The 144,179-nt window shown below is 39.8% G+C and overlaps 2 protein-coding genes across 6 annotated transcripts; one reads left to right on the top strand and one right to left on the bottom strand.

Annotated features, from left to right (window-relative positions):
- Positions 1-4,854: 4,854 nt before the first annotated feature.
- On the bottom strand, positions 4,855-55,411 carry ALDH1A2 (aldehyde dehydrogenase 1 family member A2). Its single transcript, XM_054273072.1, has 13 exons — positions 55,023-55,411; positions 32,205-32,309; positions 31,828-31,968; positions 30,039-30,168; positions 24,957-25,018; positions 22,125-22,253; positions 21,881-21,994; positions 12,864-12,966; positions 10,191-10,375; positions 9,295-9,459; positions 8,707-8,864; positions 7,855-7,929; positions 4,855-5,266 (listed from the first exon to the last, which is right to left on the bottom strand). The coding sequence occupies exons 1-13, from the start codon at positions 55,137-55,139 to the stop codon at positions 5,194-5,196; spliced, it is 1,557 nt and encodes a 518-aa protein (XP_054129047.1). The 5' UTR covers positions 55,140-55,411; the 3' UTR covers positions 4,855-5,193.
- Positions 55,412-65,066: 9,655 nt separating this feature from the next.
- AQP9 (aquaporin 9) lies at positions 65,067-91,251 on the top strand. Of its 5 annotated transcripts, XM_054273074.1 has the most exons (8): positions 65,067-65,136; positions 65,760-65,839; positions 66,428-66,556; positions 77,290-77,416; positions 80,914-81,051; positions 83,148-83,266; positions 84,867-85,084; positions 89,015-91,251. In XM_054273074.1, exons 3-8 carry the CDS (start codon positions 66,455-66,457, stop codon positions 89,175-89,177), a joined length of 867 nt encoding a protein of 288 aa, XP_054129049.1. In that variant the 5' UTR covers positions 65,067-65,136; positions 65,760-65,839; positions 66,428-66,454; the 3' UTR covers positions 89,178-91,251. The 5 variants fall into 5 exon arrangements, with proteins under 5 accessions (XP_054129049.1, XP_054129051.1, XP_054129050.1 ...); XM_054273076.1 differs by lacking the exon at positions 65,760-65,839 and having other exon boundaries at positions 65,090-65,136; XM_054273075.1 differs by lacking the exons at positions 65,067-65,136; positions 65,760-65,839 and adding an exon at positions 65,913-65,996.
- The last annotated feature ends 52,928 nt before the right edge of the window (positions 91,252-144,179 follow it).

Genomic DNA, 144,179 nt, shown 5'->3' on the forward strand with positions numbered 1-144,179 from the left:
CAGCCTCCTTGGCAACCTCTGCAGCTGGAGCTTTTCTTACAGTCTGTTGCTGTGGTGGTTGCACAATCCAGGTTTATGTAGTGTGTCTCATCAAGAGACTCCAGGCAGTTAAAAACACCTTGAAAGTATCCTGGAATTGCAGGATTTGATGTTATATACTAGGATTAAATGACGGTACAAGGCATGGTTACATTGGGGAACATACCAGTAATGTAGACTCAGTTGATCCTTAAGGCAGATTGTCCCAGCCTTCCTGGATATTGGCAACTTCACGGTATTACAGATAATGGCAAAGGCCCTCCATAATGTGTTTATAAATTTCACATGAAATCAGGTGAAAAAAGTGTTCCCTGGAGTGCTTCCTGGCACTGCAGGCACAGCCAGAAATACATGTACTATGCACAGTACAAGCCAGACTCTGCTATTTGATGAAACTCATCCTAATAACCCATGAAAAGTAACAGTGCAAATGCTCACCATAAAGAAGCAGTGGATTCTAGATGTGGTATCTCTTCAGTGCTGGCTTGAGTGGATTTAAATGTATGATATCAGAAAAAAATAGTTGTGGTCTTTATGTGATGTAGCTGAGGTCTGGAATACCTGTGCTAGTGGGATGAGGCTGGCTTTTAGTGAGGGTTCAGGATGTAAACTCAGCTGGCAGAACTGATCAGAACCAACCATTCTTAGGAACCAGGGGCATGCAGATGTTCTTTTCCTCCCTCTCTAACAGTAAGCTGAGGTACTTAGATAGGGACTTAGATAGGGTGACTTAGCCCAGTTGTACCAAGAGGCAAATCAGCCTTGTGCCTCCCCTCACTGTGTTGGGGCAGATTCCCAGTCCTGTGTGTATGTGCAGCCTAAGGCATAGATAACCAGGCACTTGGTGCTGAGCACTACCCAGTGCAGCAGCTGTGGCTACACAGAAAAATTAACCTGCTCTGCAGCACTGAAATGCCTGAACTTGTGCTGCAGCCGGCTGTAATAATCTGTTACTTGTGTTAACCTTGAATTCCAGCATGTCAGTTCTGGTCCTTGGAGAAAAATGAGGGAAGTGCTTATTGAAACCAGCATCCCAGCACTCCACACTGTGCTGGGTGGAAGAGGGAAGTGGGACCCCAAGCCTCAAGAGCCTTAGTAGTAGCATATTCTAGCCACACTTAAGTCATGTGAGATTATACCACTATTCTCACTTTAGACTGGTCTATCCTTATACATGGCCCAACTTCATGCTTAAGCCCTGTGGTTCCTTCAGGAGTTTCTGAGCTTTCTGGCTGAGCCACACGCATTTCCCTGATACCTGTGCACTGTCAGTGGACACAGAAGATACAGTGAAGATACAGAAAGAATTATAGACTGTGTGTTTAATGAGGACAAGGGAGGAAGATGGGTTTTATGCAGCTGTAGTCTAATGTGCTGAGAGAAATCCGTTTGAATGGGTTGGGAATGCTGATGGCATCTAATAGCCACAAAGGCTTTTCCTGCTTCCTGATAGATATAGCACTGTGAATATCAGTCATTGTGGTATGAAGTTGTTAGGAGAAAAATAACTTCCTGTGTTGATGGACTTAGCATGCAGTAAATGGAGACGTATGGATGCAAATGTAAGGTGGTAAATGTAGCTCTCCAGAGCTCTACATGTAACCATGCAGACTCATAAGTAAAAAGTACAGTGCATTGCTTGACTTCCTCTCTAGCTCAGCTGGTGCCCTGGATTCAGTGTTATTATGGTTCTTTTTTTCCAGGACAGAACTGAGAAATAACAGGGTGCTGTGACACACAGTGCCACTGCATATGCAAGGCAAGATTTTTCATCCTGGCCTCTGTGGGGAGAAAGAGCAAGAGCATTCTCTGTAGTAGGGCACAAATAAATCTGTGAATGCTATCCAAGTAGTATCAGTATCCACTGCTTTGTCTGAAGGCCACAGAACTGAAACTTTTTGCCTTTCTTCACATCCTTTTCTAGAAGAAATGCACAATTAGTTCCAAACTCTCCCTTTACTATGCTTGTACACTTATACTGATACATTCACTTTCACTGGCTGGAACTTTGCTCATTTCACTAGAAGATACTCCTTGTTTTCAGTGAGTTCCAGAACAACCTTCCTTTGTTTTGCTTTCAGAAAAGGTCTCTATTGCTTGTGCCTGTGTGACTGCTTGGAGTGCTGAGACAGGTGGCAAGTGGGTTGGAGAGATGGGAGTATGCAAAGTGCTAATTGTCCTCCCAAAGTCCCACAACAGAGTTGTCCATGCCACTTGTTAAATAGAAATGATACTCTGCTTAATGTATACCTGATATTCCAGACTTTCAGGAACAGTGATCCCTCCTATTATTGGGTTTTATTCTCTTTTATCCCATCTATTCTAGTCAAGTTACTTCATTGTGATTGCCTCTCCAGTGTTGATTAAACCAATGGTATTACTCTGTGACACCAAGGTGTGACCATTGCTTGCCATACAATGAAGTAGCTTGGCAGTATTAACTGAGTAGTTACTTTACCTAAATAGGCACCATTTCTAAAAGGACTGCAGTTCCTGGCAATGAAAGTAACCTGGAATAAAGGGATTGCTTGAAGGAGAGCTGTGTAGTACCTGGCTATGTGAATTCAGTCTGTCCTTGTCCCATTTTAGCATTTTGAAATTAAAGTTAATTAGACTATCTCTCCATAAAAGCTCTGAGTGATAATTTAATCATCTCTGTGAAACATCTACTAGAGAAAGAAAAGGCATCATGATTTTTTTAAAACATTATCCAAAAATCAAGCTGGGATGCAGCAGTTTGCAAGGATGCCCCACTGCTTTTGATGACTTCAGACCTGCCCCAATAGCTAAACTTTATGACCATAAGGGTGAGGATGAACTTTGACTATGACCTAGATCTGCAATTCACAAGTGTTTTCATACAGCTGCAATAATATTCCAGAAAATGTAATTGGCCTTTTACTTCATTCACTTTTGCAAATGAAAATAAAGCTACTGTGAGAGCAGATCTTTTGCTAAGAAAATATTTTTTTAATATTTTTATAGCTCTGTCAACAATAAAGGAGTCTCACAGTCTAAAGTCTTTCTCTAAACCTTTTTAATGGAAAAAACTTCATAGAAAATATCCTTTTACTTTTTTAATAACATATAACTATATACATGATTAAAAACTGTAACAAAAAGCTGCAGGGACTGGAAAAATGTTTTGTTGGATCCATGCAGATGGTACATCTAAAAAAGGATTTCACAAATCCATGTACATCAAATGGAGCTGCAGTGACAGGGTTGAAAAAAATGGCAACTCTATATTATTTACCTGAATGTATTGGGAATAAAGCACAGACATACAAAATACATGAAAAGAATACAAAAGAGTACATGGTGTAAATGCTGTAAGCACAGGAAGTTTCTTTTTTAAGCAAATAGGAGAAAAGAAGTAAAATCTCCTCTTTCACATTTTATATTGCAGTTTAAAAGATAACTAATCTCTTGCTTGCTGTATTTTGTTTTTCTTCACTCTGACATACACTACAGTAGAAGTATATGGCATTTGAATTTAACAACTCAGGAATACTTTGATTGATCTCCATGTCTGTGAATGTACTATCAGTTCTCAATAACAACATGTAGACATATTGCTTAAAAACACATACACAGTTTGACATGAGTTACAAAATACTGAGGGCCACCACACTACAAAGTGCTGGAGACTCTTGTCCTGACCCAGCAGTATGTTGAAGGACACATACAACTGCAAATCTAAGAGGGATTCCTCAGAGACTAAAGGAAGTTAAGAACATGCATAAGTTAGTTTCTGATCAGGGCTGGAGTTTGAACAGTTCATAGCATAGGAAAACTTACACCTGAGGCTGTAATTCTGTCCTTACACCTCAGATCATGTAGCTACACTGTGTGGATTATGTACTTCTAAAATAGATTTTCTTAATTCCAAGTTAAAACATAAATGAAATATCTTTAAAAGAATCTGGGGAATTGATGAGCTCTGCAGCTGAGAAAAAACAGAGATAGTTTAGTTTGTCAGTGATAGATTTGAAGAGATTCTGTGGACAGCAGGTAATAATGTGACAGGCTGTAAATACCTCAATTCTGAAAGAATTATTTGTTTATATTTTTGTCCTGGATCCAAAAAACCCAAATAATTGAAAGCTCAGTACCAGCCCGTAACATCACCTGAGGTGCACAAGCATGGTGAGGATGGCAAGACATTTAGTAAAAGCTGTAACAAGTATTTAATGATTCCCAGTGTAATCACAGGCAGTTTAATAGCAGACAAATAAATGGAGCCTGTGAGTGCATATATTTGTTTAAAAAAGAAAAAAGGTGAAAGCAACAGCACTAACAACAACAACAACAACAAAACTAGACAAGCAGTGAAACTAAAATATCCTGTGAAGCCTTGGAATCTGTTCCTGTTCTCGTTAACACCCACTCACCCTGTCTGGCCTTGCTCTTTTGGCAGGCAGGTAAATCCCTTCAAGTTCCTGTAAGTGAAGGAGGACTTTTTGCTTATAGCAAGACATAAAGTAATTACGAAAATAAGCTTTGAAATCCAAATTGCTGTGAGCCATGAAAGCCAAATCTCACTGATAAGTTTTTGGCTTTCATTGGCCATGCAGCAGATTGATTCCCTCCCCACTCTGACCTCTTTCTGTGGGCGTGCTAATTGGAAAGTTGCCACTACACCAGGTTTGAGGCCATTACCATTCAGAGTCTTTTATTTTTTAAGAACATCAATGACACTTGTTTGTATTGTTCATTGCTAGTGTTCTGGGTAAAATCTGCGTTGTAGAGCCCTGATTGAAACTACAATGTCAGTACAAGGCAGGTCTGTTTGAGAAGGCAACCTGAAAGCAGTAAGACTTATTTTGTTTATTTAAGGAAGAGATAAATGTGTGTGTGCATGCATTTGCATTTAACAGTTTTGTAGCTGGAACCATTACTAAATGATGCTCAGTAGCAATTTTATCTCATTAAGATCTGTTTTATAAAGATGTAATGATTCTCAGGAGAATTTTATGAAAACATGCAAAGTTGGTTTGCATTACGTACTCAGTTATGTGCCCAGTATATATGTTCCAACTTAATTCCTTAAATATATATTGTGTAACACTTTTATTCCTGAGTGCTGGTCTCCATAAGGAATAGAGAAGGTGGCATCATGTGCTCTTCTGCACAACACGGTCCTCTGTAGTTTTAGGAGTTCTTCTGAGGGATCTTTATTGTCACAGTTTTAACTTCAGAATATTCTCTCAATCCACATTCGCCCCTGAAGAAGAAATTGCAGCATCAGTTTATACCGGGTATTGTTTAGCAAGAAAAAAAATCTGTGATGAATTCTAAGGCAAATATTTATCAAAAGTCGAAAAGCTACACTTGCTGAATAGGAAGATGGGTTATGCCAGACATTCAGAGCACAAGAGTCAGTGTGTGCTCAGTTAAAGGGCTCGATTGTCCCCACAGCCCAATACAGGCAGCAAAGCCATCCTGTTCCATGGCCCCTCTGGGCCTGCTGGGGTTGCACTTTGGGGGCAGAGTGAGAGCAAAGGTTGGGTCTGTGAAGAGGAAGGAACCCATGGGTCAAATCTGCACGGTGCTGTCCCTTCATTGTGTAGGTGTGAGGGGGGGAACAAAATGCTTTTTAAGAAGAAATATTACGTATTCTCTTTCCTCCCTCAGTCCAGGAGAAAAAAAGATAAGAGATTTACAACTCCAAGCTGTTCTGCTTGCACTTGTTTTTCAGAATGCAGGTGTGCAGTGCTATGTCTCAGAGCTATCCATACAATAACAATTCCTGTGACATTAATGGAGAGTTCTGAAGTAGAATGGCACTTCCTTCCCTTGAAGACATTTGGACAGAGGCCAGAATTTTGGGGATAAATATAAAATAATATAATATGTGATATAAAATGGCCACATGTGGCTATCTGGGGTGAACCACCCAATTTTTAGTTACAGGATTTAAATTTTACGTCTCCCAGGTAAGAAGCTTTAAAGAAACATGAATGAAAAAAACCCCAAACCCCATGTCTTCTGGACCTCTTCAAGGACACAAGAATATTTTAAGTAGTCTTAATGCAACCAGAAATCACCTGTATTGTGTCCTCCAGGATACAGACACCCTGCTACCTTTTTTAGGAATGTAAAATGAGCATAACAGTTCCCAACTTTGTGTTGATTTTTTGCCCATGTGTGATGATAACCTGTGAATTTAAATGCAGGACCAGAACAAGTCCCAGATAATGCAGTGCTGGCACAGGCAGCACAGTGGCCCAGTTATGATCTGCCTGTAACATGGTGTCACCTTAGCAATGACACACTTATGTATAGACACTTTTTTCTGTAATTGCCCAACTGAACATTATTTATGCTGTAAAATGTATGCCTTAAAAACAAGAATGTAGGAAACTAGCATTTTAATAAAAAGTATGCAGGTATTAATGCAGGGTGGAGGAGGTGAATTAGAAGGTGATATCTGATCAAAGAGGTTCTGAAAGGAGTGGAATAATTACTCATAGGTAGGTTTTCAGGCATCTTTGCAAGATGGAGATTATTGCCATTCCAAACATTTATTGTTTATGATGAATACTTTCAAGGCTGTAGTGGGAATCAAGTGTGCAATTACCACAGATGTTTCCATGAGAGTTGGGGTGCTGCCTGGTTTTCCCCTTTTTCAAGAGCTCTGCAACACTGATATGTGAATATTTTGCTTGCAGTTGAACCTCCCTGGAGTCAGTGGGGTCACCCCTGGGTGTCAGGTTACTCATGTGCTCCATCAAGCTTAGTAGTTTTAGAATATTTTCACAATGATAAGAGTTAGATGACCTGACATATTTATGCCAGTGTGAGATCACCTCATAACTCATGAATGTGAATAGCATGAATGTGTTATTCAAAGTACTCCCTAACCAGGGAAAATACTTCAGACTTCATAAAGCTTATTTTATAGATCAAGTTGTATACTTCAACATACTTAAAGTTTTAAAGAGTTTGACCTTACTTTAGTTTTACTGCTGAGTTTGCCATTAGCCATAAGCTATTTTGAAAACTTAGGTGAGACATATCTGGTACACATACCTCCTGCACAGAAATTAATTGAATCCCTGGTATGTAACCAATCTGGGGCTGATGCAATTGCTAAACTTCCTTGTGATTGTAATGAGAATGAGAAACTGGGTAAGACTTTAAATTAGGTACATGGGACAATATTTGAGTGTGGAGCTCCATTTCAAAATATTTGGCACTTAGTGCTAAATGGAATGACAGAAAGCTTTATAATGGCAAGTGGATTTTTTCAAAGAGGTGTAAACACATTTGTTTCCTTCTCTTTGCCTGATTGAATTGTTTAAAAATCTGCAAGCTGATAGCTTTTTTATAAAATTCAAATGCACCTGTATTAATAAATGTAGTGAAAACTGAAGAAAGAAAAGACTACCAAGAGAGGCACAATACATGTCAAAACAACTCTGAAGAAAGTACACCAAACCAGTCAACAAGCACTCAGCAGCAGCAGAGTCTTTCTGAACAGTGATGCTTAATATGGCTAAAAAAACCTTCCAGAAAACACAGGTTACAAGTTCAGAAAAATACTCAGAAATTTTCAGTTTCTTTAGGATAAGAAGAGAATTCCAATAAATTAGTTTGCAATGTTGATAAAAAAAAAACCTTAAAAAGGTGGTCTTAGAATGCTAATCAATTGCATTTAGAACCAGTAATGATGATTAAAGGTCACCTTATATTATGCCCTGATTCTCAGAGTGGAATATTACTGGATCTTAATTTGCATGGAAGCATTCACTAATGTTTATTAAGTTGTAGAGTTGGAAACAATTTAGAATACAGCAGTGGAATACTTACATCTCTCTCCCATTGCCAGACATTTTGAATCCTCCAAAAGGACTTTGGGCATTTAAGGCATTGTAGCAATTTATCCTGTAACAGGAAGAGGCATTAAGTCCAGCTGCACTGCCAGAAAGACCTTTGGGTAACTCAGAGAGAGGCTGAAACTTGTGGAGCTCAGGACACTCTATACCTCTTAGTAATAACAACCTTGTTTCGTGTTGAAAAGAAATGAGGGATTTATGCTACAAAAACAACAATCTGCTTCTCACTCCTAAGGAGAATTGGATTTGACCTGTGAAGGCAGGAGGAGAGCACCATACCCTTGGACACATCTTCAGTAATGAACTGTTAATCTGCTGCCAAACCTCAGTGCCAGTTTATAACAAAGAGCTGTTAGATTTGAGTTTGCTCTTTTTCTCCCTAATTTCTTGCAGATCTTTACTCAGATTTGACATATTAAATTGCAAGCTACTAAACTCTAGAGTTGGCATCCCCATTCCTAAAGATCAGAGAGGAGGTGTCCCCTCAGCTCCTTAATGTTGTAGAAAGCACAATCCTCTGTGCCTTAGTAAGCCCTGCCAGGTGTCCTGTGCTCCCCAGGTTCAGGGGATGGTTTACCCTGCTTGTTCTCAGCAAGGCTGCTCAGCAGTGGCTGCCCTGCTCGGGGAAGCAAGGTGCCCTCCAGCTCCAGCAGCATTCCCCAGCACTGAGCAGTCACAGAACCCCCACTGCTGGCCATGGCTTGGCCAGAGATCCACCCTAGGATGGGCTGCAGGAATATTCCTAACAAAGGGTGCAAAACTGAAGTGAAATGATGATAGTGAGTCAAACTCTTGTATCTTCAAGAGTGGGATAACTTCTGCTTACCAGACTGTCCCAGCCTGCATTGCTGAAGAGACTGTCAGGGCCTTGTTTATGTCATTTGTAAAGACAGCAGCTACCAGCCCAAAATCAGAATTGTTGGCTCTCTCTATAACTTCATCCATGGTTTTAAATCTCAGTATTTCTTGAACAGGCCCAAAAATCTGCAACAAAGAGTAATAATTAATAAACTACCCCCCTCAGAGACGTTTTATTCTTATTTTGTTCTGCTTTCTTAATTATCTTCTCTCTCCTTTTGTACTCTTTAAAATTTCCCACAGCAAAATTCAGTGATAAATAGTGATAATATGTGTCTGTAAAACTGCATGAATTTTCCAAAGCAGGTGCCTCAGGGGAACTTGTCCATTCTACCCATATCTCCTCTTTGATATGTGAGACCTTACAGTCAGTGACAAAAATGGAGCTTCCTTACCCAGTTGATGTCACTTGCTGTGTGCATAAGGAGTTCTGAAAAGATTTATTTTTTTTAATATGGTCATAATTTTCTGAAGGTTTTGTCTTAGGAATTAAACAAAAGGGAAAAAAGTAATATTTAGGACATTTTAAAAAGATCTTGCCCACACATGTGAATACCTCCTCCTTGGCAATCCGCATGTCATCTGTTACATTGGAAAACACTGTAGGTTCAATGAAGAATCCCTTTCTTCCCAGCCCCTTTCCCCCACATTCAAGTTTTGCTCCTTCAGTGATGCCACTTTGAATCAGTTCCAAGATCTTGTTGTATTGTTTTTTATCAATCTGAAAGAGAAAAAAAGCTGTTTGATGTGCAGATCATGTACTTGACAACCAAGTCCAAATAGGTGTTTTTAGACGAGTCATGTTCCAGTGAATCTGTTCCTGCTTCCATTCACTGCTCTTTGAACTGCAGATGCCAAAGATCTGCAAGCAGGTGCTGACTGTGACCTCAGACTTCTGAAGATGTGTCACGTGGTGTTTGTGGCTTAACCCACGCTCTTGCTAAACAATCTAGTTTACAAGCATGAAATAAAGCAGATCATTAGGTTTTGCCCCAGGTTAACTTCCTGAAAATTTTATAAGCCCAGCTGATTATCAGTGGCAGTAAGATTTTCTAAAGACTTATTTCTGATTATGCCCATCTTCTGCTTAGAATTTCTGGATATCCAAGCACCATTACTGTTGTAGATAGTTCTTGACAGTTAAGTGGTCACAGAGACTTTTAAGAGCTTCTCACAGTTTACAGCTGTATTTTGGGGGCTGAAGATCCAGATCTTGCTCTTAAAACTGGAAGGCAAACATTGATATTTAAACTGAGATTTTTTTTATTTAACAAGAAACACCTCAGAGCTGCACAGCTTATTTACTCCTTTAGAATTTTAATCTTGAAAGCATGTATTGTATCAGCTACCCTGGACTTTGAGTGAGTGTTCACTGACTGAGCTCTGCCTTAGTGGAGTTTTAATGCTTCCAGGCACCTCCTGGGCTGTGGAGCCAATGCCCTAATCCTTTACCTGTGGACCTTGTTCTGTAGTTGGGTCAAAAGGACTCCCCACAACTCTCCTCTTTGCACGTTCTACACTTCTTCTGACAAACTCTTCATAGATTGATTCTTCCACATAAATCCGTGAGCCTGCAGTGCAGCATTGACCTTGATTGAAGAAGACTCCTTGGTGAGCTTGTTCCACAGCATAGTCCACTGAAAAACAAGACAGCACATGTTGCACTGGAACACTGGGCAAATCTGCCTTTGCACCAGTGCTGTGTGTGTTACACAGTGCTACATTCCCAAAACTTCACTAGGAGCATTTATTTGGTTAAATAAAACTAAATCAAGATATCCAGTAGTTGTGTCAGGTCAGAAATGAGGATGATTCCCACTGGAAATGCTAAGACAGGGCCTTAGCAGTCAGTAGGAGTAAGGTATGCAAGAACAACTACACCAATGTCTTATATCCAGCAACATATCATTTACCAAGTAAAACACTTAAGGGAACCTCAGAAGCAGGATGTGCCCCACATAAATACATCTCACTGGGTCACTATATGAGAAGAAAATTTGTCTGTGATCCCAGGTTGGCAATGGGTTATTAATACTTCATGGGGGAGAGTTACAGCAAAACAAAACAAATACATGGGTAAATTTGACTTTGATAATGGCAAGACCTGTCCTTCCCAAAAAGCCAGATTCTTCTTCTGCAACGTAGAAATTTCCTTTTGGCCCATGCAGATGACTGGGTAAGGCCTTAAAATTATAGGTCTGTTAAAGAACAATCAACCCTTGATTTCTACTCTAACTTCCTTGGAGGTACAACTGACACATTCTGTCCAAACAGGAGAGAGGATCTGGTCTTATTTAGACATTAAAGGCCACATTCTTATTTTGGGTGTAATAACTGACTAGACAAGAATAATGAATTAATCCCTAAGCAGTGATGCCCCACAGCACTGTATTATCTCTGTTACCAGTTGAAGCACTGTGGAACATTGCTTAAAGTATAATCTTTTATGGACTAAACCAAGCAACAGTGCTTTAGTTTCAGCACATTCTAGACAACTCTGTCTAACAGAAATGTCTTTTTATGTCCTCAGTGTGGTCTTAAGAAAAATTAAATGGGGTGTTCCTTGGACCACATTTAAATTTTCCCCGGTAGCTCCATGGAGATTGAAAGCACCAGTGGATAGCTGTGATTAACTAATATTTCTTCTCTATTGTTAACAGTTTTTCACCATGAGGGGCTCTAACCATTCTTCTCTGTTTTTTTGGTGCTCTAAACCTTTAACACCTTTATCATGCTTTCTGCTAACTTTTGGCACACAGTGTTCCTCAAGCAGAACAAACAACTCCTTTGGAATGGTGAGCCAGTTGCTGTTTTTAAATAATCAGAGCTTTGAAGTTTAAATGTTAGGCCAAGTCCTGGAGGTTGTAATTGTGGGAAGACCAGAGAGCAGTTGTCCTTCCCCCATGGAAGGTCATAACACAGACCTGCCCCTGGCACTCCACTGAAAATGTTCAGGTGTTCAAGTGTGAGTTAGCAGGTGAGGGATGTTTGAGGTGTGGTGATGTCTGGTGGGAGGAGGAGATGAGTAACTGGGGTAGAAGGCTGGAATACCTGTGTCTGGCTCCAGCTGACAAGAGCTTTTTTAGCATACTAGGATGACTGGCTGAAATTTTAATCCTTGACTTGGCAAAGCATTTCTTTGTAGAAAAGCTGATGGAAGTTGTCAAGCTTTCCCTAGTTCTTCAGATATTGATATGTTTTGAAAATGGATACAGAATTGTAACCATCTCTTGTAATTGCTGCTATTCAAAATCATTCTTCACTATTCACTTCCCCCGTTTAAATGAGATGACCAAATCCTTATGTGTCTATTTACTGGGGTTGCAAAGTTCTCAGAAAGGGCATTGAGTACAGTGTGCCTGCAGCCAGCCTGAAACCAGAGCTCAGAGCAAGGTGTGAACCATCTCATTCATCTTAAGGGGTGTTAACTTCAAAACATCCTGCTGACAATTTAGATATCAACATTGTAACTATTTCATTGCTGATCATTTAAGCAGAAACTTCCAGTTTGTGTTTATATCCTAAGCTAAACAGCTGTCCTGTGCCTTCTCAGGTGCCAGAAATCTCAGCTGCACATCATCAGACATCTGCCAAAATTTTCAGCTCCCTGCAGACAGTGGCAGTGAGGATATTTCAATACACAATTCTTTAGTACTAAAAATTTTAAAAATGGAATAATCTCCCTTTACACCTACTTAACAAAGGAACACTGCACTGACTAGATTAACAAGTCAAGTGTACATAAAAATTGTCCTTTTTATAATTACTTTGAACCAAAAAAATCACAGAATTTCCACATTTAAAGCACTAAATCACCTTGCTGCAGAGCATAAGATGGCAAATGTGTGTGGGACTAACTGTGAAAAACACCATGTCTATATGCTTGGTTATAACTCTTTTTCTGCTCTCTTGTTGACTATGAGAATCTGTGGGTCCAAAAGTTGTATTTTATAAAAGATAGCACATCTTAGATTGCTTTTGTAAGATTGAAAGGTGCCATTAGATACAGCTGTACTGCTTCACTTCACTTTATATGAAAGATGTGCCCTAAAAATAGTTCTTGAATAAAGGAAAAAGACGTCATGCAAACATGTTTTTAGCAAAAATATGGAAGTGCTGACTTACAATCAGCATCTGCAAAAATAATGTTTGGGCTTTTCCCACCCAGCTCCAGTGTAACTCTCTTCAAATTACTCCTTCCAGCTGCTTCTTGGATCAGCTTCCCAACCTGAAAGGAAATGGAGACACATTTTACAGGGAATGTAGTCATACAGTTCATTTTAACAGCCAGGGTTGGCTATCAGTAGAGCAGAGCTTTAAATAATCCAGCAGGTTCTTCGTTCCAAACATATTCTCATCAGTAGTGGACAGCTTTCCTTTTTTCCTTTTTTTTTCCTAGAAATTGAGAGGGGATGAGGCACAGCACTAAGTTTGTGTACCATTCACCCCTATGCAGCTATGCTAAAATGGCTTGGGGCTTTCTTTGAGGGCATTTTAGGAGGGCTGAATTAGAAATTTGAAATGGATGTGACTACAATTACTTCCACCCAAACCACTGACATGCTCACAAGGCTTAATACATCAAATTCTGATGAAATCATCTTCCTCCTTGCAGGATTAACAGCACAGAGCAGAATACCAATTAGGCAAGAAAGTTACAAAAGCACCATCCCAGACCTGACCCACAGCTGCACCACGGATATTCCTAATATGGGTTGAGAAGGTCAAAATCACCTCCAAAATGTCTTTGTAGATTGTGGGGTCAGCTGGAGCAGCCACAAATTGCAGATCTCACCAATGAACATGAGCATAGATTAAATGGAGTAGCAATCTGACAGCTATGCTTCCATATCAGTACAGTTGGAGGGGTAGCTGTGCTCCCTGGAAATTCTCCTCTCCCTGGATCAACAAATCCAAACTAGATCAGCTTTCGTATGGCTGTAGTGTAACTGTGACCACTTTGCAGCTAAGGAAGAAATCACAGTTAGATTTAGGCTCCTACATGGTAAAAATAGGACTAAAAATGCCTATTGAATATTGAGGAGCCTAAGAACCTTGGTAAGTGCTTTATTTTAACTGGGACATGTTTTCATGTCACACAGAAAGGCAGAGGTGAAGTGAGATGGGAGTGAGTCCAGAGCTGGGCTTTTTTCTCCGTGGAGTACTCTGGTCTCTCTGTTTTCTATTTCTAAGGTTATGTGAGTGAGATTCCTGCAGCAAGGGGTTAATGGATGAGGAGCTGAACCTCTTAGAGAATTGAAGGCAGTCTGCTAGAGAAAGTTATGTCAGCACTGGAGTAATCAGAAAGCAAATGAAACAGAAACCAGGGCCCCCAAAGAAAAAAAAAAAAAAAACAAAGGAAAAACTTCACAGGATAATGAAGGAATTGTGAACCACTTCATGTACCTTTGTGATTAACTGTTTATCTGGTGATACCACAGTTGAGTGTGACTGAGGTTTTTTCTTTTTTAAAAAAAAGAAAATGCTTTTTTTCTTTACTCCTGTATTGATGGAATGGAGTGTTGACATTATCATGAAATTCCTTGCATATCCCCTTAATTGGAGCTGATTTTATTGCTATGTTTGACTGACAGCCAGAAGTGAACCTGAAAAAAAAGGATCCTTTTTGCCTTCCACCCCCACCACATACATGGAGCACATCATCTGGAAATTCCAGCCTCTCAAACTGTACTGAAAATGTACCCTGGAAACCAGAGTTCTGTGTTTATAGCCCGTGCCAGCCAATGCCTTTCACACCCTCACTGCCTTGAACCTCCCTCTCTCACAGAACAACAGCCAGGTATTTCCCAAAAATTCACAAAGAGCAGGACAGACCAAGAAAGCCAGAGCAATGTGTCCAGCCCTCATCTCCCTGCTTTCTGTTCTACTCTAATGTCAAAATGCTTTTGTACATGTAAAGACTTTGAAAGGATTCCATGCTAACAAGCAATTGACAATTATGCAGGTCCAAGCATAGTATATGGTAAATATTCAAGTCCAAAGGGCTTTGAGACAGTGATGTTAATTTGGAAAAGTGTTGTCTGAGGTATTTTTAATACCGGGAAGTTGTCAAGATTCCCAGTAAAAACTTAATAGAAGGCTTCACTGTGTCTTTCCTGTTAGGGATCAGTGTAGACATCAGGATGGTGGGGCTCATGCTGCTCAGCATTTTTGTTCACTGTGCTCCCGTTGTGCCCTGTGCACTCACAAGTTGAGAAAAGTCTCAGGGCAGGCACCAGCACCGTGGTTATTTAGTGACAAAGGCGGCCCTTTGTGAGTGGCCCTCTCTTTATGGAGGAAGACAGCATGAAAGGGATAAGCGATAGTGTTGCAATCTGCTGCCTTTCAGGACAGCTTCCCGCGGCGTCTCAGCTCCATCCCTCAGCTCCCCATAGGCAGCACAGCCCGGAGAGGGAAGGCTGGGAGAGAGGACTCCCCCACAGATAATGGAGCTGTGTGATTATTCAGCAGGAATGTTGGCAGAGAAAGCCCTGACTCCCCAACCTTGTTTTGAATAGGCTTCAAGATTGATATCAGGAGTATCCCCGGATAGCTTGTGAAGTACCAGAACCTTGTAAGCTGCATGGAGGGTGAGGCAGATGTAATTTGGTCCATCTCAAAGAAAACAATTTGTTATGCAGACCAAAAAAACAAAGATTAAAAAAGTAGTTTGAGACACTCCTGTGCAACAAAGCTATTTGAATGATAGTCCTGGAAGGGTCTGTTTCTGCGCTGTCAATGGTGTGACACTGAGCAGTGAGAATGTATGATGATCTAAAACATTTTATTGTTGTTTATTTATGCCTTCTCTACATGGAAGTTTAATGTCTCTTTCAAGAGGAGGCTTAAGCAGTTGCATTTTAAATACTTTGTCCAGAAATTTAAAAATGTTTGTTGCCTTTCATGTTCTCCTAATTTTCTGTTTTCAGACAGAAATCTGTACTTCTAAAGGGTACAGGTGGGTTTGCCTGTTACTGTTAGAGCATTCCAAGTCTCATGAGTCAAAAGCAAACCTCCAAGGTTTGTGGTACTGCCTCTTCAGCTCTGTCATTCAGAATGTCTGGGTTCTCCTTTGCTCTGAACCTTCCTTTTCTTACAGATAAACAGTAGATCATCAGGGAACACCTGAATATAGGGGAGCTGCAGCCTAGCTGAACAGCAGGTCATTTTCCTGACACTGCCACAGACAGACAGTGAAGGGAAGAACTGCACAGGGAGATGTATGGATTAAAATACTCCATGAACCGTGCAAAATATGGCAGAGGAGATATACGTCATCAGTTAGGCATTTTAAATAATATACTCCATACCTTTCTTGGGACTTTGAGAGAATATCTGTAGGACAGTAAATGGTTTAAGTTACAAGAGATTAATTAAGTTTTGTGGAGATGATGTGGCCAGACAGAAATTTTCAATGTTTTCTGGAAGTACAGTTTTCTCTCTCCAGCTATTGAGACACTGGATGTCATTGTTTTGGCAAAACCCTCAAACCCATGCTGCTGCTCACTCAGTTTGTCTTATTTTTTATGAATTCCAGATTATATTCAAATCTTTCTGACAAGCATTTTAGAGCCTCCTGGCATGTTCAGGGTGTGTCTCCTGCAGTGACAAGTGAATTTGGAATACTGGCACAGAGAAGAGCAGCTTTATTTGACTGTACAATGCCCTGTGTGAGGAGCAGCCCTGAAAAGAGCATACTGAATAGTGCAGCACAAGTGAAAAGGCAATCCTGAACACAATTCCTGGAGAGAATCCTAAGCTATGAATGGCTGACTTGTTCCGTCGGTTAAATCCTGGCCCCTTGGAAGTCTGTGGCAAAACTCCTGCTAATGTTGATAGGACTGATACACCATCCTATTTGTACTGGATTTAAGAAGGTGATTCCTTTTGATATGCATCTTTTGTAGGCACAGAGGCACAACAGTTGCCCAGGAACAGCTTCCTAAATGCTACCAAAAACACAAAGGAAGGAGAAGGGAAACAACTTCTCCTCATTCAGGAGGTACAAGCTGTCCAAGATAGGATCCAAAAGATTCTGCAGGAGCAGGAATGAATGCTAATGCAGCCTCCCTAAATCCTTACACAGGGTATGTGTGTAGCACCATAAGCTCACAAACTTCTCAGAACAGGTTAGATCACCTTTAGTATTCTTATTGCTGAAGTAGAAAATGCCACGTTGCAATTCTTCGTGAAGCCTAAAAGCAACAAGAGATTGTGTGATCCAGAAGAGCTCACACAACCCACTGCCTGTGCAGTAGGAAGACAGAATGTCTACATCATGCATTGGGACATTCATCTCACTTTGGAAATGAAAGGAGAATCCTGCTGAGCAAATTAGAATCAGTGGTAATACAGCTGTTAGCTACAAACATTTGTTTGGCATGAATCAATCTCAACTCTCCCGTAGTTCGCTTTGATGGTCTCTCTAGTATCTTGTTGACTAATGATGAGATCATGGTTTGTTAATCTAAGTGCATAAAGAAAACATTCTGCCAAGCAAAATGCAGACTCTTTTGCTGGGGTTTATTGCAGTTGTTTATAGACCTTTTGTTTACACAGGCATCCAAACCAATTTGTTGGATATTTATTTGGGTTACTCTGCAGAGCTGCCTGAACACAGACCTGAATCCTATCTTAAATCTGTCTGCATTTTAATGGGTCGTAGTTTGAACAAAGTGGAAACCAGCCACTTAGGATACATTTCTTGTTGGCCAGAACTTCAAATGTTTCCTGTGCTATCTATAATTCTCATCTTGAGAGCATTTAACAACTGGAGGGAGTTGTAAGCCAGTCTGATTTGGAGGTTACACATTTGGTTTTAAACAGAAGTTATTAGAACTCATTAAACTTTTGCAACAATCAAAATACAATTTTTATCCCAGGCAGGGCTTTAAATCTGCATTCTAAAATATTTATAACTTCTTACTCTCCAAAATAATCTCTAACTTTAAACCCAGGACATACTGCCCTCAACTATTCCCTGTGTACCAGGAAGTTCAGGGTACACCATCCCCACACCAGTTCCAGTTCAGGTGGAGTACACAGGGAGCAACTTGGGCAGACAGCTCTCAGCAGGAAAATGGCTGTATTTGCAAAGCCTTAACTGAGCTCACAGATTTGAATGGAAATAAAGGCAAATTAAGAGTAAACCAGCTTCTGATGGCTGCTTTGCTCTGATATTTGAAGGCCTTTCACCTTTTTTGCACAGCAAAAGTTCTTTCAGAGAATAAGAAAGTAATATGAAGATACTATTTGCATTTCTGGTATTTGTAAAAATTGTTCCCTTATCAGCATTTGTCTTGGAAATACATAAAACCCACTGTTATTTTACAGGGCAAGAGACTTGCAGAACATCTGTACATCTGAGCACTGCAGCCTAAGAGCAGACACATGGGAATGGCAGACATCCTGAGCTTGGACCTGTTCTGAAACTCAGAAATTGCTAGTTCTAATTAAATCGTTGCTAATATGTTTTTTAAAGGAATTCAGAGAAGAATATGTGGAACAGTGAAGCTGAGGCAGAGAGGGGCAGTGCAAAAGGAAAAGGCATGTACAGTAAACAACAGGGATAGGGGGACACAGCTGAGCTTTACCTCTCCCATGCTCCCAGTGAGTGGGAGCTCCACCCTGCAGCTCAGGACCAGAAGGAGCAAGGAGAAATTCAGTAAGATGTAATGAGATATGTACATTGATTATGAACTTTCAAGGAAAGGTAGGAGCAATTGTTAACATGGTCATATTGGCTGGAAGAAAGTTTGGTTATGGCAGTTTAAATTTCATCTGCTTGTGGAAGATGAGGAAAAAATGTGTCAGTGAAGCCTCAGAGGAGATTGCTGTAATTAAGGAGGATCATGGATTAGCCCTGGTTGACTAAAACCAACACAGTAAAAATAAACATGTTGGTTAAAATGCCTGTACCAAACAGGCTGCTGAAGAGTGAACTGAAGCAAGCAGAGAAGCCAAGAAAGATCCTGGAACCTAAGGAGCCACAGTATTTTAAGGTGGACTTTCATACTCAGTATGATTTTATTTCTTTCAGTGTGACAGTTGTCAGAGTGAAATCCATAGCCTGCCAGGTGTTTGCAGAACCCTTCCCCTTCCAAGTGAGCTGTGGAGGGAAGAGCTTTGGGGGCCGTGTACTAGGGGATTGGGAGAGGAAGATGATCCATGGGAGAGTGTTTCATAAGAAGCAGATAGGCTGAGAGATGAAAGAGCTGGCAGGCTGTTCTTTTAATGTGTGCAAGCTAACCATAGAAGGAGGGCAGCAGGAAAGATGGAGAGAAGTGAAATCAAACAGCAATGGCACCAGAGAAAAAGAGCTCTTTATGCTTTTTCATGCATTATTTTGTGGGGGGGTGGGGTGGGGCAGGAGGTGGAGCAAATAGCAGTATTTAAAAAAAATTCAGAGAATCTGAGAATCTAAAACCCAGAGAAGAGAGTGCACTCTGGATAGCTCTAAACTAGAAACCAGAAGCAGAAGTTGAAATCTATTTCTGTGTTGTCATTGCATGGGCACAGGATTGAGGAGTGTTCAAGAGGTACTGGACTAATGCACAGGTGGCAAGGCCATTGGCACATGGAATCCAAGTGTCCCCATGCACCCCTGGGCTCTGGGGGTGTGTAAGTCATGGACTGTCAGAAGCTGTGAGGCTGCAGCAGGGAAAGGATCACTCTACACATGGATCACTCTCTTCTGTGAGCAGCTGGTACAGCTCCTGGTGCAAGATAAGGTGTGAGGCTGGAGGGCTCTGTGCTGTGCCTGTGTCAGGCTTTATTGAGGGAAGGTTCTGAACTTGGCCTTTTGGCTTGCATTTCTATGGATTGGATTCTCCAAATATTGGAACATATTAGCATTCTTTTTTTTTTTTTCTGTAGGAGGAGCAGCCTGTTTTCTGGCTTTCAAGAAAACTGTAGAAAAAAGATAATAGCCCATTTTTGTGATTTTTACAGGCAAATGGAGAGTTTTCATTAGCTATATGTATACTTCAAAGGTAAAGAACTTACATAAAAAAACCTCATAGTGAAAACTAGAGAAAAAACTGTGCTTCAGAATCTCAATTTGATGATCTTGGTGTTTGTACTGATAGGTTTTATCATTAACTTGCCCATCATGAACTGCCTTAACAAGCACATGGATGGAATGGAGGAATGGAGTTAATACCTGGTGTTTATACACCTAATGGCTATTGGAAATCCCCATCACTGGAGTGTGCAGTTGACATGCTTCAGACAAGTACCAGAGAGACAAAATATTTCCATTATTATTTCACTAGAAATTGAAATCTGCTTTGGGGGAGTCAGAGACTCTAGTCCGGCTCATATCAGAATGTGGTGTTTAAAATGTTACAATGTTGACTTGCTGTTACAAAAATTCAGTGTTACAGGAAATCAGAAACAATATGGAATAGTTTACACTAACTCTGCATTAAAACGATCCATCTGTTCTTGCTTTAGGTTCTTAGAGAATTGCTTTTTCATCTCTGTAATGCTTTTCACTTCCTATTAGTAAGGCTTTTAAAGGTAGGCACTGAGTTAGTATAAAACCCACAGCTTTTGAGTTTAAACGCCTATTAAAACTAAAGCTGTCTGGAACTACAATAAAATTTATTTTGGCTACAAAAGACAACTTTGAAACCTAACCCATCTGTATTTTTCCTCTTCCAAACAGTGCAACATCCTGTATAATAGAATATTTATCTTAAACAGAGACCACATATCTTTATAAAAACAATTGTTTCAACTTAATTTATGGGGGGTAATCAGCTCATATTGAAATTTTCAGTATTCCAGGATGCTAATCTTAATTGGATACAGAAGATGTAATGACTAGAGTAAATCCATAGAATAATCTGAAATCTGATGTAGCCATTGACTTAGAATGTAACCTGTGTATATTAGAATCTGAAGTTGTCATTAAAAAACCATGTGCAGGCATACAGTAATTGCAAAACACCTGTGTGTGCAAATTAGGACTGCAGCTACATTTTACTGGTAATTTAGGTTTGTGTGTGACTTGCAAACTCAATTACTGAATAATTCAACCAGAATAATTTATTTGAAATAATTGAGCTGATCTCTGCAATCCTTGGGCCCACCAGGGAGATACCCACACATACCTGGCAGGGCTGCATGGTCAGTGAATTTATTGACACAAATCAAAAAGCAAATTGCCTCACTGTGGAGAGCAGGATCCCTGGGATGCACAAAGCCTTCCACTGCCACGAGTGGGAGTCAAACATATCAAAGGGAGACTGGATCCCTGGGGTTTAGCTCCCTCCATACAATAGTTTGTCAGATTCTGAATTGAAAAGGGCTGGGTTTAGCACTCTCTAAATATAACCAGCCCTGAAACTCCCACAGAGATTCCTTTCTGTCTGCCTTCAGACGGTGAGATAAGGCCCCTTCTCCTGTGACTTCAGTCTGGAGTACCTCTGTCATCCCCACCCCAACCCTGATAACAGCCAGCTTGGCACATATTTGAGAGCAAGATGTGATGAGAGTTTTGGGGGTTAGTCTTGCTGAAGATTGCAGCCTTCATCTTCAGAGTGAGCCTCCTCTCTAACATCTGCAGCATAGACTCCTAGCAAGGCATTTTGGCATCCAGGAGACAACTGTCTCCCTTCATCCTCTGGCCAGCTTCTTTCCATCATTTTGGGAACTGAAGCCTTGGACAATCTCCTTTTCTCCCTGCATTCCTTCCTTTTTAGGCCTCCTCCTCATCCTCAATATACTTGTATGCACCATCAAAATTGAAGTATATTTGCACAATTTGCTCCCTTCCTCTCCCTTTCCCCCGAGTACAGCAGGATACACAAATTATGGATGTTAAAGCAGCACTTCTGTGTGCTGTGATATGCACGGGATGTTCTGCCTACTTGCATGTGATTCACATCCTCCTAAGCCCACAGGAAATCCCAGCAATATTTTTCCAGGCATATCTCCTGTGCTGAGGTGCTGAGCACAGCAGGGGCTGGGGGAAAGGAGCTGCTTGTGCTTGGGAAGTCCTGTGGTACATAAGTTTAGCTGGGAAGCACAGACCACTGTTATTTAGATGTAGCTTTTTTACCCAGTGACAGTGAGAAATGCAGCACAAGGACTGAAGTATTTATTCATGTTTTACAGTAATGTGTGAATCCTCTTACCTCAGTGGATCCAGTGAAAGCAATTTTATCAATGCCAACATGAGAGGCTATGGCTGCACCAACAATTGGACCAAATCCTGGCAAAATATTGACAACTCCTGGTGGAAAGCCAGCCTGTCAAAATAGGAATGAATGAAGGTAAGCATGACTTAGGAGAGCTGTTAGAGCGTGTTAAAGCAGGGGTGTGCTGGTGGTTCCCTCCCCACCAGGACAGACAGACATCACTCCCCTCAATTGTTCTTACCTCCTTGATGAGGGCACCCATATAGAGAGCACTGAGGGGTGTTTGTTCTGCTGGTTTAATAACTACTGTATTGCCACAGCACAGAGCTGGAGCAATCTTCCATGCAAACATCAGCAGGGGGAAGTTCCACTGTAGGAAAAAAAAAGTTGATAGATGGAAAAATATCGCTGTGGTGTTTTGTTTTCAAGATGTCAAGCTGATACCTCACTTATTTCTCAGGCTGATCCTCAACATAAATCTTTCCCAGCACAAAGCAAGGATTTTTTTAAATAAGTGCCATTAAGAAAGCAACAACAGTGACTTCTTAGTTCTTTCTCTCCTGTTCAAAGAAATACAACCCCCACCTGCAATCTCCATAAAAAATTCTGTTATCTGTTAATTTTTTAAGTCACAACTTTGAATTTAATTTACTGTTTTGCTATTGGCATTTTTAATTCCCCCATGAAAACAGGTCTTGCTTCTGATACATTTGGAAAGAACTGTTCATGTTTAAGCAGTTTTGGATGTAAATTTCATATCCCATCTTAAGATATAAAATTTATACTCAAAATTATATAATCCTTAATTGATGGAATTACAATAAAAAGTCCATAAATTTCAATGTTCAATCAAAGCATTTAATTTTCCTGAAGACTTTTTACTGAGAAATCTATATGGAAGACATTAAAGGGACAGTAAAAAACAAGTTGAGAAATGCTTTGCTGCTATAAAATTTTGTATTGTCATTCATTACAACTTCATTGAGCTGCAGCAGATGATGTAGTGGATTATATTAGTTCAATGCACAAACATGTCTTGGGTAAAGATAAAAGTAATAAGCCTTTTGCACCAAGGCCTGATCCAAGCAGGTTAAGTGGATAGTCCTGCTGATTTTAGTGAAAATGTCAGAGTAATAAAATAACTGTGTTTTCACAATCACTCTTACAAATGCACACAACAGTCTCTGTTAGAAGGAGAATAGCAAATATCAGTCTCAGAGTCAGCCACTGGCCAGAACGTGTTGCTGCCTGATGCATATCAGCTGCCACTCTCAGACATCTCTCTAGCCCCTGGCTAGCTTGAAAAAATACACAACTGTCTTTCCTTCACAGAACACCCAATTTTTTACTCCCTCTGTTGTTTATAAACTCCGGAGACAAAGTGATGTTTTAATTCCATCTCCAGTACATAAACCTGGGAGGGGAGCTGTCGGGCCAGCAGTGTGCTAACAGCCTGCACTTCTAATGGCATTGCAAGGAGAGCTCACAGCAGTTTTATAGGGCACTATATAGCCCTGTTTATGCTACAGCACTGCCAAAGAGCACGTTTTGATGGAAGCTGGGATGTGAAAGAGGATGAGGAGTTCAGTGTCAGACTTGCTGTTTAATTTTATTTTTGAATAATGTATTTGCTCAGGCAGTGGCCAAGCACATGCAGCAGCCTGGGCTGTCCTCTGGGACTGGTAGCATGGAGGAAATACAGAACAGATCAGCAGTGATGTTAGAATGGATGGATATGACAGCCATCTTCAGGCTTTGGAGAACAAAACTGAGGGAAGAACAAACATGTATGGTAGATGGCTGGGTACCCTGAACAAAGGTTTACACATCTAAACTAAATTGGTCCTGCTTTTGGCATGATCCTCAGCCTGTGGCCAGGTTTCTTCAGCAGATCTGTCAGTTAAGCTCAGTGAAACAAGCATAAGAGATGTCCAGCAATGCTGGGTTCATGTTGGGGCTGTCATTTAGTAAATGCTCGTCCATGTGCCTGGCAGAGGAACAGGGATGGAGCTGTGGAATCTTTCATTCATAAGGACCAAGTAGGGAGAGTGTGTAGGTGTTTGCAGGACAGCTGTAGCCACAGACTCTGAGTCATTGCACGTTTCTCTGGGCTTCTGCTGAGTGCCAAACACAAAAGCCACCCCTTAACAAAGACATGAAATAGCAACAAATATAAATAGGGGAAAAGGGCTTTACATTGTTAAAGTAATCTTTTCTGGCTGCTCCTCTTATAATGGAATTGCTCCGTGTTTCTGTTTAGTGGCTTGGTGGTAATGTGAACAAAATAAAAAATCAACATCAACAAAAAAATTCAGAGAATGGCCTGATTAGTCCCTCAGTGTTTTGTCAAGCAAAAAAGCTTCCACACAATATTTTAATAGCTGTATGTGAGCCTCCCATTGAAATTTCTGCCAAAGCTGGTTAACTGGCTCTTCTGAAAAAGTTACCCTCTCAGTGCAATTCCCATGCAGTGTTCAGCGAGATTTTATTATGAGGGTGTCTGCTGGGGTGTAGGGGGAGTATTGGATTTGATGAAATGATGTGTTTCTCTCTCCCAACAAATAAAACAAACATTTCATGTCTTCTGTTAGCCACACAATGTTAATTGTAATGATATGTCTCCTGGAGTTTCCTTTTCTCCTCCAGCCTTGTAAAAGAAATAGCAGGAAAGAATGGAATTAAAATACATCACATTCTCCCAGGAACTGAGGAGCCTGTTAAATCACAGTAAAAACTAAATAAATAAAGAGACTACCACAGCAAAGCATCAATTTTCCATAAGTTGTGTGAACATCCATAACCACTGACAGCATATTAACACTGTGTTTTGCTTTGCTTGTTTTAATCATGTGAATTCTATGACTTGAGAACTTAACTCCTAATAACAGAGCCTAAACCCTATTAGCATGTTCAAATAAGCATTTGCAGGGAGGCTGTTGAAGATATGTCAACAATATGAGCTCAGCTTTTTTCGTAATGGAAAACACACATAGCTGAAGCCCATGTTTTATGTGTCTTTAAAGAGAGCTGGTTCAAATGAAAATAAATAGAAAGCACTAGTAGAGATACTCACAGGGATGATCTGTCCACACACTCCGATGGGTTCATGTCTTGTAAATGTAAAATAATCTCCATCTGAAACAGATGAGCATGCTTACTCTCAAGTGCAGTTTGACTTGGCAGAACAAAAAAAAAATTAAAATAGAGGGAGGGAAAAAACTCTAAGCATCAGCCTTTGATGGCAGTAAAAGAAATAAAGAAGTCATGGAAGTGTTTTTTTGTGAGCCAGCATGGGAAACCTAGGTTCAGGAGCAACCTAATTATTCTTTCTGCAGAACAAAGGAATCAGGCTTCCCATCAGAAAGTAACCTGCTTTGTTCCTTGGCAGAGAGCTGTACTGCACATAAAATTGCAGTAGCATGGAAGCACTTACGGCCTCAGCTGATTTAAGGGTGAGAGAAGTGAAGAGTCACAAAGGCAATTTCCTGAAAGGCATGAGTGGAACAGAGCAATCTAAAGGTGTATCTGCAGCCCAAGTGTGGAGTAAGTCAGTAACATTCAGCTGACTCATCTGCCATTGAGGACACAAGCAGTATGAAGTGATGGAATAATGTACCACAATCTCTAGATGTGCAATGAAGAGGGAAAGTTTGCGACTTGTGTCACTGAGCATCATGTACTTCCTGTGGTCTGGGAGCACATGCTGAGGTTACACATGCAGGTTTCTTCCCAGTTAACAAAGTAAGAGCCAGAAAGGGACCTGCTGTTAGTTAAAGGATCAGTTAAGGTACTGTCTAAGCAGTAGCTGTGTTAGTGTGCTCAGCCTGCATCTGTGCAAAGTAGATTTACTGCAGCTCTACCTCAATGGAGTCTCATAGCTGTATAAACTAGCCCAGACTCAAACTATCTCTGAATTTAGGTCAGATGTTTTTCAGGGAGGCTACAGCTGAGGGAAAGGCTGTGCTAAAGGCATGAGCTGAATGTGCCCCTTGGCCTGTAGTGCTTGGTCATCTAGAAAAATGCAAATTCCTTAACTTGGGAAAATAATTTCAGTTAAGTATGTGAGAATGATGAGGTTACCTAGGCTTAATGGCAGGAGATGATTTACCAGGATAAGAAAAGGTTAGACAGCGGAAAGGAGTAAGAGGAGGAGGAGGAGAGATTACAGGGCTTTTGCTCCCATTGTTCTGTCTGACACAGGGTATGTGCTCTCCCTCCCAGTCTGGGCTGGGAAGTGGCTGCCCCAGCCTCTCCCCCGTTCAGAGCTGCAGCCACCCTTGTGCAATATTGACTTCACAATGGACAGTGTGTTTTGGGAACCTGCTGCAATATCCTCTAAGATATATCTGGTAACAAAAAACAGGTTAATCCTTAAAGTTTCTTGGGTTTAAGGAAAGACTTCAACTTGAATTTGATTAGAAATAACTTATTGTCAGGTCTGCTTATTTCTATCCATCTACTTTACAGGATTTGCTCAGCAGAAACCTGAGCTAGAGTAGCTAATATGTCAGCTGGGGGCCAGATACAGAATAATTATGAGAAAGGTAACAATAGTCTGCAACCAAGACAGAGAACAGAGAAAATAAAGGAGGGAGGGAAAGAGAAAAGAGATTCAGGGAAAGGCAGAAGAAAATAGTTTATCAGTTAGCTTGTGCTGCATTGACAAAACATCATTGTAACATTCTGATCTCCAGATGTTTGACAGCTCCCAAGTGGAGATGAGAATATTTGTGTCACAGACTAAGACCATCAGTTTGGTTTTCCAGGTCATCTTTCACAGATGCTAGCAGTGGTTTACAGACCATAGGAAGATTCATCAGATCCAACAGAAGCAAAGTAGAAGTCAAAATACAGAGAAGTACATACAAGCAAAACTGTCTAAGTGCTCAAGAGAACACAGAGGAGTCAGCTAAAAATACCAGCTTGTACTCGGTAGTACTGTGAGAGGTGGGTTCTCAGCCAGAAGGATGGTGGCAACATAACAGTAACACAGTTACATTAGCACTGTCTGACTTTAGATTGTCACTGCATAATCACTGCCACATGTCTGCGTGCTTCATCACACAGAGTTATAGATAACCTGAGCCTCTTGCCAAGGCAGACAAATGGTGGTTAATTCTGCCCAGCGTGGGCAGAACGTTCCTTCCGCAGAGCGGTGCCTCCCATGCAGAGCTGCTCTCCCTGCTGTCTCCCACTAGACTCTAGACAGCTGCCCTTTTTGACACCTACTTCCAAAGTTCATCATCCACAGATTTTCTGTCAAGATGGCATTTTTGAGGTTGCTTTCTAACAATATCTTTGGGAACATATGTGACTTGAAGTTATTCAGAAGCCTTGGACGTCTCTGGACAGGCCAAAGGTGGATCTTAGAGCCACCCTGTCCACAATGTAGAACAAGCTGTTATCATAACAAAATAGCTCAAGAATTCAATGAGCTTAATTCCATTATTCTGAACAGTGAGCATCGAAAGGTCCCTTGTGCTTAGAAATTATACAGGAGACTTTTTAAATGTTTGAGACTTTTACGTTGTGCTAATGACCCTTGTTCTAAGATACTGTGGTTGATGGTTGTTTCTCTTTTCCTTTACTAGCTGGCTGCCAGAAGAACATTGCCTGAAAGGGACCTGACACTGATCCCACATCCAATCTAAAATTTTGTGTTAAAAGGGTATTTTTAATATATGCAGCTGAAGTAAACTGACATTCTTCAGTCCTCACTGATATTAATAGAGCAAGATCAATTTGCAGCTGCTTAGCACCTGGCCCAATGACTTTCATTTTTTAATCAGAAAGCAAGTCTCATTTATCCAGGGATCTCACTTTGGGACAGCAATATCTTCCACAGATGTGTTTGCTTAGATTTCCATCAGGAGTCTCCAGCACAGATATTTTATTTGCATAACAACTATAATACAGTCCCATGCCTCATATAGCAGGACACAGCAAACAAGTGGGTGAGGAGAGCTGAACTGGTTCTTTAAACTATATCATAGCATATATTGCTTTAAAGATATATTTCTGCTTGCATTCAGTTTGTTAGTTTAACAGTTTCTGGTCTAGCCTCATTCTGTTTTAATTTAAATCATCAAGGCTTTACGCTTGGGAGCAAGCAAAGGGCAGTCTGAAGGTTTTGCAGCTCTGGGGCCAAAAGGAATGTGACTGTAAAACACACTTCTTCTTCTACTTGTCTATCAATTGCCTATTTTTATTTTAAAGGAAAAGAAAACTTCAACAAAAACAGCAACAACAAAAGATCGGGAGGTTTCAGATTTATTAGCACACTGAATAGAAAGACAAGATTTAATAGTGGGGTTTTTTTTGTTTTGCTTATCTTTGGTGAGCTGATGGTAAATGAACGTAAAGAGCACTGCTGTTTAACAGTGGCTTTGCCCTAAAACAGCTTCATGAGAATGACAAATTTATGGTACAAAAGCAGAGGAATAAAGAGATGTGTTAAAGGAAGAATAATTGATCCCCTGAAAATCTGTGAGTGGACTTACGATTCTACACTTCTGAAAACTGTGTTAGCACAAAGTTTGCACTGAGAAAAGCATGCTGAAAATGTGCCTTCCTTTCACCCAGCATAGTCCACCTTACTGAAAAGAAATCAGGTTTTATCCTATAAGGTACTTGAAACCAAGAATAAGCAGAGAATATTTATTCTCCTTAATCTGGCAGTGCCTTTTGGTGGCTGACCTAATTTCTGTGTACCTGTGGGGCTAAAGAGTGAGAAGGAGGCATTCACTGACCAGGGAGAAAGAGATTAGGGAACAGGAAATTTGCTGAATACATGAATTTATGGTGTGGTCTGCACTTTTGTATGATTAAATGTGAAGTGCAAGCAGCAAAACTGGGATTTACGAATCTCAGCGTAAATAACTGTGGAAAACTTTGACTCCTTGCAGGAATGTCTACACCTGAAATATTATTATTGTCATTTCTTTGGTGAAAATAGGATAGTGAAGATAAACACCAATCAGTGCATGCTGCAATTTCAATAAGATGAAAAATGAAGATGAATAAAACTGCAAGAAGAGTTACATGATGTTTCCCTCCTGAAAAATTTGGAGGCATATTTTCAATTTATCTATTTGCCTCACTTGGGTAGTTTGGGGCTTTGCTAGAGAGAGGTGAGTGAGTGCATTGCAGATGCTGTCCCACAGTGGAACACCAGGGAAATAGCTGGGCAACAGCAATGGGCATGTAGCCCTGAGTGTGGCCTGCTGGGTAAAGTGGAATAAACATGCAAGTGCAATGAACATGTGCACCATGAATCCACATAACGAATGTTCGTTTTCTTTAATGTTTTTCCAGAGATTTTCTTTATGCAGGTGAAAGATGAGTACATTTATCTTAATGACTGCACCTACATAAAATAATTTCTCCTATTTTGCCGTGTTGTGTAATTATAGGAGTTGGTACATCTAGTCCAGACTGCAAATGGATTTGTTTGCATCAAACAATGCAGCCTGTATTTGTTCAACAGCTGGGAGGGAAGGGGAGGAGGAAGAAACTTCTTAAAGAAAAATAATGGTAAGGATTTTTTTGCATCTCTTTAGCAAAAAAATAACATAATAATTATCTAGCATGCATTAAAGTTTATCTCATATATACAATATAAAACTCATCCCATTGAACAATTTGAAAAAGCATCTATAACAAAATATATCTCATATGTATGTAGTTCTCTGTAGTAACCTTAAGAACACTCTCAAAGTATAAGTTAACTTAGATCCAGTGTTAGTCCGAGGTAAAATTATTTGCATCAGCTGTAAGAAGTCATATACAAACAAGATCTATACTATAACGATACTGTTTCTTAAACAGGCACCCAACACTATTTTCATGAGTTCCAAGGTATTTTTCAGGCTTATACCTCATCCATTTTAATATGTGTATCAATAGCTAAAGGTAGTTATTGAGCTTCTCCTTCTCAGGTGGATGCATGCAAAAGAAACCAAGCCCTCCTCACATGTGGGTGTGGGGCAGACCAAGAGCAGGGCACCCAGTCCTGCCCTTGCTGACTTTCCAACATCTGCTTCAGCAACTCACTGCACACTGTAGGAGCAACCCAGGCTCCTCCTCTGCCTTCCACAAAGCTTTAGTCTGGCCATGAGAAGGTTTAGGTGCATAGTTGTGCTTTAATTCCCCTTACCTACAGGAATGGTCATTCCATGGATTTTGTCTGCCCAACCAGCATAATACCTCAGGGTTTTTATGACTCCCTGGAGATCTACATAGAAAGCTTGCAAAAATGGTTTGCCACTGTTCAGTGATTCCATAGTCTGCAGAACAAGAAAAAGTTAAGAGATGTAAGTATTATAACATTTTTGGACTATTGTACCTAAGTATTCACCATCTTAACAGCTCTTGAACCATGACAAAGATTTTAATGAAGACAAATCAGTTGCACCTTGGTGTAATTTGAACCCAGAAGGTTCAGAACAATTATCTGATCCCCTTTGCTACTTTTCACAAATGTGAACAAAAAGTATTTTCCTTGAAAAACCCAAACTGGTTTCTTCTGGAGTATTCTGGAATGGCTATGATTTTAGGAACATTTGTGTATGTTTATGTGTGTTTGTCTGTCCGTCTGTCTTGTGGATTTATGTGTATATCCACATGCATGTACATGTGCCTTTGTGTACTTTGAACCTAATAGCCACTGTGTTTGGTCCAGATCTATAAATGCTGAATTGCTTTAATCAGGAGCCAAGATAAAAATGCCTGTCAAACTGGGTTCTGTTATGTTAATGATAACAGCTGAGAAGGGGCTCCTTGTAGCCCTGTATTAATGATCTGAATCCATAAAGAGAAGAATGGACACATCCCTCTTTATATAATTGATGTGAATATAAAAATTTCTCTATATGGTTGCCAAGACTCCTGCTGAGGTCTGAGATATCTATACTGTACAGCCAGTTTATTTATTGCCATCAAATAAACAAACTTTCCTCTAGGGAAGCTCATAAATTAACAAGCTATCTTTATTTTTTTAGTTAATATTCCTATTTTTAAAAGTATCTTATAAGCTATCCTCTTAGGGGTGCCTAAGATCATTTAGAAAAAAAAATCCAATAAAATATCCTAAGATGTTGAGTAGCTTAACTAATTCTCAATAGCTGTCCAATAGAAATCATTAAGAACGGGCAAAGGACGCCCCTGTGTAACACACCAACCATCAAATGAGTTTCTATAGAGAAGAATGGAGGCCTAATTCTGCACTGACTTATATCCCCAAGAGCAATTAATGGCACTGCCTGCAGTGCAGCTCAGTAAAGAACTTGGCTCCAGAAATAAAAATTAAATGACAGGCAGAGTAAACTTGATTTGCTGTGCACTTCCTTCTCCCCACGGCGATTTTACAGTATGTGCCGGCGGTAAGATGATTTAAGTGTTGACAAAGCTGGAATTAAGATGTTCACGGGCTTAGTTCAAAGCACTTGACATGCGGAAAACAACATTAACAATGGCACCGTTGCGATGGCTTCATCCCAGAGAGGAACAGAGCTGCACTTGGAACTCGTGTCGCCAGCCCAGTGTCCCTGAGCACCTCACTTGTGTCCCTGAGCACCCCACTTGTGTCCCTGAGCACCCCACTTGTGTCCCTCAGCACTTCACTTGTCCTTCCCTTCCTGCCTGCACAGGTCCCCAGCCTGCCATCTCTTATTCTAGAAGAGTTACAGGCGTGCCTGGCGGGCACACACGTGTGCACACCCCTGCTGTTGTGGGATATCCAATTTAAAGCTGATCTGAGCCCACTGGGAGCCTCTTGTTGGCCTTTATGGGTTTTGCACCATGCTGTAAGTGGACAGAGCCATTTCAGCCAGGAAGCTGCATGTGGTTTTCACATACAATTCATATCAACCCATTCATGAATGAATTGGCTCTCAGAACATAGAACTGACAACTGATTTGACTTCTGATTTTTATGTTTCACTTACAGCAAGAATTGCCCTGTCCCTTTCCACCAAGTCTGCTAACTTATCCAAAAGATGGCCTCTTTCTGAGGCATCCATTCTCCTCCAAACAGAACCCAGGGAAAAAGCCAGCCGAGCTGCCCTCACTGCCTTGTCTGTATCAACCTGGGAAGAAGGAAGAAGAAAATTGAAGACACAAGGTAAATAACACAAGCAGACTTATTGGATTTGCTGTTATACAACCTTAGTCACATGTGATGGGTTTTGGAACTATGATTTATAAAAGAACTGTCCAACAGTGCTATTCTGGACTGGTTGCTTTGATCTATTTATATGTTTGTATTATCTGTTATGCATTTAATTTATACATTAAACATATAGCCATTCGTGGGATACATTACCTTGTCAGCCTCCTGAATGTCACAGATTTGTTCTCCTGTTGCTGGATTATATACTGGGAATATTCTTCCACTTTCAGAATTCTGCCACTCATTATTGATGAAAATCTAGAAAAGGAAGAAAAGTCATCAGGTCTCTTGCATGAACGAACAGTAACATATATAACAACAAACTCATGAGAAAAACTGCAGATTCTAATACAAAAGAACTGAAACTTATTTTTGTGTGAAAATTACAGTTTTCAAGAGTTCAGGCTGAGGTCAGCCCCTGATGCTTTTCTGTATTCTACAGCAGTGTCATTATAGAAGCAACATCAAAGTCTAAACATTGGTTGATGTTCAAATTTGGTTCAAAAACTGTAACAAATAAACTAAAAAAAGAAATAGCTGTACCAGAGAAAAAGCCTTGAAACTGCTGGAGACAAGACAAGGATTTGGAGTAATCACTCAGTTCAGTAAGTAAACATTTAGTCACTGATACATCCCAGTCAAGACTGAATAATCTCAAACATCACAGTTCTTCAATACACAGTCAGTTAATTATGGCTACAGTGACGCTTGCAGCACAAAACTAACTTGCTTATCTGCTAGGAACAATGGAAATTGTTACATTCTCTCAGTGTTGATATTTTAATTGTCAGGGGCAAAACAAATTTAAATGGTAATGGTGCTGACAACAGCTGTCTTGAGAAAGGTAATGACAAATGAGTTTATTTAAAGTAGAATTTTACTGGTAGCTGCATATATGTCCATTATTTTCTGATGAATGACTTTTAAGAACAGGATGCAATTATTTATTAGCAAGTATTAAAGAAGTCAATACATGAAACTGAGTGAAAAGTTTTCCAGGTATTCAGACTCCTTCTGTCTTTTAAATCTTTCTAAGAATGAAAGTGTTCAAAAAATCAGGCATGATTTGGATTCCTTAGAGTCCAGATATCAATGTATTTTTAGTGGATTCCATGAAACACAACTTGAATGTGTAAGTTGGTGTCCTGGCCTCATTGAAATACACAGGAATTTTTCCCCTGACTCCACTGAAAGCAGGAGTTCACATGTAGAGAGATGGAATGTTCACCACCTGGCTTGTTGGTTTGTTTTTTTTTTTTGCATACAGGGCTGTGTTTATAAAGACAGGGACCTTTGAAAGCTTGAGGAGTTCCAATCAGAGATACACAGGTGAGAGAAACTGGCCCATCTCTGTACACATGAAGGCAAAACCACATCTGTAGAGTTTTCAGTTACTAGACATGAGCTTGCTCAAACCTACTGTCCAAGGCAAAGGGAAGTGCTGTAGCTGTGTCCTCTCAGCAGGGCCTGTTAGCTCAGGCCGGGTGCCACAGTAGCTGCAGTGTCACAGCTCCTGCTCCAGAGCTCACTGTGGCCATGTGGGGGCCATGTGCCTGCCTGGAAAAGACCCTGCCAACAGAACTGTACACAAGAACCAGCAATTCCATGTGCTTTTGCTATTATGGATGCATTTCTGTTGTGCTTCCTCATCTTCCCAACACCTCAAACTTCAACCTCTTTGCTGTGTGCCCCTCCATCCATTCCAGAGTCTGTCCCTTCTTTACTCCTCCTTGCTCCTTCTGTTTAGGTTTTCAAAGTTGCTGAACTCAGGGCCTACCACACCACTGCCATTGCTTTCCTTGCACGCCCTCTTTATCCTGAACCTGTTTGTGTCCTTGGACTGTGAGTGTCCCAGACTGTGCTGGTGTCTCCCTGCTCAGGGATGACACTGTTCAGCAAACCCAAGTACTGGTCCCCGTTAGGACATTCTGGAGCTAACCCAAATGAGATACAGAAAGAATCACCAGTATGATCTCTAGTGACCAATGCCATAAGCTGAAACTCTCTGGTGTATCATTGTCACTTTTAGACCTTAAGTGAAGCAAAGAAACCCTGAGATCTGTGACCTGTGTAGAGAAGGAATTTACTTTGTGCTTTCCACTGAGTTTTCTCAGAGTTAACTCTGCACCCAGTGAGTGTGTCAGGGGGTGCTGAGGAGGGAGGGGAAGGGAGAAAACTTCCAGCTTCAGGAGCAGATGGCCAGAGAAGATGTAAGCATGTTTGTTTAAGGTGACAGGATGTACATAAACACATGGGCTTCTTGTGTGAGCTGCACTGAAAGAATAAAGCAGCTTGGTTGAGTACAAGAACCTGAGAAATCGTAGCAGCCACAATTCAGTAAATTTCCCTTGGAGCAGTGGTCTGTTCTTTTTTAAATGGATTAAAAAAATTTAACTCCATTCTGCTGGGATTAACACCTATCATCAGGTTTGCTAGTACACAGGACATATATTTGTTCTTGAAATACATTTCACCGTAAGAATGAGAAATAGTGCCGTGGAATTACAAAAGAGTGCTGCAATTCAAGCTGACTGGAAGGAAAAGCTGTATGATTTTACTGAATGCTCCATTTATCCCACTGACTTAGAAAAAGAACAGTAATAGTAAATATTTCAGATAGGACATGGGAAGGATCTATTTGGCATAAAGTTAGAGCTGAAAGCAAGAGAAATTGCTACTGTTAATGGTTAATGTTAGTTTCTTCCTGTTCCACTTTCTATAAACAAGGTATTGCCTATACAAGCTCATTACTGTAAACTGAGCACATTTAAATTGGCAGTAAAATCAGAGTATTTACTCTAGTGCACAAATAAAGTACCTAGTCCCATGTTTTGGAACAGTTTCAAGTCTTGAAATCCAGCAGCTGGCGGCTTTACAAGCAAAGCCTTACACTTAAATAATTCACTTTTGAAAGTTTTAGGTGTTCTGTGTCAGGTAGTACCATTCAGCAGATATTCCTACCACCGAGACGCAGATTCTTTTGCAATAAATTTGCATTCACAGGGGCTTTTATAACTCTTCCAGCACTACTGACTCCAATGGCTGTTGATTAAATGTATATATCCTGTACATTTAATCTGACTTTCATTATGGCCACTTCGTAAAAATGCCATGAAATGGAGAAGCGATGACACATTGCAAGAAAAAGGAATCCCTGCAAAGCCTCAAATTGGGTTTTTTTCTCCCTTATTTATAGTGATCATGCTAAAGGCTAACTCTAAATCAGGGGGAATATTTGACAGCAAATGTTCCTATCTATGGATTATATATAACCCATCCTAAACACCAGATAAAAAAGGGGTAACCTTAGAAAAAGAAGGGCTTGCTTCCATGTAAATCATGCTACAAATTGGACAACACCCAGTGAGTTCATTGTTCAACCTCAATTGTGAAGGCTATTCACATTTACTATTCCCCTGGAATCAATGTTAATTAAGGCTGACTGGGGCTATAAATCAGCCTTTGGTTTTTACAACTTAATTCAGCATTAAGCATATATATGTAAATAAAAGGTAACTGATTAACCACTTGAGTTTTCCAGGAGTTACTGAGGTAATTTGTTTTTGTTTGAGTCCTAGTGTTACCTTTTGTGATATGCAGCAGGGAGAAGAAAAAGTCTATAGTGTGTCATGCATTTGCTATGTGGTATTGTGGTAGTTAAATAATCTGGCCTGTTGGGTGCTATCAATAGCATTGTGCCAAAAGGCAAAGGGAAGAAGGGAGCACTTGAAAAATCTTGGAATACACAAATGTTTTGTTTGCCATTTACTCTCAGTAGAGGCAGTAATGGCAGTAACGTCAAAGCAAGAAGATAAAAGGTCAACTTTGCTGCTGGACTGAGGTGTCCCTGTCAGTGCAGCCATTTAGCCAAGAACAAACCCAAGTGGCAAAGCAGCCAAGGCTCCCTGTGAGTGGAGTCTGGCTGAGGCTGGTGTGCAGGGGGTGAAGGAGAAAACCAAATACCTTTTTTTGTTCCCCAGTGATGCCAAAGGGGCCAGCAGAGCAGGGGAGCTGGGGGTGCAGGTGCTGGGGTGTGTGAGCCTGGGGGGTGGGAGGGGCTGTTCCAAACACAGCAGTGTGACAGGCCTGGGTGGGAGCTCCCTGCTGCCCCTGTGAACATGAGGCCCCTTGGAGTGCCATCATTCTCAGGAGATCTCATCACACAGATCTCTGGGCAATTTCTGTTCCTTTCCAAATGAAAGATGGAAAGGGCATGGATTTTCCTAAAGAGGACAGTCACATGCCTCCTGGTACTGACAATAACCTCTTGCTCATACACTGGTGTTCTCACAGATCTTTTACTAGAACTTTGCAAGATAATGGTCCTACCATGTATTCACTAGGTTCAAATCCTGCCTGTGGCTAATTATATATGGCCTCTGTTGCCAGAGTTCCACAGGGCTGATCAAGAAATCAATCTGACTCATCCTACAGGTCAAGTTCAGAGCCTTGGAGATACCTCATCATACCAAAAAGTGTACAAAGGAAAAGTAAACCCCAAAGTTACCAAGTAAAAATTCCAAGCTACTTTGAAACTGCTGACATGTAGTTGGAAGAAAATCATACATTGCATTTTGCACAAGACCTGTATTTCACAAGCACTACACACTGAGTTCAATAGCATCTTGGATGCTCATCAGATTTGATATCAAGCCAAGAGTAAATGTTTTTAGCATAACACAAAGCAAATTTAGCTTTTCAAACAAACAACTACAATCTCTTGTTTCAGTAGCCATCCATCCCAGCTGGCTTAGTAATATTTAGCAACTTAATTTTAATTTTAAACCATGCAGGTAATTGGAGTGATAAGTATTCAAAGAGGAAGGGATGTGTACAAACCCAGGCTGGACATTCTGATCTGCTGTGCAGCAATATCAAAATTTAGAGCAGGGAGAAAATGTGTTTTCAACACTATTTACCAGCAAGGAAGCACCAAACAACTATCTTTATGAGTATGTGTACAAATACAATTAATTAAAATAAACCACAGAACTGATACCTCCTTTGCAGCTTTTAGTTGAAGGAGCTTTAGTTTCATGACACTTCAAATTGCCTCTGCTGTTGAGCCAGGGGCTAACCCTGGATTTGGGAAATGGAACTGATTTTTACATTCACTGGGGATTCCTGCATGCTCACTGCCTCTCTTTTTTGTATTGCCTCTTCTTAAAACATACAGGGAAAAAAAAAGATTTTGGGCTCTCTTAATTCATAAGAGTAATCAACACAGGTGGCAACAATGTAACTTTTCATTTCCTTTCTTGAAAATGTTCTTAAATGAGGTGTGAGTGAAATGATGATCTACATTCTTAATTTGATATTGCTTAGTGATGATGTCATGAGACATTTTCTTCAGGCACCCCAGCTGTTTAACTCAGAACTTCAGGCAGTGCACAGACAGTGGCCCTGCATTCAGCTCTTTGGAGGTGGAATTATTTTCCCATGGATTTAATAAACAAGGTTTTTGTGCTGTTGCAGCTCCTACAAATGTTTTTTGGTACAGGAAGAGGATTTTAACATCCAAATAATAATGGCTTCCCACAGGAGATTTGGTTCTGGATGAATGGAGGAAGGAATGGGAATTTCCTAACTCAATTGATTTAGTAGCTGGTTATAGTTTCATTCCATCAAAGATCTTTTTTTCATATGTGGCTTTTTCCTTAGAGAGCTTTTGACACTAAATCTGCTGGGATGGGGGAGGGGGCATCAGATGCCAAAGTACTTTATAAGAGAATCACAGCTGCTTGGCCCTCAGCATCTTCTCAGAGCTGGAGGCACTAGAAGTACATAATGGCACTTCTTTTTTAGGGGGGACAGACAACAATTTTAGAGGCATGCAAAAAATCCAGCAGCAGCATTTCCCTTGGTAAATACTGCATAACATCCCAGATACCGGGCACCTGTGCCTCAGTCTGGTCAGGAAATTTCATATCCTTTCCCATCTCAGCAACTTCATTTCCTCTCCTTGGGAAACATTTCGAGTCCTAATTATTAGTACAATTGTAAGGGAATGAACTAGGTGGGATTGTCAATCAGAGGTGCAGCTTGTTTATTTTCACAGGCCTTGTTTTCCTTCACTTTTATGGCTGTCTTGATACAGCAAATCTCTCGCATTCTAGAGTGTGTTGTGAGGCACTCCTGGGAGTGACTGGAAACCAACAGCTGGCTATAGAATCAGCAAAAACCTGCTTTATAAGAAGGCACTAGGAAAGCAAAAGCCAATGCCAGCAGTCTGCTGGCTGAATGACCAGCGACGGATCAGCAGTGCCATTTAATTTTATTTTTAAGAGGGTTGTTCAGGTGACCAGCAAGAGTCACAGCTTCTTGCTGGCAGTTTACAAAAGGTGAGTAATGGGCTTCAAGGCCAACCTACCCAAGGAGGTTGCAGGACTCTGCTCCTGAGCCATGAATGAGCCTGTATGGGCAGGGCCAGTGGCTGTGCTGCTTTCAGGGGAGAGCCCTGCACGAGCCAAGGCAGCCTGGCTGGCCCAGCACCTCAGCACAGGTGGTTCTCATGTCATTCATTACCCCTGAGCAGAATCATCCTCACAGTTACCCAGATTTGGGTTCTTCAGTGAGATGCCTTTCAGCTGTGGAGGAACTGCAATTGTGTGAGAGTAACAGTGAACTATAGAGGAAGAACATTGCACCAAATCTAATTCAGGCAAGCAAGCTCCCGTGGGCACAGCTGGTTTTCAGCTACAAGAGGTCCAAGAGGTCCAGAGTAGAACAAAAGTAAAAAATCCAGCTGGTTTCAGTGGGAGCTGAATCAGGCCCCAGTTGAGGAAAAGGAATCAGTGGCAACAGCCTCCAGAGGGATGTTTGTACTGGGAAACAAAGCTTTTTCACTGGAAACTTGACACATGCTCTAGAGCCTGTGAGGTCTGAAAAGCCAAAAAAACCAGAACATGTTGATTTTTATTTTTCCTCTTTGGCTGCTGGGTTGTCCTTCTCTCTCCTTACTCTCACACCCCCCACACTGTAAAAATAGAAAAAGAAGGGGAAAAAAAAAAGGAAAAGGAAAAAGAGTTCTAAACCTCTGTGTGCTATGGGGTGCTTCATCTTTTTTAAAGTCTCATTTGGACCTCAGAGCCTGATTGAATAATGTCATAGTTTTTGGACTTGGTGTACCATAAATGTGGCTTTCCTTCATAAATTCAAGCTTGAAATTGCACTCAAGAAATCTAGAGGGCAAACTTGTGAGTGCACTGAGAGGGTTGGAGAATTTTAAACCTTTACAAACATAGTACAGCAGGAGGATCAAAAAAGTGGAATCAGAAATAAAATGCCCAAGAAGTGAGTGGTTTTGCTGTCCATGCAGCCAGCTCTGGCACAACTCTGTTTGTGCAAGCCCAGTCTTGTGCCAAGGGGAGATGTCTGATGAGAAGACCAGGGTGTTTGCCTTCTCTGGGTGTAAATCCCAAGTAGCAAGGCCTGAGTCAACTCTACCAAAATTAAAGCCAGTCCTTCATACCAATGTACTTTGGATCAGAAGCCAAGTGTTTGAAAGAGGTGAATACATCAAGGTTTTTCAGCCTGTGTAAATTAAGTCAGGCTTCAGTGTGGCTGACATGAGCTGGAGGAGGATTCTCATGCTCGAGCCCTCATGGTGGCAGGAGCTTGGGATCTTTTCAGTCCCAGACAGGCAGGAGGAGAGGGCAGAGCAGGACCTGTCTTGCAGGGGCTGCTGCCCTGTTCTGCTCACCTGGATTTTCAGGTGCTTCAAGGCAGATAGGGCAAGTCCCCCACTGAGCCAGCTCACAGACAGAAGAGGTTTAGGGAATGGTATGCTAGGAAAGGGGTGTGATGTGAGGAGAAACCAAAACCAGAGGAATTCAGGGTCTCTGAGCAGCAAATGGAATCAGAGAAAGGCTTGAAGCCTCCCGTCAGTCTGCTGTGAAAGTGGAATGTAACATGATTTTTTTCTCCCCTATGTCCCTCATCCCTCACGCCAAATGTTTGACCTGCCTGTCTTCCTGTCTTAATTAGTCTTCTGTCTTTCTGGGAGTTGGGTCTGTTCTTCTGCAAATGGCAGCACATCAGACAGGGGAAACCTGTCATGTTTGTTTTCTAAGCTGTAGGGGGTACCCATTTGAAAAAACTCCCAGCTTATCTAAACATTTTTGTTTGTATGATTTTGAATTAGGAAGTGTGAGTAATTAGTTAAGAAGATTAAATAAGTCTTAGCAACATGCAGTAGCGTGCTTACTTTCCTCCTCCCCCCCCCAAGTATTTCCTGCACAAAGCCCAGGCTGCCAAACTGTGATGATACCCTTTTCTATTTTAGTTTCTCACTGTGCCACATGCTGGTACAGCATCCGTTATTTCCATTCAGTCTCATTAAAGGGATTATTTTGTGCCTGGTTGTTCAAGAAAATTAATCTAAAGAGAAGAAACTTCAGATTGTATTGTCTGTTGAACTATACCCACCACAAACATTTTACTCCTTTTGGCTGCCTTATTAAACCTGTGGGAAAAAACTTTCGTTGCAGCACATAAAGGCTTTCCTCAAAGTAATTTTTACTTTTTTCAGTTAATGAAGAATTTGTCTGCTGTTAGTAGAACAATACAGGAGCAATAACATAGCTCAGGTAATATTTCATGTATTCCTAAGAAACTAAGCTCCCAAGCTTTACTTATCCTTTCATCAGCGTGACTCTTTAATTGCTGGAGAACACTTACTCTCTTTAACTGCATCAGAAAACACTGCTTGTGAAACCAGGATGACTAAAACATTAACTATGCTTTCCATTTTCACTAATTACAAAGACAAGCCATCACTGGATGAGTTGGGTAAAGATGGCAGTGGTTTTTATGGAGAACGATCCTTGATGTCACTTATTGCACCTTAAAAAGTGAAATAATGAAAGATTTTTAAAAATCCACTAAATTGAGAGTGGAGAGGAGGAGTGTTTGTTTACATAATCAATTACTGGGCTGTCACTGGGCTTTAATGAAGTTGTGGCTATTAAGAACTTGATCCTGGAAACCCTTCCACAAGTGCTCATTTGAAATGGTGGGAATGAGGAGGGGTTTGTACAAACAAGACTCATATTTCTCTGTGTAGTTCTCCTGTGTTTTGCATTGTTTGTGCATTGCCAGTCTTGTGTGCTCCTTATGTGTGACAGAAAACAGTGTGAGCTATTAATCTGTACATGGGAAATATGTTCTGCCATTTGGAAGAATTTAATCTCCCTTGTAGGTAACTGCCATTTTAAATGTTCATCACCAGGAACAAGTTCTTACTTAGAAATTAGCTATGCTGCATAAATAAATATTCCTCCTAGGATTTCAGACATTATAGACAACACAGAAAAACACAATAAGCAAATTTATTTTGACTTAAAGCTCTGCCTGAGAAAATTACCTTATAACTACACATGAGAAATTGCTGGAATGTCAGCTTCATTTGCAGTGGCCCCTTATGGCCTGATCACCCTCCCTGGCACGATAAATCACTGGCAAGATCCTTACCTTAACACGTTTGATCTCAGCTCAGCAAGACTTGGTTTTGATGTGAAGAACTCCAGATCTGTTAGGTCAGAGACAAATAGCAGAGCCACTGACCTGCAAAGTGCTAAGTCTATATTAGACCCAAGTGAGCAGCCTTAAGCTCCTGAAAAGTTTGCCTTCGCTTCTACTTTGCATCCTGAAGCTTTTCAAATATTACTGTTAGCATGTTTTGTTAATGATGCCAGAGACATTTCCTTTTGTGCCATTCTGCATGTACAGAAGCCACAAAAAGCATGTGCTGTGAGAAGCATTATCTTGGCTAAACTGTTAGAATTATCTGCACTTTAGAGAGACATGAAATAAACCTCATTATTTATTGGTTTCTTTACTTAATTTACACAAATGGTTTGCACTGGCCTTTTTCTTACTAGACCATGCCTACTGATATAATAATAATTATATTCACCAGTACACATATTAAGATGATGCAAAGAGCCTGTGTGTACATGTGTGTGCATACAGAAATTCAAACTACTCCTAAAAACAACTCAGCATGTGACACATTCAGAGTCTGAACTTGCACAAAGAACAGTTTTGTGGCCACTCAGTTTTGCAGCCTTGGTTTGAAGTATTACTTATTGTCCTGGTTAAACAGTCACTTATCTCCACGATAGTAAGCAGGAGTGTTAGTCTACCAGAAAATTGGATGTTCTTAATGGGCTTTGGGGGAGAATAGCTTTGCATCATCAGCATTAAGTTAAATCACATTAAGCACCCACTTACAACATAGGGATTACCACTTATGACATCTTTGGTGAAAGCCTTTAAAACAAATTGTTGTGTTTGTTAGAAGAAGCTGTGAGATAACAATTCCCAGAAGTCTGATTTATAAAATTCCTTTTGCTCTTCAAGAAGATGCAAAGGAACCCAACACCTCTCATTCAATGCTGCAATGAAATCTCTCAGGCTGGAAATTCTTTTCAATAAAAAGTCTTGGTAAATACTAATTTATTTACTTTAGAATATTCTTCTGGAGAGAAGAAACCGTTAGAGTACCTTTCCTCAGAGTTCAGTTCTAATTTCTCCTCCAGTTCTTTCTTGTTGATTAAGTCATTGCCTTTTACATGTACAAAACTGGAACAGGTCATTCTGCTTTTTATTATTCATAAGGCTGATTGGGGAGAACTGGGTTTAAACTGTCAAAGTATCCTGCTGTGCTTGGATACCTGACAGATTTACACCTCAAAATACACTGTGGTACTAAGACTAAAACTGGATGTGAAGTATTCTTGCAAGAGCTGATTACAGTCTCAATCAAATAGAATACCTGAGGATATAAAAAATAAGGCTGATGTTTAATAGAATTTAACATTTTTGTATATGACCAGCAAGTTATTCTGTATAGAGATGAAGGCCTGAATGAAAAATGAGCTCTTATATTTAACTTTAATAGAAACAGACTAATGACTTCGAGTATGTAAATGAAAAACATGACCCTAAACTTTTGCCAAATATGCAGTATTAGAAAAGTGGATTAGGGCAAACCCCAATACTTGGTTATACTGAGCTCTCCTTAAATGAGCAAAGCGTGCTGTAAGTCTTGTCAATAAAGAGCCTTCTTTAAAAAACCTGAATACTCATATGCAGTCCCGAGATCCACTCTCCCCATCTCCTCTAAAATTCGTGTTTCTTTTCCCCGTTTTAACCAAACTCCATTTTTCTCTGCTGGAATCCCTTGCAATGATGCCAGAATATGGGCAAACCTCATTAGTTTCCCTGCTGTCTACAAGACAGGATTTATGCTTGTAGTAAACACAATGACACACGATCACTAAATGGCTAAAATCACTATCAAGACTTAAATCTGAGAAATTTTTCACCCAGACATTGCAGGTGCTAATGGTATGTAAAGGTATGGAGCTCAGTATTAATTACAGCAAACACGTCCCCCAGTGCCCCACCTCTGCAAGGAGCACACCAGTGACAGCTGCTGGGGAAGGTTCATGGCTTGCAGCCTTTGGCAGGTCCCTGGTAGAAGGTATGCTACCAATCCAATCCAGTGAGTAATAACTCAATTCCCATGGGACCTGGCTGAAGTCAAATGTTGCTGTTCCTGGTTCATTGCTTTTAGTCTCCCTAAAGACCATTTAGGCAAACAGCTGGAAGAGCTGACTGCAAGGGTTCCCAGCCACAGGGAACCAATCCAGGAAAGCAGGTAAAGGCTTCTAACCAGGAAACAAGTTATCAGAGGATTTGTTCTGTTGCTCCCTCAAGGAAAGAAATGAACTGAGAGAGCAAGAGCACGAACACATTGGTGCTGCATGCAGAATCTGGACATTAAAGGGAGGACAAGCTGTGCTGCACCAGTCAGTGGCATGTTCTGCACTGGGCTCCTGCTTGGCATCTAAATAGGAGGGCTTTCCTTCTCCCTCCATGCTGGAGAACCTTACTAAAACAAAACCTTTGAGGAGAATAGAAGCAATACAAGAACTGGAGTTCCAGTACTGTGACTGCTTTGTACTGATGGAATATTCCTCCTCCTAAAGAGAAGTACAGAGGGGAACAACATCACCAGCTTCAGCTCCATCTGAACTCATTATGCAGACTTTGCAGCAAGGAGGGCACTGCCTCCCTGACAACACTCAGAGGAACAGCAACAGAGACAACTCCTGATGAAGTGACACAGAAAGAGAGCAAAGAGCACAAAGAAAGGGGTCTTTTCATCTATACTGTGTGTGTGTGTATAGTGAGTACACAGAGAAGTGTGCAGTTAATAACATAGAGAAATGCAGACATGCATCCACAGGTAAACACCAGCTCCAAAATTCATCTGTATTGCCATTTCCCAGAATACCATGTACAAAAATAGAGGCTTGATCTTCTTGTAGTCTGGCTGGTTTAGCAAGAGATCCTGCCTCTGACACTGACCTACTGTCTGAGTTAGTCATGGTTACACTCCCACAAATTTAAACTCCCCCATCTGTGAAGGAACCTTGTCACAGTTTTACAGTGAGGCTGAATCAATTAATGCCTTCTGAAAGATGTGATGGAGCAGAATATTAACACTTGCAGTTGAGTGATACCAGCTAGAAACATCTTAAGTAATGTAACAAATGGATTTAAAAACCACTATCAAAGAGTTGCACCACCAAGACTCCTAGGCCATCATCAGCATAGTTATAGCAGATTTAGTGTTATTCTTAGATCACTGTTTCAAATTAATAGTGAAAAAAGCAGAGCTTGATTTTCACCTCTCAGGAAAACAATAAACATCACAAAAGAGAAGAGGCTGTTAAGTGGCCGTGGTAAAGAAAGTGTGATAAGGACAAAAAGAGGAAGACCAACAAAATATCAGGCACTGATGGAAAAGGGGGTGAAGGCTTAGCCAGATATCCTGAAAAACAACCGTGCTTGTTTCTAAAGGTCTGTGCAGGCCATTCTGGTACAGGACTGCTGCAACAGTGTGTGACAACTGGAGAAAAACAAAAAGTTCCTTGATTTGGAAGGTAGTGGTAATTTTTGCTAGTTTTGACAAACTCAAGAGTAAACTATTTCTGTTTCAGCTGAAAAAAACCATAAGAAAATGTAAAATGCATATGTTATGGTAAGCTTTGAAAATATCCAGTAGAATCAGGACACCGCTTTTATGTCTGGGTGCAAAGAACGTTTAAAATATACTCCGAATATGTTTCAGAAAACAAAATGAAGTGGCTCCTTAAAAAAAAAGAAATCTATGTATCCACCTGTCAGTTACATAAATGCCTTCTCAAATCAATTTGACAATATAAAGAAGTATTAAACCCAGTTTAAAATTAAATTCTATTTTAAGGGCATTTTACACAAGCAGAATGGTAAATAAAAGTGAGGTGCAGTGTCATGGGAAGTGCTTTTGCAACTGAGCTGAAAAGACTTTACAAGGTTTTTCAACTAACTAGATCACAATTTTCATCTAGGTCATCTTATAGCTGGGAAATAAAAGCACAAGTGCCTATAAACTAGCCTAAGAAAGCCGAGTGTGAAAACGGGTGATCTGGACTGTATCATTGAGAGGAAAAAACAGCGGTTTTTGAGCATAAGGGGATGAGAATTATCAGAGGCATACCACACTTTTTACGTGTAAGCTGTGTAGGGAGGACAAGTCAGGCTGCAGAGGGGGGAGAGCTCTGTGTGTGCAACGCTTTGCGTGGGCACTGCTTGGAGGGGAGAAATAACACAAAACACAAAACGTGGACCCACGGGTAGACAAGCAGTGGAGATGTGAAGGATAATACTGGAGTGAGGTACTGACTTCAAAATAAGAGCAGCTGAAGTGACACTGAAGTGGTACTGAAGAGGAAAAAGAGTATGAAGGCAGTAAGGCTGGAGCCAAAATAACTCCCTATTAGTTCAGTGAAAGCTGCACTGAAATAGTGTGTAGGAAACGGAGTTTTCTGTATCCTAATGTAAACAATATTTGACATAGTCCTGTCAAGGACTAAAAATTGTGTCTGAACCCCTGAGAAATGGTTACCATGTAAATAATTCCAGCTTCATTGCAGGAGAGAAACACATGAAGAAGCCATACTCTCTGGGATACTAAACTTCAAGAAGCAGATTTTTTTTAAAGAGGAAGTAACTTAGAAACTCCCTGCTTGAAGCTCGGAAATTAAAATCCATAGAATCAGCATGGAGGCTTAAGAATGTGAAAGAGTCAAAAAAGATTTGCATTCCCAAGGTTAAAAATGGGAAGCACAAGCAAGAAAATAAATGGGGTGGCAAAGAAGGAAGACAGGAGAGGAAAAGTAGGCTGGAAAACACAAAGACTGCAGACACAAAAAATAAAAATTGCTACTAAACATACTAAATAATCTGAAGAAAATTACTGGAAAGGTAACAGAACTAAAACAGCCAAGAGAAGCCTAAATTAAATAAATAAGCAGATACGGTCTGTGGAAGGGTCACTGGATCCTGAACACAACCTGGCTATGGAAGGGAGACTGAAGATAATTCCAGAGGTGGCTGCTTATTTTGGGGAGATCCTTATTTGGCTATTCCAAGGTAGATTATATTTCTGTTCAAAAATTAGAAAAGCAGAGTCACTAATTGGAAGACTGGAAAATGACAGGTAAAAATACTTGTTCTGGGGAATCATCTTTATTAAATATCTAACAACAGCAGTACACCAAAAATTATTTAAGGGCTGAGTCCAGGACAGGCCCAGTGCTTCACTCCCAATTGTGCTGCAAAGAGTTGAAATAAAGTTCCTGAAAACAAAAGAAATCCTGAATGCTAATGCATCCTGAAATCTACTGCATCAATTCTTCCAGTTTTCAAAATGCATCAGGAATTGCATAAAAGCCACTTAGAGTGTACCAGGGTGATGGTGGGAGTGATGAGGAGGAGGATGATGAAGCATGAGAAAACAATGCCACAGCACAGACCTGGAAGGATCTTCCAATTGGAGAGATCTATTTCAGATGAAGTGTACACCTGACACTCTGACAAATGACAAATTTAAGTCATACTGACCTACTCACAATAGGATAAGATCAGCCTTTATAAGACAGTCTAAAAATACCTGTATTTACACAGAATGGTAAATAGCTCTGCTTTAGAAAGAAATCAGTCTCATATGGAGATAAAACCTTACCTGTGTAAATACATGTCTTTGGAATTTCTGTCTGGAAAGGCACTTTCTGATAGTTTCTGAGTAAAAGCCAAGGGATTTAATGTAATCATTGTCTCAGGACCAGAGCATGATAAGAAGGCAGTGTCCCCCTGGCATCCTCTTTCCAAGTTCAGCAAAGGGGCTCCAGCCTGTTTTACCATGCAACACTTCCCGTATTTTTGTGACTTTCCAAATGGATTTTTTGTAACTCATTTTAAATTAGGGCATACTATAAATCCACATGGAAATTAGCAAACATATCCTTTCTGTAACCACACCACCTGCTGTGAGCCCCTCACAGCTGCCCTACAGCATCCCCTTAGATTTTGAGTTCAATTCAAAGTCTTCATTACCTACAAACCCCTCACAGATTAAGGTCTATACACTCTAGTGGTCAGTGTGGTCCCAGTGTTTTAGCCTCCAGCTGAAGCCAATTGAGATTGAGCTGACCTTAAACATTTTCACTTGGGTCACAGAACATGACGTGGTTGGTTCTCTGCAGTATTTTCCCCCTTCAGTCCAAGAAAGCTGGAATGCATTATGTTTCAAGTCACTGATATAGTTCACCAGGCTCTCCATGAAAGGCACTGACTCCAAGTAATCAAGGATTAGGTTCGTTTTTCTTTTTTCATTTGGGAGACTATTGCAGCAATGCTATTGCAGCAACACTTTGATGTGGCTTCACATATCACACTTTTAGTAATGAAGTGCTCCTAAACCTTAGTTCACCGTGTGACTTATCATTGATGTGTTATATTCATGTCACAAAGGTAGATTGCTATTTACAGAAAAGACTCATGAATAGAAATATGGTTTTGGACAAATTCTGAAATAGGGAACTTGTGTTTTAGGGAAAACCAGATAGGAACATGCAGATTGAACAGCAATTCATTTGCTTAACATAACAGTAATGAGTGACCAAGCCCTTGGATGGCAATCAATGTTTAGACTTCATCGTTCTCTGCATAGTACTTGGTAGTAAATCTTCACACAGCTATCCCTTTACTTTCTGTGCTTTAGGTAGAGATGTCTTCTCCCTTGTCTGAGGATTCCTCACTAGAGAACTGCATAGAACTGCAGCTTTCTGAAGATTTTTTAAACCTCTACATATCTGTGCTTATATTACATTTACATAGCTTCCTTATATCTTGTCTTTGTTTAATTGCATTTTTTGTCTGTTGCTTCTTTCAGCTGAACTAGATTTGATATACTGGTTACTTGTTTCAAGGAATGAGTTCTACTCCTACAAAAACCCCAAACAGATAAAAAGTTGTGGGGTTTTTTTTAGAATTGGGGAGAATAAAAGAATTTTCAAAAAATAAATAGAGAAATGCCACAGTCCAGTCTTACAAAAGATAGCTGCAAAACTGTAAAAGAAGAAATATGACTTTATGCAAGACCTGACAGAGAATTTATGATATGGACCACTGAACTCATCTTTTGTCATTTATCTCTGTAAATGTGTGAGATTTCTTGGAAGATAGTTAGTCAAATGAGAAGCTGAGATGAATCAGTGGATACAATTTATTTAGACTTTAAAAAGGCTTTTGATGATAAAGTCCTTAGCAAGAGGCTATTAAGGAAAGTTAGTAACCATATGGTGAAAGATAAAGTCCTGCCATGGATTAAAAAGTGGTTAAGAGATAAGATAAAAAGACTGGAAATAAACGGATAATTCTCCCTGGGAAGAGGTTAACAGCAAGGTGCCCCTTCATTACTGTGACTGGCAATCAATATCTTGGCTCACCTGCCTTTGCAGATCATTAATAGTAAGGTACAGAGTTTGTAGATAAAAATGTTCAGGCTAATCAGAGTATTGTAGAAAATATTACTGGGGCTGAAGTTAAATGACATTTGGGCAACTCAAGGGAGATGAAATTTGCCAAAGGCAGGAAATGCCAAGGCTCTTGGAAGGAAGGGTTCAGACAACTTCTGGTTGGGGATCTGTGCCACAATTTACAATGTCCATGAACAGCTCTCTGAAGGGAAATGTTCACATGCATTGTAAAGAAAAGAGAATAACTGCAGCTGGTGGGTTCATGGTGTGCTCCTCCCAGGCAGTTTATGGCACTGAGTAACATCAAACTGGCAGAGCCCATTAAGATCTGCTGGGAACAATTTTGCATCTCCACAGGGAGATGGACAAGCTGCATCAAGAATTTTTGGACAGTGGTATTTATCAGAAAATGCAGATCTACAAGACAGAAAGGTAATATGAAAATGCATCAGAACTGGTCAACTTCTGTGGGAAATCTTTCTGAAGGACAAAATGAAACAGAATTATTGAGGGATTTTTTTTTTTGGTCAGAATGAAAGAGTGTGAGAGTATGTGTGTTATTCCTTGCTCTTGTCCAATATCATGATTATTCTTGAAGCAAAGACTCAAATCCTACTTTTCCTTCATCAGTGTCCTGCCTACTGGGCTATCAAGCTGATGTCTGAGACTTCATAAGTACTTAGAAGTAAATTATCCAACAGCAGATGACATGAAATTCTTCCCAAATACAGGCAAAGTTGGCAAAATTTGGACCTATTATTCCCCATGAGAAATTAGGGATCCATATTCAAGTTTCTGCTCTGCTTGCTTCAGAGCTGGGGTATGAATTTATCTGCCTTTCAAGTCAGGCAAGCGCTCTGATTATTACTGGCCTTCTGGTTTTGGTATGCAAATTAATACATGGATCTTTTGCATTTGAATACTTGAAGCGTTAAACATTTTTGCAATGAGAAAATCAATGAGAAAGTCTTTCAGTGCATCATCTGACCCTACCAACCACACAGTCAGCAATATATTACTGTACAGCTTGGTGCATTAAACCAGGGTGCATTTTCCCTGAAGATCCAGCAGATTCAGCACAGTAAGAGGTCACTGCTGCCATAGTTACCCTCAGTGCCATAGTTCTCTAGATGGGGCCAGTTCAGCCTTGTGCTTTCTGTGTTTTTAAGGCTCATGGCTGCTGTGGCTGTAGTGGAATAAGCAAAGGCAGTAAGGCTATGCTTGTTTCTTGTGCCCTCATGCAAAACTTGGGTAAACTGGGTTTGTGCAGAAGACCATAAAGGTTTGGGAGGAAAGAATAATCTCACATTCAGGCTACTAATTGGAAGGAATTGCATAAATATTCTCTGATCACTATCTGAGTTGATGGACTGTAATACTAAAAATAAGGTATGAATACACTGGAAGAGAATTCAAACTTGAGATTTTAACAACAGTAAATCCTCATACAGTATACACACTGAAACATCATTTGTGATGATACAGAGCAGCATCCCTAGTGTCAGCATCAGAGGCTGAAGTGTTCCACAAAGGGGTAAAGCAGCTGTTCTATTTGTCTACTCTTCATGTAAACATCTCTAATTTACTGTGCCCCATCTTTTGTAAAAGAACTGTGTTCACCTAGGTGACCCAAAAGCCAAGCTGTTTTTTTCAGGCATTGCTCAGTGGATCTGACTTCAAAAGGCACCAAAGTAGCTCATTCAGGGAAAGACAGATGGGAAAGTGCATGTATTCCTCACTTACCTGAGTTTTGCCAAAGCTTGTCTTCTGTTCAAAAAGTAACAAAGATTCTGCATATTAATTAAATAAAATAGATTTCCTGCCTTCTATTGTAATGTCAGTCTAGAATTTTATCTAGATAAAATCTGGAAAACATGTGCTGAAATTTAATGGAAAGGGTAATGCCAAGGAAGTGCAATGGGAATGAATATACTGAAACCTAGCAATAAAATACTTCAAATTCAGATGCTTATCATATGACAATTTGAAATGTATTTGTTATCTTTTATCTACCCAGAAGCAGTTTGCCTATACTTCATACAACCCCTGTATAGAGCTTTCTGTTGCAGTGCTGGGTAGTTTACCTGGCCTGTGTGCATAAACTGAACGGATTTTAGCCTGTGGTGTAAGGGTAGAGGCAAACCCATTTAGACAGGACAAAGAAGATATGGTTGTCAGCTAAATCACAGGCTGTTAATAGAGAAATGTTTCATGTGCCTCCTCACTGCCACTGCGCTGTAACTTCATCCCTTGAGGGCACCTCTTTCTAAAAAGCTCTCAAAACCACAATTCAGCTTTTCCTTATGCTGAAGTTTTTCAGCTCTTGCTCACACTTAAATCAGTTGGCAAGCAAAAAACAAAACATAAACCATCCATCTGGATTAGTGTGCTCAACATGATGCAAACTGAGAACGTTTATTCACTCAGCTACCTGATGTAGTGACAGAGCTGTGACAGGACAGAGCCCTGGGCTCCTCATTCTGTACCAGGCTGTCCTTCAAAGAGTCAACTTATTAAAATCACAACGAAAATATTTTGTAAAGCAGATGTGATTATGCCATTATAACATGACTACAACAAAGGAAGGACAGCCACATCCTGCAGAAACACCTTTAGCTCCTCAAATGGAGACAGCAGGAGGGAAATGCTGCAAAGGGCTCAATCCACTGGGCTGATTCCACATCTACTGTCAGGTACTTGGGAGACAGTCTTGGGAGGGAAAATGGAGTTTCATAAAAGTTTAAAAGAGAGGTATCAGTGTAACAGTGCAAACCCACTGACCACCCTCAGAAGCTGTCAGGTTCTCTGGGCTGTGCTCCCCATCCTAAACATGCCAATGACATGTCCTTAGCAGACATCACACCACTGCTTATCTCACACATCTGATATTTCTGGAACAGCCATTCTGGGAAAGTTTCTGACACAAAGCTGACTTTTGTAGAAGCGTGACTTATTCCCAGAGGGAGGACTGGATCCCCTTCCTACCTATGAGCCCCCTACATATGGAGCACAGCACTGCCAGCACGCTCCTGACAAGCCTGAGGAGGGCTTGCTGTGCCACAGGGCTGGGAACAACCTCATTCCCTGCAATGTTCCAAGATGCCCTACTCTGCAGACGCAATCTCTCCCCAAATGCTAAAGAGTAAAGAGTTACAGAGTTATCACAGTGAAAAGAGAGATAATCCCAAATGTAGCAGTTCTAGTCCTTGCCAGCCACACAAAACTTAACCCTGTGTGCTTGAACACTCACCTGCACGTCTGGTTCACATCCTGCTCACCAGTTCTTATTACACACATCTACAACACTTTATTTTTCACAGACTGTGCCAAGGTATTAAAAAACTGGGAAAAATATTTCTAATGACTGCTTTTTTTAAAGCAGCATAGGCTGACTTCCAATACTGAAGTCCCAATAGCTACTGCTGCACATCTTACATAAAACCACAGCACTGGGCAATTTTCATCACTAAATCATGTTTTTCTGACCTATCCAAACATGCATTGCCTCTGGGTGCTCTGTCAGGTGTATGGATCAGAAGGACTTCACATATAGTTTTCTGCTTATTTCAATAAACTTACCAGAGTAATATTTCACAAGTTTTAACAATTCTGCTAAATAATCGAATAAATGAGAATTACACAGGTGATATTTGTTTCATCTATGTAGCTGGAAATAGTTTTCATAGCAACCCAAGGGTAATGCAGTTATTAAAAGATTAATTAGTAATTTTCTTTTTCCCAGTACATATTACAAATCTTTAACAAAACTCACTTAGGGAATCCTGGAATTTTAACATGTTCTACCCTAAAGAGCCTGTCTATTTACCAACTTTAGAATTACAGAAATAGAATTTAATTGGCAAAATATATTTAAATTTTTTTCACTAAGTTTAAGTATTCATAGATACTTCTATTTTTCATAAAGAATTAACTCACAAATGGTTATGTTTTTACATTCATAGACACCTGTAATAAAGAGTTCAAGAATTCTGTGTCCTGGTTGTGTATTTAAAATTCCCAGCTAACAAGCAGGAGAGACTGCTAGGAATGCTTACAGATGTCTGATTTTACAAGGTCTGGGGTTGTTTTCTTTTTTTTTTTTCCCTTGCTAAAGTGCTTTAGTCTAATGTTATTTATTGTTTATGGAAGTTGTTTGTCATTTAGGACATGAAGTGACCACTCCCTCAAAATAAAGAATCAAGTTACAGTCCATTATTTCATTTTTTGATTGTTTTTCTTTGTAATAGGTGGGAAAGTGGATCCAGGATAAAAGTCCTGCCCAAGACAAAACTCCAAGCTGAAGACTCCAATTATCTATAAATCACTTGAATTTCCTGCAGAGAAAGAGAAAAAGGAGGAAAGAGCAAGACAGACAGAAAAACAGAGACAGAGGATATGCCAAGTGAAACATTTGATACCTGTCCTAAACCAAAATTTTCTCAAAAGCAACCAGGAGTTACCTGATATCCGAGCTTAGAAGAAACACATTGCTGTTGGTTTTGGCTTAATATTGAAATGAAATAACTTTCTTTTAATTGTTCCCTTAGTATAAAATGTATAACATTTTAGATCTGAGATGATGGAATTATGTATTGATTTATTAAAGGTCACTGTACATTCTCACAGAAAGAAAGCTATGATTGCTGATGACTGCTGTCCTTTTCAAAGGTTTTTAGAAACAACTCTCCAGTTTTAGGACAGAGAAATGCAAGTACATTTATGATGCAAACTGGCTGTGATACTACTCCCAAGTATTTCCCACGAAACCCTCCTGAAGCACAGCTCACACTGAAACCAGCAATGAACAAAATTCATGCCAAATACTCTTTGCAGAATATGATTGCTCCCGAGGTGTAGCACTACACAGCATCCAATAATTGCATTCCTTACTTATTTAACTATATTAAAAGAATTTATGACCAAGAAACCATATGCATTTTTAGATTTGCATACTGCAGTTTGCATTAAAATGCAATGAAATTTAAAATAGTTGACTTTCCTCTGAAACACTCTTCTAGAACAAGGAATTGCTGTAACAAATTAGAAGACAAATTAATTTTGGCACTCACTAAAAAAAAGAGAAAAGATGAAAAGCTTTTGAAGTGATGATATGGAAGAAAAAATTACACTACATCGGCCAAAATGAGTCTCCTATCAGCATTAAAGCTCCTGAAGTTGTATTTCCAGTAGATAAAAATGTTATCACCTTTTTCCAGTGCTGATGTGCTATTTTCCTATTAAGTTACTTGGTAATTAGAAACAAAGTCTGACACATTGTAATCTGTTTATACAATAGATCTGAAACCTCTCCAACAGAAATTAAAACATTCTTTAAAGATATTGAAAATGCAAAGATTAAAAATATATAAACGAATTTTAAAATGTATAATGCATTCACAAACAAATGACTGTTTTTAAAGCCCATTTTAATCAACAAAACCAATTTAGTCTCATAAGACACCACAAAAACCTAGCAGATTTTTCTAAATTTCTACAGTGGGTTTGTTCTTAACCCTCTCTCTATGAAAATCACTCTTTAAAGGTTTGTAGGAAAACATGCCCTCTCGCAATATTGTTCAAGGGTGTATTCAAGAATCACAGAAGTTCGTGGAGACCTGTTCCAGTGCTGTAAGAACCTGGTAGTATTAACAGTCCTCCAGGAAATGTAAAAGAGTCCCTTGGGCACACAGGGTAATTCAAGAAAGAAAACGGGGTTTTTTTCTGATTGAGATACTCAGGTATGTATAGTAATGTCCTCTGAAGTACATCAAAAGCCACCAAAACATACCCGAGAACTACTGATTTTGCACTGAAAATAAACCCCAATGGCCCTGGAGAAAACAGTACATTTACAGAAAAGTGGCAAAGCCAGATATAATTTGCTTTCTATTATCCTGTGGTTTTTTCATATGATTACAGGGCTAAAAATCTTTTTCTTTTATTACAGATCCAAGGCAGTCTTTTAGCAGTTGTTTTTTTTTTTTTATATCTCTACACTCACGTTGGGTAGGGCAGAATGAAACTGATTTTAAGCAAAATCCGTCCTTTGGAGAGAAAACCATGAAATTCTCTGCCAGAACAAACGAACACAACTTACCTTGGTGTATTTGATTTCAAGGTTGAGAGTGGGAGAAGGCAGCAGATGCAGAGATGCCATCAGAGCTGCAGGATCTGCCTTCACCTCCCCTGGCATCTCAATTTTACTGGAAGTCATAGTCTTGGGGGGGTTTTATAACACCACCGAGCCCCCCGCTCAGCCCTGATGCTGTGTTTTGGGTTGGTCCCCCCCCCTCCAAAGCCCAGCGCTGAAGATGTTGCTCTCCTCCTCTGTATATAGGCAGGTGTCAAGCCGGGTCTCTTCTTATTGGACATGGGGGCAGAGGCAGGGGGGCAGGTCCATCCTACCTAGGGCGAGAGCGGCACAGCCCCGCTCACTGCGGCGCAGCCTCCCCGGCCCCCCCTGCCCCGGCCGGGGGATTCCCGGCACCCCGTGGGAGCCCGGAGCTCCCGGGCGCGGCTCGCTGCCCGCCGCCCGAGGAGCGGAACCGGGGAACGGCCGCGGGGAGCGGACCGCCGGGACCGTCGTGTTCCCGCTCGGCTCCGGGGCCGGGTGGGGAGGCGCCGCGGCCGGGAGAGGCCAGTCCCGGCTCCGGCTCCGCCCGGGGCATCCCGCGGGGAGCCGCAGCTCGACACAGGCTGGGGATCCCCGGCCGCGGCGGGGTAGCGGCGGAGGGGGAGACACCGGGCTGCACTGGGGAAGCCCTGCCGGGCCGAGGTGACCGGGACACGGTGGCCCGGACCGGCGGCTGCGCTCGGGCGCGGAGCCGACGGGGCAGGGCGGGCGACTCCTCGCGGGACCCGGGGGGGCGCGGAGGGGGCACGGGCAGGGCTCAGCCTGAGCGGCAGCGTGTCCGTGCCCGCTCCCCGTCCGGCCGCCGCCGCCCGCTGCTGTCCCGGGCTGCCCGCCCTGCCTGCCGGGGGCTCCGCGCCTCACCTGGCGGCCGCGCGCCCGCCCTGCCCCGCTCCCGCCCCCGGGCGCTCCCCGAGCGTCCCCGCCAGCCCTGCCCGCAGCGCGGCCACTGCTCCCCGGGCCGACCCTCTTTTCCTTTGGCGGCGGAGCGGCTGCGCCCCGACCCTCGGCGCTGCCGCCCCGCCGTGCCCCGGTGCCGAGCGGCCCCGCGCGGGCCCCACCTGCCGCCGCCACAGCGCCATCGCCGGCCGCGTGCTGCCCCCTGCCGGCCGCCACAGAGCGCGGGCGAGCGGCGCCTCACGGGCAGGGCAGGCCCGGCGCGGTCGCGCTTTTCCTGAAAGTTCTCTGCGAAAGGAACGGGCTTAAAGGGCAGAGTAATCTGTTCAAGCAACAGGCACCTGATGCCAGCTGTTAGCTTTGGGGGGCCCTCGTAGCGGGAGGCCACGTCGTGCAAGAGAAGAGGCTGGGCAGTGCCGTACAGCCCATCACTGGGAAGGCAGCGGCCAAATGGAGCCACGTCCAAGAACTGACGGGCATCAGACGTTTATTGTCAAAGCCCTGCACGCTCCCTGGTCACACCTTGTAGGCAGAAAAGACAGAAAGCTCAGGCCGTTTTCATTACTTTAGGAAAAATCAGTGAAGTTCTGCTTACTGATGCAAACACTCCCAATGTTTTGAACCTGATCAGATGTCATGTTTTGAAGTTATCACATACCAGATACATGAACAAAGAAAGGACACCAAAGCTACAGCTGTTTAAAGTTGGCAAAACAAAGCAACAAGAAATACACCACACGACCTTTTCATTGATATAGTCAAAAATAAACAATGGGATCTGGCCATGTTTTGATTCTGTAACACTATTTGTTTGTTGATGCCCTTTATATCCCTCACTCCACGTTTGACAAGTTTGCAGACAACTGACAAGATTGTCCCAGCACTCTCTTGGTGTTTGTACAGGAGCATGGAACAAAGAATGCTTGGGCACAGACAGACAGCACAAGGTAGAGAGTGCCAGTTAAGTAATTTCAGGGTTAACATGTCTATTTCTGTAAATTTCCATCTCACTAATGAAGAAGACTGCAGATTTTGCTTTCTCTCATTTTCAGTCTTTTTTTTTTTTTTGACCTGACAGAGGAAATGGATTCATAATATTCTACTGTAATGTGACATGCAGAGCTGTCAAACTGTGACACTTGGGATGAGTGAGACATTTAAACGTCAGAAATTCAATTTTTAATGGCACACTGGCAACACAGACCTAACACTTCATCACAAGGATGACACCTTCTAAAAGCCATTTTAAAATAAATCAGAGTGGGGATGTGCTCCTTCAAAAAAAAAAAAAAAAAAAGAATACATTTAAACAAGTTTCAGGAATGAGGAAACTGTATGACAGTTTCATTACTAGATCAATAAAATTCAGGAGATTTTGGTGAGAAGGGATTCCAGTGTGTGTGGAGATGCAGCTCAAACCCACATAATCTGGAGCTGCTTCAGTGACCTTCATCCACTTCTTGCTGTACAAACCACATTCCTCTTACATCTCAAAGCAATTCATTTTGCAAAAGCCTTCAGAGATCTTTAGCCCAAGGGCTTGTTGGCATTCCCAGATGGAGAATGGGACCGCACTTACCGTTCCAGGGGCTCCTGGTGTGCAGCCACCCTCGCAGACGTGGCACTCGTGTCCTGTTGCTCTTCCAGATGGTGATGCACTGCCTGGAGTTCCTCTTCCACCACCTGGGAAGACACCAATGCCTCAGCCCTTGGTGCCCAGGCCAAGGTGGGCTCTCACCAAGGACAAGAGCAGCTCTGCCAAGCAGAGTGAGGAATGAGATCTTAAAGATTTTGGGGACACTGATGGTCCCAGCCTGGGGAGCTGCTTCCAGGCTTCAGCACCACACTGGTTACTTTATGACAGCAAATCAAGGAATCAAGGCATAGTTTCAAAACATGCAAGCAAACGTTAAACATTTAATAAATAATTTACTCTGGAAGGGATTACCTTGGAAGTTAGGACAATAACTCAGTAAAAACAATGAATATGGAAGAAAATTAATTAATTTGTGAAAGAAAAAATTAATCAAAAAAAAAGAAAATAAAAGAACAGAAACAATACTCAGGATTCAGTCCAATGGTCCCTAAACACCTACATACAACAGAAAACTACTTATTGCAGTGCTGCGGTTTCTAGTTTGGTTTTTTGGGAGTCTTTGGGGGGGGGGTTGGTTTGGGTTTGTTTTTTTTTTTTTGTAAATTTGCAAAATTAAATCAACTGTCAAGTCAGACTGGCTTATTTTTCTCTCATATGATTGGGTTTTAATTAAAATTTTTACTTAGACAGCAAATCAGGAAACAAATATGTTCTCTTTCAGATTGCAATGACAAAGTCTTCACACTTTGTAATGAAATGGTTGTCAATAAAATGAAGAACAATCAAGTGACTCTGTTTCTTGCTTCAGTCTTAGTATTTAAGCTAGTATGCAGCCAACATCAAAATCATTCCTGGAGGGTTTTTTTTTTCTATTTGGAGCAATCTAAATGAATCTGGACCTGTGGTGGCCAGACAGGGTACAAAAGACAAAGCTGCAATGCTGAAGACAATACAGATGTAATAAAGGCATTCCTGGGTTTCTCAGTCAGAGTACTGGTACTTTTCTGCTCTGTGTTACTGTGTACCTGTTGTCTAAAGGAAATGATAAAACTAGAGGATAAGGTGAAACTCTTTGTATCTCAAAACATCTTTTGGGCAGTTTAGCTGTGCCCAAGCACACAGGAACACACCACTGAAATGGGCAGTGGATGCAGCAACTCCAACAAGGCTCCAAGCAAGAGCTCTTCGTTCTCAGTACTTCTAATCCATGAACATTTCTTCTGCTCCTGAGTGAGCTCCAGAAAGCACTGACACACACACAGGAACTGAGTCACATCACTCTATCAGACACTTCCAATGATTCCTCTCAAGATAAACTGCAAAATCCACCCCAAAATTATTTCAATATGACCCATAAGTTCTTATATATATAACTTTTTCTCTCAGCTGTTCCACTACCATTTAGCAAGGATATTCCTGGTTCCTCATACAAATTCAGTATTGATTGAGAGATCCCACTCCTCTATACCCTTTGCCCCTTGCTTCAGTAAATCTCTCTTCCTGTTTTTTGTGTGCTTTATAAATTGCTTTTGGAAGAAAAGTAGAGATTGAATAAAAACTTCCCCTAAGTTATTTTTCAGCTCAGCTTTCCACTTAGGAAATCTGAACTTCATTTTCTGATCTATACATTAAAGCTTCAACCTCAGGTGTTCTATTTTAATTGCCTGCTATTTTCATTACCGACCATGAGGGCAGCAAATGCTCTTCAGGAGATACTTGTATTTTAATTTATCTGCAAACATAAATCACACATTATAGCACTTTTTTCCTCTAGGTTAATTGAATCAATTCTCTAAATGTCTCTTAGTCTGACCATTGCAAAAGGCTCACTGGTTGAAATCTCTTTAAGAATTATGGCCCTTGAGCTGTGTGCAGGATGGGAGCAGTCCTTGCACCAGACAAAGCTGTATTATACACAGAAAGTAAAAATGTATTATTATACACCTAAGCAATATGACCTGTGAAGCAACATCCACAATGCTGTGAGGAGCCTCTAAAATATTATTTCAGAATTTTTCATGTATCTCAGTGAATAAATTCTTTTAAAATTATAAATTTATTAATAATTGAGCCTAGATATATCTTAAGCTATAAATAAACAGAATAAAATCCACTTTTACTTTCCTTATTTCTACATTACCTCTAACACCAGAAAGAAATGCTGGTATTAAGAACAACCATTTTATTACTGAATATTCATAAATGTCTAATGAAGAAAATTTGATTTAACATTTTTCTCACTAAAAATTAGTTAAATGGATCATTTTTGGTAAAAAAGTCAAACAGATCAGCTTTTTTACCTGTCATATTGGCCATTTCATATCCAGTGGAACTGTTAAATGCTGGCAAAATTAACAAATGGTAAATTTACAAAATTTGCAAAAGGAAGAGGCCTAAAGGGCAGAATACTTTCTTCAAGCAACAGAGATCTACATACATAAATTTACCAGTTGTTGGTAAATTTAGTCCAAAACTGAAATGCAAATTTAGGGATTTAAGCAAGCTTCAATAATTCATAATTCAGTGAGAGTGATAAAGCAGAAAATGCTTGAAAAAGTTCAATGTTGGACTTACTTCATAAGTGGGTCAGTTTTAAAAATTAGCATTTTAGTTTAAGCCAGCAGCTGAAATGTCACCTGTCCCTCACTGGCCAAGTGACCCCAGCAGTGCTGCAAAGAGCATGTGCTGGTAACTGTGAACTTATAGGGAACATGTTCTTGGGTGTAGGGATTTTATTCTGAATTAGAATATATAAAAAAACTTTGTTTTGAATTTCTCTTCAATTTACCTGTTGAAATTTATTATTTGTAAAACACATCGAGCCTCAAATGGATTGACCTTCTGCTAATGTATATCACCTAATGAATGGATGCAATTAACTAATTCATATTGGAATATTGCACTTTCCAGCTCACATTCATCATCAGTAAATGTGTGATCTAGTTTGCAAGTTTAAATTTTTTATTATTACCCTTTAAACTAAAGAAATAAGTCTTGTATTTAATTACCTGAACTTACATATTCAATTAATAGCTTCATTACCTTAATGAACATAGATACCATGCAGAAGTAACAAAAGATTGCTGCTGGGTCTGCTCCCAAGTACACCCCATAAAGGGTCAGCTATGAACCTCAGAACACCTTTTTTTTTTTATAAAAAGGTCTTGATTGTGGAATTTCAAAGGAATTGGGCCTGCCAATCTAATATTCTTATACAGGGGCCTGAGATAAATGTATCATCTATGTTCTAAATATTTAATACATAAAAGTAATCCCAGAAGCAAAACTTGTATCTGGAAAGACAGAGGATTGACACAATCAAATGTGGATAATTCTGAATGAAAGGGCATGAAAAGAATGAAAACCAGGCAGACTGACAACTCAACTATTAAAGGATGAGTGGAGTATGGAGTGAAACAAACAAATGCTCTTGTTGAGGGAGAGAGGGGACAAAGCACTGGGAGCAGCAGCTCTGACAGAATATTCATCTCCAGCAGAGGGTCACATTGTGGCTGGATGGCTCCCCTGGAGGCCCAAGTAGAGTGGGAGACAGGTGAAAGAAGTTGGGTTGGTGAGTCAGGTACAGGAAACACTGTCACTTTTCTAGTGAAAATTAGATTTTAGAACCATGAATCAACTCTCCTAGTTAGCTCCCTGTACTTCCCAAATGCACAACTTCACTTTTGTGTGTCAGTAGAGTCAAATCTGTCATTATCTTTGGCTTTCATTCTACATTCCTTTTTTCAGTTAGGTAGGCTCAGATCTCCTCCTCTTCACAACCCTACAAGTAGCCTTAATAAGTGTCAGGGCTGCTACAGGGACCCTGTGCCCTGCAGAATGATGAAAGGTTTTGATAACATGTCCCATTCAGGTTAAGAAAACACAGGATTCAGATCCCTGCAATATACTTGGATATATTGGATCCACTGGATGTACTTTTTAGGATGTTTCTTCATGCTGCATTAATATATTTAGCAAAGATGTCTTTTGTTTTTAATAGCAAAGCTATATGAGAAAAGTGAATATGCAGGAAAAAAGAGCAGGGATTTGGCTTAAACATGGCATTCCTCTGTACTAAATTGATCTATGCTTTAAAAGCGAAATTGTTTTTATACTGCAACAGTCATTCTCTGGATGCATTCAGTAAGGTTTGCCCATACCATCACCTACCAGCTAAGCTCCTCCTAGGGCTGAGAGGGCAGCACACCCAGTGCAGCTGATAACAGTGGAGCACGTAAGCATCTGTCCAGCATTGCCCTGACACTTCCACGGGGTGCCAGCACTGACAGCCCTGTCACGGGGCCCTCTGCAGAGGAATGTTATCTGTGCCCCTCTGTGCCAGCACGGCTGCTGAGAGATTAAACTGGCTCAGAAACTCTCAGGCAGGACCTGAGTTACACATACATCAAGCTTTGAAATTTACTATCATCAGTTATACAACCATACATAACATGTATGTGTGCAGTACCATCAGTTATGCACTGAGGCCTAATGGTGTGCCCAGCCAGTCAAGAACAAAGCAAAATCCTGGGTCCTGCTTTAGAGAAAGTGCAGTTTAGTTCTCCCTGAAATCAGTGTCAGCAACAGCAGACATATACATGGCCTTAAAGATTATGAGCAAAAAGCCTGAAGTACACATATGTGGTAAGGGTTTGATCTCATATTCATGATACAGACAGAAATGTTTTATCTGGACACTGAGATCACAGAGAAGAAAGAACAAATTCTCAAGCAGTCCCCTTGTGTGCCATGCCCCTTCTCCAAGGTGGGCTTAGCTAAACCTGAGCTGCCCATTGCAAAGATTTCTCACCTTGAGCACTTTTTCACCAGGGACTACAGCAGAGACAGAGGGATGATCAGGAAATAAAATAAATAAAGAAATAGAAGGTTTATGTACTAAAAAACTAAAACACTTAAAATGCTGAATTACAGTGTGTTCCGATCTTCCTCACCTGAATTTTTTCTTTGACTTCCCCAGAAGGAGAACCAATCTGTAAAACAGAGAATGCCCCTTGTATACCATGCATCAGTTTCTGTATGAAAATTGATATATAAATTAGGCAAAGGCATTCGACCAGGGACCTGAATTAGAGGTTCACAGAGTTAGTCTAAGTCAACTAAAATCAGCAAACTTTAAAATAATTTGGCTGATATTATTACAATACAAAAAATATATGGTGTATTTACAACCTTGGTCTCTCCAGCTGTGTTGGTTTAGGTTTTATTACATCAGTAATAACAATTTATGTGATACTCTGAATAATGTGCTATTAAAAATTCAGTACACTATATATTGTTACCCGTGGGATTTAAACTGTGGGAGCTATGTGCATTATTCTCTACTTTGCTATTTCTATAGGAGTGAAGATTACTATAAAAATGGTTAGGTTATATACATCATGTGAATTCCTGCTCTGCTTGAATCCAGGTGAAGAGAAGAAATAGCTCAGTCCAGACTGCCTCAGGGGTAAGAGTCCCCAGAGTTTTAGTCTTGCAATCTAAGGTTACACTGATCCCACATTCAAGCATGAAAATAATATCAATGTGCTTTTTGATGTCTTTAAAGGATGCCAGCAGATTTGTGAGGCATAACCTCCCCTAACAGAATCCATTTGATGCTTCTACAGAGCACCAGCTTTATCTGTGTGTCTATTGATTTTACTTTTTACAGCAGTTTATCTAATTTTCCTGGCACAGAAGTCACACTGACAGTTTTGTAGCTCCTGTGATCACCTTTGAAGGACTCTCCTGAAGCATCAGAAGATCAGTGGTATATTTCCTATGGCCTGTTTTGCTGACATTAGGATCAGGATCAGCAGAAAACCAACCCACTGACACAAGCACTTGAGAAGCTGAGCATTTTAACCCCTTGGTGGAAACACTGCACAGCTCCAGCAATTAGTTACTGGTTAATTTATCAATTTCTCTTGAAGTGTTTCCTGATGACAATTTATTTTAGAACAGTTGCTCACACCCAGCCCACCAAATCTAGCAAGGCAAATAATTCTTTTAGCTGTGGACATAGCCATGTTGAATGCTTCTTCTGTGCTTCCATCCTCCACAGCTTTACTTACAGTCTCACACGACTCCTCTGGTAATAGAATTTGAAAACATTTAGAATCTTACTTTCACATTCTTGGCAAAACCTTAAAATCTTTTTGGTGACCTTTCTTGTGGTTCTACATTTAATATGTATGCTCCTTACTTACTTATATAACTTCCATTTTTGGAAGATGTCTTCATTTTCTTCCCTCAGATGACACAGTTTCAATATTTATGGGTGGCACTGCTGGTATCCTTCTCATTCCGACTCTGGGAGCAGGGCCCAGGTGAGGGAACAGTAGAAAACAGTAATCACAGTGCATTTTCTTTCCCTTCTTCAATCAGATGTTCCATTGCATACAACTAAAAGGCAATGAAACAGAGGATTAATCAAATAGATAGCAATTAAAGCCAAAGCTTTCATGGTGTTTATATTTACACTTTACTTGTCTTTCTTAAAATGCTACATACATATTTTTTCGATTTGGTGAATGTCATAGAATCTCTTTCTAAGTATAAGAAAAGGAGAAACTGAATTCAAATGTTCTGAGCTGCCCCCTTTTCTCTTTGGAAAGTGAGGCAGTGCCTTTGAATTGCCACATGTCAAAACTGGAAGGATTTACCAAGGGAGCAGTCATCCCCTGTGTACTCTGTTCTTCAATACTTTCTTAGAGCACCTGCTTGAATCTCATTATAGAGCTGAGGAGAACCTTTGGTCTAACTTTGCATCCAAGTTCTTATTAACGGAATTAAAAATATGATTTTTATAAAGTATTGAAGAAAATCTGATAGGATCAAATGTGAAATAAATGCTTTTGTTGCAGTTCTCCACCCTGCAAAGACACAAAATTCATATAAGGAAGTCAACGTGATCTGAACAAATGAGTATAAATTTCTGTCTCTGACATGCTATTACCCCACTATTAGTTGAAAAGTAGCATTAATGTCTTCATACCTGCTATGAGACAAAACTCAGTGGTACCTACATATATTAGGTGAGCAAGACTTGCATCTGCATAAGAGAAGGAATCGCTATAGACAAACAACTAAAAATTGCTTCCATAAACATGTTTCTTTATTTATTTATCATTTTCCTGAAAGAGAGGAAGTGGTTTATCTCATTCCTGCTGTAATGAATATCCTCCCAAGCATCCTCCCTCAGTTCTAATGTATACATTACCCTGAAAGAATTCTCTCACAGACATAACAAACATACACTCCAGCCCGCTGTGATAATTGAGGTCCTGAGTAATATGTTTGTTTCTCGGTGGCGTGGGGTAAATGTTTTCAAGCTGCTATTCACAGGCTATTTTCAGGGGCTCCCCAGAGGCAGGCTCAGTGTCTGTGCCACAGGCAGGACCTGTGGAGCAGGACTGGAGCTGTCCTGCAGCAGTGTCACCGCCTCTGCACGGGTGTCCCCGGCTCAGGCAGCACCAGCTCGGATGCTGCCATCTGCTGCTGCATCAGCTCCGTGCTGCTCCACAGGGCAGCGCTTTCAGAACCACCTGAGGACACACTGGAGTTTGGATGCAGAGGTAGAGAAAGGTGAGTAAAAGCACACAGAAAAGCAGTCAAGGATGAAAACTGGGTGGTGGGGAGAACTGGAGGGTTTAAGGGGTGAAGCTGGGGGTGGTAAGTGCTGCAGGGAACACACATCAGGACCTAGCTGGAGGCTAGGAGGAACACTGATGGGATAACAAGTGGCACATTTCCCTAACCTTGTAAGGCTCTGCCCTCTTTAGGACAGATCCAAACCTCAGCTGCACTGAGCAGCTACAATACATGCCAAAATAATCTACCAGAACTGGGCTGAGGTTCTAGTGTCAAGTCAAACAGCAGAAAATAGTCGGAAATCAACCAGAGAGTATAAAGTCTGTATCACATCTGATAAAAATGTCCAAGACGCCGAAGGAATAAAAGTGTCACATTTTTTTCTGGGAGGTGCAGTTCTTTGAGATATTTGGCAACTTCAAGTCTTAAGATCATGGAAAATAATATTATAATACTCTACATTATAGCACCCATGCACTTTTAAGCTAAACACACAGGAAATATATAGTAACTCAGTGCTTCACTTCCCTGTTCTGCCTTGTAAGGAGCCACTGGACCAAAGCAGATTTCATTAAATGTTCTTTATTTATTCTGCCTCATTGCTCTTTTGTAAACAGGGAAGTTCACTAGAGAGCAAGGCATTTAGTCCAAAAAGACCATTGTGAGTGAATATGCAAATTCAACACACACCACCAAGGTAAGACTCCTCATTAGCCACTGAAATGTCTCATAAGTTAAGGGCTTTTGTGTACAGGGTACAGTACAGCATTCTCCCAAGCATTTGCTCTCTTTACAACTTCCCCTTGAAAAATTCTTTGACAACCAAAAGTAGCACGGTTTAAACCCCAAGCAAGGTCAGAGAGAAATTTGCAACTATATATTGGTTCCTTACTTTGTGGTTTATCTTTTTGCCTTTTTTTTTTTTTGATCAGGATGATAGAAACAATTTATTAATTCTTACAAGGAATTATTTCCTAAAAAAAAAAGTATCATAGGAAAGGTAATGATTAATCTATTCTATAAGAAAAAAAGAAGAAATCTGATTGCAAACTTACTGGTATTATCTAACCAGTATAAATAGAAGTGCACTTAGAGAAGGCATAGAATGACAAACCCATGATGAATTGTTAGGGCATGTTGAGTTGGTTCTGTCAATGCCTGCAGTCAGATGATTTCACTGGCTGTACAAGATGAAATCTCATATTTCAATGTTTAAGTAAAAGTGTCAAAGTTCAGCTGGAGCAGGGACGAATACAGAACAAATTTTGTGTGTATTTGTAACTAGGGCACCAGAGCAATAGAGGAAGCCAAAATGAGCCGGAAAAACAAAAGGAGCTTAAAGGAGAAATTTTCCTTGAAGAACAGCCTGGTTAAAGAAGCCCTCTCAGAGTTCCTGGGAACTTTTATAATGATAGTAAGTGTCAGCTGCTTTTTTTTCTTCCTACTAATCTAATGTTGGACAGTGCTTGTGAGGGGACATGTACATTTTCCTTGTACTGTGCCAGCAGCGAGGTTACAGCCTGAGCATGCACAGCCTGAACGAATTGCTCCTCTGACGGTAAGTTTGTAATTCCCTTCTTCACCCCATGTAATTATCATTGCCTATAAAAACCAGATTGTTTTATGTACTACAATTGTCTGATTGGCATTAGATTTCATCTACGAGTTCAGTGAAGGAGTAAGCTCTGAACAATCCAGATAAGCACAATGAATGTTGTTAATACTTTCCTGTTTTTTAAAATCTCAGCAGTTCATTTTATGCACAGATTCTGTTTACATTAACAAACATATTGCACTGCATGTTTAGAAAATTTTAGTTGCGTTGTTTTCCTGTGTAATATAGGAATTCAGCTTTATGATTTGTAGTGAATTTATTGGGAGTTGCATTGCCAAACCTTCACAGATTTTGTAAGTTTAAAATTTTTTGTTTGTTTTTAACTCTATAACATAAATTATATATATATTGCTTGGTCCTATAGTACTGCTACAACTTAGATAAATAACCTAAATTTCCCATTTTTTTTAACCCCAGATTTTTATTTTTATCTCTTTACCTAATTTCTTGTGCAGTTTTTCTGTGCATTTTGCACTGGGACTGTGACTCACCAGGGGAGAGAGCAGGCTGTGTAGCAGTGCTAGAAGTCAAGCAATTAGACTATTTATGCCAAACTTTCTTTCCTTCTCCTTTTTGTCTGGACAAAGTCTTGCTTATTGCTAAATATTTCATCATAGTGAAAAAGGAAAAAAAAGTAGCAGGCACAGTACTGTCATAGGTTTTATAACTGTAACTATATAAGCTAAATTTCAAGTAAGTCATCTAAAAATTCCAGTAGCTCATAAAATACTGGAAATTATGGTCTTTACTACAGTTCAGCCAACTAAAGTGCACCGGCACTAAAATAACATTATTCTCAAATTTAATACCATCCATAAGACGTTATTACAGTAAGGAGCACATTTAGAAGCAAGGAGCACAGAGCACTTTACAAACATTAATGAATTAAATGTCACAACACCCTGGTAAGGAGGGGAAACGTCATTATCTTAATTTTGTATATTAGCAAACCTGATTACAGGAGCCTGCACAGGAAGCCCGTGGCAGAACTCTGAATATAACCCACATCACCTGACTTCCAGTACTCTGTGCTCGCCACAAGATCCTCCCCCTCCTTCCACTAATAAAATTAGGCAAGAGAAGAAAACATATTAAAGTGCAGATTAGACAGCAAATGCTATTATTTAATATTATGCTGCACAAGACTAGAAAGGAAATGCAAACCCAGATCCTATTTCCTAGTATATTCACCATATGAGTGTAGTAGAAAATGGTAGAAAGTGTAGAAAGCTACATAATTGTTGTTGACAATCTGAGTTTCTCATTTCTCTTACCCTTTCTAGTTCCAGTCTTGGTTTAAAGAAGAAAGAGCCTCACCTGGATTAAACTGCAGTTATCTCAGTGATTGCATACCTCAGCTTATGTTTAGACTGCACAAGTTAGCAGCAGTACCAAGTGTTTATTGTGAAGAAACACTGCCTTTTCTGCTGTTATCTTAAGCTGCACAAGGGGAGTTTAGGTTACACATCAGGAAGAAATTCTTCAATGAAAGAGTGATTGGGCACTAGAATCACCTGCCCAGGGAGGTGGTGGAGTCACCATCCCTGCAGGTGTCTAAAAAAAGACTGCACATGGCACTCAGTGCCATGGTTTAGTTGTTGATGTGTTGGTAGTTGATAGGTTAGGCTTGATGATCTCAAAGGTCTTTTCCAATCTCGTTTGTTCAGTGATTCTATTTATTGCTGTTGCTTTAAAACTGTCAGCTAGTATTCACCTAAAGCACAGATAAATATTAAACCCTTAATTTAAATTGGAGCTAATGAAAGAGGCATCCTGGTGAGTCAGAGGACAGAAATCCTTGGAAAACAGCGTGTACACAAAAGTTCTAGTACTAGGATAGTGTAAGAACTGTGTTAAAGCTGTTACAAAGGAGAGGAGAGTTCACGGCCTGCAGCACAGTTGAATCATGTCTTTGCTGAAAGCCACCTCAGGTTGCTGTGATGGGGTTTAGAAACTGTGGAGAGCACCTGTGCCAGGGAGCAAGGCTGAGCCAGCATTTCTGTTAGCCACAGGCTCTGTCTGGAAGCCAATGCTAACTGACCACACCCAAATCTGGGACTCACTGCTGGGAGTTAGCCGGGTGAAATTCTGTCCCTCCAAATCAGCTATTTCTAAATTTTCTAGAGAATAACATCAGAGGCCACGTACTAATAGGAGCCTAAGCTACCATCTTTGGTAACTCTCAGTCTTGCAACATTGTTTTCCAAACAGGAAATCTAGAAAGTGGAATAACTCACCAGAGAAAAACCCAGCCTTCACCTCAGGGTGTGGCCTGCCATGTCGGACAGATTTCACACAACAAGCCTTGAGAAAGGCACTGGGCACAGAGTTTGGATAAAATCTCCTGGTCAGCCCTACTTAGCATGCTGCACTTTGCCTTGCAGCATGGACTCAGAGCACGTAGACAAAATTCTTTCCAGGTGAAAATTAAGTAGAAGGTGAGCTCCAGAATCACAGGAAATGTGCTGACCATCAATGGATGCTCAGTCTAGTGAATCAGACTGGAGATGCTCCATATAATTCCTCCTGAGAGATCCACAGGTTCTCAGGTGCTTACATTATAAACTTGATAACACAGCCCATGTGAGCCATGCTCTCTGCTTAGCAAAGCACCCAATTTTGGTAAGAAACATGAAACTCCAGGAGCCTGGAAGCATCCTGAGCTGGGAGAACACCTGCCTGTTTGCACCATGGTGGCTGAGAGCCCAGCCTCAGACAGTCTCAGCCTTCTGCAGCTGGAACTGGCTCCAAGGTCTCCCTTGAGGAAGAGCTCTCTGGCGAGCTTTTAGTTCTCAATCATGTTTCCTGGGTCAGTACATTTCCTCTTGGGACTTCTGTGAGTTAATCTGGGGGACAACACCTGTGTGCTAGCACAAAAGAGTCAGGAAGCCATGCTGCAGCAGATAGATGGTTTATGGGGCTTTTAGTGAGTCTGCATGGAACTCACCTATCCAACTGCCTCTCTGCTTTTAATCATGCTCCTCTCCATACTTCCTCTTTGGAACTTGACTGCATTGCTCTCAACCAAAATGGGATTTGCTCTGACTTATGCCATTAAGTATATCTGAATTGAAACAGTTCCAAAAGGAGATGCCAAATAGGCCATGTGGCTTCCTTTAGCAGCTACTGCTCACCTAACACAGTTTCTATTTCATTTTCACTCTCAAGAGCATCTTACTGAACAGAGTTTCCCAGAAAGGAGCTGCACAGGAGCCAGGATCTCCAGAGGCCAGAGCAGCATTCACTTCCTTGCTGAGACAAAACACAGGCTTCCATTTAGCATATAAATACAAGAGGGGAGTATACATGCTCCTAATAGATAGTTTTATGTATCTATTCCTATAATCCTGGTCTCCAGCTGGAGGTGGGGAGCCTCTTGCAACTCCCATTGAAGCAAATGTTTGTGTGTGCTTAGAGGATTCAAGACACAAGCATGAACTGAATACATGACAGCCCTGAAACAGCTCAGCTAATGAGGAAGGCTATTTATCATCAAAATGTTTTAGTTTTGTTTTCATATTCTGACCACTTCATTATTCAAGTTATTGCTCCTGCTCTGTTGCAGAGTTGAGTTGCTTCAGAAAAGTCTTCAAGATTGGCATTACACAGATTTGCTCAGTCCATAAGATTAAAATTTACACCAATTTTCTATATCTACTTTTTGTGGTCCTACATTCCAGTGCACGTTAATTACAATACTGCAGGGTAACATATATCCCTTATTCTAAACATGCATTAGAATTCTCATTACATGATGTTATTACATGACAGCAAACATAGCTTTTGATCCTTTGCTCCTTAAATAAGTGTTTAACATTTAACACAAAACCATTACTTAGACATTTTAAACAAAGATAAATTCCCAAGTCCTAAATTTCTGTGAAATGGAGAATTTTTTTTTTGTATAGTATGAAATTACAGCAAGTTTTGTCTAAGGTAAAAAATTAAATATCAGCACTTTCTAACAGCTGCCTTGTTTGCCATCAGTAGTGAATTTCCTGGAGTACATAACCTTGTATAATTAGCTCTTAGTGAACTTAAGTTTGTCAAAGCTAGATAAGAGGGTATTAAAACTTATTTATAATTGGTATTTTGATCTGTCACTCAGCTTTTAAAATATTACACAATGCTACAAATACCATGAGCCCTAGCAGTGTTTGCACTTTGAAGAGCAGCTCTTATGTCAGAGATTCATACATCTGGGTCTCTAGCAGCAAAAATATAGTACAACCAAAAAATAATAAATGCCATCATGAATCTAATGTTATATAGTTGCATATACTTGATGGCATTACATTTTGCTAATGATTCTGGTGAAGACATACAAACTCTATTTAATACAAACTGTATTAAATCAGCATTGCAAACAGAAGACAAAGTGGTAACAAAGACCCTTAGTTGTACTGAGGTTAAGGAGGTGTTCTTGCATACTGTTGTTATTTTCGTCATCTTATTATTACCAGGTTTTTTTTCTAGACAGCCTATTTTAGAAGTCATTCTTTAATTCAGCTGAATATTAAGCAGTGTGAAACATTTGAAAGGAAGGTTAGCTAATTATTCTTTTACCCCAAAATATTTATGACAGCAAAACATTCTGAAAAACCATGGGAATTTTTTGTTTTCCATCCAAACTTAGGCTTCCCAGTATATGACATTTCAAACTTTTAGGTGACTCAGATGTTGTGTTACATGAAAGCTTTGAAGAAAATTATCTTCATTTCTGCAATGTCAGCCCCAGCACATAACTCAACACTCACTGTTTAATGTTTCAGTAAGCTGAACTTAATTTCCAAAAACCTTTTTCTGTGGATACCATTCTCCCCAGAAAGTTTCATCTATGGGGTGAAGCATAGGCACCTCAGCCTGAGACTTATAGCAGACTTGCATCTTTCCAACATTCAACTGTGAGCGCAAAACTTGAATTAATGTTTTACAGACACAAATTTACAAGGTGTTTTTTCAAAAGTTTCACCAAATAAAAGAAAGGTAATAAAAGTAATAACTTTTTAAAACTGTCATAAACAGTTGGAGAACAGAATAAAAGACAATAAATTTAGTTTGTGCTATGCAGTGAGTTTATATCTTTGTGATCTCAACAGTTCAGTAAACCATTCTAGTTGCAAGTGAATTCTAGGGAGCTCTCCAATCCATGGTCCAGTTTAAAGGCAAATGTGACTCAGTTCCTCTAACCCATTCCTCACACATTTCTTTACTATTAAAAGCATTCATCTTCCTCTTTTTTTTTTCCAACAGCAAACAGCTTTGGTTTTAATTACTCCTAAGCATGTACCTCTAACCATGAGGGCCCAGCAGAGATCCACCCCCCTGTTTCTGCAGCCAAAGGAAGGAGTAAAAGAAAAGGAACATGCACCCTTTACACTCCAGGGACAGGATAGAAATCCTCCTTTCTCAGAGTCTGCAATGCCCACTCTTGCACACTTTCTCAATGCTACAAAACACAGAGAGTTGGTGCAGAGACTAAATATATTTTAGGAGTTTAGAAAGATTTAAAGCTTTTCACTTGGGGTAGGAAGCAAAGCATCATAGCTCAAGAACAATTGAATAAGATGGGAGGGAAGCAGCACCTGAACAGATTCTTTTTCTCTTCAAGGCTGCTAGGTAAGATGTTGTTCCTTTGCCTGGCCTTTTCTTTCTAGCCCTGATACAACAGGCAATGTTTCACTCCTGAAAGTTTGTGTCTGAATATTACATTTAATTTTCTTTCCTGAATTTCTAAAAATTAGTAAGAAAATAAAAACAGTCTTCAGTAAAGAAACTGACTCAAACCAGTTGCCCTCTATAATTCAGGAAAGAAAAGCATTTGGCATTTCAGGATGGAGTGTGCAATATTAATCATAACAAAATATGAGAAAATGCAGACTTTTGCATTCTCTCTAGGTGATTTCAAACTTTTATTTGTCTCCTATTTCATATGCAAAAGCAATAATAAAATTTAAAAGCATCAGTTTATATAACACAGCATAGTCTGTCCCTCAATATTTTCACTATTTTTTTCCCCACAAAGCAATTTGAACCTTATATTTATATGTTTTTAAAACTTTATATACACAAATCATCCAAAGTTTTATTAAATTTACAATCATGTCTCCAAGTAGTAATGTCTCTTTCTGTCACCAGAAAATGGTTTCAAAATGGCAATAATTTTAAGGCTTATGTCTATACTATTTAATTCACTAAATGTAAGGGCTTGGGGGTTTTTGCACCCCTTATTTATGAGATAGCAAGTCTGAAAAAAAATTAAAATCCATCTGAACCCAAGAGGATATTGGTTGTTTCCCAGAAGAACATCAGGAGAACGGATACAGTGAATTTTTATTGCTCTAAACTTGATTAAATCATAACGTACAGAAATCCTCCCCACCTCACCAAAACATTTCATTAATGATAAAATAAGAGCTGTGACTAGTAAGCTTGACAGGTAAGCTGTATTTTTTATCTCACCTTTAAAAGTTTAAATACTCTCTGATTTAACAAAATATAGCAAATATTAAACATTAAATTGGATGAGGACTGGTCTTTCCTGAAAGGGGTTTTCCTGTAACCTGAATTCGTGCAGAGCTAATGGCCTGAATTTTAGAAAATCTAACATGTCTCTGTTTTTGTTGCTTTTAGCATTACTGTCCCTGGTGAAAGAATATTTAGGAACCCTGTCTGAATTAAGATCCTATTTAATACACAGCAAAAATACATCTCTATGTGGAAAAAGTTTCTAATATTATAAAACATCTTATTATGAAATTCAATAGGTAAATTCTTAAGCAGACTTGCTTTGTAAATGAAGGGATGGAAATGAAAGTGAGTTCTAAAACACACTCCCTTAGGAAGATACAACCAAATTAGCACACCTCAAACTGAAAAGCTTATTTACTACTTTTATAAGTAGCTAATCCTATTTGGAAATATTAATGTTGGGTAGGGGAACTGCACAAGACTACAGTACACCATGAAGAATGCTGTGAAGTTTTCATAGGCACAGATCCCTACCTGCAAATACAGCCACTATTTTTCTAGCATTTCATGACTGAAAGTGAGCAGTTTATGATTAATTTTTTTTTTTTTTTGTACCTGCTGACTGTATTCCTTATAACCCATTGAATTCCTGAACTCATGCACAGCATCATCAGCTGTGCAGCCACTGAGGCCACACTGTGCCTGCAGGGACACCTGTGGAACCCCCTGCAGGTGTGTCACCACAGCTGGAGCTGGGGATGAACAGAGTCCAGCACAGCTCATTCCCTACACACTGCTCAAAGCTCAGCTGCCTCTTTAACGTGACAGTCAGAGGGTCTGCCTATAAATGCACACCACTCCTAGGACTGGGTGATAAGAAGGGGGCTTTTTTATATAAGCATTCTTTAAGATGTCTAAAACTTTACTGGCCATGTAGAAAAATAGATTCCCTAAAATTTTGGTTTCAGGTCTAGCAGAAAGTCTATTTACACTGAAAAATGCTATTACAAACATTTGGAAAAATCCTGAAAATAGTAAGATAGAGGCAAAATGATCTTTAGTCTCTCTGATGTGGGACACAAAGTCCTGCAAGCTTCCAGACAGTAACAGGACCTTAGACTCATTGAAGGCCAGTTGTTTTCCTTTCCTAACATTAGCCTTGTTATCCAAGACAAAGAGAATGATCTAATGGCCTATGAAGCAAGTTAGTTTTTGGTAGAGAAGGTTCAGACAGCTATTTCACACCCAAGCATGTTCTTCAGGGCAGTAATGATTTTATGAACAAAAAAAAGTCAGTGCTGAAAGTACTCCAGTAATTTTAAGCAGATCAGGCTATAGACAACTGCTAAGAGGAAAATCTGGCAACATAAGATAGACAAGATAAGATAAAGAGATCTGGCTGTAATCTATGTAAATTAAACTCCCATTTACTCCATGTGCTTCAATCAATGAGTGATGTGGGTGCCACTGATGGCTGAGCTTGGCCTAAAATCTTAGAATATTTAATTACAACTCAGTGATCTAGATGGTCTTAACTCAGTCAAACAAAGACTTCCAAGGTATTACATTGCTGTTTGTGTAATTACATGATTGGGTGATAGTTTCCAGTTGCACCAACCTAACTACAGTAGCTATGAGGCAACTTTTCTCTCTCCTTCTTAAAAGGTCAGCAAATGAGAGAGTATTACAGTGACACAGCTCAGACCTGCAGGCTCAGCTCCAGTTTTCCCATCCCTGGATGGGCACACACTGACTGTGCCTGTAGCAGCATTTAGTCATTGTACATGAGCAGGTCCCCTGAGTGCAGCCTTGTTCCAGCTGGCTCACATGTTTTCTCTGTAGAAGAGAGACTGGTTAGCACAGAAATGGAGCATCTGTGGTTGTGTATTTCCCTAAGATGTGCAGAGCAGGAGCTACAATGCAAGAGGACTGCACAGCTGTTCTGTGTGGCTCTCCTCAGTTCTGCTAATAAAGGAAGGGAAGCCACAGCCTCCCTCTGTTATTTCCTTCCCTTTTCTTGTGAATTTATAGTTGATATACATAGATGTTGCTATCTCCTATCCTTCTATAACCATCTCCTCTACCCCTGTTCTCTTCTTCATCATCCTTACAGAAAGAGGTAACGTTTTCAAAAGAATGGCCTTTGAATCTGCAAAACTTTGCCTGTGCCATTTCAGAACACAAGTGCACACTCTACTTGTAGATTGAGCTGGTTGCCTGCATTCAACTTGCACCCCAGTATATGCAGGGCCCAGAGCAGCCTACTGAGCTTGCTCTTCATCTGAGTCATATCTTCCCCAAAATCTTGCTTGGTGCAGTTTCTGGAATACTCCCTTTAAGAAATCTGGAAAGTGATGACTAGAGGATGTTAATTCCACCTCCTGCAGATTCTTATGAATTCCAGTATACCCATTCTTTCCATATTAAACATATAAACACATTAGGAATTGTCTCATATGAAGTTTAAAAAGAGATGCCGTTTCAGCTGTGACCAGCCCCACTGTGTTTTATTGTTTTATTTCAGTTTGCTGTCTGTCTGTGCATTTGTGCTGATCACGTGCAGTGCAGGTGAGAGCAGGGCTAACGCAGGCGTGCCTCATCTCTCACACAGCAGCTGACTGGAGCCTGCACTGTGTCCTGGAGCTTTTAATTACAGTCCAATAAACTGTGGCTATCTAACACCACCCCACCCTTACATAACCCAAGCTGCAACACTCTGGCACCAGTGAGTGTTTTGTTTGCTTACATGATTATGACCTCAGGCAAGAGCTGCACCTGGGCATATGACACAGTCTCGGGGCACTTAGAAATGTCATCTGCATTCAAAAGCTGGTTAAGGGAGTAATTTTATTGAGAGCTTTTCTGTCACATTTTGGCATTAGCTAAAACCCTTGGGGAAATAATGGAAACAAAAGGATGATTTTCCTGTTTAAATTGCATCTATTCGAGCAGGACTTGGCTTGTTAAACCTTGATCACCAAATCATTTTGGTACAGTCTATTTCTAAGGCAAGACAGATTTTCCCATTACTTTGCAGTTTCTGAATTCAGTTGCCTTGCAACTGAAAATAAGCAATAAGGTTGCTCAACATATATCTACTCACGTCCCAGAAACTGTATGAGTCACATCAGTTAGCGCTGCAGAGAAGCAAAAATTTTCAGACTATAGAAATTATTTGAGAGCTTCCATAGAGTATTGGCTCCTTGTGCAGCAGAGCACATAGGCATATATTTAAAAAGCAGATTTTCAAAGACATAGAAATGGATCAGCTAGTCTATCTCAAACTACAAGGTTTTTGTCCCTTTGAATATCTTTCCTGTCATCTTTATTAGACTCTAAATATATGCTTGAAGGTAAGCAGAGGCTTTTGAACTGAATAAACATCATCTTAAGCAAATATTTAAACCTGTTACTGAACTTTATTCTGAGGAGAACCAACAAAAAACCCAAACTAGTTTAAATCCATTTAGAATTTTTCAATGTGAATTATTTAGACATCTCTACTTCAGTTAATTGTTCAAGCTGCGGAGTCAGTGAAATATTTTGTCAGAGCAATATATGATATAAAGTCAGCATAACAATAACACACAATGTAAATACCAGAAAGTTGTCTCAATCCCTATTTTCAGCACTAAACATTAAAACATTTTTGAACTATCTTTCATAACTTTTACAGTAAATTTTTCATCACTTATCACATCAGTCTGGAACTGAGAACTTACCTCAGAGAATTAATTTTACTTTCAGATGCAGAGTTTTGTTGAAGGGGCAGTGCAATCTTGTTGGGCTTCAAGTTCTGATGAGTATCCCCTCATTGTGTCTGAGAACAGTTTTCTGTGTGGGGAGAGGTCCTCATTAGCAGACATTCTTCCCTGTGACAGAGATGAGAAAAATAAAAAGCAAACGTGCGTTGCAGGAAAGGCAGCAATGGCACACATGACAAATTCTAGCACTGTTTCAGCATTCAAAGGCATTTGCAGCTATACCAGGAGAGCAGAAGTCACAAGCAGTAACATTTGACAGACACAGCTGTGATTTGACACCTGTCTTTCCAAACACAGGCTCTGGGCTGTGGGTGTGTGGGCCAGGCCGTGCTGAGCCGCGGAGTGCATGGAGGGCCCATGACGGTGTCGGTGGGCTTTGCCATGGCAGTCACCATAGCTGTGTATGTTACCGGGGGCGTTTCTGGTAAGTCACTTTTCTTCTATAGCATTTATTGCTACAGTGCTAAGGCTCCCTTGTTAAAGGGCTTCCACTTCATGGTATAAACAATCATGAGTTAGCAACAGTAAGCACCATTACAGCAGAGTCTGCACCTTTACCAGAGTTTTGCTAGAAAATCTTGTGTGTTCTTATTTCCTTCTATTCTTTGTGTTTGAAAAATTATCCCACCAAATTCTGATCTCAACTACACTGTGAAAACCTTGGCAGACCTCTGGCTTTTATGGAAAGTGTTCTATGCAAACCAGAAATCTGTTTGGTGTTGCTTTGAAAATCCTGTCAATAGAGATGATCCTGGGCAGAACAGACACTGTGTTTAAAGAAATAACCACAAAGAGCAATCCAGCAGTCACCAGACAAAATGGTGGCCAGTTACACAGAAAGCAGAAGGACCCACTAATGGGTATAATGAACAGGATTCACCTTACAGAGTGCAATTTATTTCTTCATGTCCTATGACAGGCAATAGCAAGTCTGCTCCTGATAATCACAGAAGTACCAGATCATAGAAAGCAGAAACAGCAGAAAGATTCAGAACCAGAGGTACATTCAATGACACTGTCAGTGTCCTATCCCCCTTATTTCTGCTTTAGCACTTGCTCAAGCTGATTGGTCAGGAATCGCTCTTTAGCTGGGGCAACTAACCAGTGTCCACAGGTGCCATATTGGAGGCTGCCTTGTCTCCTAGTTCCACCATTCAATTTGGCCAAACTAAGATTGGAAACATTAGCATAAATGCTTTTAACAATTGAAGTCTTCCTTTAAAATAGAAAATGATGGGTTGTAAGAACAATGCTAAGCACAAAAATACACAATACTTTATGTTGTATGCAGAGTTTATATTGGCCTTTAAAGCACATGCTGCCCTTGTACTCCAGGTCTCATAAAGGCATTTCTTACCCTTCATAAGAGGGTCAAGTTGGTCTGGACAAATTTCTCTAGGTGTAATTAGGACATTAGAAATAGTTGCTGTAACAGAAATTACAATAGCCATTTCTCTTCTCTTTACAAATTCTTTTACAGAGGCACCATGCAGAAGGTTTCCATTAGAAAGTCTCACATTAGAAAGTGCTCCAGGTTCTACAAAACAGGCAGTCTTTTCACTGTCATTGACACAAACCAGAACTGTTCCTTAATATCACACGAAATTAATTCAGCAGCACATTCCTATTATCTGAACAACTTTTAACTACAGCTCTTGGTTTGCATGGAGGCAGCTAAACTCATCTAATGCAGATTCATGAAAACAAACCTGTGAAGACCTGTCCTAAATTTGCACCTTTAAGGGATATTCATCTCCATCATTATGTAGAAAATTAGAGTTCAATCCCAGCAGGGCAGAGCAGTTGCAGATGTTGCAGTATTGTGCTTCCTGGGCTATTCCCACGACAAAGGATTCTGCATGCAGTGCACTTTCTCTGTGAAAAAATAGGAACAGATATTTCAACAGGCTGTTATTATCCAACACACGATTACTAGTGGACATTTCAGAATGCAAGTTCCTAGATAGATTTTTTTTTGCAATTTCTGTGGCTCTTGAGTCAAATTCTCATGTTTAGGTACTGCTAAAATATTTTTCATCAGTTCTTTATGTAATTCTAAATTAACGCTAACAATATATATTGTCTACATGTTTAGTGAATTTCAGCTTTTTATTTAGGAAAATTCCCCTTTTTAATTTTCCTCAATATCTAGATAATTTCCCCTATTTTATCCAACTTAGCATTTCAGAGTGATGACTGTGATCACTGCAACCACAAAAGAAGGAGGAACACAGTGTCCAAAGTGAACTTTTTATTTTAAACCAGTGGCACAGAAACCAAGCATCTTGTAACTCCCCTATGTCAGCATGAGAGCCTTCAATTAGACTTTACCTTTCCACATTAAATGTTAATTAGGCCTCTGTAATATTATTATAACTTGTCCTGGCCATCATAGTCACCCTGTATTATATACAGGTGGGGAAATAAAATCAGGTGTTGAAAGAAAGGAAAATTATTAATTCCAGCCAGAGTAAGGAACAAAGACAACAATTAATCAAAATTCCCATGAAGGGCTGTTAAATTAGGTGCCATCTATCTATTTGCTCTGTGCTGAAGAATTTGAAACACAGTGAGCAATTCAGCTTTTAATTCAAGACTGGCATTACTAGGTCAGCATTTGGAAATGCTACAAAGAAGGTTTTATCCAGCTTTTTATCTGTGTTTGTCAGTTCATTATGTATCAAAGGTGCCTGGATTTCATAAGAGATAATGACTCACTGACCTGAAGTGCAAACAAACACAAACTGTACACAGAAGCCCTTTCTCCATCACTAATCTTTGAGAGATAAAGGACATGCTCTTTCAGTTATTTTACCAAAGACAAAGGCCAATTTTTTTTTTTCTGATATTCTTACAGACCAAAATGAGACCTTATCTGAAAGATAAGCAAAGGCTCCTATGTCTTTACAAAATGTGGGGCTTTATTACAAAGAAGTACCTATTCATTTATTTGGCAATTTGTGTTTCTTAAGTAGCAACCATATATCTGTAAGCAATGAAATTTTCCAAGAGCATACAACACCTTTTTTGTTGACTAAAGATGTTGTGGGAAGAGACCCTATGACATAATAAATATATTTTAGAAACTAAAATTGTCATGAAGAATTCCAATGTTACTGAAATCTTTTTTCATGCATAAGTTCAGATGTAGCTACTCCTGAATTAAAAAATGAAAGAAGTTTCACAGGAAACTGAAATTTGTTTCAGCACAGCTACTTTATCAATTTCCTTATCATGGACCTTTCTGGAAAGCACAAGAACCAGATAGAAACACAGTGAAGGACTATGCACTGCTGTCCTCAGGTGCCATCCAGGCACAGCTCACCAACAGCCAACATGAAACTGGACAGCCCTAACATTATTTGATTTTGTCTTATGAAAACTGAGTTCCTAAGTAACCCCAGGTTGTAGACAGGGACACAAACATTACTTAAGTCCAGGGCACTCCAGAACTGTCTCAAGATACAAGCTCAAGCCAGTAACAGTCCTTATCCTAATATGTGCTTGGGATACTAAAGGAATGTTTTTCTGCCCCAGTTCTCCCCTGAAAATAAAGTCAAAGGCCTCAAGGAGAGGGAATATGTGCAGAATAAGGGACCCTCCCATCCCAGCCAATGGGGCAGGTTACTATTTTTCTGGAAAAGTTCTCTATAAGTTACATACTGCAGGACAGCAGTCTGATAAGGAGCATAGTCCGCGAGCATCAAGAGTAAGGATGGATCTTAGTGGCTTTTGCTCTCCCTCCTCTGATTTCATCCAACTTGTTTCAGTTTAATTGCAGTCACCATTTAACTGCAAAATAAAATCGAGAAAACCATGTACTGTTCTGGTGTTCAAAAGTGCCCACATTTTTACAAATCCTTCACCTATTCTCATGTATCTGAGTCATCCACGTGACTTAATTTTTGATTTATTTTTCAGGTGGTCACATAAACCCAGCTGTTTCATTAGCCATGTGCGTGACTGGAAGATTAAAATGGACCAAATTACCAATTTACATATTAGCACAATTCCTGGGAGCATTCGTTGGAGCAGCGGCTGTCTTTGGGATTTATTACAGTGAGTACACCTTAGACATGTTCACAGGACAAACTAGAGGTCAGGCAGTCTCTAAGGCCCCAATTTTTCAATGAATGTCAGGCAGGCAGAGGACTCTTGTTCACACAGGGCTAATGGCAGGAATGAAGCTAAAGCTACAAAAAGAAGAAAGGAAAGAGCATAAAGAATTTGAAGGGAAAAACAACGGCTTGAACATTCCAGGTACCCTACAAATTTACTGAAACACTTAATACTCCAGGAAATGTTCTGATATTTAGAAAAATTATTCATGGGAAATCAGATACTCTGAGATCATGTATTTCTCAGTAAGGATTTTAAATTACTTAATAGGCAGGATATAGGGCTATCCATCTTCCAGGCAAATTAGAAACATTAAAGACCTGCTACAAGTGCCTGTAGGCAAGAATCACCAACATTGTTCATTGAGGGTACAGGATATGAGATCAAGTCCCTCCTGACCAAAGCTCAGACCACCCTTGAGAGGTAACTCTCCAAGGCAATGAACTCCAGGTACAGTGATAAACAGATCACATATTTGACAGGGAAAAAGGAAAACTTCCCCCTATCCTTGAGGCACAGGGGGTTTTTACACAGTGTGCCAGCAAAGGAAAAAACAGTAACTGACTGACTGAATCCACTCAGTTGGATCACTTGTGCTTTAAACCCCTGCTCCAAAACTCTGCTTCCACTGGCCCAGCCCATCTCTTCCAACATCTCTCTCCTGTGGGCACTATGTCTGCAGACCATGCTGGGTCTAGGTGCAGCAGGAAGGACAAAAATGGAAATGCTCCTTGCATGTCAGCTCAGTGCTCAGTGCCCACAGTAATCCCCCAAAGAGGAAAATCCATAGGAATCATGAGAACTGTTTTGGGAAGAGTTTACTTTTTTTAAGGTTAGTGTTAGAATTTGGATACTGGAATCTAGAACAGGATTTTCATCTGAATCAGTTCTCCTCAAGCCTGACAGTGAGAATTATGGCTGTGGCCATGATGCAGCAGTGTCAACAGGTACATAGGGTTGACAGGGGAGAAACTGTGCTCTGCCACAAGGGCAGCAGTAGGGAAGGGAGCCAAAGTAGGAAGATTAGGTCTAGGTTAGGGACATATTCATCATATTCAGGAGTGCTGGATTTTCTCATATCCCTATCTCTGCTCAAATCCTCCTCTTGCTCTAATTAATTTCCAAACCTCTTCTGCAGTTTTTACTTCCTACAGCTTGTAGGACTTTCATACTCTGAGGTGCACTGAAAAGTAGTCACTGGTGGAAAAACAGACATAGGAGATCATCCCTTTTTTTCCCCCCATGATAGTTAAACGCCACAGAATTATCTGACACTTCAAATGAGAGCCTGATCTAAGCAAACAACTGAAATTCTCTGCACTCATATTGTGGCTTTAAGAAAAGCTAGAATAAACAGAAAAAAGGAGAAATAGATTTATCTTCTAGGTTCAGGAGGGGCTTATCACCCTCACCACAACTTCCATAGGAGATGGGGAGCTATTTCTTTATTCACAAATATCATCTCATCACCAGATCCACTCATAAAATAATGGATTAGAGTTTGTTACTCATATCTGTCTATGAAGATTTGAGTATCCCATTTAATATCTTCCTAATTCTAAAACTGCACCATTGTCAAATGGAATAGCAGTAATTCCTGCTGGCTGGGAATCCACAACTGCACCATCAGGATGCTGTGTATTTCTTGGGTCATCAGAAAAAATGGAGCACATCTTGCAGATAACACATCTGTACTCAGAATCAGAAAATGCTCCTTGGCACTGAGTTTGGAGCTATGAGCAGGGGAAAACCAGCTCCATTTGGAAATCTGTGGTACATGAAACAAGTACTTCAAGGCACAGGAGGAGAAATGAGACAGGAGGGTATGAGGAGTACATCACCACAAATCCAATAATGGGGCACCTAGGAAAAAAAATCCATCAGAGAATCACCTAATGGTTTGGGTTGGAAGGGACCTTAGATCAGTTTCAGTTGAGAATGTGAAGTGCACAGACCTATCACATAGAGATTCCAGTCCTAGAAAACCTAGAAAAGTTCATGGAGAAGTGCAAGCAGTTGCTGTTTTTTTTCTACAGATGCCTTTATGGAGTACAGTGATGGAAAACTTGAAGTCACAGGACCAAATGCAACAGCACAGATCTTTGCAACATATCCAGCTCCCTATCTGTCCCTTGTAAATGGATTTGCAGATCAGGTAAGTGCACTTGCTATCTTAATTCTACAAATTAAATGTAAAAAAACCTGTAAGCCAAGCAGTAAAAAAACCACATAGATCTAAAAAGTGTGCCAAAGCTCACCATTTCAGCCAGATATCCCCTTGTACAATAGAATGAGAATGCAATGCTGTTTGCATTGGGTTACATTTTAGTAATATTTTACAAGCAAAATAATTTCAAGTTGTTCTTTCTCATACATCATCTTAATTGTTGCACTCAAAATGTCTTTAAAGCAATATATGTAAGAGGTTTTGCTCAGCATAAATCAATGTTTCTCCATAAATCTCAGCAGTCATGTTCACTTACATCAAAATCCAGCCCATTTTGTGGACCTATTATTCCTTAAATAATGCTTAAGCAGACAGTTTAACATACCCTGAACAACTGATTTTTCTGCTTCCACAAGCCTCCTCTCTAACCTTCTTTTTTGCAGATAGATTTGTAGTATTTATTTTTCAAATTAATGAATCTGAAAAATCCTCAACTTCATTTCTAAGCTTTGTCCTTTAATTCCACTTACGCAACAGCAAAAGATGCAGTTTCATATCTTTTACATATTCCTAATCAACTTACCCACCTTCTTCAGGAATACATGAAATAAATACTGAATGAGTAAGGTATGAAAAACAAGAGATGGCCTGAACACAGAAATTAATTATGTAAAAGATTGTGCAATCTGGCTTCAAAAAAATCTAAACATTGTTTTGAAGTTTTGTAAGAAAGACAGTTCTGATCTTTGGATCAGTCAACAGATTTTTCCCTATGATATTTTTTACCCATGCATGTTTCAAAACAAGCTTAAAAGCAGATGAAAACCAAATAATTTTTAAATCCCTCAAACTTAAGCTTCTTCAAATCAGTATAGAAATTGAATGTTTTGACATCGCTAGAGCTTTTGTCTGTTTTCCTATCAAGTTAATTATTAGCAAAATCAACATTGACAAAGCATTTTATTTAAGCAGAGCTGTACTTGCATTGAAGTAATTCCAAGAAAATTTCCTTCATCAGCTCAATTAGCATATGTAGTACAGAGTTCATGGTCCAGTTATGCATGCAACCCTAATTTTAGCTGCTCAGTTTTGACTTGACAGATTTCACTTTTTCTTCTGATGTTTTACAACACCTGGATAAAGAGATGCTTATCTAGTCTAAATTTTCAGCATAAACTACAGTCACATAAAACACTTCTATATCAATGGAACTGTTTGCATTGCTATAGCAGCAGAACTACCAAAAATTGAGTCAATAAAAGTGTAAAACTGAGAGGAAAAAAAAGTGGAAACAAACATTAGACCTCACAGAGGAAATGCCTTTTAAATCCTCTTGTTGTTGCAGACTTTTTTTCCAAATTTCCTCAGCACATTTCTTGTCTTTGTCTTTCAGCTCAGATATCAAAACTTCTCATTACTGTGAAGTAGAAAAGCGCTGAGTTCCAAATTTTGCTATTGTACATAGTGGGATAAAACTAAATACCAGCTCTAAGCCACTCCAATCCACAAAGCTGCCATAGCCCTTCTTTTCATTATTGGAAAGAATCTACATGTATTTATTCAATATTCTTTTCTTTGCCTTGGTCAGGTGATGTCAACAGCTGTTCTTCTTCTGGCTGTATTTGCTATTTTTGACACCAAAAATAAGAGTGTTCCCAAGGGCCTGGAGCCAATTGCAGTAGGACTTATTATAATTGTTCTTACTTGCTCCTTGGGAATGAACAGTGGCTGTGCCATGAACCCAGCCAGGGATCTTGGCCCAAGGCTCTTCACAGCCGTTGCAGGATGGGGGATGGAAGTATTCACGTAAGTATGCCTGGAGATGAAGTCAGATGCTCCTGGCTAAAAATGTTTCTAGGAAAGTAAGATCCTGATTCAACATGGTACCAAGTCATACTTTATATACATACAGGTAATTCTTTGCATACCAGAAGCAGCTATTCATGCACTTTAAGCCAGATATCCTCTAGGAACTGGGCTTTAAAAAGGATTTCCTGCTCCTAGGGCAAATCAAACATGCATAATCTCTAATATCAATCATTGTTTCAAGAAGACCTTTCTCAAAATATTAGAGTTTCTAAGAGGTCACTGAAAATATGAGTGCTTTCTTCTTGTGTCTTGCAGCTTTCGGGGGGGAAAAAAATCAGGAGACAATTAAGTGGAAATATTTATTGGGTGCTGTAAAAAACAGAGACATATCAGATTGATTTAGTCTATGATTACTTCTAAGTTACTGTAGAGATATACAGCAATCTAAAAGCCTGACTTCCTGGCTGGGAGTGAAAGAGTGAATGGAAAAGCTCCCTTCATTTTCCCACATTTCAGAGCCCTCTCCAATCCCCATGTGCACACACACACGCTCTTGGCTGGCCCAATGCACAGCTAATTAGCTGCACATCAAATCCACATCTTACACGTAGCCAGGGTAAGAGGCACTCTGGGGTATCTAAGCAAGAGTAATCTGTCACCAGGAAGCAGATCCTTTGGTTTATTTCTGTATTGTTTGTTTTCCCAGTTATTTACAAGTAGGAATCCCCAGTAGTACTGTAGGCCACTGGAGAGCTCTGGTTAGCAGAGATTTTATTTTAGTAAGAAATAAAAGAAGCACAAATAACCTCTATTTATTCAGTATGATTTCTATTTACACAAATCATGTACCTTATTTGAGGAAAGCTGTAGCACAGCTTTTCTCATACAAAAAAAAAGCCAGGCATGGCATAGCTGAAACAGGCACACAGCACAGAGCCAAGGCTGGATGTAGCCCAGCTCTGGTGAGAGATCAGCTCACTGGTCTGGCTACAGCCAAACTTTTCCTAGAATAGATCAGATAAATAATGGCAAGACTTTCTACACTGTTCCCAAGCAAATACTCTAAACATTGAGATAATTACCTCACAACAGAGAAAACCCCTCTTCCCTTTGAAGGAATACATGCTTGAAGGTATAGTAAATGCTGGTTTTATGATGCTCTCAGGCGGGCAACTGGACTGGAGGGAAGCCCTTCTGCTGGACCATGGAATTGTCCAGATGACAGGACTGCACTTGAGCTGGGATTTTCTAAATCCTTCTTTTAGTACATTTTGCACAAAGACACCTAAAGGAGCATTTCCCCCAAAGCCAAGCCCGAAGACACAAGCTGTGGTGTGGTTTCCCTAGCCCATGCAAATAGCTTGTTTTGGTTAAAGGCTCCCCTCAGAAAACCAGGAGTTTCCCTAAGCATACACTTAATATGCTAGTAAACTTAAGAAAAGTTTGGGGAGCAAAGTATTGTCTGTAGTGAGAAAACAGCCAGAGCGTTGATTCCAAACACCAGACTGGATTTTGACAAGCAAAACCGAGCCTGAAACCGCAATAAGAGAGAGAGGTGGGGCTCTCCAGAGCAGTATTTGGTGGCAGCATTCGAAGGCAGCCCGGGCTAGCCCAGCGCGGTTCGGCGCGGTAACGCTGACACCTCGTGGCCGCCGGCACCGGGGACACGGCGGCAGCGCCGAACTGAACTGCACCGCGGGAAGGGCCAGGAGGCCAGCCTCCTGTCTGCACAGATATTTGGGTGCCAAAGCGGCTCTGAAGCATTTAGCATTCTTCCCGGGGTGCAGCCCTCCAGCCTGGATTACCTCACGAATTCCCTTTCCTGGGGTGCAGCCCTGCAGCCCGCATTACCTCACGAACAGCGATATCTCCCTTTCCCGCAGCAGCTGGCTAGTGAAAGGTGTATCTGCAAATTTGGGCCCAAGTTCCCAGTCCCCGTAGCTTAGACACTGTCCTTTCCCGGGAATTCCCGCAGCCAAGCTCAGCTCTGCCGGCCAGGCCCCTCCTGCCTCCTCCCCACACACGCAGCACCCGCCGCTGGCAGAGGCGGCGCTGGGTGCCCTCCTAAAGAAAAGCTGTGTGGGCATAGCCAGAGGCTGAGGGCACTGAGGGGCCTTTGGCCATCTGTGCTTGTCACAGCGAGTTCTTGCTCCTGTGCCAATGGCAGAGCACTGAGTGCCACAGAAACCCCTGCTCGGCTGGGTCCGGACTGACCTCACTGCAGCTCTGGCAGCAGCCTCTCTCTTCAAAGGCTTCACAGCCAGCATCAGCACAGGCTGTCCCGCACACAGCTGACTGCAGCTGCTGCAGACACAGACCGTGATCTGCAGAAGGTCACCCAGGAGCTGACAAGGCCAGCTCATGGCACAGGCTGAGAGAACCCTGCCAAGAAACACCTTCACTACACACCCCCGTATAAACACATCACGCAGAAGAATACATGCAAGTACTTGATAAAGCTTTTGTTCTGCTGATTAATTCAATAAAACATTAGTCCATGCTTGTTCCAGAAATTCAAGTGCTCAACAACCATCCATGATTCAAAAACAGATTTATAAACTCAGTAAAACAACATCAGAAGTTACTTTATATCCTCAGGGCAAAACAGAAATAATTCCAAAGGTATAACACACACATGCAAGGCATTTCTGAACAAGCAGTAATAGTATAATCAACAGGGCAACAATATTCTCCCAGTTCTATTCTTGCATTGTGACAAATACAAGTTCCCTTCTGCATAAAGCTCCACAACTGAGTGCTGAATAATTATCGTGACAGTTTAAAAGTTCCCCTGCAGCTTCCTGTAAAGTTTCTCTTGCAGATTAATTTGTCCCTTTGTATTTCTGGGAGAAAAAAAAATTCTCCATTTTCAATACGCATGAAATTGAGGTAGCTGGATTTTCATTGGAGACTCACATATTCAATTAATACAGCATGTTATCAAATCAAAACACCTTAATGCATCAGTACAGTTAAAAGACACTGTGCTCTGACATAGATACTCAGTTATTTACTGTCTGAAAGTGGACCTCTAGGAAAAGGAGAGCAATTCTGCCAGCCCAATATTCCTGCATTAAAAGTTTGTTATTTATTGTTTTATACAGTTCAGTGATGGAAGTCTTACTTTAAATATGCCTGTAAAAATACACATATAAAATGAAATCTTAGTAATTGTGCAAATGTAAACATTTCAGTGGAATCAGCATGCTGGACTTTCTTAGTGAAAACAAAAGTTCTAAGGTAAAGTTTTAGGTGTATAAAACTTCTAAGCATTTATTTGCCTCTTGCAAGGACACCAGATTTTAAATATAGAGATCAGATACTACATCATGAAATACAAATCTTGACCACTCCAGTCAAGGATAACCAGCTTTAAAGTCACTCTATTTTATTACATTGCTTAAGGTAAATTTACTCAAAATTCAGTTTAATTTATTACATTTGGCAAGAGGAAGATGGTATAATACTATTGCAGGTGTGAACTTGGCTTATTTCATGTAGATGAAATAAGCCACTTTTCTAACATCCTGAGAACCTATTCACAAGCATCTGGGGACAGCACAAGTGAAGACTGCTGGACAATAAATATGTGCCCTTTCATTTCCCTGCAAGTCAGTGAAACGTGCTTTTTCACAAGGCAGAAATCAACCTCTGGCCCCAAATAGATATGCAGTAAAAAGGCCTTATTTTGTAAAATACAGCAAGTACAACACACAGACCAACCTGTCTGGTGCTTGTTATTTAGCATTTCAATCAGAACCAGCCTGGGTAGGGTGGGTGTCACCCAGTTACAGAAATGTGAGACAAAATAGAAATTTCTACAGTATAGTAAGTGGCACACCACCGGATGTCTTCAGTGACTAATTCACAGAAAGGTGTTCACCAGAGTAACCAATAACACTAATTCTTGTTCTTTTTGTCTTACAGGGCTGGTAATAATTGGTGGTGGGTTCCTGTAGTTGCACCTCTGCTGGGAGGTGTACTTGGAGCAATGACCTATGTCATTTTTATTGAAATTCATCACTCAGATCCTCAGCCAGGAGAAGAAAATGATGTGCACACTAAATATGAATTGACCAATATGGCATAAGAAGAGAAGAATTTTCTGTCATTGTGTTGTGTAGTTTTTATGCAAATGGTTGTTTGGACCACTGTATGAAATCCATTTGTCTCAATTAGAAATTCACCTTTCAAAACAGACATTCTGTACAGAAGTTCACAACTGAAGTCTTTCCATGAAACATTGGGCTGATCATATTCAAAACTGGTATCTTGAGTATGGGAAGGCTAAATTGTCCTTTCCATATGGCTTTTAGGTCAAGTTATCCTAGATACAATTGTGGTGAGATGATGCACTGGTCTGTTACTTCAACTCATATGATGTTAATCATGCTGTCTAATGAACTGAAAATAGTTGAAATTGATAAAAAACTGCATGCATAGCTAGTTAATGAGTTCAGTGCTGAATTAATGTGCAAGAGCATCACTCACTTCTTAAGAGAGTGGCTTGTCTAAACATTTAAAACAATTCTCAAATTGGCTAAATGCCAATTGAAACAGTTTAAAATAACTTTACTAAAGTTTATGGAGCCACTACTGATCAGCTAGAAATCAACTCCTCAGTGATTAGGTTTAGTAATTCACAATATGATCACAAAAGATAAAAACTGCTTGTTGTAAGATCAGCACCAAAGAGACAAAGGGTGGCTTCTGCACAGGGTCTTCATAGCATTAATGCTTAGTTATTTTTAGATTATTTACTTGGCCTTTATGCTACCCAATATTAAAAGCCTTATGTAGAATACTAATCTGCATCTCTTCCGCTGTGCTTTCTGGATACAATTCATTCCTGTGGAGATGGCCCAGCAAGGGGCTGATGCTGTGCAGAGGTCAGCACAACGCCTAGCTCTGTATAAGCTTTAGTGTCCTGCTGCTGCTGGTTTATATAGGTGGATTTTATCCGCATTGTGGGACCAATTTTTAATGTGGGAGCAGTAATTAAAATTAGAACCTGGTCTCAGAGCTAGTCCTAAATCTGAATTCCCCAAGGAAGGTCAGATCCACATCAGAACTCTGATGTGTGGTTATCTCTCACTAAAGAGAAACTGTTGCACATATACCCCTTCCTAAATATTCAGCCTTGAAAATGAAATTATTTCTGCCTAATCACTGTGAATTGAATGTATTCAGTTAAAGCAAAGTTTATTTCTATTATGTATAACATCTGTCCATGCTTGGTGGTGGTGATCATGAATAAACAGACATTTGATTCAGCAATGCTCCTGAGCTACTTTCATGGCTAAACTTCAGAGCACCATTCAATTCACTTATTTCAGAGTGCTCTTCCCTTTGGATTCCTAGAACTCTGTTCTCTCAAATTCCACACTGCATTCCTGATTTCACCTCTGAAGTGAGGAGCCCTCTGTGCTGCCACTAACAGCCTGTGCACTTCCGTGCAGTATGTGCAGAAGATGTTACAAAATACCATGGTCAGAACCTGCCTCAGCATTTGGAGCAATCAGGCCTTTGTCACTGCTTGTCTTGATCCCACTCCCTGGGATGCCATGCCAAATTCATGGCAGCAAAAGGAACAAAAATAGCACACGAAGGAAAGCTCTGCTTGCTGCAGCTCCAAGTCAGATCTTGCAGCATACTTGGGGGACTATAATTCAAATTTTAATCATGTTTTTAAGAAAACTTACATAACTGTAATGAACTCAGGCTGCCCAGAGACATATCAGCCCTTTGCAAAATGCTCATTTAATTCAGTCTCTCTGTTGTGGGTTAAATTCTGCCATATCCATGCAGATTTGATCCATGCATCCTTGTATCACTGGCTAGAGAGTCTTAGGAACAAGAAGGGAGAGCTTACAGAAACAGTTCTCAGTCTGAGCAGAGAAGAATCTAAAATACAATGCGAAAATTAGTCCTAATTTTAAACCTTTTCTTGGCAGCAGAGACAAGCTAGATCCTCTGTCCTGTGTATTCATAAACTGCACCACATAAAGCAGGATGGGGTGCAAATGCAGTTGCAGACTGATCCTTTGGTTTACCCCTCCCCTGCAGTGAGTGCTCTCTCTCCCCCCTTGGCCACCCCGGGCAGGAGCACTCCCAGGTGGCTCCTGTGTCTACAGAGGGATTACAGAGGTAGAGCCAGTCTGAGGGCTGCCCTCAGCTCTGAAAAGCACTTACTCTTCCACTGACACCAACATCTAATATGAAATATCTGTGCAGAAAATAACAACAAACAGCCAATTAACCAGAAGTAACCAATTTCATCCAAAATGGTAGGGGCAGGTTATCACTTGTGTGAGGATTTTGCATAGTCAGTAGGCTCCATATGCATCACTATATTGCCTCTTCAATCCACCATGGAAAACATGGGGAAAGGAGAATACAGGTCAGGAATGAGAAAAGGACAGTTTATTTATCCAGCCTGCTCAGGGACTAGCCCACACTCGCTGTAGGCTTGCGCATTGGCCAAGGTACATAAAGTTGTTCATTTTCTCAAAATCCTTTTGATCATAACATGTTCTGTCTAGAAAACATAAAACCTTGTTTCTCCTACTCATGCCATTCCTATGCACAGAATTTCTGTCTGAGTGACATTTACTTGTCTGAAATTATTAACATGCAAATCTTAAGTAGTGGCACAGTGTACTAGCATAACAATGTCTTAAATATGCTCTCAAATTATTGTCAATTCTGTGCTTGCTTAAAGAATTTAATTTTTAATTAATCATTCAATATTTTTTAAATTCTTTGGGGACACATGGTATTAATACCACAATTCATCCTGGATTCACAAAAACCAGAATTTCATTCAGTAACAAGATATTATAGACCTGTCTGTGATTGAAAATTTACATTTCAAGGAATTAATTCCTGCTTTTGGGACAAACCTCAGCTAATTCTTTACTACAAAAACATAATAATGTAATGGGAACAATAAAATCACCTCATTCCATAAACTTATACAGGCATTAGCTGTTTTATAAAAAACAAAACAGTATTTTGACTTTGCATGAACTATGCAATTTCCTAATAACAACTGATATTCAGTGGTCACACATTAAACTAATAATAATAACAGTTAGCAACACTTTTTTCTAGCTGAAAGAGATTTTGATTAATGAATTAATAGTAATCAGTCTTGATTTTAATGTTGAAAAAAATTAATTTCAGGGTATTGTTCAACCTTCATTTCGGGTTTGTTTTTTTGGGCAGCAACGTGTTTGCTCTTTAGAGCTAAACTGAGTACTGGAGTAATTTGGAAAGCTGCAAATAGTACTGAGTTAAAAGTTGGCTACTGCATGTTGTTTTATTGAAGTCAGTGAAATTATTCACAATGGGTGGCAATACAGGCAAGGATAAGTGATCAGAGAACTGAGCTCAGAGTATAGCAGAAACTGTGTTTTCTTGGAGTTTTGTCTGTGGATCTGGATGTTCCAATATTGTGGTTCAAAATAAATACAGTCAATTCCTAATAAATGCATTCCAGTGCTATTTTTATATACATAACAGAAACCTCCTCTCTGGCACCTAAGGACTTAAGAAATAAATAGCTGCCTGTTATGACCTACAATGTTTTACAGCCCTGTGCTGGAAGAACAGATGGACTAACAAGCTGCATTCCCAGAGCACAGCCCCTGTGGCACGTTCTGCAGCTCAGCACAGGGCCAGAGCAGAGCAGAGGGCAGTGCCAGGCCAGGAGCACCCACACCTCAGGGCCTCTTCTCCCCTTCCTGCCACAGCTTTCCACTGCTCTAACAGCAGCCAGAGCCCAGGTGGGATATTTTGCTGAAGTTCCTCTTGGGCATACATGGATCACATCAGATTTGGCCTGCAGGGCTCACAAAATGCTCCTGGCTAATTTATCCATCTTCTCCTCTACAGATTTGTAACAGGGCCATGCTTTTCTTGTTTCATTAAAAAAGCACAGGCAAACCTGTGCTGTGGGAGCAAGGGAAAGGAGAGGTGCTTCAAATTTACTCTGAGAATCACAAAAGAAAACAAAAACCCCCAAACAAACACACAACCCTCCAACAAAAGTATATGAAGTGGCAGCAGCATTTTATCCTCTATCCATCCTGATGAGCCTTACCCTCCTATCATATCAGTCTCTGTGACTTTCTGTTGTCCTTCCCTTCTTTTGCCAACACTGTGTGCTGTGCTGTGTCTCCATACAGCACATACATCTCCAGAGACTTAAACACAGCCTGCTTTCCTCAGTTACTTATGAATTTTAGAAAGTTCTCATGAGAGCACATTCAAGTTTCACCTCACATGCTTGTTTTTTTGGCAGTTGCTTGCATTTTTCCCCCACTGTTCCCACCAAACAACCTTGTGCTGGAAAATACAACAATTAACTGTAACTTCCAGTAACAGCTGCTCTTTTCTGCTAAGTACAATTCTCTGCATCACAGAATGCTTCTTTAAAACATGCACAATTTTTAAAAAACTTCTTTTTCAAACCACTATTAAAAATAAAGTCAGATCATCCAGGAAAGAAAATGCAGCACCCATCAGTTAGTACTTGGGATTTTTGTCTTCTATTTTGCACTTATAACTTGTTAAACAAATATATTTAATTATACTTCTGTGAGTGTTAGTGCCTTTGCTTGTTTGCACAGCCTAATAGCACAGTCTCAGAGGACAAAGTAGTAGGTAAATATTTTTACCATGGAGTTTCTTTGTTTATTTGAATCAAATATTAGATAAATCAATATAGTACTAAGCTGGACATGACACATTTATATAATTTTTCTCTCTTTGCTGACCACAGCTTCCTTCCAAAGGTGTCTCTAAGATAGGGAATATGAATAACCAGCAGCTTATATCAGCAATGATTTCTGATCACCTATCAGACATACATCTTGGGTATAAATTCTGACATTCTCAGAACCATTAAGAGGACCAGTTTAAGCACATTAATACTATTATTTCCTCAGCATTAGGCACATAATAGTCTAATAGGTGAAGAATACTTTCCACACCCTCAGAAATAACAGTAGTTTGTTTCATAGCACAACTCTTCTCAGGAAACCTTGCCTGCCTCCCCATTATAAACAGGGCTGTGAATGAAAAAGCAGCAAAGTAAACAATATGTTAAGACTTGAAAAGTCAGCATCTGAATAGAAGGAAATGAACAATCTCAGCCAGAACTGAACAGATGCAACACTTTCTGTAGCATGACTGAGGCATCAGATAACAAACATGAAGCCCAAGCAGCAGCACATGCTTGGCAGCAAGCACTGCTAAATTAAAGAGGCAGGTGTTTTGTTAATGCCTCTTAAATAAACTTACAAAATTAATTTCAGAATAAAGGGACTCAATTATGGTGGTGGTGTTTTCCATAGCAGAGGAACAAAATTTGATTATTTGAACATCTTTAAATTATTGAAACCAGGGGGGAAAATCAAGAGTGGGGCACAGAAGGGGAAGAACGGAAATCTCAGTGGAAAAAAGGGAAAGCACACTAGTAACTCATTCAATTTCTAGTTATAAAGTCAAAAACTTTCATCTTCACTTCCATCTCAGATGTTCAAGATATTAGCAAACGATGGCTGCACTCTGCAGGAGACTCCTGCTACACAACCACTCTGCCACCACGGCAGGAAGCCTGTCTGGCTTCAGTGCAGAGAGAATTTCATCCCATACATACCCATACACATGTATTCCCCTGGGGGGGTCATGTTTTTCAGGGTACAGAATCAACATTTTTGATTCTGAAGATGCCTGTACTGTAGAACAGTTATCCGAAACACAAATAAAAAGAGTTGAATCCAGCTGCCAGATTTCCATGGAATCTCAGGGGATAAAGCAAGTGCAGAGGCTCCTCCAGCAATTCTTGGAGGAGGAAAGCAGAAGAGAAAAACTTTGATTCAGAACCACATTGTCTTCACAGCTATGAATGCTTCAATGTCACAGGCCATTTGCAAATGTAACATATATGCAAATACCCTTAGCACCTCAGAGGCTTCTAATCCAAGAAAATACATGATGGCTGAACAAAATATGGATATGAACACACACACATTTCAATCTGTTCTGACACAAAAAGACAAAATCCTTCCTTAAAATGGAAGCCATTTTAAGCCCCATTTGCTATCACAGGTGGTTCTCTGAAACTCAACACAGGAAATCAATCATACATTTTAAAATATTTACCACACCTGAAAGCGGACCTATAGCCTTTTCTTCTTCCAAGTTTTTCACCTGCTTTTCTGATACAACTGGCAGCAAGCCTCTAGTTCTCTCTTGGGCTCCTTCTTGCCTAAATATTTCACATCCACTCAGCATCAGACCCCACACAAAAAATTCTATTTTCACATGAAGAAAACAAAAGCAATTTTGAGGCAGATTTCAACATGCACATGGTCCATGCAATTTTAAAATATATACTTCTGTTAAACTGGACTTTCAACAATTTACATGGTAATTATTCTCCTTTCCCTTGCCTTTGATTAGATGTGTTGCTTACAACAACCTGGCAGAACAATAATTATCTCACATGGGCAGATCTGCAGTACACAGGATTTGGATTTCCTGCTAGGGAAATCCTAGAACAAGAGACATAGTTCAGGTATTGGTGGATTTTATTTGTGGTAAAGATTGACCCTGAGAAACACTGTATTACAGGATATGATGCATAAAATCACAATCAGCTTGCCTTCTAGATTTGGGACAGAAAGTGTTTAGGCTGAACAGAGTTCTTTGTACATCTGGCTTCAGGTAACTTCATTAGCAATTAGAAAGCCAGAGGCAAACATATTCCTAAAAGATATAAAGTGAACTTCCCAGTACAGCAATCCAGGGAGAACAAGAAGTGTCAGAAGCTCTCTTCACATGTAGAAATTTAACTGCATGCCCAAATAGCAGTTGTGTACAGCTTCAAAAAGGGTGAAAAGTTGTAAAAGAACTATGCCCTGAGCCTCTCTGATGGCGTTTTAATGTTACCATGACTGAGATAACCATTCCAAAAATAACTAGCTTGTTTTACTCTCAAGCTTATTTTTCTTAATAGATTTGTAATCTATCAGTCTCTGGCTATGAACTTTGCTACTGTCATAATTTTCACTCAGGCCCCTGAAGGCGTTCTCCTCTGTTCCAACTCTTCAATATTTATTTTTAAATAAACACAAAGGAGGCCCTTTCCTGTGTGCTTTTATTTGGTCTGATAATAAACACATCTTCCTTCATGATCATCTCCCTCCTGTGCCCTGGTAAACACAGTGATGCTCCCCACAGGCCTGTGGGGTGTTGGGCTGTGGGAGAGCAAAGTGTCACACACCAGGCTTCTAAAAAAAATGCAGCTGAGTCAGCTCTGGAGGGCTTCATCCCCCAAACCCTCCTCCTGCAGTGACTTTGGGAAGTTTTTCACTGTCAGAACACTCCTTTGTTCTGTAGGGCAGCTTTATCAAAAGCAGTGTCTCGCACAAAGGCTCTAGTGCTACCTCAGCTTCACTGCTATGCAGGAACAGGACCACCAGCCTGCCTAGGAGGGGTTCACTGCTGACTAAAGGTGTCCAGCTGTTCTGAGGGCCAGATAACACCTTAGACTGAATTTAAAAAATCCATTGTAGCATTTAAGCATAAGGAGATACCTCAGGCATGTAACTTGTCTGCTGAGCATCTCTGGCTGACAGGTATTAAGACACACACAGAAGAGGTGAATATAAGTTGTCAAGGCTGTTGCCATAAGCATTTACCCATCAAAGAGAAGTTCCTGGTGCAAGGCAGCCCTTTAAAGAACACTTTCTCAGAGTATCAACACTGCAGCACCATCTAGATTATTTTGTCTGTTGTGTATCAAAAGCCACAGCACTTGTAAGAATTAATAATAGCCCATACTCACGAGTAGATTTTTAAAGCAAAGCCTTTTTTAGTTTCATTTGGACAGGATGTTGTTTATCACCACTGCTTAGGGTATTATTTTTTTCAAGACTGTGACACAGTGCTATAAATGCTAGAGAAACATTATTTTGACATAAAATATACATTGTAAGTGTGATGAGTATGACAAGAGCACATTAATTCTGAACATTTTGTTTATCTCAGTCTTGAATACATGGACTATGTATTCATCTGGCTGCTTGCTTATTTGAATGTCTTAATTAGGACATTTTGAAAATCTTAACAGCTCTTCAAAAAATAATTTGCAAGAATAAGATCTATTGTATTTTCACAGAGGTGTGGCTTCTGTAGTCAGCAGCAAAGTGTAAAATGGAGTGAGCAAATGCAATGCACATTGGACATGGCACCCTTGGGTCACTCTGCGCCCAAGTGGTGAGGACAGTAACTGGGATGTAGGGACTGAGTAATTTCATTTTTTGCTACATGTTTGTGTGATGCTAAGCACAATGATGAGGCCCCATAGTCCTGGGATGATAATGACCAGAGCTTTCCTGTGCTACCCCATCATAATCCTCAATCCTGAACTCAGCCCTCTGTTGTAGGGGAGATCTATTAACCTGCACCATTTGTGCAGTCCCTGATCTCTCTGAGAATGCTAATACAACAGAGTTCATAACTAATGCTGAGTGTGAAGGCTTATTTTGGTGACTGGATGGATTTCCAGTAAACTGAGATCACTGTGCTCCAGGCATACATTTTCAGTTCCCTAGAGAAGTACATAGCATAAGCTTACTAAAAGAAGAAAATTATTCTTTGCATTTTACACTGAAAACACAAAGCTTAGTTATATCCAGAGATGTAAGACCCTTGCACTAATTGTAGCAATAGTTACAATATTGGAAAACTGTGGCACACTTGGAAAGGCCATCTGAGCAGGGCTACAATGTTCATACCCCATTACCAGGCCCAAAGTGCCCTAATTACATTGTTTGTGTATGCCTGAAAAAGTTCATGCTGCTTTTGGACAGGATGACTGGTATCTCTGGGGAGCATCATGAAAAGGTCATGTGTATCTCACAAGACCATCAAAAATCCCTAGACTTTTAGCAAACACATTAATTCATGTTGAATAGCTCACATTCCAGCTATAGTTCTATTTTTAGGTTATTTGTTGTGCTTATATAAAGAAGTGCCACCAGTTTTGAAGTATTTTTAGAGATGCAAAGGTAGCTGCTCTCCTCTATGCAAGGGGCTGTGGGGGAAGAGGCTGCTTCCACTGCACCACCAGCTGCCAGCTAACGGAGCTGCAGGGAAGGAGCCAGAACATGGCAAAGTGACCCGTGCTGGAATGTGAGCTAAATGCTCCACACTGAGCTGGGGAGCTCCTTTTTAAACTGATCGGTTGTTTTGTCCTTCTGGGACAGGAGGATTAATAAAATCCTGACAGCAAAGCAAATGCTCATTGCTGATCAGAATATCTCAGGTCAGCAATGACCTGAGCTAATGGTTTACTCCCTGGTCAATATGTGAAATTTTCCTAAGAGATAACTACTTTTTTCTATTGCAGTATTGAAGGGCCAAAAAATTAGAGAGGCAAGGTTTGCCCAGGAAAAACAGAACAGCCCCTTAAAATAATTTACATTTTCAGAATACTGCAAAAGTACTCTACAAAATGGTGGAGACAGGCAGCAGGCAGAGCTGTGACAAGGATTTCTAATGGGTACAGAGAAATTCCAATGACACTTCGAATTTGGTAGGCAAATTATGAAAACCTACACATGATTGTTTTCCTTAAGATTCATTCTAGAAAAAGCACTTTCCAATGAACCCTGAGTGATGTTTTTCTGTATAGCCACATTTAGAATAGACTAAATACAAAGCAGCAGGGATAAAGCAGGCTGCTGACATGAATGAAGTATATGGAAGCATGAACATTTAAATGATAGCTAGGCCAAAATTATGGGCTCTACTAAAGATGACTTAAAACTGGGTCTTCACCCAGAATTCTGTCTTTTATTCACTAGAAAGCTCCACAATAAACCAAGACATTGTCCTGTTCAATTCTTCAAAAAGAGAATACTGGAACTGTAATGTGATCAAATTTTCCTCTTTTGAGCCTCTGATAATAGAATTAGAGCACGCTCTTCCCCTATTAACTGCCTCACCACAAGCCTTGCTGAAAAACTATCTTCTTAGCGTTGAAGTTGTTGCCTTAAAGCAGTAGAGGAAACAAGAATACCACATAATGGAGCACAAATTATTTAAAATATGCTAATGTATTGACATTTTCTGGTTTCTGGGCAGTTTATAGATAGGTGTTACAATAAGCAAATTTAGGAGCCCAGGATTGCAAAGCAAGTCCATCAAAAAGTCACTGAATTAAACAATAACACATGGCCAGAAAATATCTTCCAGAGACCAAAGAGAATAAAAATTATATAAACCAGGCAATGAAAAGAGATCACTTGAGACATGTGTTCTATATCCCTGTCAGCTTGGGAGCACTATGAACATGACATATTATCAAAAGACTTGATTATATCATGAGAAAAGGTGGCCTAATTGTGCAGACTAATACCAAAGTATACAAATGTATAGTCTTAGCACATTGCCCAATGCTGCTACAAATGGTATTTGATCTTGTGGGACCACAAGTTTCTTGTCACTCTAATTCCTTTTTTACCAGCTCATGATTTTTAATTAGAGCAATGTTTCCACAGTCCCCTTTACCAGCAGAGAATTATATATACACTTAAGCATATGCTTATGAGAAGCAGCATATCAAGCTCACCACTTAATTACTTGATAGAAAATTATGTTTAGACAAAAGATATAATGAGAAACTAACGAGTTCCCAGGACAGATGAAAATAATGGTGCAATGCAACCTGCATATTTGTGATCCAGAAGTTTCTTTTGGTTTGCCTTATGTTCAGAGCAAGACTCAAAACTCAAATCAAATCACAGACATTCTCACAAATTTGCCGTAACTTTTATAATAGCAATTAAAAGCAAACATTCATGGTTTGAAATACACACAAGAGTATGAAAACATACTCCAGAATTCTCTGAATTCTGCAAATTATAAAAAACACACTTATCCATGGCTTGAAGTTCACAGCAGAAAATAAAATCTAGTGCTCTAGAACTTGAGTCATACCAAATTGAGTATATCCCCAAATTCAAGACATGCATTAGAATATTTAGTTTCCCTAAAATCTGCCCAACCATTTGGAGCTGACTGTAGAGTGATGATTTTGAACTGCAGTCACAATTTATTGACTATATATTGCTATAGAAATTGATACAGTGCAATAACTTAGGACTTTACTACCACCAAAAGCAAGCTCACTGATTTTAGCAAGCTTTGAATTGAGTTCTCCATGGGGACACATAAATCATCTACCTACTTTAACTATCTCAATATTTCCTAGGCTATAACTGCATTTTCTTGGGGATTTGCACATTTCAAGGATAACTGATCATTCCTTTCCTACTAGATGGTTTTGATCTAGACTTATAGGAATTACTTGCATACTTCAGTAGTGGTGTGCTTATAATCATGGCAACTAAAATTCTGGAGTCAATATTTAATCTGTTTATCTCATGGTAATAGCCAACACTGTCAGCAGTAAAGAATGCAATAGAACAGGGTGCTTCAGTCAAACTCCTGGGAAATGTGCAATACTTAGAGTAGTTGCCAGCATTCCCATCAACAGGTCAGATTTCGAAAACCATAAACAGAGAGGGAAACATTTTTAACAGCTAACCTTCAGCAGATAGCCCTCACTTGAAGGCAATTTGTACCTTTTGTAAACATCACGCCATAAAGACATGATGACATGTTTTAGTCTCAGTGAAACATGTTGCAGAAAGCCTTGACACAGTTTACTTAGTTCCTCTTATATATGTAAACCATATTTGACCTTCTCCAAGACACTTTCAAATACCACATTCATTCTCTCATTGGGGAAAACACCCAACCAGTACTTTCAGGATTATGAATTGATTTAAATGTTCAGGTCTTTTTGAGTTCAAATTCAAGAGACCTAATTGATTCAGTTTTCAAATGCAAGTGATATAAATTTATATCTCATTTCCTAGTTTGAACTGATTTCTAAAGACTAGCCTATAGCTTACTCATGAATTCCTTCAAATTCTTCAAAAGTCAAGACCACAAATCAAGTACTGTCTGTTCTACATTAAATGAAAATTTTATCCCAAGATGTGACTAAAAATGAAGTAATGTGGACACTTTTTAAAGGTCCACCCATTATCCAAGAGCAAGGGTGAGAAGAAAATAGAGGTAGTCTCTTCAATGTTTGAGTGCCCATACTGCAGAAGGCAAGCCACACAAAGGAGTCAGGTGCCTGGTAAAATCTACAGGAACCAGAGGGAAAGAAAGGGATTCTTAAAACTGTGATAGCCTCTGAAGAAAAAGCTCAAAATCAGTCATGGATTTTGAAAGAGGCCATACAAACCCAGGGACACACAAAGCAGACACCCCCATAAAACATGGCAGTTCTTTAGTGAAATCAGGAGATCTCTCTGCTTTTTCAGCCTGACCATACTTGCTAAAATGCAAAACAAACAAAATGCAGCTATGGCCAAAAGGGAGAGAAGAAAACTTGGAGCAAAAATTCTTAAAATTGGAAGTGCTAAAGCCTTTAGCTGAATGCACATACCTGGGTCCTCAGGCAGCTGAGCAGGACTTGCTGTCTAAAAAGGCTGCAGCTCTACAGAGACAACACCACACTCCTTGCACCCTGGGCTGAAGATACTGGTTTGGGTCTCTGCAGTTACACAGACAGATCAACAGGGCTTCAGCTGGGGCTTATGGGCCCCACCTGTTCCTGCAATTAACTGGCCAAAAAACACCTGCTGGCACCCTGTCCACACCAGCCTTTTGCCCCAGCTGGGGGCTGGGCTATCCTGAGCTAACTTTTCTGTTCCCATCACAAAGTACAAATCCTGTTAGTTGTTGGCACTATTTATAAGTCTTGATTAAACAACTGAAGGCTGAGAAATTACTGATTCCAGCATGTGGACGGTCTCAGCCCTGCAAGGATTTCAAAATCAGTACCACAGACTAAAAGTCCTTATCTGCAAATAGATCTCATTCCCATGAAAGCTGCTTTTTCTGCAAATTAGCATTTGCAAACTGCCACAGGAGTCCTGCAGCCAAACTTCCTCCCTTGCTGTCATCACCATGGCCTACTAAAGGGAAACTTTATGATGCTTGAAAACAAACTTTTTTGTTGTCTCAGAGAATCTTGAAACTCTCAAGCAATTCTGCTAGTTGAGTGGCACATTACATATAGGAGAGCTTAGTCCTCAAAAACCCCTGCCACAGGTTTGCTCTTCTGCCTGAGTTTGCCTTGAGCAAAATACCCCAGCACCTGTCACAGTTTGAGCACACAGAGCTGGTTACCTTTGTGCTTAAGGTGTGCACAACATTACAGTCAGAGGTGGCCTCACTGTGCTGGCATTATATAACCTGTATTTGTTGAACTTAAAACCAATATAATTAGGCTGGCAAAAGCATTTCAGTGTGGAAAAAGTAATTTCACCCAAAGGAGGAAAAAATAGCCAAGAGATAGTTCCTAAATTCTCTGTATCTTTAGCCACAGTTGCCTGCTGTTGGTGCTGCTGTGCTGTTTTCTGGGCAAACATGTCAGGCCACTTTCTGCTGAAAGACATTCAGCCAAATTTCAGCCAAGCAGGAAAATGTTTTGACAAAACCACACAAATCTGCAGTGGGGAAAACGGTCTCTTGTAGTGAGCTATCCTTGTATTAAACTTGGGAGCAACCTAGAAGGCCTTGTGTCAGAATTCAGCATCACTGAAACATCACAGAAGGCCACACACCTGCCTGCTAAGTTGTCAGTTTTTAAAGAAGCACATTCCATGGGCCATAGATGAGTGAATCAATGTTATCATCTCATTGCAACAGTTCCATACCTTCTTGGTGATTTCTCATGGGCAACTCCTCACAGCACTGACTCCTCCTTCTTCACAGCACAACCAACAAACTCCAAAGCCCTTCTCAACCAGCTAAGTCCAACTCTTCTGTAGCACTCGTCTCCTTATTGGACACAGCTGAGGCCTATTAAGGGCAGGGCTGTTCCTAATCTTTGGTGATTTGTACAGCTGCAGCTCCTCAGGGGTGAGATTGCCTTCTGCACTATCTTTATTTTCTTACATTCTATCCCCCCACAAATCAACATAGATTAGATGAACTCTGAATGTCCCCAAAACCTTGCAAATGCAGGCCAAAGCCCCAAGTCACCAGAGCACACTTAGATTTATGTCAAACTTACAATGTTTACATAGTATTTGCTGAATAGAAATAATCTTTGGAAAAAATATGAGATTCAGTGTAAAAGACTGTGCTTTCATCTGGCATCTGAAGATTTCACAGGATGGAAATTTGGACAATATCTTAGAAAAAAATAAAAATTAACAGTTCAGCATCAAACAGAGAATGTTCTGCTGGGACTGTGCTCATGCTTCTTACTCTGTTTCCAATTAACTTGGTTTTAGAGCAATGGATGCTCTCCAGAAATTTACATAAATAACAAATAGAGTGAAAAGTACAGATTTCATGGGGTGTTTTAATTTAACATTAACCAGATACATTTCCTATAAAGGTTAAATTCAAAGTCTGGTGCCTTAAAGCATTCGAACCATTTACAGTGGAGAACTTCTTATCTAGAAGGAATATGCCCCAAGAGATTCATATGCCTGCTTGTAACTGTTCAATATGGTCAATATTTTGAAAGCTTATAGCCAGGTCAAGCCCTATGATGCATTCATCTGTCATTGGTATGAAAATATGGTTATCAGATTCACCAAGAAATATGTATTTATGAAATGTTCCCATGAGAATAACCTGCAGGGCCTGCTCAGGTACAAAACCTGCTGAAATGGATTTCTCTCTGAAGGAAATATCCTTTTATTTATTTACCCCAAGGTACTCAGTGCCTTTGGATCCTAAATCTCCCAATGTTCCACAGTGGTTGGGGAGCTCTGGGTGAAAGGAAAGCAGACACAGATAAACTGAGCCAGGGAAACTCTTGCTTGGAGGAGCACAAGCAAGAGCAGGGCCTGGCAGAGATAGGGAGCCCAGGCTGTTGGGAATAAAAGGAAAAACATCTCAGCCAACAGGAGTTTGGAAAGCAAAGGTAGGGATGAACTTTCATAGAAATAGATACAAATATTCAGGTCTTGGCAGGCACTACTTTGGAGATTCATCTTCCCCTTCAGATGTATCTATACATGACTACTCTTTTGGCATCCTCTTAATTTCAAATCAGACTAGTCATGTACTTTGCATGCAAGCCAGGGTATTATACACTGAAAAAGGGAGAGTACATTTTAATAGATCCATGGGATTCACTAAGAATCAGAAACTTCTCATGGAAAACTCTCACTGAGTCTGCTGAGAGCCTGTATTTTTTTCCTTCTTCCCTGTTATTTATTTATTAAGGAGATTTGGATGACAGCAAGGTTATTTTTTTTCTTGAAGTTCAATTACTTCTCCTTCATCTAAAACCACAAGCTGCTGACTGTGAAATTGCAATTCCTCATGATGAAAGAGAGAACATTTGCAATAAGACAATAAAAAGGAAGAGTGTTTAAGGCCAGAAGGAAGCATTGAGTTTTCAACACAAGCAAGATATGGTCCTTGAAGGTATAAAGGTATAAATCCCTGGAGATTTATAAGGATAACGGGATCTTTAAACAATGCTGGTATTTTCTGGCACTTTTCCTGCAGCTTTCTGCAACACCCTTAACACTGGAAGAACTCTCTTGATTTCTTCTAGGGTTTTCTGGTAATTACACCAGTCCATTTTAACCATATTCCTGATCCTTTCTAGGAACTGACCTTCTGCTTTCTAACAATTCATTCACTGCTTCCTAGGAATTTTCCCACTACTTTCTAAGGCTTCCCTTACATTTTAGAAATCCTGATACTTTCTAGGAATGTCCTGTCTGTTTTCTGGGAATTTCTCCTACACAATTTTCAGAGTGTTCTAGGAATTCACATGCTGCTTTCTGGGGATGTTCCTGATGTTTTCTAATACTTCTCTCCTTGTTTTCAATTACTTTTTTCCAGCTTTCTAGAACTTCCCTAAGTCTTTTCTGAGAATCTACTGTCAGCACTAAGAGAAGGAATGCTCAGTGAAGGAAGCTGTGAGCAACCACAGTGCAGACAGGACTGGAGCCCATGGCAGCTTCTTGGGGCCAGCAGAGCAGAGCTGGGACATTTTAGACATTTAGTGGCTGTTCCATCAATGGGCCAGACACTGCCAGAAAAAGGCAAGGAGCAAGTGGTGTCCAAAGTCAGTCCAGGAAACCCAAATGAGTATTCAGGAACAGTTGAAACAGTGTTTGAAACAAGATGCCTCTATGGTGTAGCTCACATTTTGGGAATTAGCAAACACTATTGTTGAATAATTTCTGCATTCAATGTTTTGTAAAATAACTTATCAGAAACCCTGTATTCTCTATACAATGATGAATTGCTTTAAATTTTTAACACGAGAAATTCTGAAATGTTAATTTCAGAATTTTACATTTATAATTCATTACAGAATTGGGATGTGGGCTGTTTCTTTTTCCCTTTGGAAATGCATAAGAATTTACTTTGATGCAAAATTATTTCATCATAAACTCAATTTAAAGGTATGGCTTCGTGAGCTGTACTTTCTTCTGTTTGCTACATTACTTATTTACTGGTACTAAAATATTTAGACCATGCACTAAAAGTTATTTTCATAATTCCTTTCCATGTAGCAGAAAATAGTTATTAGGGGTTCCACTACAGGATTCTTATACTTGCTAAAGTTTAAAGTTGATTAATACAAATATTTGATAGGAGTTTTATCACTACTGATGTGTTACTCAGTTCCTTTGCTATTTATAGACAGCTGGCCAGCCAATGTTTTTCAAAATATGTTTGAAAGCCCTTGGATTCACATGGAGTCCAAGTTGATACCTTGTGTGGGAGTGAAGAATGAATTTTAAGTGCAATCTTGACATTTGAGGTGTATCCTCATTGCATAATGAAATATGAGGCATATATTACACAAAAGCACATTTTTCCTTAGAGTTTCTGTTTCTTTAAATTCCATTATTTAGTATTTCATATGTAAAAGGTGGGAACCAGTAAGTATTTAGCACATACACAGACAAGAGAACAAACCTTCCTACACATAATTTGCCAGCTGCTACACAAGCTGTTAAAATACTTGTGCATATAATTTTCACTGCTCTGTGTTGGATGCTAAAGGTTGGACATTCCTCACTACAAAATCACTACTAGAGACAGAATTCTGCAGCAGAGGACAGAATTATTCACTGCCCATCAGTATGAAATACACTGCAAATGCTCTTGGAACTCAAGTGGTGAAGTAGAAGCCAGGACTCCATAAAATTCCTGAGCCTGATTAGTTGAGATGTGTTATGCTCTAAAACCACCTTCAAAGGACACTTGCCAGCTTCTTTAGAGCTCAGACTCTGAGAGTCCCCCAAATGCTGTTAGGATGGGAAGTATAAATGTTGTAACAAAGTTTTGCACTGCTTGTTTAGGCTTTCAGCCCCTATTATAACATGAATTTGCACTTTCTCTTTCATGTCTTAAGAACATAAAACAAAAATGTAATGTATATAGTAATAGTTTAGAAATACCTGCTCTGGTAACTTTGATACTGTATTCTTGGGGGCAGCTGTTCATACAGTGTATGGGAAGGTTTAAAACTGTTCATGTAGATCTGCCTTAGGAGACCTTCTCACTGAGCTTTGCTACAAGTGCTCTAGGAGAGACAAAATCACTTCAATGCAGCTTCTGCTTATGGCCATCTAGAAAACCACGGTATGGCTTAGTCTCATTATCATGAGGCTCTTGATGTATTTGCAAAGGCAGTTAAGAAAATCATCTGTAGTAAATACAATTTCAAATTTTAAAAAAAATGTAATTCCCACCTCTTTGCAGATCATTTGTATTATCTGCAGCGGACAGTAACCCACAGCACCAACCAGCCAAGGTGCCAAATAAGTTATGCAAAAGGTCTTCAAGGAACTGAGAGAGTTTTGAAAATTATAATTTTATTAGTATTCTCCTAAGATTATATCTCTGCAACCATATAAGCAACCTACCAAAAATCAGTGAAAGTCTGCAAAAGTGTAGAGACCTGATGCAGTCTTCATTTGCAATGTGATAAATTAGAAGTAAGCCCAATGAAAGCATTAAAGTTGCACAAATGCAAAATTCGCATAAGTGAAAGGAAAATTGAGGCAGCATTTCTACTGAATTGTGTATTTTTCTCTTCAGAATGCATACTGAGAATACTTTTAAGTTTCCAGCATGTACCTAATTTGTAATCCTCAGATTTCATATTCACATGATAAATCTACATTGTCACAATAGAATGCATGTCCACAAACATATCTGAGTATTTTTTGCTGTCTACAGAATTCAGAAAAATGAAAAGTAGACAAAACAGCATTTTTGGTACATGAATATGCTTGCCAGGATTTAGGACAAAACATTTCCTTGCCAAACACTGCTCCTTTCCCAAGTCATAAACAAACATCATAAAATAGTCTTACATTACTGCCAACCACATTTTCTTTTAAAATCTAATTCAGTCTCTGTGCTATAGAAAAACCATTCTGTTTACCATGTGTCTTCTCATCCTCACTGAATTTGATTACACAAGCTCCTAATTTAAAGACCATTGAAATCCATAGAAACATTTCTATTCATTACAAACAATTTTTTTTCCATTTGAATTAGAAAGACAGAGCAAGAAAATTTCATATAGTGTGGCCTTGTGTAGATTATCACTGCAGTCAGTGGCAGACCTGTGAAGAACTGGGTGCTCCTCACTTGGGAGCATATAATTTTATACAATTTCATAACTTATCCTGGGAGATGTAGAGCTGGCCATCTATTGCAAACAAGTACTGCAGGATTTGACCACTCAAAGACACTTTTTGTTTGCTTTCCCTGTTTGTTCTGTACCACACACAGTGGGTGAGAGATGGAGGGGTTTCTGTAGGCTTTGGGAAATAACATGAGCTACAGCGGTCTAAGAGTTTGCTGCTTCCCTTCAATAAGGGAAGGGAAGCAGCACACACACCTATCAGCACATAAACTGAGCCTTCAGCTGCACCTTTCTAAATAAAAACTTTCTTCCACACAGTTCCAATCAGCTGAATGGTGATGCAAAGAACTTTCCAGAAGAGGTCAGTTTAAAGGAATGACTAAACTCTCTGTCTTCCCTTTTTTCTTTTACAGAATTATTTAAAATTCTGCCAACAAATACATTATTTTCCCCTAAATTTTAAGATAAATGTGTAACCATTTTACTTCAATCAATGGATTTCTAACAGCCAGTTAGATATCACACTCTATTATTAATTAGTGAAAAAAAAGTATCTTATGCAGAACTTAGATTATCTGGAGCATCAGGTACTGATTTAAAAACTAAAAACCCCAGAGTACTTATTCTTCTCAAATTTTGCAGGGCAGAGTTATAGCTTCAAAATCATGGAGACATTCTTCAGAGGCAGTCTCCAAGAGACAACACTGCTCACCAGAATGGGAAATAATGCTCTGTATTTCATATAATCACAGAATGGTTTGGGTTGGAAAGAGCTTCAAAGATCTCCTTGTTCCAACCTCCTGCCATGGGCAGGGGCACCTTCCACTAGGCCAGGTTGCTCAGAGCTGCTTCCAGTGCTTTTGAACACTTCCAGGGATGGAGAATCCTCATCTTCTCTGGAAAACCTGTTCCAGTGCCTCACACACTGAAAAGATGAGGTAAAAAAGTGTTCAAAGTGGACTTGGTAACAAGAGGCTGAGAAAAGACCTTAGCTGGTACTGTGGCTTTGGCCTACTCCATTTTCCAGAGCAGGCTGTGATCTGGGCTTCACAGAAAGCAGCATGAGTGAAAAAATACCTCCCTGAAATTCACTTCTGTGTCTGCTGGCTATAAAGCCCTGGAAAGTCAAAGAGGGTGGATTTCAATTTTAAAGAATCCAAAATTAGCTTCTTCATAATAGCAATTACACCACTGTGATCAGTAATGGGGTGATTTATGTTTAGATTTGCATATCCTAGTTTACCACTTGATCAGTGGATGGTAAGTATTTTTTTCCTGTCTTGCTCATCCTTAAGGAAAAAAGAAAACACCCACCAAACAACAAAAACCAGGAACACATTCTGATTATAGCAACTTTCCAACATGTGCATGAATGATACAGACAGTGGACGTTATTCTTTCTATAGATCCATGATTAGTATCTCTTGCAAAATATAGGCTAACTAAGAGTTTCACTCTTACAGAAGACAGCAGAAATGAACAGGCATTTTAAAAGGTTGGATTTAGAAGTTCTATATGGTAAAAAAAAACTTGTCCTAATGAATGAAATGTAGTTAAGAAAGAAAACCAAAAACAACAAACAACAACAAAAAGTTAGTGAAGGAACAATCTTCCTCAGAGAAAGCTTTCTAACAGAGTAGTTTTTGGAAAAGAAGGTTTGGAAACATAAAAAAGGAATCTGTCTACTGTATTGAAGAGAACAGTGTTTTGCCTACATTTTTTGGTAAATAAAATGGACTTAACCAATTAACTATCTGGCTCCAGAATCAATCTCATTTTGTCATGGAAACAGCTTGTAAAACCCTGAACATATGGAGAGTGCAGGCTGATGTCTGGAAGTTTCAATAAAATACTTAGTACTGTTACATCTGAGAACTGCATATTTGCCAAATGACAGAAAGCAAGAAATTGCTGCTCCCTCTTGTTTAAGATGGATTGTGAAGCCTGGATTGTGAGGTGTCCTTACTTGCCCTATCAGGCAATTTGCCAGCATGCTTTGAGTCCTTAACACAGTAGTCATTGGATTTCTGCTTTATAGCAATATTTAAAAGACTTCTGGTAAACTAGAAAGTGACTCCTCTGTGTTTTCCAGCCTTAGATTATTCTCTGGGCACCACAATACCACATTCTGTAGGTAGTCTTTACAAACTGATGCCCTTGCTCTGCATTCATAGCACTGGTTAAAAGTGAATGGGTGACTTCACACTCCACCACATCAAACTATGGGCCAGAGCCAAGAAGAAAAATTGATATCTGACCCAGGCTTCTTGAAGAAGAGGGGTTGGAGCATTTACTTACACTCAGTATGAAGCCTTTGTTTCCATTTATAATATGAGAGTGGATGAGTATCGGACAGAGAGAAAGAGAAGGAGCTGGGGGAGGAAGGGGACATGAAAAACCACCATCTCTCTTGGATTCACACTTGCAAATAGAAGTCCACACAATTTGGATTCTCATTTCTGCAAAGTGGGTGTTTTTCTGATTCCCACATTCTTATCTCGAAAACACCATGGACTCACAGTTGCATGAAACACTTCAAACTGAGCCAAAGTCTGAATTTGATTACTGATCAATTCTGTACAAACACAAGCTCATCAGTACTAGCAGGAAATCAGCCCTCTGTCCATATAAAGGCACAACTCTATTTTCTGTCCTTAAAACTTACTGTAAGCCCTTGTTGAGTAACACTGAAACTCACTATGGGAATAATACTTTTTTAAAATAAGAGATGCACCATATAAACCACTAGAAATTTTTATGTGATCCTTAGTATGCAAGGTTGTTCAATAATATTTTGGTTTCTAGGGAAAAAATCACACATTTTCTTATGGAAACTATCTTCACAACAAACATGTTACACATGAACAGCAAATTTAACAGCCCTGGTATATCCATCTTCTTCTCTTGACAGCATACAAACATCAGTGCTCCTGGTAAATGTGACTTGGTAATGGTAAGTTGCCATTGCTGAAGTGACTCTGAGCTGATGAATGTATACAGAATGAAATAAAACCTAATAAAGATCCCATATGTTCAAACTAAGGAGTACAGACATTTCAGATATTGCTGAAATTTGTACTAATTCAGCACTTCATGTGACCAAATTCTACTTTCCTTGTATTCCCCGAGGCTGGAGTTGCACTAAAAAACCTTAATTTTTTAGAAAATACAAATCACAAAATAAAAAGAGAAGGGAAACTTTGATACACACAGAAAATGCCAAGAGCAGAAAAATCTGTGCTTACGTTTTAAAAACAAAAACATAAAAATTAATTTTTAATAAACCTAGAAGAAAATGTTTTACAGCAGACTACAAAGATGAGAAGAATTCCCATTCCTGTCAGCATTCCGCTGCTCTGTGCACTGATGGATGGAAGGAAGGAAGGAAGGAAGGAAGGAAGGAAGGAAGGAAGGAAGGAAGGAAGGAAGGAAGGAAGGCTTACAAACGGCACGTGGGACAGCTGGGAAATCAGAACTGTCCCCTCCGAAGTCTGTGCAAATGCATAATTTCTGAGGGAGAAAGACTCGGTTTAACTGTTTTAACAATAATTGTTTTCCCTTTCCGGGATGCAGTGTTCTGAGAGACAGGTGCCAGCTACCATACAGATTTTAAAGCCTTATTCCGGCTTTTTTCCCTCCCAAACTCTGCGGCATTGGCCCGGCCCGGCCCCGCCCTTGCACAGGCCATGGCGCTCCGCAGGCGCAAGGTGGCACCTCACGGAGATATTTTTTTTTTCCCCATGAGTTTTATTGCTTTAATCAAACAACCTCTTCATTTCGTTCTCATTTCAAATCGTTTTAAATTTCAAAGAAAAATGCGATGCTGGCGAATATTTTGCCTAATTTAATTATTATTCTGTATTCAAAAGGCCATAATTTAAAAAATTATGATTAAAACATCCCATTTCTTCAGAGTGTAAATTAGTCAAAGTTTGCCTATCACGTTTGTAATTAGGGATCAGAATTTTAGCTGGGGAAAAAACCAGTTCACATTTCTGCTTGTTTTGTAGCTCTGCTGCAATTTCCAGACTGAGAACTGGAAACTCCTCTATCCCAGTGAGCAGGGACTGCGTGGAAGGAAAACACCAAGCTGAGCTCTCTGCTCCCATTCCTGGGCTCAGTTCATACAGTGAGTTAGAAATGAGGCACCAGAGACTGTAAAACAGAGAAACTAACACACTGAGAGGAAAAGGCAGTGGCACTCGCAAAGCAGACAGTGTCACTTTGGCCTGCTGTAGTAACAGAGATGCTGTGATGGATGGCATTTATGGTTTAAAAGCTCTGTGTATTTTATCCTCAGGGTTATAACTCTAGGCTTTCTGATGCTTTTGACTTTGAACTTGGAGTAAAAGTTCAGCCTTGCAGAGGGTGACCCAGTTTGAAAAGTGCCCCACTCTACAGACAGACAGAAAGATTTGTACAATTTTGGTACCAGTGTTAAAGAAAGATGAAATCAAACAAGAAATAATAGTCAAGGGAAAGCTGAGTCCATCTTACAAGAGAAGGCTCCAACAGCTTCTTTGCTTATCCTGACAGTACAAAAAGTATTCTTTTTTTTCTTTAAACACATCAGGGTGAGGGGTAAAAACCTGAGCAGAGAAGAAGCTGAAAAAAAATGCCCTCATTTTAAAGTAGGGGACAGTCAGGAAACCAGGAGAAGGTTTCTGTGTGGCAAGCCAGAGTTCCTCCCAGGACAGTCCAAGATGCAGGAATCTTTATTCATTGTTAAGCAGACCTTTATAGTTATGGCTAGCAGAGGGATAACAGGACAGAAATGCCTGCAAGAATCCAGGGGCAGCATCTGTTCCATATTTTCACCTGATGACTGCTCAGCCACCACCATGAAGAAGGACTGGCTTGGAGATTTACTGCTAAGCCATGGGGCTGGCAGACAACAGAAACATAAAATATGGGGAGAAGCTCTGAGGACTGTTGAATATTCAAAAGACATGCAAAATTAAGAGATCCTATGCTACTTTGTTGGTTTATTTCAAAATATTGTGTGCATCAAAGTACTGACTCTGCTAAGTCTTCTAAAATGTTAGTTCCACCCTAGCAGCTGTAAACTCCTTCCTAAAAAGTTTGTTGTCCTATTTGCCTCAGTTCAGCTGATTATTCTAGTTTCTAGTAATTAAGATTGCATTTCATGATTCTCAGCCTTATTCAATTAATGTTTCCAGTTTTCCATGCGACAAAAATAATACTTGTCATTATTTTAATTAAATTATTCATAAATGGCATTGGTTCCACTTCAGATGTACGTATAATGCAACCAGAACCAAGGAGACAAATAATCCATCATAAATTTTGATGTATTATTTTTTGTTAATTGAGGATACATGGAACTGTTCACATTAGATACAAATCTTTTCAAATTATCTTCCTGCTTTTTTGAAAAAAAAATCCAACAACATTTCTTCAAGCTAAAACAAGGAAATAATATTTTATTCATCTTTATACCTCATTTCAGGCAATTTTTTTCCAGTCCTGACATGGTTCTGAGAGTCTCCTTGCCCAGATGCTGTGGTGTGCTGCAAAACACACTGAGAATAATGAGGAGGCTGGTTTTTTCTGCAGTGCTGTCATACATATGCTGTCAGCACTGTGGCACAAAACATTATTAACTCTGATGTTCTGTCTTGTTACACTGCTATCCAGAGCACATCCCAACATATGTAAACTTTATTTTTTAAAATATTATTCCTTGCAGCCAGAAGATTGACTGTTTTAATAGCACAGTAGCAAAGCAATGGGCCAAATTCAGTCATTCCACTGATGCCAGCAAGGTTTATCCAATTTACAGAAATGTAACTGAGCCATTTCTGACTCACAGCAGGGAAATCAAGGCAAATTTGACCCATTTCCAAGTGGTAAAATGTATTGGGACATTTTCTTCCCTGCAAGTTCATCATCTCACTGGTGGAAAACAGCCCAGTGCAAGCCCATGCTGGGGAGCACAAAGCTCCACAACAGGGTTTGCAGCTAAAAGTCAGTTTGTGACCAGCCTTGTTGATTTGTTGTGGGACTGGGACAAAGCATCAGAAAAGCTTCCCACCTGCACAGTTAGAATGTGATGCTGTGATTTGCTGTTCTGTTACTAGTGGGGGACTGCCTTAGAAGTACACTGAAGTATGATCTGAATTTGAAAGAACTTGAAAAGTTTCACCTTGAAAAGCTGGATTTAAAATTGCTCCCTTTCCTTTCTGAGAACACACAAAAGCACCTCTGTTATGAATAAAAGTAGTAATCTTTCTTTGCTCCTTCTTCCTTAAAGTCTACTTTCCACTTTGATGTCTACTTTAGGCCCAAACAGTTGCAGTGAAACTTCTGGGCACAACCCAAAGGAAAAGTCCAACTGGATAATGGAGAACAGATTGCTGAGTTAAACAGAGCTTTGTTGTGGATTTAGTCAAAAGCTTTGCTGTCAGGAGTCTTAAGGCAAAAAAGTCTCCAGATACAATGAGAACAGACTTTAGCACAATGTGGCACAGGGGTGCCATCTAAAATTAATACATGGTAGTTGAGTTTTTACATTAGAATTGATCATTTTCACTGACAGTGGCTAATGGGAAGGAGGAGGGTAACAAAAAAAAGTGTCCATCTCTAAAGAGCAAAGGTGCATACACATTTACACACACCTCCTAAGAAACTATACTGTAAAGCAAAACCAACCTACAAATTCTAGCCAGCACCAAAATGCATGGAAGACTCTTCATCTTTTTTTACCACCAGATTATTTCCATAGCTAATGAATGAAATGTTCCTTCTACAATAATTCACTGCATAGTTTAGCTACAAAATCTGAGGTGTCTGTTCACACAGAATCCCTGAGCAGGGAAGTTGTCCTGCTACCTGCACTCTCATGTTTCTGGGTCCAGTTAATCATTAACCATTGCTAGTCCACTCTCCTATTTATTGATAATCACTGTGATTCTAGATAATCAAGGATGCTAGAAGAACCTGTGGCAACCTGTATATAATTTAGCATGAAGGGAGCAATAAGGAACATTTAAGAGTGCTAGTGGGAAAAGGGCCTGGGGCTGACAATGGGGAACAATGGTCATAACATGAAATTTGCAGAAAATTAGGGAGAACAATTAGAAGAAGAGCTGTAAAATCTCTGTTTCCACAGCCATGTATTTCAGATGCTTTCTTTTCTGATATAATTGCAATGTACAGATCATGGCTATTTGCAAATCATATTTTTTCCGGTTGGAATCCTCTTTGGAAAGAGTTGCCAATATCCAACCTTCTTTCCACAAAGCAATCATTATCAGATCATATTCAAATAATTGTACCTTCATTTTTTGTTACTGTTGAAATGTTTCCTCAGTGATTAACTAGGCCCATCAGGGTATGTTGAGTAGTATTTTGTTGTGTAATTGATGCAGTGTTGAGAAATCATGACTCACAACTGAAACTGATTTTTTCCACATTCTGTTACTAATTTCTAAGGGTTTTGCTCTGATGTATTCTACCAGCACCCTTTGCCTTTTCTTAAATGTGGAAGTCAGAGCATGGGATGGGTTGCCAAAAATGCCCACGCCTTTTCCTTCTTATAAAGCTAGAGGAACTCTGCCTGGTAGCAGAGGCATCAGCTGCTTTGTTCTCTGAATCCCTAAAGCCTGTTGCCTGTTCAAGGTCAGACTGGGTTTCTCATGGCAAAGTTACTTTTGTTCTTTCTGCTTTCCTAGTTGTGTGTCTTAGACAAGAGTACATAGCTGTTGTTTGTGTTTGCCTAAACAGATGAACTGAAGGAAAGGGGCAGTCACTAACAAGCAGAAAAATATTTGAAGAGACAGCCAGGGTCACGTGGCTAACAGGCCTCATCATATTCAGTTTCACAGCTCTTGTTTCTTTTATCTTGTTGCTTTTCTTGAGATTTTTCTTCAAATCACACACAAATGAACTACCATCAGTTCACCTCTCCTAGAAGGGATTGTAGGAAATGGTTCCTAAGACCTGCTGTTGTTTACATCTCTTCTCTCCTGTTCTGTTTTGATAGCAGGTCAACAACCTTAAATTGTATCTCTGATGTGAGCATTTTTTTGGAGCCCTTTCTCTACTACAGTCTGCTGGTTAAATTATTTCTTCGGACAGGCTTATGGCAATTTGATGACATATGAGTGCAAGGAAAGGTCAAAATTTGGCTCCCAAAGTCTACAGTAATAATAATAATGAATGTGTACCTAGTGGTTGTAGCTATATAAGCACTTTACAAGGGAATTTCAGCATTACTGTTCCTGTGTGACAGCAGCAAATCAGAAGGAGCATGAGCGTGGCCAAGCCAGGAAGAGAACGCAGAGCTCTGGCTGAGTGCCCTCTCCATGCTGCATTTTAGTATTAGTTAAGGCAGCAGCTAAAGCAAAACTCTGCCCAGCAAATCACTGGTGTAGAAGTATTTAGGCCACAATTCAGCATGAGACAGCACATTGCTATTTACATTTGGAGTTACATTTGCCTATACTGGAGGCAGTGTGAGCCTCGATCGCTGCAAAACAGGGATCTTACTTCTGCAGCACTTGGTGCAACCCTGCCAAGAGCACAAGGCAGAAAGGAGAGGAGACTGTGAGAGCCAGGCAATCCTGTCTTTTAAAGAGAGGAAAACTGCCTGCAATTCTACACAGAGCCATGAGCAGGCTCCAGTGGGCTCCAGTCAGACCTTGCTCAGATACTGCTGGGGTGACAGGGAGCACAGGATTGCTCTGGGATGGCACTGCCACCATGAACCGTCACCTTCTGCCACATTTCCTTTATGCTTCCAGACAATTCAGAGCTGGAAAGGACTCATGCATTAGAGACAAAACTCTTCTAGAGATCAGTGAAACACATCCAGCACATTCTATAGTGAGGGGGAGTTTCAACTTAACTGGTGACTCGAGTGCAGGAGTCATGTCTGAGAGAAAGTGGTGCGGTGCCACTATCCCCAAAGCCTTCACCTCTCTGTTCCAGAGATCTGATAGCTAATTATGCCATTTGCTTGGAGATACTGATTTTCATTATATAACCACCTATCTCCTGTGCACGGGTCTGAAACCACCCACTCATTTCACATAAGCCACAAACAGAACCAGGAGACATAAAGTCAGAGAATAAAAAGGTAAGAAACTGGCATTTAGATCATAGTGCTCTTAGAGCACAGGGGCTGACAATCAGATTAAGAAGTGTTGTTTTAATGAAATAACAACAGAATCACATCTATACCATGGGATTTTACTCCACAACAGTAGGATTGGTTAAAACATCCTGAATCAGGTTCAAAGCTGCTTCACACATCTCCAAAACCCCAAGTGAAATTCTTTTGTGCTTCCAGCACAGTTTCTGTGCTGGAACTAAGACCACACGAGGGCAGTGTAGTGGGGGAGTAAAATCCAGGGATGCAAATTAAACTCTAAACCTGATTATCCTGCCTCTTCATGAAACCTGGAGAGGTAGAGCTGTGTCTAGAGCATAGAGTGGCCTGCAATTACCCCACAAACTACAGAGGAAAGTTTAACACTTCTCTTCAGCCTCTCCTTATCACTGTATTTTGTTCTGCTTTTATTTCCTTCACCACTGTTGTGAATATTCTCTTTCCTAGAGAAGTGTCTCACAGGTTGAGACTTCAGTACATTCTGCTCTGCAAACATTCAAAGACTGGGCTCCTAACAGAAGGGAAATTGTAAGAGATGTGGAAAGTCAGGCCTGCAGTTCAGTGAGGTGAGTATTTTGTATTGGAGCAAAATCTCCAAAACTGTGATTAAACACCCCTGGATTCCCTCATCTAACCCAAAATACAAATTCTCCCAGGAAAGCAAACAAGACCACTGTCCTTGACTTTTGACAAGTATAATTTTCATATTATTTCACTAGGCTAGGAAATCTATTCTTCAGAAACTCTTAGCTAAGCCTCTTTTCACCTCAAACCCTCTGCAGAGTTCAGTTCTCTAACCCACTGACACAGCTGCTCAAGTAATTTTTTCAAGATGAAAGCAGCCAGAATTCTTCAAATCCTCTAACTCAGTTTTACTGTGAACATGTTCTTAACACATGCAATATGTACTTTTGTAAACTTGAGATTATTAAGTTTGTCTGCATTGTGCTTGACTGATCCTTTAGCTCCTCAATAAACTTATTTAAATAGATAACTCTTCTAGGACATTGTTGTATTATTCTGCAATTTCTTTACCTTCAGATTTGGTTTCATAAGCAATTGTTTCTTTGAAAATTGATACTGCTATTGCTTTAAAATTGATATTGCAATCCTGCGTAGTTAGAGACAGCGATAAACAAGAGCTTGCTCTCATATCCTTAAGGAAACATGCAATTGTTTAATAATCCCACTCTTCTGTCCAAAGATGGATTTTTATCCATTGCATGCTCTTTCCACTGCTGTGCAATTATTACTAAGGCACAGTAATATCTTCTTTCTATTTCCACAAGCACAGCATTTCATGCCTTGCATCACTCACACCAGCCACAGCTGTGATAATGTATCCTTGAAAGGTAAGAAAACTAATGAGGTAAAACGTAAAACCTTTCTGTCTGAAACCCAGGATTATTTCCTTCGACAAAATTCTGCTTTGCAGGTTATTCCTTCATGAAATCCTGCAAAATAAACTTATGATGTTCTCAGTCACAATTAATGGTACGCTAACAAGTCACAAACCTTATCCTTGAACAGTGGTTTTGTATTTTACTGTGTATCTGATCAATTAAATCCCATATTAGGGCTTCATTTTGAATCCTATTTCCTTCAAAATTCATATCAAATTACATGGACCTGTGTTCTGGTACAAGATCCAGTATATAGAAGACTATTTTGCACTTTTTTTTTGTTTTACACACCAGTTTATGTATCCTTGGTCATAGCAGGAAATCTGATCTCCTTCATACACAATTCCTTATTCTTTCAGTCAGCCACAAAGCCAGCTTCAGAGTAACTGCTCATTACAGGCAAAATACTGGTCTCTCTTAGGGAATGAGAGATCAGCCTTTGATTTAAAAATGCCCATGGTCTGGGCCTATATCTTCTCTGTCTTTCTCTTCTGTCTCTGACAGTTCGCTATAATTTAAGGGAAGCCATTCTGCTGGGTTTGGGTAAATAAATGTTATGGTTGTCTCACAGAGAGAATAGCATTTAGGTCATAATAGAGGCTTGTTATTTCCAGTTTAAAAAAGCCAGTTCTGAGTCCTGTCCTGGATGCCTAGCTACACATGTGACTGATATAGTGCATTTTGTTTATTTTGGCACAAGAATGTGGTACACAATTATCTTATTTAGCAATATTTTGAAAAACATGCCAATTTTGAAAAAAAAAAAGCCATTCAAATATGTGACAGAGCTGTGCCTTCTGTGGAAGAGGGTATAAAATTGAGAATTCTTGGCTTGTGATATAACCTATCCACTGTTTCTAAGGAGAGAGTCTTCATTAACGTCTATTTTCAATTTTCATTTTATAAAATAGTTTATGCCAAACTGGGACATATCATCAAGTAAGGCCAAGTTGGGTAAGCACATGTTTTTTGTATACAATGAGAAGTACATTGTGGTCTGAATTCTGTTTAGACTGAAGTCTTTTACTAAGCTGCTTTTATACAGAGGGGTTAGAATGAAGGCTTAGAATTAACATAAGATCTCTTGTTGCTTATGACTAAGAATATTAATGAAAAGACTAATTGGTTTGTATGAGAAGTTTAAAAATCTACTTTTATTCTTAATATCCAGTGCTGGTCCTTCAAGTCAAAAAGAACTGACTCATCCTGTGACTCAAGTATTGCAGTGTTGGTTTCCATTATCCACCACATCAGAACAATGACATGCAGACATGTACATTTTACTTGGGTTTACTAGGTTTTCCAATATAATTAACGTCAGTGCTCTGGACTATTATTGCAAGGCGGGAGAAAGCTGTGGATTGTTTCTGTTTCAATTTTAAGAAAAGCTGATTTTTATAAGTGCTTTAGCTGTCTATATTCTACTGAAATCTAAGTGAGAATCTGTAATTCTGCTGAAACTATTAATGATGTACTCGCTGTGTTTCCCTTTTTCTTTTATTAACAGATTTCTGTGTTTTCTCCTAAAGTCCTGCAAATGATATACAAAGTTACAAAATCCAAAATCAGACAGTTAAAAGGTGTTCAGGCACAATTGTGAAGCTGTTTCGCAATTCTAAATATTTAACATCTTGTTATAACAGCAATGAAGAGATACTTGGCAAGGCTGACTAAAACAGATGTTGAAAGAAGAAAACTAGTAACCATTTAACTGTGCAAAAGGGCTCAAACATGATTTGGAGCCTATGGGAAATGTGATATGAGTGGTTATTGTTGTGTCTGCCAATTAAATCAAGCTCATCAAATTATTCATAGCAAATAAAATCTGTTGCAAAACAAACCCATTTGACTCATAGCAGACTGTTCAAAGATGCTTCAGTCTCTCTAAATGTACTTTTTCTTCATTTGAGAGAGATTAGGAGACCATCCACAATGGTCAGCAGTTGCTTTGATTGGAGATGTCCATGACAGTAACTGGTTTTTATTCTTTTCCTTGATGACAAATGTTGATGTTTTGGAGGCAATAGATACTTTCCTATTTGTAAAGAACACTGTACTTTCATTACAGTTCATAAGAGAGAAAATAAAAAAGAAAGAGCACTAATACATCCAAACAAGAAAGAAGAAGTCTAAGAATAAATCCTAGTTAAGTATTGAAGCATGATCACAATAATTTCAGGTAATTTATGAACTGAACACTTCTGGTATAAATGTTTCACTTTTAGGAAAGAATAAGTGTAGGGTTAGAGTTCTGGTACCAGTCACACAACAACTAGGTGATACTGAATAGTCATACTCAGGTTTACCAAGAACACCTGTATATAGTACACTGCACAGAGCACACCAAATACAGCACATTTATTCCAAGGCTCTGACTCCTAAGACAATAGAAGTATCTTTTAGTAATAGCTTTTGTGCTGGAAAGAAATTTGTGATTTTTCCTGACTTTGAATCTACTACCTAGTGAAAGAACGCACTTACACTTAAGAGAATGGGAGCACAGTTCTGCTTTGTACTTGTTGAACTCATCTACAGAAAGAAAATTGCTCAGCCCTACAGTATAGTCTGATTCCAAGCCATATGAAAGGACCACACAGTGTTTCTACTTCACAGCACAGAGACAAAGGTTAATGAAAGCCAAAACCTTGGGGTTCAAATCTGTTCCTTGCTGTCACTGTAACCATCCTGTGGATTAGAGAGCTTTCTTGCCATGTGGCTCTCCCACAACTGGAACAGTTTCCCATAAACAACATTTTCAGTTAGCTGTTTGTGTTCAGACTATTCTGGGTTTTTTTAGGAACAGCTGTGCAGTTGAGCATCTCCCACTAAATTGGTAGTTAAAACCACTTTAGGCAACTAATTCAAGCACTGTACAACACTGGAAGCACTGGAAAGCAAGGGTGATGCTGTAGCTAAACAGCACAGTAGAAAAATAAAGACTGTAAAACATCCTGCTTATATCTCACACTGTTTCAGGGTTTCCCTCACCTTTCAGACACTGTGGACCTTTTTAAAAGAAGCTACAACATAATTATAACAAAATATAGAGCCATAAGAAACCATGGATAGAATGTCTGGAATATTTTATTGGACTTCTCAACAATTTAATCGCTTTTACTTCTGAAAAAAACACATCATGTATCTTGCTAGCTAACCTCCTTATCCAGAAACACATATCCAGAAAGCACTGAGCCTCTGGTTTTAGTAAATCTCCACTCTCCCTTTGCTTCCCATTTTGTTCTGTAATTTTGCAATGCTTCTCAATGAAAGTGCCTTTTTCATGATTATCAGTGGCCACAAGCTTTCCAGCCCAGAAGCAAACACCCTCTGTCCCCAGATAGTCTCTGTCTTTCATCCATCACTGACTGCCAGCAGTTCCCACTGTTCAGTGAACACACTTCAAGACCTGCATGTTCTGGGCCTAAAATGATTTCTTTGATAGCCTTTATATATCCAGCATCTTTTATCCCACAGCCTTTGAAACAAGCTAAAGATATACATGCTTTGTCCAGAGGTCATTTAATCATGGACATGCAGCTGGAAATGCAGCAACAGTTAATAGTGCCTAGCAATATAAGAGCACTTTAGGTCAGCAAACTATGAATGCATTTGTTTCTAATGAAGCTGCTGCTGTAATTTAGGAAAGAAGCAGAATAATTATTCAGTTTGGAGTTTGGCCAGGAGACCAAAATGAACAGCATTCAGACTTCAGTAAAAATGCTCAAGAGTTTAAAATGGCCACAAATACTGTGGACCTAGATTTTAAATTTCATTTGAAAGATGGATGAGCAGGTCATTTTGCTGCCAATGGGTCTCTAATTGGTTTGCCTCAGAGCATTTTTTTGATCAATACTTTCTACTTCTTTGTGTAACAAAGATTCTGCATTCATCATGTCTCAATATTTTTACATGCAGTGCTTTGCAATCCCTTAGTTATAAACCCCATGATTTAGTGAGGCCAAAGTGAAGAAACTGGAATAATTTTAGCATAGTTTGTACATTGAAAAGCCTTGATTTTTAAAACTAATAATTTTGTCTTATATCTATGAGGAAAATCAAAAACTTTCTATCTAATGGTTTTAGACCAAATTAGGTTTCTTTCAGGAGTTGATTTTCTTGCTTCTTCTGCTTCCTTACCAAAACAAAGATTGGAAAGAAAAGGGTCCTTTTTAATTTTAACTTGATGACTCACTGGGAATTTGGATGGCCTAGAATTACAAGTGGTTGTCCCAGCTGAATAATTGTTTCTTTCCCTGTCCCACATTACACAGAGAATCTTATGTTTATTCAACCTCTTGACCGTGGAGCAGGGCAAGGGCTTTGCTTGGTTCATCTGCTGAAGGCTTCTCTGATCACCAGTCAGAGCTGTGAGTGCTTCAGACATGCACATGGACCAAAGTGACCCATGGCTGTTTGCATCAGGAGAAGCTGAGTGCAGAGAGGCTGTTATATGGACAGCATTTCTTTTCCAGGGAGCATCTTTTACTCACAGCCAACCAGAATGAGCTGCCTCCACAGGAGCGTCAGGCTCCTTTCCTTTGCTAGGACAGCACATCAGCACTGAGGCACCAGCACAGCTGTGTGAGTACAGCCTTAGCCAGGCCTATAATCTACTTTTGGTCTTGGCAGTAACCTCCCACTGACATAATTGATAGTCTGCTTTCAGTCATGGCCTTCACACAACCTAACATTTACACTCTGACCCATAATTATATTTAGAACATACACACACCTCTTCCTGCACAGAGAATAAAAAGCTGCACAGCACATCTTTCAGGAAGACTGTAAAGATTCCACTCATCCATTCCTAAAGACAAAAAGTCCTTTTCAAAGTTTTCCATCATGCTGTGCAAAAGTAGTTAACGTTGTCAATATCCTACATGTGTCTTACAAAGAAGACCAGAGAAATAACTAGGATACAATTTCATTATTCAAATGAAAAATGTCCTTCCTTACAGCAATCAGTTACTGAGGATTACTCTATGTTATATTACCAATATATATATATATATATTTCATCAAATATAATGAAGGTGGAACAAACAATGTGAGACTTAACATATCTGTGACTTTTTACCTCAGGAGACCAGCACAAAGCAGAAGGTTTTACCAAAATATTTTATTATAAAAGGGAGTGATATGCATGCTTAAAACATGCACCAAGGGAATGAGAGGCTGCAAAATATTAAAGTAACCCTAGACCACATTAGCATAGCCTTGATCTGCAGGAACAGTGCTGGCAATAAACTTCAGGTCACTACTGATCTTTTTAAACTTCACTGCAGTTTCTTGTAATGTCCTTTGTTATGTCAAATTTTAACTTCAAATACAGTGAGCAAATTGCCCCATATGTTTAAGTCTGGTCCTGATTTATACAAAAGGCACATTCTCCTTCTTGCAAGGTTGACTGAACAAAGCCCAAGAACTGTACTCAAAGAATGCTTTTTGGTTTCAAGTTAGCAGTTGAAGTTAAAAGATGTGATGTTTATGTTGCCTTTACTTAAGATATTATACCACTGTAATCTAGAAAGCTCACCATAACAGCTCCCCAGCAGGTCTGCAATAGAAATATAGATTAAGAATACTTTTAAAGGCCATCTGATTTGTCATCACCAAAGGAGCAGGATCAGTGTTCCTTCAAGTGACCAAGAGTGCCTGCCCAGGGAAAAGAACATACTCACTCCTGAAATGTTCCTGAGCTTCTGTCAGTCAAAACAGCACAAGTCTTGAAAGAAATAGAAAAATGAATCCCATTTCCCAGAAGGCAGTATACTAAACACTGCAGCCCATGCACTTTAAATAGATTTATGGCTTATATGTATTATAGTAGTTCCTTTTTTGGCAGCCCACATTTTTAAGGAATTTTATTTACCTTCTTCTGGGACTGAAAGTTTTTCTCCTCATAAATCAGCCTGTTGCAGAAGACAATCACAATGGCATTTTGCTGCTGCTTGGGAAGAAGGTGACCAGAGCTCTGCAGTCCTGAGGTGCGGTCAGGGACCAGCTGCCTTCCCAGGAGGAGCAAGCACTGCTGCACCTATGGCATTCCAGCACAATTCTCCAGTTGCATGTTGCCTTCAGTCCTTGGGACACAGGCTCAACTCTTTAAAAGTCAGGGTTTTTGGGAGGTTTCCTTCTCTGCACCCACTGGTCTCAATGTACCCAATTTCCCTGGACAAAATGCCGAACCAACTTCCTTAAAGAACAGCACCAGTCCTGTTCAAAGGCCTCAGTGAAAATAGGCAGCCCTGCAGGGAAGCACTTCCTTCCAGAAATTATGGTATACACAGATATTTTACACATTAGGATACTGCCAACACTATACAATGCCAGCTTTTGTCACATCTGTAGTAGCTGGGCCCTGTAGTGCATTACCAGCAGCTATTTCTATGAAGCCAAATGTTCAAGGCAACATTGCTTACATGGCTTTGATTTAGCACTGAATGAAGAGAAAATGTTGTCTTAATCCTTATTTCAGAGTTATTAACTAGTTATCATCTATTATTTGTTGTCATATTCTGTTGTATTCATTTTGATAAGCATTTAATTTAACATCAAACATTTTTTTTCTTCTAAGTAATGGGATCATCTTCTGCCAAAAGCAATTCCTCTTTGCTTGCTTTTTTTTGTTTTGTTTTATAAAATGAAATCATCACCATGTAATCCAGACTAATCACTTCCCTGACAATCTGTCAGCAAAATACAGGGATACATGGCTCAAAATATAATACAAGCAAAATATGGCATGTCAAAACCTGCCTTCCTTGGGCTGTCATAATTCCTGATGAACACTGGCTATATGTGATATGCTTCATAGCAGTACCAATGGCTCTCTAAGGACTACAGCTGAAGTGATTTGCCAGTGATACAGCCCAGATATCCCTTGCTATGAAATCTGAAAAATTATACCCTTTCCTTGTAATTCCAAGTAAGAATTTAATTTCATTATGTATACTGTTCTTCTCAAAGGGCGAGAAGACTACAATGCACAAAACAAAGCCTTGAGAAAGGGAAAAAGAGTATCAAGAACCTATAGCTAAAGCAAAGATAACCTGGAAAATACACCAGTTCTTTGACTTAGAGCAACCTGCCTGAGTCCAATAGAAAAAAAATGGAGGGAAGGATTGGCATCCAGAGGGGCTCTGACAGGCCTGAGAGGTTGGTCTGCATGAACCTCACAAAGTTCCACAAGGCCAAGTGCAAGTCCTGCACCTGGGCTGGGGAAATCAAAGCACAAATACAGGCTGGGCAGAGAGTGGAGTGGGGGCAGCTCTGGGGAGAAGGACTGGGGATGTTGGTGGGTGAGGGCTGGACGTGAGCTGGCAGTGTGTGTTTGCAGCTCAGAAAGACAAACATGTCCTGGGCTGCACCAAACGAAGTGGGAGCAGCAGGTCAAGGGAGAGGACTGTCCTTCTCTGCTCTGCTCTTGTGAGAGACCTGGAGTGCTGCATCCAGCTCTGGGGCTCCCAGCAAAACAAGGACATGGAGCTGCTGCAGCAAGCCCACAGCATGGTCCCAGGTATGATCAGAGGCCTGGAGCACCTCTGCTGTGAGGACAGACAGGCTGGGGGAGCTGGGCTGTTCAGCCTGGAGAAGAAAAGGCTTCAGGGGGACCTTACAGCACCTTCCAGTGCCTGAAGGGGCTCCTAAGGAGCTGGAGAGGGACTTTGCAGGGAAAGGGCCTGGAGTCGTAGGACAAGGGGGAATAGCTTCAGACTGAAAGAGGGAGGATTTAAATTAACATTAGAGAGAAATTCTTTGCCCAGAGCAGCGCTGGCTGCCCCATCCCTGGAAGTGCTCAAGGCCAGGTTGGATGGGGCTCTGGTGGAACCCCCTCACCCACCATGGCAGGGCTGTGACGAGATGGTCTGTAAGGGCCCTTCCAACCCAGACTCTATTATGGTTCTATGAGCTATGCTAATGCTCCTCTTAATGAGGGATTCTTGTAAAAACTACCTGGGGGACCTCTCCTTCATTTGAAATTGATTCTTTTCAGAGGAGATGAATTAGAAGACAATTAAAACTAGGAATATACAGCTTCTTTGAAAGCCAGCCCTTAGGTTATGCTAGCTGAAATATTTCAGAACTGTCCTTGAAATTTCATTATTTCTTTAAATGTTCACAATTTTTTGCTGCTGTGAAATTTTTGAAGATTAATTCATAAGAAAAATTATCATCACCTCACTGGGATCCCAAGGGACAGTTGTAAAAGCTTTTAAGTAGACTTTTTTTGCTAAAAAGAATTATGGAAGAGTTCTGCACCCATTTCAGAATTTACATTATATATGACCTATAAAAATATAACCTCATCCTCATTTCTTGATTTCTTATTTCTGCATCAAAAATGAATGGAAAAATGTGATATTAAATGTACTACTTAGCCTTAAAGTTTGAGTAGATTACATATATGAATTTTTGCATTATCTCTTGACAAATACCATACAGAATGGACAGGACAAAACAGAGGTAGCATTTTGAAAAATTTTTTTTGCTGACATTTTCAGACTGTCATTTCAGAACAAATGCAAAAATTAGTTTTATCTCTTTTGCAGTAATAAAAACTGATGTATTTAAAGTGCAATAACTTTTGTAGAATCTGACATGACAATTCCACTAATCTGGAAAAAACAGACTGGAAGACACATTTTTTAATACAACAGTATGATGGTCACCAGAAACACAATAACTTTATCTAAAAGTACTAAGAGGATTAAAATGGTCCTGTAGTAAATAAAAGAAAAAATCCTAATTTTTTAGTCACAAATTAATTTCTAAATATGTTTAAGACCTAAGATTCACGGTCCTGAGCAAAGGTAATTTCAAAGGGAAATTACTGTATTTATAATAAATTGTGTATTCCTATAATGCGCCACTAAGACAAAACCCTCCACAATATATTCTGCTTTCTTATTCTATTTTTTATGAGACTTCTCAGGGTCCATGACAAGAAACATATACATACAATTCAGTAATATTTTATAAAGTTTGTACAAAAATGGTTTAACCAGATAGAGAGCAAAATTTGACCTAACAAATACATAGCATAAAGCATTTATCCAGTGCTTTGCCAAAGTTTTAAATACATTTTGCATAGTGCAACATTTTTCAATCTTTTTACTTCCTTCTCTTGTTTTCTAGAGGAGATGAAAGTCTATGAGTAACAAATTCAGATCTACCATGAATGAGTTTGCTTTTCTCAGTCACTTTTAGGAAATTGCCCTAAGCCAGTGGTGTAAGTATGAAAATATTGTTAGTGTTCTGCACCGGCACAGACATTCCTGGTTACATCTCAATTTCAGAGTTATCTTCTACAGTATACCTTGTACCTGGAAAACACACTCCTCACACCTTTAAGGAGAACAGAGCCTGAATTCCTCAATTTCAGGGTACAGAGCATAGTTGAGGTGCTTGCCTGGGGCTGATGCCAGAACCTGCATTTTTAAATGTGTGTCCCTACACTACCAGATTAACTAGCTGTCAGGCATGAACTGCAGAGCAGATTGGACCATCTGTGGGGGAATATGACAAGATTTCTATCCAATAGTTTGAATTCTTTCTCTGCAGGAAATATCAATGTAAGATGCCAAATGGAATTTGGAAATTAAAAGGAAATTAGTAATAATTTTGAAGCTATAATTAGAAGACAGAAAACCAAGGAATACAGAGTAGGATATGGAGCTATTAAATCTCCATGTGAAGGCCAGCTGCCTGTCTCTGTGCTCTTCCTAAGGGTGGGTGAGGGCAGTGCAGGCCAGCGGTGGCTGCCCTGGATTTCATGCCACAATGCAGAGTGAAGGAACACACACAGGTAAGGAGGTACAGGTCCAGGTGCTACAGGCAGTGTGGGTTTGCATCCCATGGATGAGGCCCTTGCAATGGCACTGCTCTTCTCCTCAGTAAATACATTTTAGACTCCTTACCTATTCCCCAGTCACCACAAACCTAGGAGTTAACTTGAAAATTCACTAGACTGACACCTGTGCCCTGTCCCACAGGTTATTCAACAAATAACATACCACATGTTAAGGTTCTGGAACACTCAACCTGGAAACATAAACATACATAAAAGACACTTGAGAAGTTGGTATATACTGTATATTTTGAAGGTTTTTGCAACGCATGTTATGGTCAGAGTCACTTTACTGCTTGCTTCCTTCTCCTTTTTTGTCTCCCAAGCAATTTACTCAAAGATGAGCTTTACCATCATTTCATTTGAGTGGATCTGTGACAGCTCTCTGGGTTATTGACTTTGTTACTCCCACAGTACCCATCCAGTCCCCCAGCACTGCTTGCCTCCAGCCCTTCCCTCAACAACTTCTTCCGAGTAAAGGCACTTCTCAAGCACTTTGGTGAACCACAGCTACTTAAAAGCCACAAGCACAAATTGGTCATTTGGCAAAGAATATTATTCTTCCCCAGCTGATGTAATCAGCCTTTCTCAGTGAGCACTCCTGGATGCAGCACGTGCTCCAGGGCTGCTTTGCAGTGCACTTGGTGCAATAGCTGTGACTCTCAGATGCAGAACTAGCTTTGTCTTATCCATCTTGCCACCCATGAAATGTTTCCACACACAAATCAAGGAACACAGCTAGGGAAAAGAAAAAATGGAGCTAGAGAAAAAACCCTGATGGAGTTTCTTTTTAATTACATGCCTGGTTTTTTTGCCTATTCCACAATGCTAAAAATGAATACCACAGATGGAGGGTGGGTGTTAAAGGCCCACTGAATACTGAAATTTTACTGATCTGTTATAACAGGAAACATCTGTGCTAAATACAGTGTTTAGTAGCTCTTCCCATTTCAGTTGTGGAACATCAGTATTTACAGGACACTACCAAGAAATTGTTTGTACTCATGGTCACAGTCACTTCAAACCTAATACTGACTGATTTCCTGCTCTGAATCATTTCAACAACTATGGATTTTGGAAAACCAATGTATTTAATCAATTATCCTATAGTTTATCCAGACATCAAATATTTGCAGTTCCAGAACTAACAGAGAAACAACTATTTCAATTCTTTCTAGTAGGCTACATTCATTTCTGTTTTTGTGAACAAAGTCCACAATTCTTTTGCCAATATGTAACATTTTCAGGCAGTTTTTCAGACCAGATTTTCAGAAAGTTTGGAGAAGATTTTAAATGCATGTTTATCCTAACTGATGCTTAAAGTATTTAAGGCTTCTTCATCCCTCAACTAAGCCAATTTTCTCTCTTATAATCTCCTCTAATCTTTTAGTAATGTAGGAACTGCCACAATACATCAGACCCAAGGGTCTATCCACCCCAGTATCTAAGTTCTGCTAGAACTAGCAAGAGCTGTGTCAGGTCCTGGAACAAACAAAATATTTAAGGTTGATAATTAACCACCTCAGACAGTCTGCTGCCCCCTCATCTACTCTGTATATATGAATCCTATTCTTCTCCTTTGGCTTTCTTGTCTGTTTGTTCTTCCCTTTTCATGAAAACTCAATTTCAATGACAGCAGCTTCACAGAGATCTGGGTTTTGCTCCTGTGAGCATGTTAAGTTCTAAGAGACATCATCAATCAGCCTTTGAATGTTTAGTGTCTTTCAAGTTTCTTTACTTTGGAATAGTTCTTTGCCTTTTGTGTAAATGCCTTCATGTGTATCCTCTTCAAATATGTTACCTACAAGAAGCCCTGGTTGACTTGTTCTTGCTTCCTTCTATATCCATAAGAGCCATCAATCAATACCTGAAACAAGTCTGCTTTCTATTTGTGTTACAAATTCTCCCTCCTAAATACAGTAACTCAAAAGCAAGGGAGAGAGCACTATTGGTTTTCCTGTGTGTTCATCTGTTTCAGACATGCTTCTGTTTGATGTGGGGAGGTGAACAAGCAAGGCAGCTTCAAAAGGCGTTGCTCTAATGTTGGTTTTTCTTAAAACCATAAAGCTCAGTCCTCAGGGGGGAAGGAGATGGGCTGGATCTCAGTGTTCCAAGGAGCTTTGTTGCACGTGTTTGGCTGTTTCTTACCCAGAGCAGTGAAGGGAAATGCCCTTGCAGGCACACTGAGGCTTCCAAAAGCTCTTCACAGTTACATCTACTGACACCCCAGTGCTGATGTGGGGAAAGTTTCCTATGTGTTACAGCTCTGTGTAAAAGCTGCTTTAACAACAAAAAATTCAATGCAAACATTTAGAGGTCATCCCTGAAACAGGACACTGACAACAGGAAATATCCAAAATAAGACAGAATCAAGGTGGATAAAAGGTCTGCAGCTGCACTACCCCTTCCAGTTGTGCACAATCATGCAGACTGCCAATATCCTACACAAAATGGAAGAGTATGGGCAGCCCAGATGTATTGGGATTTGTTCTCCCCTTTTATTTGGTTCATCAATTCTGTGTTTTTCTGATCGGTCAAGCTTTCAGAGACATGCCCCACATGAACACAGTGTACACATGAGAAAGACAGACAGACCCAGAAGAAACAGCATTCTTCTAAGGCAATTAAACAAGTAATGCTTTGTTATGAAAAGCACTCCATGAACATTGAAGTAAACAAAAAGTGCTTTTTTTAAAGTTTGAAGTAGATGTCCCACTTATGATACAATTATATTTGTGCTTGGCAATTGTATTTGGGTTCTCTTCTTTGTTTACAGCTGTTTATAATCAGAATTACTCAGTGCAGCACATTTCCAAAATTATCAAAAGGCATAAATATACAAAATCTGCTGAACTTGAAACTGCAAGAATTCCATTCCTACTCCCAAATGTGCTTCCAAGGAAAGTCAGATAATATTCTGGGTGATGAGTCATGGAAGAGGACTACCTTATCAGGGAATACAGAGTATGAAATTCATCTTGTATGAGAAATTCATATTTTACAACACTATGCTCATGCAAATTAATGGTTTTCTTTCATATCAGAAAACAAAGTTTGCTGATCCATTATTTAGTTTTGAATTTAATACTGAAAAGTCTGATGGCTCAATAGCTACAGGTGTAAAGGAGGCTTCAGACTCATCTGAGTGCAGCTGCTGTATGTTTGACATAGACCATGAATCTACACACAAAAGTCCATCTAAAAATGTCTCTTCAGAGTTATTTGATATTAAAAAATCCTAGAAAAGATCAAACAGGCAGAATAAATTTTGGATTTAAAAAGTGCATTAAAAATTCAACCACATAAAAACTTTCTTGCTCTATAACCTCAGATGTATTAGCATAACCATCACATGAATCTTTTTTCAGATGCTGGGGTTATTATAGGAACACAGGGCGGATCCTCAGCTGGTGAAAATCATTAGAGCTGCACAGAAGCCAATTTATGCTAGCTGAAGTTCTGGCCCATAAAATCTCTTCCAAATCTGAGAAAGAACATCTTGTACTACAATATAACAGGTCTTCAGGTGATTGAAAAGCATCCTGATGAACAGTGTCGTTTCAGGAAAAAAAGCAGCACTGTATGCCTGACAAATTTCTGCTCTGTGTTCTTTTCTTTAACTTGATTAGAAAGATATATTCAAGCAAAAAGCTGCCTGGTACAATGCATCATTAGTCACACACTGCTTCCAATAGTGAACCATCAATTTTATTTTAGATGTGAATATGTGCAAGAGGTCTAACTGGAACTGGAACATTAGCCAGGAAGCAGATGGGGACTGTGATTGAGAGTCTACCTCCTGGGTATATGTTGTACAAGCAGCAGCTCAGCAGAAGAGAGAAGATTATCAAGCCCCCTTACAGTGCATGCAAACTACAAATAAACACATTCACATAAGCTACAAATTTGGGTTGACCACTGTGTGTTTAGGAAAAGATTCTATTTCATGTGAAGTTGGCAAAGCAGTAGCCTCCATGCAATATGAAACATGTTCTGTCTGTTTCACAGAGAGCAGTTTGGAATATCTATTTCTAACTTTGGAATCCACATCACTACAGTAGGTATGAGTGATTTCAATGCAGAAAATGAAGTAATTGCAAATGCTGGGTGTTATGGAAAAGTGAAATCATATCTACAGTATTTTTTTAAACATATATAACCATAACCATATTTAAACCCTAAATTTAAACAACTTATTTTCAGGCATTTTTTTAAGAATCAAGATTTTTCCAAATACCAAATTATCCACTTTCCTTATTCAGAGCATGAGTAGCAAACATATCCAATCCTAAACTTTCCACTCACTCTTGAAAGTAACATCACGACACAGTGCAGCTTGCATGTTCCAGGTGTCATTTTCCTACATCAGCCTCCCAGGCTGTGTTACAGTTCCCTGATTTTCTAGTACCTGTGTTGTTTGTCCCTGCCAGTGGTGCAGGATGCAGCAGAGCAGCCTTACAGCTCATAAGGCTCTGGCAGAACACTGGGAGTGTCTCGGGGGTACAGAGTTTCACCATTCTTATGATCAAACAGTGGAATAAAATGAAGACCCAGAGCACCCTCATTTTCCCAGAGGATTCTCTTTTTTTTTTGCAGTGATTTTCACCTGGAATATTGCAGCTCCCATCACTACACCTCATGCAGATTCAAATGTGGCTGAAAAAGCCATTTTAGTAAGTGATGCAACACGCTGCCAGTAACTCTGAGTAGCACTTGCACAGTTGCTTCTGGTAAATACCTGGCTCCACTTTTTCTATCCTCATAATGTGCCAAAGAGTCTTTCTTGTTATGCTTTTTTGCATTAGGGCAACTAATTCCTAAAATAATTTAGATTATATATTCATAGAATATTATATATGCAATAACAATACAAATGGCAATTAACCCATCTAAGCAAAGTAGTTATCAGTTGACCAGATAAACATATTGAAAATAGCAAAGATTATAATTTCAATATTTGGATTCACAGGAAAATTATTTACCAGCAGTTTCTTACCTCTAATGATCATTACATTTGCAGAAGACCCATTCTTTTCTCGTTGAGCAGACAATAAAGGTAATTGGAATTACTCATGTAAATCAAATGGAGAAGAAAAGCAAACCCAAATTCACACTCTGAAGACACATGGTGTGACAATGCTGTCAGGCCATTGGGAGCAGCTCCTTCCCCTGGAACACAATCACATCTGCTCTCTGCAGACTAATGTGCCATAGGAGGCAATTCAGTGCTACATAAACTCATCCTCAACATGCACTGTGAAACCTCTCATTCAAACCTGTACAATTATTCCCACAACACTGCTTAGCGTTCTCATCATTATTGCTGACATCCTGTGAATACTGGAAAGACAAATAAATATCAGCAATAGCTGACACAGAATTGCCAAATGAAGTAAAACCTGCCAAAGAAAGGCAGGTTCCTCCATCTTTTTTTCCCAGTTTTCCTTTTACCACTTTAAGCAATCCTTCATAAAATGCTCATAATGTCATCCTGGCTTCCTACATGGGTTCCATAGTGGGAAGTAAATCCAAACATTGATCCCTATAGATTTTATTTTCAGGCAATCTCTTCACAAAGATCCAACAGCCAATTCTGTCCCTGACAGGTCTACCACCTTGTTCCAGAAAAATTCCTGTCTGGAGAAAGTGAAACTTGCAATCTTTCTCCTCTAAATGCTCTCTACCTTCTTGATTACTGTGCCTAGTGTTACCATTCAACCTGTCAGTCAGACCTGTCATCTTCACATCATCTCTAGCCAATATTATTCTAGGTTCACTGCAAGGCTTTGCTAAATCATACTAGTAATTTCCACCAGTCTTAACTTCACTAAAATACAGCATTTCAAGTCCAGCATCAAAGCCTAAATTCATGTCCAAATTCTATCTCCTGTCTCCTTTTCTTGCTCACTACAATACTGCTGTGATCAGTATTTTTTATTTACCAAGAGTAATTTTGATCCTATCACCCCTTTTTCTGTGTGTCCTCTGTTTCAGTATACTTTCACACACACACACACACACACACACACACACACACACACACACACACACAAATCAATCAGTCTTGACAGTGCTTCAGATGTGACTGTGCCAAGACCCCTGCCAGCTGCAGTGGCTGGTCTGACCTTAGAGATTGCTTGGGGGTTTTCCAGCTGTCTGCTGTATCCTGGACTCACAGCTGCTTGGAATGAGCAAGGAAAGAAAGTGATCTGCACTTTTCTCCTGCCTTCATGCTGCATCCAGCAGTATGGACCCCTCCCCACAAAGCCTGCTCTCATATGCCTGATCAATGCATCCAGCAAGACAGCAGAATTTCCCTGCTGAAAATACTGGGGATTTTTGTCACACATGTCAGTTCTGCTATAGCATATTGGTCATATGAGATTTAGTCTTTAAAAAAAGAGAAAACTCTTTTATCTGGGACAATTTCAAGTAGTTCTTGATTATAAAAACAACAGAAAAATTGAAAATTCCTCAGGCTGGGATGGTATGGCTATCATTTATTGTATTCTAGATTTATTAATTAACATAAGAGGCTTCATAAAGAAGCTGGGATTCACTGAATGCTCAAAAGACACTTTTTCAACTTTTAAGCTCTGTTTCAGTCATTTAATTTGACACTGAACTAGAGTTCTTAAAAAACCTAAAATTCTTAAAATTCTGCTCTGATTTCCAGTATAAGCCATACTATTTCAGTAGAAACCTTTCCTCTGAAATGACTCCTACATTTAGTACCTACAGTTTCTTATGATTCTTTTATTGGAAGTGGAGAGAGATGTTGGTTAACTGAACTGTATTAGTAAATGCCTTATGTGTTAAAAATCATTCACTTGATTTGAAAGGAAAGACTTTGTGATTATCCAAAATCTGGTACTGACTGAATCACTGAAATAAGAGAGTGTTTAATATATAAAATTTTGATGATTGCCTTGCTGGGATTTGTCAATGTTAATGAAATATTTAGATGAACCTTCAGCTCTTGCCCTTATTTTGCAATGTGTTCAGACCGAGCTGTCGACCAGCTGAATGCAAGCTGGTTACCCTGGCCTTTAGCAGAATTTCAGAGAACAAATGCCCTCAAGTCTGTATTCAGAGCTGAGCACTCTTGAGCAAGGTAAGAGGATCCAGCTCCAAATTATTTCTGCCACACGTGGCATAAAATAAAAATGAAGAGGTTGTAAATAGGCAAATTCCAATTTCCCTTCCATAAAAGGAAAAACCGGAGCAGGGGACAGATTAAATCAAAGTTAATGATTAATGGGCAAAGAATTTCTTGCAAAACATTGCTAATTCTTTCCTTTTCCCATCTCTTGGCAGAAATTAGCAGAACTCTCATTCAAAGAAACAAAAAATGAGAAGTTTGCAACTTTCATTTTTATTGCTTTCTTGTATCATCATCTCAGCAAATACATATGAAGGAAAGAAAAAAGGTAATATACTATTAAATATAAATACTGATCATTAACTTTTAAAAAATGTTTATGCTATAAAAATTTAGTAGTGTTGACTGTCTGATCATTAGGATGTTGGGTTTGGGTGCTATATTCCTAAAACAGGCATTTATACCTGTCTGTATTTATTGGAAAATGTAGTTGCTCATAATTACCAGAAATGTTTCCCAGGGGAACCCATACATGTTGAGGCTACAGAATTAAGGTAATTTGACCTTTAACAAAGCTTCTGATTAAGCTAATTTTAAAATGTATTAATTTGAAAATATTCACTGAATCGATAATGTTATAATCTTCTTGAGGTGAAATTATTTTGTGTGACAGATTTAGTCTCCTACTCTGAATCAAATGTGTTTAAGCTTTCATTTGCTGAGTTGCCTAATGCAGTGGATTTCATCTCAAGTGGATGAATATCTTTGAGTGAAAGAGCTACACCTGCAGTAGGTTTTGTTGAAGGGTCTTTCTCACTGGCATGGCTGCACAAGCATTTCCCAGGCATTTGTGATGCTGCACATTCTGTCAGTATCTGTGTGACTGTTGAGCAAGACAGGACATCAAACAACTGCATTTCTTAAAACCTTTCTGATGTGATTGACAAAGACAGTGCCATGTTTGACCTCATTATTGATGTGTACAAAGCAAGCATTAGTTTTCCTTCTTATCTAACTGCATTTCTAATACTCTGAGTCTGGAGGGGAGAAATGAAGTTTTCCTCTTGGCTGGAAATAAAGCAAGATATGCACATTCACAGAAGTATGGCCCCTTACAGCAGCTGTGTTTTGTACTTTTGTTAATTCATATTAATAGTTTTAGAAACCATTTGCTACACAAATGCTTTATATGAAATAGCCATAGTGATTTGAATCTACAGGAGGCAGGACCACCTTTCTTTGATCCTGCACATTAAATTTCCCCTTGGGTTTAACTTTGAACAATATAAAATCTCTGCATTAAAACACTGTGAGAAACTTCAATTAATGCCATAACTTGTCCTGGTTTACCAGACAAGGCCTGCACATCCTTCACAGTCACTGAACTTTAGAAAGCTATTTAGAAAAGTTGACCAATTCTGTATTTTTTGAGAAAACCTAAAATAAGAGCTCAAACTTTAGTTTGAGGCTTCTCCCATCATCTTTGCTCAGATCTATTCAGATTCCACACTGTGGTCAAAGTTTAGCTCCCCAGAGATACACAAGGCAGAGAGAGGAAGTCACTGTCCCCTTGTTCTTTCACAGCCACAGGTCCTGCCTCATGCAGCTCACATTCCCCCACCCCCACGACCTGTGGCACCATTTGTTGCAAGGTCAGTCCCTCACTCTCTCCATCCCCTTTCCCCCCATAACCTAGGACTCCAGTATCATGGACTTCACTTGTTTGCTTATTGCTTCTGCAGTTTAAAACCTTACTTGTGGGCCACAAACAACAGGTCACTTGTCATATTGGCACTTGCAGACATGCCAACTCATGGTATGTTGAGGCAAGAGACTCATTTCAGAAGCAGAGAAGGTTTATTTCTAAAAATGCAAAAAAATCCACTGTATTTTCTTCCAGAGGCTCCCCACAGCCTAACTAGATCTGCTACAGGGAGTAGTTACCAGGCTACAGACCTTGGTATTCCATTATGTTGAACTAAGACCCTCATCCCTTGTCACTTTTAAATCAGTCCAATTCCAATTCCAGCTACCCATCTGCATTAATGAGTATTTCTGCATCTTTCACTCCCTTGGTATCCTGCTCCAATCCAACCTCAGCCACACCAGCCTTGGCCAGAACATAATGTAATCCCCAGTTCTCAAACCTTGCCTTAATTTCTGTACCCATTTGCCTTGTCAGCCAAGCTCTGCTTGTTCTGGGAGTGCTGGCTGTACCTGGTAACCTCAGGGACTCATTTTCCTTATTCCACTTCTCAGTGAGGCAGATTCATTTGCCACAATGGCAGATGCAAGTGACAGTAAGGCATCACCTCACACTAAGGAAGGAAGCAAAGCTTTTAGCTCTGCATAAGAGGCCTTTTAATGCTGTCAGGTGGAGACAGCTTTCCATGAGCAGTGAATCTATTTTACCTGGAAATCCTTCCACCTTGGAGCTCACTTGTTCTTGTTTTAGCATAGAACAGCACAACTATCAGGAGTGCAAAGTCTCCTCAGGGATAAGTGTCTGGTACATAATTCTAGCACAAGCAATTACCTATGAAAGAGCCATTCTCTCACTGTGTAAAAGTCCTACTCATTCATTTGTAACCAGAAAATAAACAACTGCTTCAATTTCTTTTTTTCTGTATCATTGCATCCACCTACACAGTAAAAGAAATCACATCACAAAATCAGAACTTATAGGAATTAGACTGCAGCAGGTAAATGAATTTGGATGAGTGTTTGTAAATATTTTTGATCAAGTTATGTACAAAAATATATATTGTAGGTTCTTATTTTACACTTAATTATAGTAGAATAAGATGGAGTGCATTACCAAGCAAAAACAACACCAAATTTAAAACACACACAGGGTTATTCTTAAAAAAACCACAGAGGGTTTCTGAAATGCCATGGTTTTCTTGTGCATTTATATAGCAGGAAAGAAGTTTGGCATTTTTGCCAAAGGTTCATTATCTAAAAGCAGAATCCCAGAACGAGAAATATGCACCTAAAAATAACATCCCTGAAACTGAGCCAGATGATCCTTTCTACAAGCATGTGAAAAATACACAAGCTCTTATTTATTTTGATTCTTCTCCTGTAAACATGAAAGTAGGTGGGAATATTTTCCATTATTCCACTTCCTTGTGCAGAGCAGAGTTATACAGTAGCTGACATGAAAATGCATGCTGTTGAGCTAGCACTTTTTACCTGACAGTCTCACAGCTGGCAGTTGAGCTGCACATTTTTTGTCCAAAAGAGAAGGTAACATCTCAATTGTCATCCAGTTCTGCTATGTTTTAAGTGCTGTCATCACCTTAGTATTACACACTGACTATAGGAATGGACTGTACAAAAATCTGAATAGCTGTTGTGTTTTCTTCATTCCTCAAATGGATTACAGATGCTAGAGATGATTGGTGTAGCAAATATATATCAAAGTCTATATAAAATTCCTCAACAAAATGCAGTGTGTGAGGTATACCCTATCAGATCCAAAAAACTACCAAAAGAATAATTTCTACCTCTTTATAGCTGAAAAACCATTAAAACACAAAAAAGCATAGAAAATTCAAAAGCCATTTAAACTGTAGAGATAGAGAACTGAAGTTAGCCCATAGAAACAAGTCTAAAAACTATCAGTATTTCTTATTTACCTCAATGGATATATTGATCACCTCTGAAGTTTAAATTCACATCACTTCTAGGTAGATCACTTAAACAGGGATTCAGAAGCTAAATTTTGTGACATACAAAAATAATGGTCTAAGAAGTCCTGGAATTTGGAAGTTCAGATACCAGTTACACTAAATGATCTATGTTATGGTATTCTCAGAAGAATTTCTGCAAAACTATTTGCTGCCATTTCCTGACTTACCGTGTTTAAGATTTGCACTGCTTCCAAGAGTCTTAGAATTCTACCAAAATTTCTATGATCTAAGCCAGTTATTTTTCCTTCTGTCACCTGGAAAAAACCTATGAAGATAATTTCAGATATAAATTATCACTAGAGGATGTAAAATATAAATATAGTTTAGCTAACAGAAGGCCCTTTGCTTTTCCATGAAAAGAGACAATAACAGGAACCCAAGTGACAAAGGAACTATCCATGCATGAAACAACTTTCAATATTTCTACTAAAGCAAGTGACTGAACATCTTAATGAGGAGCTTGAATTCACCAGTGGACTGCAATTTGTATGACTTTACATTCTTCTGACTATTGCTGCCTGAATAGTGCTTGCATATGACACTAGAGAAACCTAACATACAGAACAGCTCTTGGTAATGTGGCACTGCAATCTAACTGCTTAACTGATTGTCTTCCTTCTTCTCAAACTAGAGAAGGCTAGAATTACTTTTAAACACAAATTTAAAGTTTTAATGGAAAAGAAGTGTCAATAAAAACATACTGCATCAAGCTCTGGGATCCTCAGCATAGGGAAGATGTGAACCTGTTAGAGTGGGTCGAGGGCCACAGAGATGATCAGAGGGCTGGAGCATCTGTCCTGTGAAGGCAGGCTGAGAGAGTTGGGGTTGTTTAGCCTGGAGAGAGCTCCAGAGAGACTTCATTGCAGCCTTTCAGTACCTTAAGAGGGCTTATAAAATGGAGGGAGAGGAACTTTTTATATGGGCAGATAGTGACAGGACAAAGGGCAGTGGTTTTAAACTGAAAGAGGGTACTTTTACATTAGACAGTAGGAATAAATTCTTTACTCAGAGCATGGTGAGGCACTGAAAGAGGTTTTTTAGTTAAGTTGATCCTTGGAAGAGTTCAAGACCAGGCTGGATGGGGCCCTGAGCAGCCTGACCTCTGAGGGCCATCCCTGACCTTGGCAGGAGGGCTGGAACTAGATAATCTTTAAGCTCCCTTCCAGCTCCAACCATTCTATGACTCATTATTAAAGAGAGCATTTCTCTTTTCTTCTTATTTTGTGGTTCACTCTAGGTTTATATTACACATTTCCTTTTAGAAAACCCAGTTATGCCAAGTCTGTGTGAACTTCAGGGTTATTAATAGGGTTGCACCAACAGCAGTGCAACAGTGATGATGTAAGTCCTGCCACCATATGGTCCCCTTGAGTGGCCTTAGCACAGTGACCTTTTTTCCTGTGTTAGAGGGAGCTCAGAGTCTGTTTGCTGAAGCTGAGTTGGACTCCTTACACAGAGGAATAGCTTGGCAGCAGGGGGGTGGGCCAGCAGCCACTTCCAAGCAGCATGATTAAGATTTCCTGGCAGCATGAGCAATAACTGGCAAAAGAGACAGAAGGGACCATCTATCTGCACATGCCAAGACTGGGTGATAAAGTTCACTGCTTTGGCCATAGGCCAAATGTGAATTATGACTCTTGCAAAAAATTGTTTAATGTCTATGCTCCAAGTTAAAATGACTTCTTTCACACTCTGTACCCTTTCTTCTATAAAAATATACTGGTTTTAAAGTTATATTACTATGATACCTTTCTTGTTTGTTCCTTTCAATATTTAAAAATTTCTACAGTTGCTAATATCCTCAGAAAGCATTAACTGCATAGGATTGCACACCCTTCGACATATCCATTATAATCAGCCAACAAAAGCTTTTGATGGTGCTGAAATGCTTCTAAAACAAGATGGTTGCACAAACAGGAGTTGTTGGCTAAAATTACAGAAATTCTCTGGTTTGCTTGCCCAGTCTAGTAAAATCTTTTGAATCTTTTATCAATAATACTGTTTATATTTGGGTTCCTATTTGGCCTCCAGAATTCCTGGTGTTGCTCCAAGTGCAACAAATAACAAGAAAAAGAGATGTAGAAATATTGAATATGAGGAAACAAGGTATTGATACACATAATTCTCTCGGGAATTAAACAAACATGTCCAATCTGAAAACCCAGATTTCATGAGACAAACCTTTGAACTTCTGCTGTTTTGAAATATTTGATCCAAAAAGCATTTTCTAATTTTTATATTACTTACAGAGGGAGGCACTGAACCATGGAGGAGATGGTGACAGAGCAAGTCCAAGGACAAAAATAAAAACATACACATATGTTTGATTTGGCTTTGTGTCTGGAATTGAAAATGCTGCCCTAAAATTCTGCTAGACTGGCATGCTCTCCTATATCTTAATGCTACCATTGGAAACCATTAGATAGAAACACCACTGAGAAGAAATTTTTCATTTGAAAATCTTGTCTATATTAGATCACTTGTGCTCTACTTTATGCATCTCAGGCTCAAAGTAATCTATAGTGTCAGAGTGAAGAATTTACTTGCTCTTTCAAGCACCACTCTTCTCCCTTTCAGCAGCCACGGGTCAGAAGGGATGTTGGAGGACATCAATTAAGGTTTAACTCCATGTTTGCCAACCTGCATTTCCAAAAGAGTCACTCAAATTAGACATTCTGTCAAATTGGGGTGGCAGTGCTGTGTATGTGTGTTCCTTAGTTGTACTAATATATATATACATATATATATATATTAGTATATATATGTATATACTATATTAAAAATTATATATATAGTATATAATTATATACTATATAGAACTATATACTATATAAAATATATATAGTATATATATTTTTTTTTTAATATATATATATATATATATACTATCAAAATACATTCTAATTTATTTACCAGGCAAATCAGTGTATAATCACTGTAAAATAATCACCGTCCAGGTAATTATCATGTCTTGAGACTAAAATTTGTTCAGAACCTACCTTTGACTGGAATTCTATGAGTTGTTATAAAAATACAAATAATTAAAATTATGTGGACTTTCTGACAAAAAAGGTGTTAGAAAATTATATACATAGTGAAGAGGCTAGTATTTTGTTTTGTTACATTTCCATTTAATTTTCTTTTGTGTTGTAGTGAAATAGTACTGCTTGTTTTCATATTTATGTCACCTGTACTTTTGACTTAGGACAACAGTACACATGCCTTCAAGGTTTGCTTTTTAGGGTTTGACTCTAGGAAGGGAAGGGAGATGGAAGAAGCTCTGATTTTCTTTTTGAGGAGGAAATGATTGGGCAACAATTATTCACTACAAAAAAAATATTTTGAGTGGTATTATCCAGGTAATGCTTTCACTAGAGAGCTTACAATCTTCAAAAAATTGTTTTAGAAGTTTAATTATTTATAAGAATCTTGGATACTATTTAAAACCTTATCATTATTTTCAGAAAGACATGAGAGCTACTGCTTTTCTGAAACTGATTACTGTTTACTGAAGCAGAATATTACTTTCAGTGCCTGAAATGTGAGGAAGAAATAACAATATGAATTAGCAGTGCTCTTAGGACATGAGGACATGAATTAGCCTTCAGTGGCTAAGTCATTTATTGTGCCAAATACATCTCTGTAAACTATTCATCTTTCTTACTGAATTACATTACATAAAAATGCCCCAAAACCTTCTTGAGGTATTGAATCAAGTCCTTGGTATCCACTTGAACTCCTTTTTGATGTCTCATCCTAGACTCCAGTCCCTATTAATGCTTCAATATCACTCTTCTGGGAGTCACTAGAGCCAGCACCTTCATGACCTTTCAAATAGCTGAACAATTTCTGAACTGATCCTCACTAAAACAGCTTGTCTATGACAACATATAAATTGCCACCTACACCACAGTGCTTAGCTAAACTACAAGGAAACCTGACAGCCCTAATTGCATTTAATGTGTTTATGCAAATGAGAGTAACAGGATGAAGCATGACCCAGAGCAGAGGTTCACCCTCAAGAACAGGACTTTCACAGACTACATCTGTGCAGGATTCCCCAAATCTGCTTTTCAAGTTAAGGACCAGCTGCAACCAGGAGACAATTAGAGTCTTCTCTGAACACTTGAAAGTAACTCCAAAGCAGTTTCTGTATATTTTCGAGAAACAGAGCAAATGGAGGCAACTGTTACTGGATGAAAGTTAATTCTCTGCCCTGCTCTACTGTCAGTACAGAAATGAGCAGAGTGGACTGTAGAATTAGAGGAATAAAAGGAAGAAAGAAGGGAATGGAGAATACTCAAATATTAAAAACACAGCTACCGGCATGAAGCATTAGTGAGTGGATCTCTGCAGCACTAGAAACTGCACAGAAAGCCAGCTGGCACATATCTGAAAATCTACTGTGGTCTCTATCCATCATGCTTACCTTCTGCTTACCCAGGAATAGAAAGTAGAGCTTGTTCTTTTAATTGGGAACAGGTTTTTTGTAAGGTACATCATAAATCATTGTTTTCTTAGTAGATGACATCAAATGGTCATGAAAGCTGAGGTACTAATGAGGTGTTTTGACCAGAAATCCCAATAAAGCTCTGAAAAGGTTCCCACGCTAAACATTTCAATGAGCAGTACTGAAGTTACTTCTGCTTTTCATTGACCCCTACAATGCAATTCAGTCAGCTCTCCTCCAGCTGGGCAGTGAGAGCCTTGTTGTCCCCAGGCTGCCTGCAGTGCTCTGCCATAGGACAGTGACAGCAGCTGGGCCCTCACCACACAGACAATTCCCCTGTTCCAGCTGACCTGTACTTACTGCACACCAAGGTAGGCAGAGAAAAAGAAAGCCTGAAAGCATCCTCCAGGCAACAGCATTTCAAACACAGTGAAATGCACAGAGAATGTGTGCTAAGCATGAGATTCTGCTTACTCTGCTGCCTCCTCTCTACACCAGGACAGCAATGTGTCCCACACAGCACTGGGAGGTTTCCACATGTTTCTTAGGGCAAAGATGCCTTCAAAAACTTAATGTGCCTTCCCTCTCTGTCAGAACTCTACCTCCTTCCCAAGAGCAATCCCCACACTGTTTCCTGGAGAGGGAGTTCAGCCTGATCCTGATGTATGCCATTAAATGGCCTCAGTCTCTTCTCACATGCTCTGTGACCACA

The sequence above is a fragment of the Melozone crissalis genome, unplaced genomic scaffold (genome assembly GCF_028551555.1).
Source record: "Melozone crissalis strain CALT ecotype California unplaced genomic scaffold, PUWL_Pcris_2 ptg000014l_1, whole genome shotgun sequence".
In the NCBI taxonomy this organism is placed as follows: Eukaryota; Metazoa; Chordata; class Aves; order Passeriformes; family Passerellidae; genus Melozone; species Melozone crissalis.

Coding starts and splice junctions, on each gene's coding strand:
- AQP9 (XM_054273074.1), top strand. CDS start 66,455: ATGAGCCGGAAAAACAAAAGGAGCTTAAAGGAGAAATTTTCCTTGAAG. Junction 66,557..77,289: donor TGGGAACTTTTATAATGATA/GTAAGTGTCAGC, acceptor TTCCAAACACAG/GCTCTGGGCTGTGGGTGTGT. Junction 81,052..83,147: donor TGTCTTTGGGATTTATTACA/GTGAGTACACCT, acceptor TTTTTTCTACAG/ATGCCTTTATGGAGTACAGT.
- ALDH1A2 (XM_054273072.1), bottom strand. CDS start 55,139: ATGACTTCCAGTAAAATTGAGATGCCAGGGGAGGTGAAGGCAGATCCT. Junction 21,995..22,124: donor TGGGTGCCCTCATCAAGGAG/GTAAGAACAATT, acceptor CTATTTTGACAG/GCTGGCTTTCCACCAGGAGT. Junction 9,460..10,190: donor CTACAGAACAAGGTCCACAG/GTAAAGGATTAG, acceptor TTTCTCTTTCAG/ATTGATAAAAAACAATACAA.